The sequence below is a fragment of the Zalophus californianus genome, chromosome 11, assembly GCF_009762305.2.
Source record: "Zalophus californianus isolate mZalCal1 chromosome 11, mZalCal1.pri.v2, whole genome shotgun sequence".
Lineage (NCBI taxonomy): Eukaryota > Metazoa > Chordata > Mammalia > Carnivora > Otariidae > Zalophus > Zalophus californianus.
Window position 1 is genome coordinate 108,446,596 of NC_045605.1, and position 118,154 is coordinate 108,564,749.

Consider the following 118,154-nt stretch of genomic DNA (forward strand, 5'->3'; position numbering starts at 1 on the left):
GTAGTAGCGGCGCTCTTCCTCCTCCTCGTTGTAGTTGGGGTACGCGCCCACCAGCTCGTCCAGCTGCGGGGCACGCACGGCGCTCGCACCCGGGCAGGGGCCATCGCACTCCCGCCCGGGAGGCCCCGGGTCCTCTCCGCCGCCCCCCCACCTCCCCGTCCCCGCTGCCCGGCCCCCCGCGCCCCCCCCCCCCCCACGGCCCGCCCGGGGGGCTGCCTCGCACCCCCCGCCGGGGAGGCCCCCCTCCCTCCGCGTCCTCGCACCCTCTCACAGACCCCGTGCCCGCTCACCGGAGCCCCGGGCCCGTCGGGGACCCCGAGCCGATCCTCATCTCCCTGCGGCCCCGCGGTCCCCGCCACCCGGTAGAGCGGCGGCACCGCCTCCATGGCCTCACCCCGCCGGAGCACTGGCGGCGGCCGCCCCGGGTGTGAGCAGCCCGCCGAGCACTTCCTCCCGGCGGCCGGGACCTGCCCCCGCCCCGCCCCGCCCCGCCCCGCCCCGCGGGCCGCCCCTTGGCGAGGGGCGTGTCCAGGGCGTCTGGGCGCGCGCGGGGGTGGGGGGCGTGGCCGCGTGGCCCGGGGCAGCCGGGACCCGGCCTCAGGGACCTGAGATGTGAGTCCGAATCTTCACGCAGCCGCTTCCTGGCTTTGCGACTTTGGGAACTCACTCCACCTCTCTGTGCCTGTTTTCTCACTCAGCGCTGCTTCCCAGGGCTGTTGCCGGATTGCTAAATGAATGCGGAGCCTTAGACAAGGGCCAGGCCCATAATAGGGTCCCCGCAGTGCTACCACTGTCATCCCTAGCCCCACCTCCAGCCCCATGCGGCGTGTTTGCAGGTCAGCAAAGAGCCCCCATAGTAGCCCCACCGCGGACTCCCACGGCACGGGACTTGACAGCCCGTGCCTACCGCCCGCGCGCCCTCCAGTTTCAGTTTGGCATCTACAGGTGGGAGTTCTGGCAGGGGCGGTGGGAGGCTGAGGACTCCCGTGGGTCGACCTCCGACCTCCGGGTCCAGAGCCTCCCCGCTGGGTCTGGGCTGCAGCGAGTCCACGAAGTTCTTGCCTTTCAGGAGCTGAGGCTCCCCGGCACTGGCTATCACCCTGGTTGGAAACACTTCGGATGCTTTTAAAAATATACAGTTCCCAGGTCAGACTCTTCAACAAATGGTGTTGGGAAACCTGAATAAGCACACGCAGGAAAATGAAATTGGACCCCCATTTATACCCTCACAAAATTTAATTGGAAATGGATCAAAGGCTTAAACATAAGACCCGAATCCATAAAACTCCTAGAAGAAAACAGGGGAGAAGCTCCTTGGCATTGGTCTTGGAAAGAGTCTTCAGATATAACACCAAAAGCATGAACAACACAAGAAAAAAAATCAACAGGTGGAACTACCTCAAACTCAAAAGCTTCTGCACTGCAAAAGAAACCATTAAAATAAAAGGCAATCTACAGAATGGGAGAGAATATTTGTAAACCACATATCAGGTAAGGGGTTCCAAAATTTATAAAGAATTCATACAACTCAACAGCAAAAAAACAAACACTCTGATTTTAAAATGGGCGGAAGAATTAACTAGACATTTTTTTCCAAAGAAGACAACCCAATGGCCAACAGATCTATGAAAAGGTGCCACTAATCAGAGAAAAACAAATCAAAACCACACCTGTAAAAATGGCTATCAATCAAGAAGATAAGCAATAACAAGTGTTGGTGAGGATGTAGAGGAAAAGGGACTCCTGTGCACTGTTGGAATGGTAAACTAATCCAGCCATTTTGGAGAATAGTCTGGAGTTCCTCCGAAACTCACAACAGAACTACCATATGATCTAGCAATCCCTTATATCCAAAGGAAATGAAAACGGGTTATCAAAAATATATCTACACTCCCATGTTACTGCAGTATTATTTTTTTAAGATTTTATTTACTTATTTATTTTAGAGGGGGGGTGGGGCAGAGGGGGAGAGGGAGAGAGAGAATCCCAAGCCGACTTCCCGCTGAGCGCGGAGCCCACATGAGGCTCAATCCCACAACCCTGAGATCATGACCTGAGCCAAAATCAAGAGTCAGACGCGCAACCAATTGAGGCACCCAGGGGTCCCCACTGCAGTATTATTTACAATTGCCAAGATACGCAAACAACCTAAGTGTCCACCCATGGCTGGTGGATAAAGGAAATGTGGTGCACATAAATACAATGACCTGCCTTTCAGCTATAAGGAAAAAGAGGAAATTCTGCCATTTGCAACAACACGGATGGACCTCCAAAGATATGATGCTAAGGGAAACATGTCAGATGGAGAAACACAAGCATGGTATGATGTGTCTTCTAGGTGGAATCTAAAAATGGCATCAAAACTGACTCCAAAAGCCAGAGTGGAATGCTGGCTACCAGGCCCAGGGCTGGGGGCATGGGAGAGGCGTTGTTCAAAGGTACATACCAGCAACTGGAAGATAAATGAATCCTAGAAATGGAAGACACGGTGCAGGGATTACAGACAACCAAACTGTATGATAAACAGCAAGTCTGCTAAGAGCCTAGGTCTCCATTATTCCCACCGCTAGAGGAAATGATAACTCTGAGATGTGACAGAGGTGTTAGCTAGCACTACGTTGGCAATCAAGTTGCAACATAAATGTGTCACATCAGTATGTTGTACACCTGAAACTTATACAATATTATAAGTCAATTATATCTCAATTAAAAAAAAAATGTCCAGGGCGCCTGGGTGGCTCAGTTGGTTAAGCGACTGCCTTCGGCTCAGGTCATGATCCTGGAGTCCCGGGATCGAGTCCCGCATCGGGCTCCCTCCTCAGCGAGGAGCCTGCTTCTCCCTCTAACCCTCCCCCCCTCTCATGTACTCTCTCTCTCTCTCTCATTCTCACTCTCTCAAAATAAACAAATAAATCTTTAAAAAAAATAAAAATAAAAATAAAAAAAAAGTCCAGTTTCCCTCCCTCGCCCCACTTTGCCCACGCTGCTCCTCCCAGGGGCTGTGTTTCCCACCCTCAGCTCTCGGGATAAGAAGCCACCCCGATGAGGGGTACAGGCCCCACCTCTGACTCTTTCCCTCCCAGTTTTCTGTGATTTAACGGTCTCTTCCCTCACCCTACCCCACCCCTGGCAAATGCTCACCACGTTTCCCTCATGCAGAGTATTGTGCCAGCACTTAGTAGGTGCTCAATAAATGTGGTGGATGGGTGAGTGAATGGGTGACAAATATCCATCTCAGAAGGGTTGCTGGGAAGGCGGGGAGCTGGGGGTGTGGAGGGCATGTATCTGCACAGGCTTTGGGCTGCAGTTTTCTCCAGATTACCCAGGTGCAGATGTGGGGTGAGCAGATAGGCGGAGTCAGGCCCAAGGTGCCCAGAAGCAGAAACTACAAAAGCTGCAGGAGGGAGGGTGGGCCCGAGGTCTAGGGTCAGGAAGAGACAGGACAGCGGAGATGCAGTGGATGCTGGAAGGCTAGCAGGCCAGGAGACTGTGGTCAGAAAACTGAGGCTCATTACCTTGGGGGATGACCAAGTCCCGGGTGTGGCGGTGGCGTGGGGTGGGAAGGGATGAGGAGGTCCAGGAGGTCATGGGGCAGGTTGGGGTGGGGGCCTGTGATGCCCCCAGGAGGATGCAGTCCTGTAGAATTCAGTGGGCGAGCAGGAGATGTGGCCGGGAGGAGGGAAGATGGCTGCCTGAGTGGGTGGTGTGGCCTCAGGGAGTGAGCTCAGTGGAGCAGGGAGTAGGAGGCAGGGGTTCCAGAGCATCTGCAGGAGAGTGAGAAGGATGCCAAGAATGAGCCTTTGCCCCTTCTAAAACCATCTTGGGCCTGGGTGGACACTAGCATCTGTGGTCTATAAAACCCTTTTCTTCTTGCGACCGCTAAGGAAAGAAATGACCAAGTGCCCTGGGCTGGTAGCCATGTCTCCTCCAACCCCAGTGACCAAGAACCCAGAACAAGCCAGGGAGGAAGAGGTTGGTGAAGGGCCCTCTCTCATTGGAGCAGCATCCCCAGGGCATCCCCCCAGCTGAGTATCCGGTCTTCTCTGGCTTCAGTGTGGGAAACCCCAGCACCTCACCTTGCACAGAGCCTACTACCCCCCCACCTACCACACAGGAGTAAGCGGAAAAGAACTTCCACTGGCTAAAAACAGGGTGGCGGGGGGCCAGAGGAACAGAAGCATCCTGGACACCAGAGCACACCTTAAGGGGCGAGAGAGAGGAGGTGTCCCAGGCCAGATGGCTCTTATGGAGAGAGACAGGACGGGAGGGGTTTAGTTGTCCCTGCATCAGGAAGAGGGCAGGCCCACAAAAATCTTATGGAGAGAGGGAAGGTGGGTGACTTCTGAACAGACCAGGAAGCTCTGAGATGCAGCGTCTTGACGCTGTGGTCCAAGAGCCGACCATCTGTTATGGGCCCGCGAGGCAGGGGGAGCAGCTCACAGACTGTGTGGGGCATTTCCACGCCCTGAGTGGGTGTGTGTGGTCCGAGGGGAAAGGTCCCTAAAGTGGACCTCTCTGCTCTGGGGAAGAGGGGGCAAGGCTTGCTGAACAGCCAATGTTTCAGGCCGACTCAGAACTCACCGATTTTTTTTCTGTCTCCCACCAGAAGGCCCCCAAGAGGAAATCAAGCAGTGTGTTTGAAGAAACAACCAGAAAACAAAGAGAAGGTAGCAGGAGAGCAGACACGTTGTTCCAGGGAGCCCGTGGGTCTGCCCTCCATAAGGAAAATACCAGTACCCATGTGTCCCAGAACCTCCCACAGTGTGACGCGTGGTTTTGCCCCGCAGCTCTGTAGCTGCTTCCTAGATGCTGACTTCCATGAGAGTGCAGGCTTTCCCTGGGTCCCAGTTCAGGCCTATGAAAGAGGTTACTGCACAGTTAAGGTCACAGAATTATTTAAGTAAAAGTCCTTGTCAGGGGGCGCCTGGGTGGTTCAGTTGGTTGGGCATCTGCCTTCCGCTCAGGTCAGGATCCCACAGTCCTGGGATCGAGGCCCAAATCGGGCTTCCTGCTCGGAGAGGAGTCGGCTTCTCCCTCTGCCCTCTGACCGTCCCCCTGTTTGTGCTCTCTCTCTCTCTCTCTCTCTCTGTGTGTGTGTGTGTCAAATAAATAAAAATCTTTAAAATAAATAAATAACTAAATAAAGTCCTTGTCAGGGTGCCTGGGTGGCTGAGTCGGTTAAGAGTCTGACTCTTGATTTCGGCTCAGGTCATGATCTCAGAGTCATAAGATTGAGCCCCCCATGGGGCTCCGAGCTGGGTGTGGAGTCAGCTTGAGATTCTCTCTCTCCCTCTGCCCCTGCCCCCCTCCCCACTCCCTGCTCCCCCTACTTAGGCTCACGCACTCTCTCTCTAGAAAAAAAAACAAGTCCTTGTTATACAAGGATTCCTTCTGTGGTCTGTTGGTGACTTTTAATTTTATTTTATTATTTTTTAAAGATTTATTTATAGGAGAGAGAGAAAGAGCACAAGCAGGAAGGGCAGAGGGAGAGAGAATCCCAAGCAGACTCCGCACTGAAATGACTCCACCACTCCTCATTCACCCGACGCCAGCCCCCTGGCATGGAGTTGACTCTTTGCCATTTTTTTTTTTTTAAACTAAAAGCCTTGGGGATGACAGTCACCACAGGCTGTTGGGAGGTCCCCAAGAGGAGATGTGCCAAGAACCAGGCCAGTGCCTGGCAGAGCAAATGCCCGAGAAACAGAGCCTGCTGCTTTCAGCTGAGAGATGAGGCTCCCGGGAGTGAGGGTGACCCTGTGGGCTCCTAAGCAAGGGCTCAGGGCACCCTGGAAACGCTGTGGGCCTTGCTGGGCTAGAGTCCCCCTCTGTCACTCTTCCTGTGTGTTCCTGCCCGTCACTGCACGTCTCGAGCCTGCTGTCTCTCCCGCAAGCTAGGACCACAGTGTCTGAGACTCCATGAGGATTTGTGTCGAGTGCCTGGCACGGTGCTTACTTAGCACACCATGGGATGAGTCCCGCTGGTCTCTGAGGGGAGGGCTGGGGGCTGGGGGGGGGGAGCCAGGGTGGGCTCACCTTAAGGCAAGAGACAAGGAAGGAAGGTGGGGGCAGGGTCTCGGGGACAAGGCCAGGGTGGCCGGTCCCTCAGGAGGGCGGGAAAGGGGCAGAAAAGCATCCATGCCTACTGAGCACCTACTGTACACCAGATGTTTCCAGATGCACCCCTATTTCTCCTCTGCGGCAGCCTGTGAGGCAGGCAGAGTCAGCCCCGCTCCACAAGGCGGGAGGCGAAGAGAGAGACCGCGACCTGCTCAAGGCTGCTTCGCAGGTGGGCAGGGGAGCCCGCTTAGAGTCTCTGTCAGCGGGCAAGGTGGTGAGATGCTCCTGGGCAGGTCTGAGGCCCCGTGAGCCAGGCTCACTAGCTGTCTGAGGGAGCGGAGGGAGGGAGGAAGTGAACGAATGAGTGAATTAATGAGTCTGCCTGATGCCATAACCCAAGACCAGCCCACCCTCCCCACCTCTCTACCCTGGAGAAGGAGGCTTAAGGTGACCATAATGAAGGTCATTTCATCCCAGCCTCCAAACTAAAACCCAGAGGACTTGCCAGCGCACAGGGCTGAGGCAAATGTGGGGGAGCGAGGCCTCTGTGTCCTTTCTTCCAACCTCTGTGCTCCCCCAACGTGCACCCTACCTGGCCGACCTGGGTCCTTGGCAGAGCCTGTCACCCATCAGAGCTGGCTCTAAGGGTGCCTCCTGGTGGGACCCCACACAGACCTCTCCCCATTTATCTTGAGCTCTCACAACAGGGACATAACCTCCAGACCGCACTGAGCCCCTGGACCTTCGAGGATCAGTAGAGGCCTCCAAACCAGAGAGAGGGGAGGGTACCTATTCCTCCCCAAGGGGAAATGCCCCCTCAAACCGGGGGAGCTTCACTGCCAGGCCAGGTTAGGACCCCTGTGCCAGGAAGCCAGGCCTCTTTGGAGATGTCCCGGGCTGTTCCCGAATTCATGACAAGTTCACTGGTGGTCCCTGCAAGGCGATCTTTGGCCAGGAGGGGTCCCTTCAGGATCCTGCAACACCCATCTCACCCACCAGTGCCTCCCCAGGTGGGCCCCTGACTTGCTGTGTAGCCTTAGGCCAGTGGCTGCCCCTCTCTGGGCCTGGTTCCTGAGTAAGGGCTGTCAGGCTCGGCCCCAGCCCAGCCCCGCCTGGTGCCAGCTCTGCCACTGCCTTTCCCTGGCTCAGCTCCAGACAGCAGGGCAGGGCTGTCACATGCTGAGCCACGTGACAGGCAGCGGCTGGGGGCTCCATCCCACGCAGAGGACGGGGGCCTCTGCAGCCCCTTCCCCCTGTCCCAGCTGGCTGAAGCCTCCAGGGCAACCAGAGCAGCTGTGGGCCAGGAGACCTCTCCTGCCCCCCAGGTAGGCAGGGGGAGCGGGGAGGGCCTGGGCGGTGAGAAGCATCTCCCAGGTGCCGGGTTGGCCCGGAGGCCCCGGGCCAGGATACCAGGCAGACACCCAGAGCACCAAGACGGAAGGGCAGTGGCGGGCCCCGGGTGGCAGGCACGGGGCGATGGCACAAAGGATGCTCCTGGCCCCACACCTGTAACCTAATCACCTGCCTGTCTGACACCCGCAGCTGCTCGGGAACCATCCCCCTTTGTGCTGGCTCCGACAGGTGTGCCTGGGGTGGGGGCCGAAGTAAGACGGAGGACGGGTCCCCTTGGCACAGCTCAGGCACCGGAGGAGGAAGACCACAGGAACCACCACGGTGACACTTACGTGACAGCGTCCTAGAGGGCAGTGGGTGGAGCGCTAGCCCAGGTGGTGGGAGGGGGCCTCTAGGGATGGACATGGCCCGTCCGCTCCAGAGTGACAAGCTTCCAGTGTGCTCCCAGCCCTGCCGTTCATGCCCTGTGTGGTCAAGTCCGGTACCCTCTCCGGGGCATTGTTTTCTCATTGTGAAATGTCAGGTTGCAGGGTGACCTGTCCTGAGAAGGGGTGCTGGATGAGGTGGCGTGGATGGACACAGATGCGGGGAGAGCTAGGGAACAGAGGGGTCAGTGGGCGTCCAGCCATCTCTGGATCTGATCTCTTCATTTTGCACCCGGAAAACAGAGGCTCACGGGGGCGGGGGGCGGGGGCCGCGGGCAGGGCTTTCTCTGCTATTCCAGGCTGCCAGACCCCACCCCACACCATAATTCCCAGGGCTCTCCTCCTTCTCCAGCTGGGCCTGGGTCTGGTGAGACCTTGGTCTGGACCCCTCAGCTCAGAGCTCCCTGAAGACCTGCTGTGTGGCCCTGGACTCGTGCTGGCCTTCTCTGGGCCCCGGCTCCTCCTCTGTGGTGCGGGAGAGGCCCTTAAGAGAGGTAATAAGTCTCTGTCTGCAGCTTCCAGCCGGCCCAGAGCCAAGGTCAGGCACGAGGCCAGGGCAGCCCCGCCCCAGGGGCCCGCCCAGCCTCAGACATTTCATGGCGACTGTTAACGACAGGACAGCAGGGCAGAGCAGGGACGGCCAGGAGGAAGGGCAGCTTGGCGGGGCCTCAGGTACGCTGTCCCAGGGAGGTGGGGATAGAGCAGCTGGCTGTCAGGGCCCGGGACCTGGCTGGTGGGCTGGCTCGGGGACACCAGGCTGCTGGCTGCCTGGACGGGCCTGGCCCCTGGCGGCCACACACACAGGCTGGCTATGTCTTTGCGGAGTTCCTCTGCCTGCCTGGGGAGAAAGGGGAAGGAGGAAGGAACTTCCCTCTGCCCGGACCTAAGAGCCGGAGAGGGAGGGGCTGAGGAGAGGCTCAGGGGGCTCCTGAGGCTGGTGGCCCACAGCCACCCTCATTTTGTCTGAGCTGGGCCAACACTTTCCTTTCCCTGGGGCTATAGCACATCTTTTCCAGAGCTGGGAGCCCCAGTTCTGGGCCTGGCTGCCCCAGGAGGGAATGCACCCCCGTCCCTGGGGGGTGGGGGTGGGGGTGGGACAAGCATCCATCTGGTAACACACAGTTTCTGGGCACAGCTAGGCGAGCCCGGTGCTGGGGCCGGGGTACCCAGTGACTCTGGGACATGCCATTCTTGGGAGCAGGCTCTGCCGGGGCCTGGGAAGGAGGGACTGACCATCAGAGGGACTGGGCCGGCTTCAGGGGAGCTCTCTGTGGGGTGGGCTGGCGTTGGCTCAGCCCACAGGCCAAGGGTTGATCCCCAGTTCCTCCAGCCCCCATTGTAGGGAGGGGACTCTGCCAGAGCTTCTGGAGAGCCCACGAAAAGCCAGGTTCAGGCTCCAGGGGGAGATCAGATTGGAGACCCTGGGGTATCAGGACCTGTGGGGTCATCAAGGTGGCCCTGTGACCTCCTCCTCTGGCAAGCCTGATTGAGGTCCCCCAGACCCTCAGAGCACCATGTTTATCTCTGTCACCCTGGCCAACTCCATATCCCTGCCCCCACATGGGTCTCTGGTTGATGTCCTTGCCTCCCTGGTGCCCACACTGGGCCAAGGTCTCCTTGGGCTCTACCCCACGGTCTCCTCCCTGGAGCCCCCTCGGCACAGCTGTCCTTCACAGTCTGTCTGAATAATGCTTGTCAGAGCCATTGTCACTGAGCACTCAGAGGGCTCGGCCCTGCACAGAACACTGCATGCATGAATTCTCCCAGCAGTGCCATGGGGCAGCTTCAGGTACCATCCCCATTTCACGGATGGGGAAGGTGAGCCTCAGAGGAGCCGAGCAACCTGCCCAAGGACTCCCAGCTCACAAACAGGGCTGCCGGGATTCGACCCCAGATCACTGGGCCCTGACACCATACCAAAGGCGTGCTCTTAGGGAGGCGCCTGGGTGGCCCAGTCAGTTGGGCATCCAACTCTCGATCTCAGCTCGAGTCCTGATCTCAGGGTTGTGAGTTCAAACCCTACATTGGGCTCCACACTGGGTAGGGAGCCTACTTAAAAAAAGGGGGGGGTTTCCCTCAGGAGGCGTCCAGGACAGCTCAGGAAGCCGAGACAGAGAGAATGACAGAGTGTGCGGAGGTTGGGTGAGGAGAAGGCAGGGAGTTCTGCGCCATGGAGAGCTCATCAGCAGGCCTGGCCGCCGTGCAGGGCTGGGGTCGGGGCAGCAGATTCCCAGTGATGCTTTGGAGCCAGCAGACCTGCGTACCCAGCTTACTCACCCCCTACCTGACGCCATGCGACCTCTTTGGGCCTCAGCTTCCCCCAGGGGCGCTGTGCAGACACCCACACTGCGCCACGTCAGGCACCCAGGCAGGCACATGCAGTCAACACCTGCCCATTATGATGATTAGAGGAGTCCCCAGGCCCAGGGCCTTGAGGGGATGTGGCATGTCCTCCCCTGGCCTCCAAACCAAGGGAAACAGGCCTGTCCCTTGTCATCATCAACTGACTTAGCAACTCCCACCCCACCCACCTCACCCAAGAGCCGCAAGTCAGGAACAGATGGGGCGCAGCAGGTAGTTGAAGCTGGGGCCCCCTTAGCGGGCAGGGGACCCCTGGGCCCGCCAGCCCCTGGGACCTCAGCACTCACCCGAGGAGGCCACAAGGGGAAGCAGGGTGGGGACTGATGGGAGACAGATGCAGAGAGTGGGGTACAACCAGTGTGTCTTCTCACCCTCGAGGGCACCGCCCGAGTCCAGCCCCACGCCCCTGCCCACGGGCCCTGCATCTGCAGTTCAGGCCAGCCCCCAAGGTGTCCCCTCTCCCCGGGGGTCAGGCTGCCACGTAGGGGGATGAAGGGTGGAGGTGGGCAGCCCTCTGTTCCTCCGGATTCCTCTGCATCCCGTTTCCAGTGTAGAGAAGCTGGGTGGCCTTGCCACCTCCTTGCCCTCTCTGTGCCGAGGTAGTCCCTCTCCTTGCAGGGGACAAGACGGTGCCCTCGGCAGGCTGTCGTGGTGGTCAAATGAGTCATGCAGGCACAGGAAATGCCGCTTAACATCCTTACGAGCTTCCACAGTATCATATGTACCCCAGGGGTGCGGGGTTGGGGGGTGGAGGTGGGCTCAAAGACCCCAGCGCAGGCCCATCCAGGAAGCCCCTCATCTGTGTGTCCTTTGTAAGGTCACAGGCCCAGCCGCCCCCCACCTCCAGACCCCAGGCAGGAAGTGGCCTGGGCTCCTGGGTACACCTGGGCAGTGCCCAGCTTCCGATCCCGTAACAGGGCACCCCTTTGTCCCTCAGTCCAGAGTGACCAACCTGGGGGGGGGGCTATATGGGGTGAGTTGGCCTCAGTGTTGCTAGGCGAGGCTGCTGGAATGTTCTGTCCGGACTTGCACCCCCACAGATTTCCCCACCCCTCCCTCGCCCAGAGGTGTGCCATTCCAGTTACGCGCCTTACATTTTTGTGGGTTCTGCAGACATTTCTTACGAGAAGGCAAAGAACCCTGGGGGGGGCAGGTGAGGTGGGTGCGCTTTGCCCTCCACATCCATCAGCAGGGGTCCGGAGGTGCCCGCAAGACAGAACAAGGAGTGGCGGCGCGTGGGGAGGAAGAAACACTTGTTAGGTACTTAGTGATCACAACCACAGCTGACCTTTCTCGAGCCCCATATCACGTGCGCAGTGGCCAACACTTTAGGGGGCCTTATGTCATTTACTCCTCGAGACGATGGCAAGTGCTATTATTATCCCCACTTTACAGACAAGGAAATTGAGGCAGAGAGATGAGTGACCTGCCCAAGGTCATAAGGCCAGTAGGAGGCCGAGCAGGAGGACAAGCGCAGATGGCAGCTCTGGAGGCTGGTAGGGCTCTTGGCTCCTGGGCCTCGGCACTGACCAGCTCCCCTTCCTCCAAGAAGGAGAGTGGGGTCTGGGGCAAGGCTGGGGCCCAGAGCGGCTCTGAGAATGTCCCCTTTCTGCTACACTGGCACCCTCTCTGGGGCCCATGGGGCCTGCCTTGTGCCCCCAGGCAACTGCTCAGTTTCTCCTGACCAGAGCAGGAGGCCTGTGGGGTCAGCCTGGCCCCCCATCACGCCCAGAGCTCCAGCCAACACAGAGTGCCCTTCGGGCCGGGCCATCCTATCGACTGGAGCAGGCTCAGCTCTCAGGGCCATGGATCACTCCAGAATTCTGAGGGCTGTGGGGTAGCCACTTAACAACTGGTAGCCTTGGCCATGCTGCCGCCCAGCCCTGGGCTCAGAACTGGACAGCATGGTCTCATCTTTGAAAAACAGCATGTCAGCTGGTGGGCACTATTGTTACCCCCTGCCGGATAAGGAGATCGGAGCACTAAGACCTAAATCAGGTAGTTAGGCAAAGAGGGGCCAGTGGGAGAGAGGATGAAACCCACTCCCTGTGTGAAGGAATAATCAGGGCGGGCTGCCTAGAGGAGGCGTTCACCAAGCTGAGACCTGAAGGGAAGGGAGTCTGAGAGGGCGGGAGGAAAGGGTCCCCACGGGTCCTTGGCACCAGGCCAAGAAGCGAGTACATCACCCTGCTCCTCTGATGAGCTTCAAGTAGACAGGCAGGGGCCCGGGGGAATGTGGGGGCCGCACCCCGATCTCCTGCCCTGGCTGCTGACAGTGTGGAGGCATACTGCCCCCTCAGCCCCCGTCCCCCACTGCCCCTCCAACGCTGGGGCTGCTGACAGGGGCAAAGACCGCGAAGGCCACTGCCCAGGTCACCCGGCCAGCTGGGCCTCCCCAGGCAGTGCCCCCGGGAGACGGGCAGGAGACGCAGTGTATTCTGTGCCTGGATTGTCCCACAGTGTTAGCCATGGTGGCTGTTAGTGGACTGTCCCCTACTTATCATGTCTTCCTGGTTATTCCACGCAGGCCTGGCAAGGATGAGGGCTGCCCCATCTCCAGGAGGGGCACCAGAGTGGGATGGGGGCATGGCTTGGGGCTCATTTCTGTGTGGCAGGGAGAAGGGAGGTCCCATGGCTGCCTGCGGAGTAGCTGCTCCCAAGCCCCTCGCACTGTCCTGCACCCACCTCAAACTCTAGGGCTCTCCTGCCCACTGGCCAAGGGGAAGGGACTCTGTGCATGTGTGTGTGTGTGTGTGTGTGTGTGTGTGTGTGTGTACGTGTGTGCACGGGGTGCAGCCCCGGCACTCTGGGGTTACACGCGAGTCCTTGTAGCAGTGTCCGTGACCCCATAGCGGTACAGCCAGGGGCGCGGGGGAGAATGCCCATGAAGGTGGAGAGCCCCGGCCCACGCTGCCCCCTCCCTGCAGGATGGACCCCTTCGCGGACACCCTGCGGCGGCTGCGGGAGGCCTTCGGCTCAGGGCGGACGAGGCCAGCTGAGTTCCGGGCGGCGCAGCTCAAGGGCCTGGGCCGCTTCCTGCGGGACAACAAGCAGCTTCTGCAGGAGGCGCTGTTGCAGGACCTGCACAAGGTGGGCGGGAGGCATGTGGGGGGCTGGGGGCTGTGGGGGGGCTGGGGAGGCGGGGGCGGGGGGCATGCGGGGTGGGGGCCGCAGCTTCCTCCCTGAGGGGGGACTAAGCACCTGGCAAACCACCCCCCCTTCCCTGTGCCCTGACCGCCTCTTCACCTCCTCTGCCGCACACGTCCATCCACGCATTTCTCATCCACTCAGCAACGTTTTACTGAGCACCTACCATGTGCTGGGTCTCCTGTTCTAGGCTCTGGGGATCCAACAAAAAGTAAAACAAAGTCCCCGTGCCCAGGAGCTGGCCTGGAGAGAGGCACAAAACAATAAAGAACTAATTGTATAGCATGTTGGATGGTTTCAAGTGCCAGGGAGAGACATTCCCAGTGTGAAAAGGGCAGGAGGGAGGACCCGGTGCAGGACGCTGTTGTATATGTGGGAGTCAGGGGCAGTTTCTCCGAGGAGATGGCATTTGAGCAGAGACCTGCAGGAGGGAGAACACTGGAGGAAATGGCAGTGGGCACAGCATGTGCAAAGGCCCTGAGGCAGGAGGCCTTTGTGCTTGAGGAGCAGCAAAGAGGCCAGCATACCTGGAGGGGAGTGACAGACGCCAAGATGTGCAAAAGATGAGGTCAAGGGAGGCAGGTCACACCATGTATTGCCTCGTAGGCCATGGAGGAGTTCAGTTTCACTCAGAAAGGTGGGCATCGTTGGCCTCTCTCCAAACCCGTGGGCCTGAGGGCTCGGCTCCTCCCAATTCCCCGCAGCAGCTACGGCAATGCATTTGCTTGTGGTCAGCCTCCCGCCCCCTCAGCCGACAGGGCCTCATGCCTGACTACTCCCGCCCCAGAACAGCTGTCCAGGCGGTTCTTCTCAGGACAAAATGTCCTTGCACTTGCCACTAAGGCCACAGTGTCCAGACCCACCCCCTGTGTTCCACCAGCCCCTGAACACCTGTAACACCTCAGGGCCAGGCCCGTGGCTCCTTTCCAATCGGTGAGGTCCCACCCTTCCAGCGGGCCTCCTGGCTCCACCCACGTCATGATGGAGACCCCGGGGCCAGCAAAGCCAGGGGGCCCTCAGTAGCTTCCTTGGGACCCTCCCGACTCACAGGCACCCCGCCAAGTGTCCGCCCTGTCCCCAGAACAGCCATAGACTTTGAGACTCATGCTCCAGGGTCATCCCTTGGGGACAGCAAAGTATGGCTACAAGGACTTATCTTGAGGCTTGGCTTCCTGTGGATGCCTGCTCCCTTTCTTGGTGTCTCCAAACCTGCTCTTAACCATGATGACCCGGGACTGTAGCCAGGTGAGGCCCAGGCTTCCTTGTCAGCCGTTTCTGGAATCATCTGTTTTCCCATTTATGAAACCAGGGTGCTCTCCTCGACAGTCCTCACCCCTGCTGCCTGGTGCCATTCCTTTACCCGCTCTGCTCCTTGCTAACCAGGAACATAGCAAGCCTTTGCCCACCTCAGAGTCTTTGCACACACTATGCCCTTTGTCTGGAATATTCTGCCTCCAGGTATCCGTCAGCTCCCTCCCTCCCGATCCTCCCTGCTCAGATGTCACCTCATCCCAGAGGCCGGCACTGATAATCTTGTAGAAAGCAAAGCAAACACACATACCTGCACACAGAGGCGCACACTCATGCACTGATGCATGCTCCTGCACTCACATGCGCACGCTCGTGCACAGCCCCCCAACACACACCCACGCACGTGCACACACGCGCACACACACACACACTCCAGCAGTCTCTGTCCCCCTCCCCCTGTTTCACTTCCATTGCTCTGGTCACGTCCGTGTTCTCAGCATCATGGCGGCTGTCCCCCTACGACGTCAGCTCTGCGGAGCAGGCTCTCCGTGCTCTCAGTCACTGCTGCGTTCCTGGCACAGGAAGGGCTCCTGAGTGCTGGAAGCACTCGCTGAACCCGGAGTGAATGAATGAAGGAGCAAGTGAGAGGCCACCTGCCGACTGGGGTCCCCCAGCCCGAACCCTGCCCCTGTCTCTCTCCTGCAGTCAGCCTTCGAGGCAGAGGTGTCTGAGATCAGAATCAGCCAGATCGAGATTGACTTGGCCCTCAGGAATCTGAGGGCCTGGATGAAGGATGAGAAAGTGCCCAAGAATCTGGTGAGCTGGCCTGGGGGGTGAGGGCACGCGGGCAGCCTCACCAGCTGGAGGGTGGCGCGGAGGGGCTGGGAGTCCCAAGGCCCCACCACTCACCACCACGCTGGCCCCGGGGCCCAGGCCACACAGCTGGACTCAGCCTTCATCCGGAAGGAGCCCTTCGGCCTGGTGCTCATCATTGCCCCCTGGAACTACCCTGTGAACTTGACCCTGGTGCCCCTGGTGGGTGCCCTCGCTGCAGGTGAGAGCAGTTTCCATCTTCCCTCTGCCCGCTGTCCCTGTCCTCAGGCCTCATGGTAGCCCACCGAGCCAGGGAGTGGGGAGCTGGCGACGAGTGGCTAAGAAAAGCTGGTTCCCGCCTGGCCCACCATCCCTGGGCAGTGGGGCCTTGGTCCTGTCAGTCTCTGAGCCAGATTCCTCACCTGAGAGCAGAGTGGGCCAGGCACCCGCCCCGCAGGTGTAAGGACTGAATGGAGATGAGAGGGGCCACCCCTCTCCCAGCGCTCCCCCTGCCCTGCCCTGCCCTGCAGGGAACTGCGTGGTGCTGAAGCCATCGGAGGTCAGCAGGAGCACCGAGAAGATCCTGGCTGAGGTGCTGCCCCGATACCTGGACCAGGTGAGCAGGGCACGGAGTGGGCCGAGCAGCTACACTTGGGCTCAGCAGGACCAGGCAGGCTCCCTCGGGCAGGACCCAAGTTCCAACCGCCATCCTGCCTCGTCTGGATCGTGCGGCCGTGGCGGGGTCGCTGCCCCCTCAGACTCTTTCCCTCTGAGTGAAACAGAGGAGCAGTGATCACAGCTGTGCTCTGAGGAGTGTGCCCCCGGGGACTCCCAACTGTCTTCTGGTCAGCCCTGACCACCCCGCCCTGGCCTCCTCTCCCTGCCAGCCCCAGCCAGGCTCTAACCTCGTGCCTTTTGGGACACTGGGCAGCTCCCTGCTCCCATCTGGTTCACCTAGAGCCCCGGAAACTGTGGGTCAGGCCAGGCAACTGGGGGGCGGACCCACACGGCAGCCCCCTGCGTTCCCCAAGGCTGGGGTCCCAGAGGGAACCGTCTGCCACCCCATCTTGCAGAGCTGCTTTGCCGTGGTGCTGGGAGGGCCCCAGGAGACCGGGCAGCTGCTGGAGCACAAGTTTGACTACATCTTCTTCACGGGTGAGGCCAGGGTACCCGCTGCGGGCAGGGCTTGGGGGCTCAGCCACCCCTTCAGGGGTCTTGTCCCCAGCCCTGAGAGAGGCCACAGGGACCCAGGCACACAGACAGCCAGGAAGGAAGCAGACCGGCTCCAGGACAAGCTTGCTCGATGCCCCTAGACACGCTGGGAAGCAACCCTGACCCCTAGGACCCTCCGGAGGCCCCTCCACTGGTCACAGTCTCACGGATCACAGCATCTGCCCGTGCCAAGCTCCCCTTGTGCCAGGTGCCCCTGACCTTATATGCCACCCACTGGCCTCAGGACCTTAGACATGACCCCACTGACCCAGGGCCCTTGTGGAGGGCTGGACAGATGAGGGCTTGGAGGCCAAGGGAACAAAGAGCCACGGCACCCAGCTGGGGTCACCCCAGGGGCCAGGATGGGGGAAGGCTGGATTTTCCTCCCAGGCCCTTCGTTAGAAGTTTTCTCCGAGGTCATCTGCCATCTCCCTGGCTTGTGCCCACGAGGTCCGGACACCACCTGGCTTCAGGAGGGAGTTTCTATAAGGGTGAAAGAGCCGGGGAGGCAGGGAGCTGTGTTACCTGGCTGAGGTTCTGGAGGAGAGAGAAAGCAGACAAGGGCAGACAGCAGCTTCTGAGCCTTCCTGCTCCCTGGCCTCATGCCTTGCGCACCTCGTCCACATCAGAGCAGGGGGAGTGCTGTCTCGGGCTTTCTCCCCCCGAAACCCTGCCACAAGCTCAGGACAGGGCCCATGGGCCCTCAGCTTGGCTGACAGGGAGCCCGCTGTAGAAGCAGGGGGCAGAGTCCTCAGCTGGTCTCACAGATTCCTAGCGGCTGGAGGAGCAGGAGGAGACATGGGGAGGGGCGGTCCACCTTCCACCATCCCACCCGGCAGATCTGCGGGCTTTGGGTCTTGACCCCCCCATGACTGGGGCCAGGAACCGGGGCAGCCTGCACAGACGCTGCGAGAAGCTCCTGACTCTCCAGGCCTGTCCTTATCTGATGACAGTCACAGGTCTGTCCTGAGGTGTATGAACTCGTGGAAGCCTTTGTCACAGCCTGCGGCCTGGGGAAGCATCCACTCACTCGCTCGCTGTTTTCTGAGAGAACGTGCCCTGTCCAGACACTGTCCAAGCCCTGGATAAAGCGAGGGCTAAGGGGACAAAGCCTCCCACCCCAGAGGAGCTCACCTTATAACAGGGGGACAGGGGACAGAGGGTGAAGAATAGCATGGAAATGATGGGGCCCTTGGAAGGGACTCAGGCAGGGAAGCACAGCAGGATTCAACAGACGAGGGGGGCCTCACAGACAAGGAGATGTTTCTGAAAGACAGGAGGACCTGAGGGAGGAGTGAACAGGTGTTGGAACGTGGGTGGGCCTGGAGCGGGGTGGGCCAGGGGAAAGGCAGGGAAGCTGGAGGAAGTGAAAGCAGGGACATCAGGCTCCCAGGCAGTGGTGGCCAGAGAGGGCCATCCCAGTAGAAATGGCAGCAAGGGACCCTGGGCCAGGCATGGGCAGGAACATCTTGAGGTCAGGGGACTTTAGGTCGGGGAGGGGGTTTGGGGGTACTGTGAGACTCTGGAGATCAACCCGGAGGAGAGATGGAGACAAGTAGGTGGCCACTTGAGCCAAGGGTCAGGAGCAGAGGGAAGGGTGTGTGGCGAGGGTGGCGGGGCTGGCAGGTTAGGTCAGAGAGAGAGACCCAAATGGCAGCCCGTGGCGCTGGACTCTGGCCTTGGACCAGAGCAGTCTCTGCCAATTCTAGAGAAGACTGGAGAGGTGGGGAGGGGTGCAGAGTGACATGCCAGCAAGAGTCACTGGCAGGGGGAGCCTGAGATCAGAAGCAAGGCAAGGGGTTCCTGGATTTCTAACAAGGCAGGTCAGGAGAGGGAGCCAAGGGCCTGGCTTGCTGCAGGGTACAGACCCCTACATAGACCCTGCATTGTTGGGCTGGTCTGGCTGAGGTCGTGAGCAAGGTCCTGGTGCAGGGACTGGCAGGGGAGAGCCGGGGGGCTGGCACCCTCCACTTCCACCACCTCTCCAGGGAGGACAGGCCAGGGAGTGAACCCCTCTCGAAGGGTCCCAGCCCCCAGGCTGAGGCCATCCCACCTGGCTGAGGGGACTGCGGGTCACCCTGGTTTCTCTCCACGACCAGGGAACCCCCGAGTGGGCAGGATCGTCATGGCTGCCGCCGCCAAGCACCTGACACCCGTCACGCTGGAGCTGGGGGGCAAGAACCCCTGCTACGTGGACGACGACTGCGACCCCCAGACCGTGGCCAACCGCGTGGCCTGGTTCCGCTACTTCAACAGCGGCCAGACCTGCGTGGCCCCCGACTACGTCCTGTGCAGCCCGGACACGCAGGAGCGGCTGCTGCCCGCCCTGCAGAGGGCCATCACCCGCTTCTACGGCGAGGACCCCCGGAGCTCCCCGAGCCTGGGCCGCATCATCAGCGAGAAGCACTTCCGGCGGCTCCGGGGCCTGCTGGGCTGCGGCCGCGTGGTCATCGGCGGCCAGAGCGACGAGAGCGACCGCTACATCGGTGAGTCCGCCCTGCCGCCACCGTGGCCGCCCTGCCAAGGCCCTTCCGGGACGCGGGGCCCGCCTGGGCCGCGAGCCTGGGCCCCGCCCCCGCGGCGCCCCGCCCCCGCCCCGCCGCGCCCCGCCCCGAGGCTCCCTGAGCTGGACCACCGAGCCCAGCCTGGGCCCCTGCCTCCCTGACCTCCGCTCCACCTCGGCCCCCGCCGGGGCTGGAGAGCCCCTCACCGGCCTTCCCGGGGGCTGCGGGGATGCTCCCTTCCCCAGAAGGCCCCTGAGCCCTGCCCGTGCCCCCCCTCCCCTGCCCGGCCCCAGGGCTGAGCCGTCCCCTGTGCCCGCAGCCCCCACGGTGCTGGTGGACGTGCAGGAGACCGAGCCGGTGATGCAGGAGGAGATCTTCGGCCCCATCCTGCCCATCGTGAACGTGAGGAGCCTGGACGAGGCCATCGACTTCATCAACCGTCGGGAGAAGCCCCTGGCCCTGTATGCCTTCTCCAACAGCAATCAGGTGGGGGGGGGGGGTACTCAGGCAGAGCTGAGTGGGGGCTGGACAGAGGTGGGGGCAGGAGCCAGTAGTGGATGGTGGGGTGGTGACAGCAGAAGGGTAGGTGGCTCCCGGACTGGAATGGACCAAGAGCCCTGGAGGGAGGGTTTGGGGTCCTGCTTTTCTGGAACAGTCACAGGAATTCTGGATGGTGGCACTCTTGGGTCCGTCACTGTCATTTCTCCCTGGGGCAGCCGGGCCTCCTCTCCTCCAACCTAAGCCGCAGTCTCTTAGGCCATTAGTGGGCAGCTCCCCCCAGGTCTTCTCCAGGGTCCAGTGTCCCTGCTCCATAAGCCCCCCCGCCCCCTGTCTTCCTCATCATTGGCTGGTGGTCACGTGCCCCCTTCCAGTGCCTGGCTCATAGAAGGCACACACAGAATGGAGTGGAATGACTAGGGGAGAGCGAAGGGCCAGAACATGCAGGGAAACTGAACCCCAGCCCCCTGCCCTGCTCAGCCCCTTGGGGGCATCCCGGGAGCCTCAAGGGCACAGGGCAGGCGTCCACAGCTCAGGACATACCCTCCTCTCTCGCCCGGCTGTTATGAGATCCCTCGCAGATTGGACAGTGTGGTTTTCTTAAAAGATTTTATTTATTTATTTGAAGAGAGAGAGAGAGCATGAGCAAGGGGTAGGGGCAGAGGGAGAGGGAGAAACAGACGACTCCCCGCTGAGCAGGGAGCGCCATGCAGGACTCGATGCAAGACTTGATCCCAGGACCCTGAGATCATGACCTGAGCCGAAGGCAGATGCTTAACTGACTGTGCCACCCAGGCGCCTGGGCAGTATGTTTTTAATAAACTTTTTATTTTGGAATAATCTTAGCCTTACAGAAGACAAAGTAGTCCAGGGAGTCCCAATATAACCCGCTACCAGTTTCCCCCATTTAAGGGCCCTTATGTTCGTCAAAACCAAGAGACGGTGGTTGGTCCATTACCGTTAACGACACTCCAAATTTGACTTGGATTTCACGCTTTTCTTTCAGCCCCAAGAGCCCAGCTAGGGCCCCACATTGCATTTAGTTGTCATGGCTCCTCCGGTCCGTGACTACCTCTCAGCTTGGGAGGTGCTGACCAGGTCCCTTGCAGCATGTCCCCAACCTCAGTGCTCTGCTATTTGTCTCATGAAAGAACACCACGGCGGCGAGGGCTGGCCTCTGCCCTCCTATCAGGGATCGAGAGCCACACATCACTGGTGAGGCCAAGGTCCTGTCTGCCAGGTGTTTCCACCACCAGACCTTCCTCTTCTTTGGGAGCAAGTGGCTCCGTGGAAGGAGTGTGATTGAGCGCCACCTGCTGAAGGGGGACACCTACTTACGTCCCCCAGAATCTGTAAGAAAGTTTTGGCTCCTGAATCACTTCTGTCAGCATGGACTCGTATGCATCTGCTTTATTCTCCGGCTTACAGTGCGACACCACCTTGTGTCCTTCTCAGGTTGTCCCTCTTTGGGTATTGGGGGCTGCTGTGTCCCTCAGCAACCCCCCCTTTTGTTTTCCAACCACTTCCTGTCACGGTCCACGAGATGCTTCGGCTCATCCTGTGTTGCCCTTGCTCAGCCCTAGAGTCAGCCATTCCGGCAAGGAGCCCTTGCTCTGTCTGGATAATACCAACTGTAGAAACTTTACAACCCCGGGTTTTTCGGAAGGGAGTCGTTTGGCATTGTGACTTCCAAGCTTTTCCGAATGCTCAGCACTGACTGGCCCGGAGTTACACAAAGTCACACCTACGACCCACGGCTGCCCCCAAGAAGCACTGCGACCCTCCTGCTCCCTCTTCTGTCGCTGTTGTTGTTGGCCCGTGATTTCTGAGCCCCCTCACGGGGCGGTTCCCTCTTCCCACCCTGCAGACAAGCCGTTAGTTCAGGATCACATGGCATAGCTAAATACAGCCGAGTTTTCTGGCGATGATACAGAGTGTTTACTAATCTTTTCCCCTTCTCGGTCTTCCAGTAAACCTATAGGTTAAAGAGAAAAGGTCTTCTTTAAGTCAAGCAAGGGCCACATTCATGTTTCTAAAATGCAAATCTGGCTACATCACCGCATCTAAAGGCCCTCCCTGTGCCGCACACCTGGGCCTCTGCACCTGCCCTTCACTCTGCCTGGGGGGCCCCCTTTCCCCTGAGAGGCAGCAGGCGCATCACATCCCTCCCCTGGGACGCTTCCCTGACTACCTGGCATTTCACCCTGAACTCTCCAGGCCCCCAGGCGACCACTGGGCTTCCTGACTCCCTCTTGGCCCTGCGTCTGTGTCCCCAGCACCCTGCACGGGCCAAACTCGAGCCGCTGCTCAGGAAACACGTCCCGACTTGGGGGCTCAGTGGCAGGCTGCTACACAACCACACCCCCACCTGTGACAGCAGCCCTGCAGCTCCCAAGGTGGCCAGACTCTTCCTGGGGCCCTGCGGGGGTGGCTGGCTGGCCTCCTGCTGCCCAGCCACAAGGCCTCATAGCTGCTCCCCTCCCTGCCCCCAGGTGGTCAAGCGAGTACTGGCCCAGACCAGCAGCGGGGGCTTCTGCGGGAACGACGGTTTCATGCACATGACCCTCACCAGCCTGCCTTTCGGAGGAGTGGGTAGGTGCCCGCAGAGTCCCGCCTTCTCTCGCTGTTACTGGACGGAGGGCACCCCAACACCTCCAACATGCAGAAACCCTCCAGACCTGTCCCTGCCTGTACATATGGAGGTGGACCCACGGGGACACCCTTTGGGGTTCTTGGCACCACTGTGTTCCCGGTCCCTGGGCCGTCACTAATTTTCTCATCAAAGGCACGGCTTCGAGTCTGCCCACCAGCTCACACGGGGCGGCCTCACGTGCTCCCTTTACTCCACGGGGAGACTCCGAACTGCCCCTTGAACCCTTCCTGTGTCCCCTCAGTCCAGCACTTGGTGTGTCACACACACAGCACCCCCCCTCCCCAGAGACAGGGGCTGTTCCCAGCCCGGGGCAACGGAGACCCCCGGCCCCAGCAGCCCCCAAGACTGGTGCCAAGTCCTGGCCTCCGAGGCAGGAAACCTCGGGGCTGGTCCCAGCGAGCCCAATGGCTGTGTGATCTGGGGAAGCCAGGTCCCTCTCCGACCCTGTCGCCTCCTTAGCGGCATGGGAGAGCCAGACTGGCACCTGTCCACACTAGGCACCTTAGCCAGGGTCCGGCAGGGCCCGGCAAATTGTCCGGGTGGGTCTGGACGCTCCCTGGGAGCAGCCGATGCCACAGGGGTACATGGCAAGCTGAGAGCAGACGTGGAGGCTGTGTGGGCCCCGGGGACCGGGTCCCACTGCTGGCCCCTGTCCCGGAGCCCTGACCTTGCCCACCTGACTGCCCGTCTCCAGTCCCGGCCCCTCTCCTCCAGGGAAGTGCAGCGGTCTGTCTGGGGGCAGATCCCATCCCGCTACACTCCACAGGACTGAGCAAGGCCCTGACTCACAGCTTCCTGGGGCCCAGCCCTTTCTGGTCTGGCCCATGGTGTCCACCTCCTCTCCCTGCCTCCCTCCCTGCTGCCCCAGCCACACTGGGCCCGGCCAGGTCCCTGCACACCACAGGTCCCCCACCTCCAAGGCTCTCTGAGTTGTCCCCAAGCCTGGGTCCCTCTTGCCCCCCCCCACCCTCTTCCTCTGGTCAGCTCTACATCCCTCAGGCCTCACTCCCTCCAGGAAGCCCTCCCTCATTACCCCCAACTCCACCCATCGTGGGTCCCCTGGACCTGCAGTGCCGAAGCCTGGTGCTCGACGGCCTCCCTACCTAAACACTTTGGACGCAACGTAGCACTTACTGTGTCCCTGGGTCTGAACACCCACCCAAAGCCCACGGCTCTAGGAGGTGGGTGCCATTGTCATCTGAGGTCACAGAGAAGACCAAGGCGAAGTCAATTGCCCAAGGCGACAGATTTAATTCAGGGCTGGGATTCAATTCTGAGCAGTCACTCCAGAATCCACACTCTTGACCTGTCTTGCCCCAGCACCTGGTGTCTCCGACATTTACCGAGTTGTTGCTGGTGCCAGGCTCAGAGCTAAGCCCTTTACCTACACTGCCTCGTGATTAGCCCATTTTACAGACGGGGAAACGGAGGTCCTACTGTGTGTGATCGGCAGAGCCCAGGTGTGTCCGACATGCTCCCAGCTGGCTGCCGCGGGGCTGACTGCCGTGTCCCATGCCACCGTACAGGTGCCAGTGGGATGGGCAGCTACCACGGCAAGTTCTCCTTCGACACCTTCTCCCACCACCGTGCCTGCCTGCTGCGCCCGCCCGGGCTAGAGAAGATCTACTCCCTCCGCTACCCGCCCTACTCGCCTCGAAACCTGAGGATGCTGCTGGTGGCCATGGAGGCCCGCAGCTGCAGCTGCACCCTGCTCTGAGCCTGGCTCACACCTGTGAGTCTGCTGCCCCTGCCACCTGCAGCCAGTGCAGATGTGCCTGAGGCTCACATCCGAGGAGGAAAAGACCACAGCCCAGACCAGTGCCTGCCCTCGTCCCCCCTGGGGCTTCTCTCTGTGAGCCCTCAGCCTCTTCCTCCCTCAACTGCCCCCCAGCTAGGACAGGCCAAGGCAAGGGAGCATGGGAAACAATGCGGTAACCCGCTTCCCTGCCCCCACACTAGCCACTCGAGTCCCGGGAGAGGCCAGGAGATGTGGACACCTCTGAGCCACCCTCCTTCCCGTGGAGGATGCAGAAGGGGCCCTGGCATCTGGTCCAGGTCACACCATGGACCTGCAGCGGCCTTAGGCCCTGGGCAGAAATCCCTGCCCTCCCTGACTTTGTTTCCCTGTCTGTACAGGGGAGGTGATAACTATCAGCACCTCCAGAGATCACTGTGAGGATTAAATTTTGGAGTTCAATAATAAATGAGCTGTGGATCCCAGGCTCCAGGCATCCTGTCTCCTCCTTTGGGTGGGGCCAGTCTGTCCCCTCTCAGGCCTCTCAGGAGTTCTGGGCACATTCCTGCCCCCCCCCCCCCAATGGCTGGCCCTGGGTGCCTTCCCTTCACCATGTCCCACACCAGACTCACCCTCTTCCCTGTCTTGCTCATCCTCCTGGGCCCTGATGCCATGGAATGGTCCCTCATCCACTCAGCCACCAAACCAAACCCCTGGGGCCCCCGGCTCAACACCCCGTTCTCACCTCCCAAGTCCCATCTTTGAGTAAGTCCTGATGGTCCTATAATGCTGCAGAACTTGCCAATCCACACACTGGTCACCATGCCCAGGGCCATCTGTCCCCGCCCCTTTCCCCACAGGCCTGACCTCAGTGCACCACTGATCTTCCCAAAGCTACTGGACCATGCCACCCCTCGGCCTGAACCCTTCAGTGGCTCCCTGTGCCCGGCAAGCCAGGACCCACAAGAGTCCCTGGGGTCTCCTCCACAGCCCCGTGTCCGCACACCTGGCCTGTCGTCCTTCTCAAGAGGACCTCTGCACACACGCTGGGCATGCCTGCCCTTGGCCTGCCCTATTTCCTCCTCGAAGTCAGCTTGGACATCACATCATCCAAGAAGCCTTGCAAGACCACCTCCCACTCCCCCGCCCACCACCAACATACAGGCGGCCCCAAGGGCCTTCTCCGTGCCTGCATCCTCCGGGGTCCCTCTGCCACACAATCGATCCACTGGGAGGAAACAGTTTGGGGGCTGCTGAGGGACAGGGATCACGAGTCACACACATCCAGGTGAGACTCCGGCGGCCGCACTTTGCGGCTCTAACGCTTGGGCAAAGTTCCTAAACTAGTCCGTGCCTCAGTTTCCCCATCAGGAAAGCGAGAATAATCCTCCACACAGGGCTTCCGGGTAAGGGTTTAGCACCGAGCAGGCACGGCTCCCGCGGAATCACCGCCGGCCACAATTCTCTACACCGTCATCAGAAGTACCCCGCAGCTACCCAGCTTCTCTCCTCCGGCCCAGGGCGCCAGGTCTGACCCGGAGCTGCTTCCTAAGCCACGCCCCGAACGTCCCGCCTCCAGTGGCGCGGGAGTCCTCGTTTATTGGCCTCTCCAATCCAACATGGCGGCGCCCGGCGCAACTCCAAGAGTCGGCTCTCCCCTAGCCAATCAAAGGAAAGATGCTCTGGATCCCGCCTCTTTCAGCTGCGCCACTGGCCAATCAAGCCACACCAGAAAAGATGAGCGAGGAAAAGGTGAAACCAGCCGGCCCAATGGCAGCGTCTCCGAGTGTAGGCTCCGCCTCTCGGCGGACAGGCCGCTCAGCAAGGGAAGGAGCGGGAGCGCTTCAAGGTAGGTGTTGGGGCTCAGCTGTTTAAAAGCCGGGCCTGGGCGGGGCGGCGTCGGGGGCGAGTGTGGTGGCTCTCCTGGGCCCCGCCGGCTCTGCGGCCGGGCTTCATCTCGGCCTGCTCAGGGCTGGCGGTCCAGGTGTCCTTCAGCGTGCAGCGGGCGGACCCGGGAGCCGGCACCGCCAAGGCGCATGCCCCGCCCGCGCCCGTGGGGTCGGAGGTCATGGGGAAGGTCCGGGAAGGTGTCAGGCTGCAGGGCGCTGGCGCTGGAGTCAGCGGTCAGAGGTGGGGGGGCCCGCGGGAAGTCATCTGTCATGGGAGGGTCACTTGAGCTTCGGCTAGATGCCAGGCTCTGGGCATGTACAACCGCCTTCGCTCTCATGAACCCCATATAACAGATGAGAAAACGTGCAAGATGACCTCACCCGCCCAAGGTCACTTGGCAGGCGGGGAGACCGTTCCAGAAGGAATTTGATGGTGGGGAAAAGAAGGTGATCCCGAGGGTTATTAAGCCTTTAAACGGTTTCCGGCGCGGGGGAGGGGGGGCGGAATGTGGGTGTAAAGAGAGGAGTCTGGCCTGAGTTCACGTACTGGTCCCACACCCCCCAGTGTGTGTGACTTTGGGCAAGTCACTTAACACGGCTGAGCTTCAGCTTCTCATCTGTGCTTCTCGTGGGGTCCTCGTAAGGACCAGATGACAGTGTGTGTGACCCCCTAACACGGTGCCTGACACCGTGAGCTTTCAGTCCTGGTGACTGCTGGCAGTGTTATTTGGGTCAGATCCGGGGAGGATGAACAGGGGAGGGGGGAGAGAGAGAAGGGATGGATTTTAAACATTTCTTAAAAGGTGAGATAAGATGGGACACGGGGCGGGGGAGGGCCTGGGTGGCTCAGTCGTTAAGCATCTGCCTTCGGCTCAGGTCATGGTCCCAGGGTCCTGGGATCGAGCCCCGCATCGGGCTCCCTGCTCCACAGGGAGTCTGCTTCTCCCTCTGCCTGCCTCTCCCCCGCTTGTGTTCCCTCTCTCACTGTGTCTGTCTGTCAAATAAATAAATAAAATCTTTTAAAAATTAAAAAAAAAAAAAGAAAGGACACGGGGTCCACAGGTACTTCCTAACTCTTAGCCCCAGCTGAGCTGGGTCAGGTTTGCAGGGCTGGGAGGTGCCGCTCTTGGGAGCAGGGAGGCCTTCTGTGCCTCGGTTGGGAATGGGGGTAAATCGGAGACCAGGTGACACAGCGGCACTGAGGTCCGGGCTCCTGCTGTGCCAGAGTTCCTATGGGGACAGGCCTGGGACCCACCCGTGCCTCCCTCCCTTTTCATGCCTGCAGATGCGTTGCCTGACTACCCCAGCACTGCTTCGGGCCCTGGCCCAGGCTGCACGTGCAGGTAGGACCAAGGGGGCCTTTCCCGGGGTGCGGGGCGGCGGGGGGAGGGAGCCCAGTCTCCCGACCCGAGGCTGCAGCTGCACAGTGTAATCCCTCCCCTTCCAGGGCATCCCACTGGCCGGAGCCTCCACAGCAGCACAGTGGCAGCGACCTACAGTGAGTCCTGGGGCACCTTGACCCTCAGGCTTTCCTGATCATGAACCTGCCAGAGGCAGAGGTGGAGGCCTAGGTTCTAGTCCTGCCTTTGCCAGAGGCTCCCCCTCGCTGAGCCTCTGTTTCTACTCTGTGCGATGATCAAGATTGAATATGATTCATGGGGGCAGGGTCTGTCAGTGAGGGGGTGGGGAGCCTTCCCTGTGGCCACACATTGAGCTCAGAGCTCCCTTGCGTGGGACAGGGAGGGAGCTGCCAGGTGTGAGGCTCGGGTGTCCATCCTGTGCCAGGACCTCACCGCCCAAGCCCCTTCCCACCCCCCTCAATTCCTGGGCTCGGACGGCTGCCCACACACCAGGAGAAGTGGGCAAGGACTGCCCGGAGCCAGAGACAGGCCCTGCAGGGCGCTTGCTGAGGCCGGAAGGTTTGATGAACGAACAAGCCCTTGAGGCCCAGCTGGAAGGAAGACGAGGCCCTATCTCCCTGAGTTGGATTCCTCGGGGACATGGGCACATGAGAGACCCTGCCATGGCCCCTTCTAAGCCCACCGTCCCTGCAGAGTTCGTGAACATGCGGGAACCCTCGATGGACATGAAGGCGGTGACCGACAGGGCGGCTCAGACCCTGCTGTGGACTGAGCTCATCCGAGGTGGGCCCTGGGGGAAGGGGGCTTGGCAGGACGGGGGGGTGGGCGCGGATTGTTAGGGAGGAGGGGCCCCCACCCACCGTGCACCTGCTGCCCACAGGCCTGGGCATGACCCTGAGCTACCTGTTCCGGGAACCTGCCACCATCAACTACCCATTCGAGAAGGGCCCACTGAGCCCTCGCTTTCGGGGAGAGCATGCGCTGCGCCGGTATCCATCGGGAGAGGAGCGCTGCATCGCCTGTAAGCTCTGTGAGGCTGTCTGCCCTGCCCAGGTGAGCCCCCGACCCCCGCTGACTGCCACGCTGGCTCCTGCCACTCACGGGGGAGGCTGCAGCCCTGAGCAGGCCACATGACACCTGTGGGTCCTGCCATCGGGGATCTGGTCAGCGGCTTGACACCTGGGCTTGGGAGCCACACGGTGGTACCTGAAAGTCTCCACTCTCGCCCTGAACGCAGCAGCGGCAGTTTTAGGATCTCTGTGTGTGTGCCTTTCACCAGCCCCAAGGACACACATGCTGCATCTGAGGCCCTCACTGCCCCCGGTTGCTGCTCCTTTGAGCACCCAGCATTAGTTCTGTTGGAGGGCCCTACACGGAGTCCCCCCCGGAGTCAGGACCCATTAGTGTAGGAACAGATCCAGTTGGGGCGCCTGGGTGGCTTAGTCGTTAAGCGGCCGACTCTTGGTTTCGGCTCAGGTCATGATCTCAGGGTCGTGAGATCGAGTCCCACATTGGGCTCTGAGCTGAGTGTGCTTGGATTCGCTCTCTCCCTCTGCCCCTCCCCCCTGCCCCCTGCACGCGCTCCGTCTCTCTCTCTCTCAAATAAATCTTTAAAAAGAAAGGAAAGATCCAGTTGAGGCTCTCGGGCAGACCGATGGGCTGTGGCCTTGATGTGTCTGATCCTGGAGTGCAGGAAGAGCCCCAAACTGCCATAGCGGTGACGGCCTGCAGGCCATGAGCACCTGGCATGGACCAGGCACTGTTCCAGCTCATGACTGACTTTTACAGCAACTCTGAAAGACGCAGGGGTTGTTTCCCCCATTTTTATAGAGGAAACTGAGGCACAAAGAAACAAGGCTACCACCTAAGGTCCCACTGAATAGTGGGCATTACACTCCTGGGGACACGAGGGCCTTGGCAAACCCCCTTTTAAACATCCTTCCGGCCGTGGGAGGCCCCAGGCCTTCTCACTGCTGGCACAGGCCGTACCCAGAAACTGAGGGTTAAGGGCCTACCTCGAGTCTGGGCTTTGCCCCTCACTTGCTGTGTGGCTTTGGGAAGCTCTTCAACTTTTCTGAGTCTCATCCATGAAAGGGGGATAACGATGTAAATGGGTAGGTTGTTCAGTATACGACGACCAGCAGTCGAGCAAGTCCTGGGGACACCCCCCTCCCCCCCCGGGGCCACAGGTGCTGCAGTGAACACAGCAGGCTACAGCCCTCCCCTCGTGAGACCTGGTCTCTCCGGCAGGAGATGCGGCGGTTAACAAAAATAGCAGCTAGGGCAGTGTGACAGGGGTCTCTTGGGAGAGGCAGTGGGAAGGGCACATCAGGCTGAGAGCGGGTGGCAGGTCTGCTCTGGGGCCCTGGGGTGAGCCCCCGGGAGCAGTCAGGGGCGCCCGGTACCCCTCTCCCAGGCCATCACCATTGAGGCCGAGCCGCGGGCCGATGGCAGCCGCCGGACCACCCGCTACGACATTGACATGACCAAGTGCATCTACTGCGGCTTCTGCCAGGAGGCCTGCCCCGTGGACGCCATCGTCGAGGTGAGCGGGCCTGGGGTGGGGAGGGGCCGGGGGCAGAGGCTCTTCGGGGGGGGCCTAACGGGGTCGCACCTGCACCCGCCCACAGGGCCCCAACTTCGAGTTCTCCACCGAGACGCACGAGGAGCTCCTGTACAACAAGGAGAAGCTGCTCAGCAACGGAGACAAGTGGGAGGCCGAGATCGCCGCCAACATCCAGGCCGACTACCTCTACCGCTGACGCCCCCCGTCCGGCTGGCCCGCAGCCCCTGCCGCCCAATAAAAAAGCTCTGCCCTCCCGCACTGCCTCTGTCGTGACTCGGCTGTCCAGGCCGGGGCGGTGCAGCCTGGCTGCAGCCCGGGGGTCCCTCCCCTCGCAGGCCCTTCAGGGTTGCCAGCGGAGGTGACCTGGCCTTCCCGTGGGACTCTGGGGGCTATGGCTGGGCCGCCAGCCCCCTCTGCCGCCCACACTTCTTCCTGGGCATACTCCCCAAGGCTCAGTCTCGGGTCTGCTGTCCCCACGATCGTGAATGTCCAAAGGGGAGGGCCACGCACAGCTACGGCCCTACGGCTGTCGAGTCTCCTGAGGCTTCGGGAAGAAGTCCAGCGAGTGGCGGAACCTCAGAAAGGCCAGGGTGTCCTGTCCTTGTTGGGGGCAGGGAGAGGCCTGCTCCAGGGCAACAGTCACAAGGAGGTGACACAGGCCCTGCTGCCCCTGAGCTGGCCTTGCCTCATCTCCAGCCACATCCCCTTTCTGCTCCAAGTTCCCCAGAGCCGACTGTGGCACTTGGCTGCTGCGCTCAGAACTTCTGCTTTGCGATCCCGGCAGCGGTGTGGTTCTCTGCGGGCCCGTGTGCTAGCCCAGTGCGGGTGGAGCGGCAGAAAGCCGCCCCCAGGACTCGGTGCCAGGCACCGTGAAAGGGCTTCAGCCTGTCCCCAGCTGTGAGCACACCAGCTCAGAGAAGGGAAGCGACTTGCTCGGGATCACACAGCATGTGTCCCACGAAAGCACTAGTTCAGGTCAGGGATCTGGGCCCCTCCTTGCTTCTCCATCGTTTCCAGAAGCACTCTTGACCAAACACTAACCTCCTGTGATGCTTTGTCTAAAGAAAAGAGAGGAGGGTGTTCCCTGGACCAGTCAGCATGGGAAGTGCCCCAGGTGCCCTCTTTCCTCGGATAGGCACTACGTGTGAGCACATTCAAGGCTCTGAGAAGGCCTGTAGCAAAGAACCCTAGCGTTCCTCCAGCTCATTCCCTTTGTTCATGACTGCTGACACCTGGGCCGCCGTCCTGGTGCTGACGTGGTCCAGGCCCTGCCTGGGCCCCCACAGCCTAAGGAACAAGGCGCAGAGGTGAGAAACGAGTGCAGGACCCGAAGGGAAGAGCAGAACCTAGGAAGTGTCCGTGTGCCCAGCCCCCTGCTGCCCTAGTGGCTGTGGGAGGCGGGAGCCCTGCAGTAATGAGACGGGCTTGCAAATCCTAAATCACCTCTAACCGCACTTTTCCCAGATAGAACCAGCGTTAGCTAATTGTCATGGAGCTTATATTTGTACACAGATAGAACACACTTGTTAAAAATGGGTCAGACTATCCAGCTCCTGACTTGGTTCTTTCCCTTTCTGACTTGTCAGAAACTTTGTGTGTGATTCAGGAGGGGCCTTCTAACGCCATTTTGTAACAGCGGGGTTCCGGTTTCCCCTGCGCCAGGAAGTATTGACCTGAGGCCCCCGCTGGTGCTCAGTTGGGTTGTGTTGAGGGTCTCCCCCCCGGAAACGGACCTATGATGCCCCGGAACTGGGTCTCCCCATTTTTCTGAGGATGTTGACCTTGGCTGTAACTGTTTCCACCCCCAGCTCTGGGGCTCTGTTTGCCCACAGCTCCCCTACCCCTCAGAGGACCCTGCCATGTGAGGTTCAAGGACCACCAGAGCTGGGAGGCCCCCCGTCCCTCCCGTCCCCAGTGGGTATGGTCCTGGCCTGTCCAAAGTGCAGGCAGCTGGACATTCGTGAGCCTCCGTTCAGGGGTGCTGGGACATGACCAAGCGGGGAGCTCATTAGCAAAGTCACTGGGACACCCCCAGCCGCAAGACGAGCAGCAACTACCATTGGGTGCCCTGCCCTGAGTGGAACAACACAGCCACGGCCCAGCCCTCAGTGTCCCGGTGCCATTGAGGAAAAATGCCCAGAGAGGGGCAGCATCCACCCAAGGGCACAGAGCCCTGGGCCTGGAGCCTAGGCCCCTATCCTGGGTGGTCAGAGGCAGGAAGGTGTTAAGGACCGGGTGCAAATGCGGCCTCAGGAAAGGGGTCCCAGAGGTGGGGAAGCGGGCTGGGGACACGCGGCTCTTGGACCCCAAGCCTCAGTGTTTTGGGGTCCCATCAGCCAGCCCTCTAGGTGGCGGGGGGGGGGGGTTCCCATCCTCGAGCCCCGGAGGCCTCCCGGCCACGTAGGCGGGCGCAGTCGGCGCTACTCCGAGTCTCCGCTCGGGTCTCCCGGCCTCCCCGCGCCCCCAGGGGTCCCCCAGCCTCCTGTGAGGAGGCGAGGGCGGGCGGGGTAGCTGCCCGAGTCCTGCCTCCCCGCCGGCCGCTCGCGGGACTCGGGCGCCCCTCCCCACCAGGCCCGGACGGGACGGGGCGGGGCTTCCGTGGTCCCGCCCCTTGCGGCCCCGCCCGCCGGGTAAAGTGAGTTGCGTGGGCGCCGCGGCCCGGAGCGCAGAGCCGGGAGCGCAGAGCTGAGCGGCGGCGCGTGCGGCCGACCCTGGGGTGAGTGTGCCCCAGCCGGGGTCTGCAGAGCCCCCCCAGCTCCGTCTGCCACCCTCGCTTCGCCCTGCCCCGGGAAGGGGTTCCTGGAACCCCCGCCCAGCTGGGTCAGTGCATGCGACTCGGTCTGCCGGCCTGCCAGTTGTCGGGCCTTGGTGGGGGCCGCAGTGGCGACGAGGAGGAGGTGGGGGAAGGGAAGAGGAAGGGGAGGATGAGGAGCTAACAGCCGCTAACTACTGGGCCCAACTCTGCCCGTCCTGGTAGTGCTCTGGTGGCGCTCAGGGCTTTCTCTGTGGCATCTTCCTCGGAGGGAGGGACCCATTCTACAGATGAGGAACTTGAGGCCCACCCAACTAGGAGGAGGCAGAGCTAGAGGCAAGTGGTGTCACTCTAACTCTAGAGCCTACCGGTCTGCAGTAAGGGAAGCAGCAGGCCCTCTCCTCCAGCCCAGCTCTCATCATCATGGATCAGGGGCTCAGAGGAGAGATCTGGTGGGTTCCTGAAGGAGGTGGGGGGCGGATAGAGTGAGGAGGGGGCTGCAGTCTTGGACTCTGAAGGCCACAGGACTGAGGAAACTTCATTTGCTCCATTAAAAGGAGTGGGGTGGCCCCTGGCTTGCGTAGGGGCCAGGGAGGAGGGGACGGGTAAGGGGTGAGCCAGTGGAGTCCTCAGATGTGGGGGAGGGGTCTGAGCAGGTCCCTACACACCCCACCCACCCCACCCAAGGGTGTTCCCGCCCAGGGGACTTGCCCAGGCCAAGGCCCTGTGAGTGAGGGGTACCAGGCTGGATTTGCCACAGCCTGGGGCTGCTGCACCCCCTGGGGCCCCAGACCTGGTTCCCTACAACACCCTCATCTGTGCAGCCCAGCCTTTCAGGGTGCAGAGAACAGGGCAGAGAACAGCCCTCCCCTGAGCCCATACTGTGCACTGGGACTTCCAGACCTGCCTCCGGCCTAACTTGGCCACCAGCTGACCACCTGATCCCAGACCTCACCTCTCCAAGTGCACTGACCCGTCCATTGAAACTCTGTAAAACGAGGCTACAGGGTCCTCTTTCCCCAGGATTGCTGTTAGGTTTCAATGAGGTAGCATGGTGAAGGGTTACCTGGAGGCTCTGCTTTTTTGTCATCTCCTCACTCAGGTCCTGTCTCTCCTGGGGGTGGCCAAGTCCCATTTACCCAAAGAGGAAGTGGAGGCCCAGAGAAGGTGAGAGACTCCCCCAGGGACACACAGCCAGTCACAGCTTGAGCCGCACTCTGGAGCCTGGTCCCTGGCCCTCTGGGGATGGAACCTAGCTCCTCCTGCCCACCCTTCCCTGTCCGGGGCCCAGTACTGCTGCGGTCTCCGGCTCCCTCTCTGCCTTCTCTCCTCTTCCAGGCTGGGGCCGGGGCTGCATTCCCTATTTAGACTGAAGGAAACCAGGCCCAGGGGAGGAAGTGACCAGCTGGGCAGGCCCCCGCCGGCCCAGACAGCAGGCGGGGCACTTTGGCGCCAAATGGTCACCCTCAGTTGGGGACCTCACCCGTGCGCGGTCCCCTTCCCTGACACTTTGAGAGCTAAGGAAACTGAGTCCCACAGAGGGGAAGTGGCTGGCCCCGGGCCCCAAGAGCAGTGGCTGTGGAGTCCTGGCTCATGGCTGGGGCATCTGCGGGGTATTCCCCCGCGGCGTCTGGGCAGGGCCCCGCCGGGCCGTCCTGCCCATGTCAGCTTCCACAGTTTCGCTTTCGTGGGTTTCGACACCTGGAAGGCTGTTTCCGCCCCTATTTGGACATCGGTCGCCAAGCAGTCCAGGCCTCGGTGGAAGGTTCCCCCGCCCTCAGGCCTCTCTGCCCTCAATGAGGCTCCCACCCCCTCAGCACACACAGACACCTCAGGGAGGGAGGGGGGCTCCAGCTGCCGGGGGAGGGCAGGGACAGCCCCATCCTCAGCCCCGGCTGTCTGCTGTCATGGATGGACACTCCTTGGTGCAGAAGGACAAGGGTTCGTGGCCAGCCGAGGGCTGTGGCAGTTAGGAGGCCGGCTGCTGGAGGCGACCCTTGGCCTGGGGCCCCAAGGATGGGTAGGATCTAGGGTGAGGGCAGGTCACAGAGGAGAGACAGTGGCCACCAGGGCTCGCGGTGGGTGCCTGGGACCGGGCAGAGCCAGCCGGGAGAGAGCTTGGTGGGGGGTGCTGTGGGTCAGGCCGTGAGGTCGGCCAGGGCGGGCTCCACTCACAGCTGCACCACTTACTTCGTGTGGGACCTCAGCACCCCTTCGAGGCTTCCCGGGCCTCAGTTTCCCCATCTGTCAGACGGGGTTGGTAGCAGGACCTTCCATGGATCGTGTGAGCTGAGGTGGACAGAATTCCTAGTGGAGGGGGAGCTGTCTGGCCTGCCCTGATGAGCCTCCCGCCCCGGCCCGGCCCGCAGGACCATGGGCTCCATGTTCCGGGGTGAGGAGGTGGTGCTGGTCCAGTTCTTCCTGCCCACATCTGCTGCCTATTCCTGTGTGAGCCAGCTTGGCGAGCTGGGTCTCGCGGAGTTCAGAGACGTGAGTGGGGCCGGCCAGGCGCGGGAGGGGGCTCGTCCTGACGCTCCCTAGATGGTATACCACCTCCTCCCCAGAATGGCCCTTGCTCGAATGCTGGCAGCCCCTGCCCTGGGTACGCGGCTCTCTGAAAGGCCAGCCTTGCGGCCGAGGCCACCTTGCCTCCGGGGCCCTGTCGCACCCTCCCCGGAGCACGCAAAGCCTGGTCTGTCTCCAGCTGGGCGTCTGGAGGATCAGGGCGTGTTCGGCACCTTTCTGGGGGGAGGCAGCTATGGCCCACAGAGAGCCAAGCCTGGGCCCCTGGGTGGGACCTCCCTGGCCCCCTCCCCAGAAATCTGACCCCTCTGTGCGGCAACCACAGCTCAATGCCTCGGTGAGCGCCTTCCAGAGACGCTTCGTGGGGGATGTTCGGCGCTGCGAAGAGCTGGAGAAAACCTTCAGTGAGTTGGCCTCAGGCCCCCATCCCAGGCAGGCTTCCTGGAGGAGGTGCCAGTCGAGCTTGGCCTGAAAGGAAGAGTCCTGGCCCCCCAGGTAGAAGACAGAAAGGAGGTCCAGGCCAGGCCCTGCAGAGCCAGGACAGGGCAGCTGGGGTCCGTGGGGTGCTCTTGAGAATGGGGCTCACTTGGTAGAGGCCTCAAAAATTGCATGAGGACCTAGGAATTCATCCAGTGGACGCTGGGAAGCACTGTGGTTTCTAAGCAGGGGAGAGGCATGGACAGAGCTTTCTCTGCTACAGATGGACTGGGGTGGGCAGAGGCCGGTATCCCAGGTCAGGTGCCCCAAGGAGCCGCTTCTTCAACCCAGGCAAGCCCCGCCCAGGAGGAGCCTATGAGAGGGGAGAATAGAGCACATTCGTTTAACGGTTGGTTAGCTTGACGGATAGCTTTTAAGTCATCAGGCAGGGGGTATGTGGACCTCCATGCACGTTCTTGTCCTAGGCCCCCAGTGCTCGGGCCAGCCTGCCTGGAACACCACTGTGGGACCCAGGCCCTGGGCGGGGCAGTGGCCAAGGGAGAGCAGGGAGGGAGAGCTCACGAGGAGAGCGGACGTTTGGGGATAGAGGTTTGGCCTGGGTTTTTTGGGGGGGGGCTCTTGGACTCAGCGGCCAGGTGGGGAGTTTGGGGTAGTTTGGGACCCCCTAGACATGAGCTGGTATGGGCCCCCCGAATGGCCCCCCCCGACGCCCATCGTTCTGCACCCAGTGTTCCTGCAGGAGGAGGTGCGGCGGGCTGGGCTGGTGCTGCCCCCACCCGAGGGGAGACTGCTGGCACCCCCGCCCCGTGACCTGCTGCGCATCCAGGAGGAGACGGATCGCCTGGCCCGGGAGCTCCGGGACGTGCGGGGCAACCAGCAGTCCCTGCGGGCCCAGCTCCACCAGCTGCAGCTGCACTCCGCCGTGCTGGGCCAGGGCCACCACCTCCCGGTCAGCACCAGCCCCGGGCAGGGGGCAGAGGGGTGCCAGGCCCCCATGTGGGCGCGGGGCTCACAGTGCCTCTTGGCCCGCAGTTGGCAGCCGCCCCCATGGATGGGCTCTTGGAAAGAAGCCCCCTGCTCCAGCCCCCAGGGGGGCCCCACCAGGACCTGAGAGTCAAGTAAGTAAGGGGCGCTTCAAGCCCTTTCCTGTCCGACTCCTCGTCCAGTGCTCTCCCCCTCCACCCTCAGACTGCCCCCAGCCTCCTCCTTCAGGCCCAGAATCTCCCTTGCTCGTGGGGGTTTCTCCTCTTCTGGCCCAGCCTCGGGCTCCGGCCTCCTCCCGGGGAGCAGGGCAGGTGTGCCTGCTTGACCTTCCTGAGCATGGTGGCCCGGCCCGGCAGCTTTGTGGCAGGGGCTGTGAAGCCCACCAAGGCCGCTGCCCTGGAACGCCTGCTCTGGAGGGCCTGCCGGGGCTTCCTCATCGCCAGCTTCAGGGAGACGGAGCAGCAGCTGGAGGACCCGGTGACGGTGAGGGCTGGGGAGGCCCGGGCCGGGGGTGGCGGGGGGGGAGGGGCGGGGGGCAGCGGGACTCCCAGTAAAGCGGGCCCCCTCCTGCAGGGTGAGCCTGCCACGTGGATGACCTTCCTCATCTCCTACTGGGGCGAGCAGATTGGGCAGAAGATCCGCAAGATCACAGACTGGTGATGACCCTGGTGCCCCGGCCCCGGCCCTGCACGACCAGAGCCCCCTGCCCGCCCCCCACTCACCCCGCCCCCTCCCCCCCACCAGCTTCCATTGCCACGTGTTCCCGTTCGTGGAGCAGGAGGAGGGCCGCCTCGGAACCCTGCAGCAGCTGCAGCAACAGAGCCTCGAGCTGCAGGAGGTGGGCGCCCGCTCGCGGCCCTGGCTGGACGCCCCACAGGCCCCTGGCCGCAGCCCGCCCTCCCTCACCCCCTGCTCTGGCCTCAGGTCCTGGGGGAGACGGAGCGCTTCCTGAGCCAGGTGCTGGGCCGGGTGCAGCAGCTGCTGCCGCCGTGGCAGGTGCAGATCCGCAAGATGAAGGCGGTGTACCTGGTGCTCAACCAGTGCAGCATGAGCGCCACGCACAAGTGCCTCATTGCCGAGGGCTGGTGCGCCTCCAGCGACCTGCCCACCCTGCAGCAGGTGCTGCAGGACAGCTCGGTGAGTGCGGTGGGGGCGGGGCTGGAGGGGGGTCTCCCGCGCTCCCCTTCTCCCAGGCGGGTGCCAGCTCCCACCTCCCAACACGCTTCCAGTTCCCGGGCTCCCCCTCCCTCAGGGAGTCTGTCCTGAGGACCCTGGCCCAAGCCCTCCCCCTCCTGCTGTCCGAAGCCGGAGGAGGGGCCAGAGCACCCGGGAGGCCGGCTCAACGGGCACTGGCCCCCCCAAGATCTTGGGCCACTGGAGGGAGCCTCAGGCCACTCATCTGTGAAATGGGTGTGATGACCCTCCCGGGGTCGCTGTAGCGTGCATACCGGCAGGCTGCTGGTGCCTAGTAGGTGCTCGCACGTGGCAAGGGGGCTCCCTCTCCTGGGCCACCTGGATAAGCAGCATACTCCTGTTTGCCAAGCGAATTCTGGTCCAGCTGATCTTGGGCTCTCCCTAAACCACCCTGAATTGGGGCAGGTGGGGCTGGTGGTCCTATTTCACAGAGAGGGGAGAGGGGAGGGGCTGTCCCAGATCTCCCGGGTGCCTGCCCGGTGAGCCCCGCATCTCCAGCTGGGCCTGCCTGGGGGGTGTCAAAGGGCCCCTGAAGGCCTCCCACCATCAGTCTCATCTGTCTGTCTGCCCCTCGGGTGCCCCAGAGTGAGGCGGGTGTGAGCGCCGTGGTTCACCGCATCCCCTGCCGGGAAATGCCCCCCACACTCATCCGTACCAACCGTTTCACGGCCGGCTTCCAAGGCATCGTGGACGCCTACGGCGTGGGCCGCTACCAGGAGGTCAACCCCGGTGAGAGCCGTGGAGCCCCCAGCCCGGGAGGGCGGCATCTCCACACTGGGCCTGTCCTGCCCACTTAAGAAGCACACTCCCATCATGCTGGGGGGCAGGGGGAGGCATCGTGCAAGCTTTATGTTTTACCCCCAGCAACGCCCCCGCGTGTCCCCCCCCCCCCCCCCCCCCCCCCGCCGCCCAGTCAAGCTTACAAGGGATCCATCACAAGGTTGTGCGAAGAACAGGCTTTGCAGTAGGAAGGGCTCAGGTTTGAGGTCTGACTCGCTTATCCTGGCCCATTTCTTAGTTTCTCTGAGCCTCCGTTTCCACATCTATAACATGGGAATAAGAGTTCGGCCCTCAGAGCAGGCTGGGAAGGTTGACAGATTGCAGATCAGCAGTCCACGAGGCCACAGTCAGTCTGCTGAGCTGCTTCGTCCGGCCCCACTGTGTGTTTAAGAAGTTCGACTTGGGTGCTGTCAGGTTCTCCCGGAAGCGGGCCCTGAGTGGGGGGAGTCTGGCGCAAGTGGTCTATGAAGAGAGGTGCTGCTGGGAGAAACTAGTAGGGAAGCAGCTGAGGGGTGGGGAGTTGGGAGGCAGGCAGGGGGCTGTGGCATCTGCCTGTCACCTGCCCAGTTCCGCTCCCTCCAGACGGGGCTCTCCTTGCAGCAGGCTGGCTGCGGTGTGGTCAGTGGCCCAGGGCGCCCCCCGTGTCACTGGGTGGGGACCGCAGTGGGTCTCATCCCAGAGAATGGGTGTGGGGGGTGAGCCATGGTGGGGCCCATTTTCGGAGTCATAGGCCAGGGAAGGGGCTGGCATCCGCCGGCGGGCTAGAGGCAGGGCGCTCGGCCCCCCAGCGCGGTACGGGCTGGACATGAGGATGGACCGTGAGGCCGAGCGAACGATGACCAGGGTCACGTGCAGTCCTTTGGGGCCTGCCGTGCCTGCAGGGTCTGCGTCGCAGAGCTTGGCCTGGCGCCCCCATCCCGTTTCACATGCTCGTGGTTCCTCTGTGCTGGCAGAGGCTGGTCCGGTTAGAACAAGCCTGATCACCAGATAGCCACGGTTTGTGAGGTTGATGATCAGCTACCAGGCCTCGGGGCGTTCACTTCAGGGAGGTAGCAGGCGGCTCGGGCTGCTGTAACAAAGCGCCACAGATGGGGGCCCTTAATAGGTGTTTCTTGTCTCCTGCTCCGGAGGCCGGAAGTCCGAGATCCCGGCGTCAGGTGCTTCCTTCAGGGGACACAACCCCAGGGGGCCCTCTGTTCTGGGCTCGGAGACAGCCAGCTTCCTGCTGACATCGCGGTGGCCTCCCAGTGAATGGGTCTGGGGACCTTTACATCTGTGAAGATCCCGCCTCCACATTTGGGTCACCTTCTGAGGGGCTAGGACCCCAGCTCCTCTTTTCGGGAGGGACACGACTCAGCTCGGAACAGGGACGCGCACTCAAGTCCTGTAACTCCCATTAGGGATTTGGCCCATTTTACTGAAGGGAAAGTGAGACCTCAGAGGCGACATGACCAGCTCGGCTTTCTGGAACTTGGCACGTGCCAGTCAGGACGGCCACGGGCTCTCTGTCCTTCCTGACGGCTCTTGCAATAACCCCGGCGGGAACTGGTTTACACTGAGTGCTGCAGGCCGCCAATCCTGCCCCTGGATAGACTCGCACACAGAGCCCTAAGGAGTTAAGAAGTCGGAGTGTTGCTGCCTCCGGTGTACAGATGGGGAAACCGAGGTTCAGAGAGGCTGAGTCCCTAGCCCATGGTCACACAGCCAGGACACGCAGTCTGGCGTCCCTGCCTCGCCACGTTTCCCCAGGTCCCAGCTGTGCACATCCCCGACTGCCTGGCCCCTCTGCCCGCAGCGCCCTACACCATCATCACCTTCCCCTTCCTCTTCGCCGTGATGTTCGGCGACGTGGGCCACGGGCTGCTCATGTTCCTCTTCGCCCTGGCCATGGTGCTCGCGGAGAACCGGCCAGCCGTGAAGGCGGCGCAGAACGAGGTGAGCGGGGGGCGGGGGCATGGGGGGGCGGGGAGGGCCAGGGCCGCCCCACCCTCTCACGGCGCCCCTCCCCCCCCAGATCTGGCAGACCTTCTTCAGTGGCCGCTACCTGCTGCTGCTCATGGGGCTGTTCTCCGTCTACACCGGCTTCATCTACAACGAGTGCTTCAGCCGCGCCACCACCATCTTCCCCTCGGGCTGGAGCGTGGCGGCCATGGCCACCCAGTCCGGCTGGAGGTGAGGCCCGGCCGCGGCCCCCGCAGCCCCCACAGTCCCCGCGGCCCCCGGCAGCCCCTGACCGCCCGCCCTTGTTGCCACAGCGACGCGTTCCTGGCCGAGCACCCGCTGCTCACCCTGGACCCCGCAGTCAGCGGTGTCTTCCTGGGACCCTACCCCTTCGGCATTGACCCCGTGAGTCCCGGCCACTTGCTGTGGGGGGCGCGCGCAGGTGGGAGGGCCGGGCCGGGGCTCCTGCGCTGACCCTGACCCGACCTTGACCCTGATGCTAACCCTCGCCCTCGCCCTCCTGCTGCATTTGTGAGCCCCTCCCGAGGGCCTGGCCTGGTGCCAGGTGCGGGAGGTGCGGGACTTTACAAGGACGAGGGGCCCACCTTGCAGCAGCCCCTTCAAAGCAGAGAGGAGTGTGTGGCAGCGAGGGCAGCGCTGGCTTGCTCGGAGCCCGCCAGACTGGGCACCGTCATGTGCTGTCCGCACGCCAGCACGTGCTACCGTCCTGGTGACAGTGCTGTGAGGTCCACGTTAGCGCTGCTCCCATTGCACCAATGACGCAGGGGCACGGGAGGTCACATGGGCAGGGGCACCTGGTGGGGAGGAGCTGGGGTTTGGGCCCCCGGTTGCCTGGCCCGTGTGGGCACTCCACCTTTCCCTTCTGCTGCCCTGCTGTGGGCCAGCAGGTGGCAGCTGGCGCCGCGGCGCCCCCCCCCCCCCCCCCGCTCCGGGGAGCAGAGGGGCTGCCAAGAGGGACGTGGGCAGGGAGGCCCCTGCATGACACCCGTCCCTCCTGCCACCCCAGGTCTGGAGCCTGGCCGTTAACCACCTGACCTTCCTCAACTCCTTCAAGATGAAGATGTCTATCATCCTTGGGGTCACCCACATGACCTTTGGGGTGGTTCTGGGAGTCTTCAACCACGTGTGAGGGCCTGGGCTCCCGGGGAGGGTGGGGGCACCAGGCCGGGCACCGGGCCAGGTGGGACCAGGGTCGCCCGGTGGCTGACCTGGTGACACCCCCCCCCCCCGCCAGGCACTTTGGCCAGTGGCACCGGCTGCTCCTGGAGACGCTGCCCGAGCTGATCTTCCTGCTGGGGCTCTTTGGCTACCTCGTCTTCCTGGTCATCTACAAGTGGTTGTGCTGCTCAGCCACCAGCGCTGCCTCAGCCCCCAGCCTCCTCATCCACTTCATCAACATGTTCCTCTTCTCCCACAGCCCCACCAACCAGTCCCTCTTCCCCGGGCAGGTAGGCCGGGGCGGGGGTCCTCGTGGGCACCTCATCTGAGCGGCAGGATCATCTGAGAAGCGGGGATGTAGGCCTGAGGCTGTGAGCTGGGGAGGTCGAGGGATGGTGGGAAGCCCCCCTTGGGAGTGGTGCCCTGGGTGCCGGCCGCTCCTCCCCCAGGATCCCGGCTTAGCGAGGGGCCCTGGGGGCGGCGGAGCGGGCTGCAGGCTCTTGGGGCCCCGAGCTGGGCGCGTGGCTTGCAGAGGGCACCCTGACTCGAGCCGCCGCCCACCCCCCCCCCCCCGCAGGAGGTGGTGCAGTCTGCACTGGTGGTCCTGGCCCTGGCCACCGTGCCCGTCCTGCTGCTCGGCACACCCCTGTTCCTGCGCTGGCAGCACCGCCGCTCACTGAGGCCCACTGGCCGCCAGCCGGTAGAGGCTCGGGGTGGGGAGGGGGGCATGTGGGGTGATGGGAGGTTCGGCCCCACCCTCGCCGCCTCTCGGCCTCCTGAGGGGCGGGGGGCCTGCTGACGCTGCCTGCCCCCCACCCCCAGGAAGAGGACAAGTCCGGGATTCTGGACTCCTCCGATGCCTCCGTGGCTGGCTGGGGCTCTGATGAGGAGAAAGTGGGGTGCCTGGGGGACAGAGAGGAGGCCGAGGTGGGTGTGGCCTTCCCAGGGTGTGTGTGTGGGGGGGGGGTGGCTACCAGCCCGGCTTGGCCCTCACCACCACCCACCTCCCAGTTTGTGCTGTCCGAGGTGCTCATGCACCAGGCCATCCACACCATCGAGTTCTGCCTGGGCTGCATCTCCAACACAGCCTCCTACCTGCGTCTCTGGGCCCTGAGCTTGGCCCACGCCCGTGAGTGTGCTGGCCCCCGATGGGCGGGCTGGCCATGGGTCAGGCCCTGGCTGCCTCGGACGCTCGAGCTGCTGGCTGGGTGGCCTGGGTGGGTCACTGCTCTGGGCCTCAGCATCCCCTCTGTAAAGTGAGGATGTTGGAGGAGGCCCCTCAACGGCCCCACGGGGGCGGGGGGAGGGGAGGTTTTCAGGCTGCCACGGGGGCCAGGTGGGGACCCCCTGGGCCCTGGCCTCCACTGCTTCCCCCCCGATCCCCAGAGCTGTCGGAGGTCCTGTGGGCCATGGTGATGCGCGTGGGCCTGCGCATGGGCCATGAGCTGGGCGTGGCGGCCGTGGTGCTGGTCCCCATCTTTGCCGCCTTCGCCGGGTTGACCGTGGCCATCCTGCTGGTGATGGAGGGGCTCTCGGCCTTCCTGCACGCACTGCGGCTGCACTGGTGAGCTGGCCCACCTGGCTGGCCCCGGGCTACACGAGGGTCGGGGGAGCCTGCCCCTCACCAGCTCTCCCCTTGTCACCCCCAGGGTAGAGTTCCAGAACAAGTTCTACTTAGGCAGTGGCTACAAGCTGAGCCCCTTCACCTTCGCGGAGGAGGACTAGCGCCCACCTGTGGCCACGCCCAGGCCCCTGCCCTTACCTACGGAGACAAGAAATAAAGATGGACTAGGAACTCTGTTTTGGTCCTGTCTGCAGTGCCAGGGCCTGAGCCCCGGGCCCGAGCCCCGGGCCCGGACTGGTCTCACCCCATGAGACTCGGGTCATGGACTCTGTGCCCGGCTCACATTCCTTACGCTCTCCCGTGCAGCTGAGCTTGTTGTGGGGTGCAGTGGGGTGGGAGGCCCTGGTCTAGGAGCTGGGGCCTTGGGAAGTTGGGGAGAGGCCATATGAGCACATCTGCAGTAATCCCAGAGCCTTGGGCTGAAGGGGGGGGGGGCAGAACAAGGACCAGGGAGGGATCTTTCCAGCACATTCTAGTTTTGAGCTCCCCATCCCTGGAGATGTGCAAACTGCCTGTAAGGGAATGTTCGGGATACTCTGGGCATGAAGGGTGATGCCCGGCACGATGGTCCAGTATTTCCATGCCCTGGTGCTGGCCCCACCCCAGGCACTCAGGATGGTCTGAGGCAGGGAGCAGCCCGGGACGCCAGAGCCTGACCAAGAAGCGGGGAGAGGGGGACGGACACACACACCCCCCAGCAAGGGGAGGCTGTCCGAGGGGGATGGATGGAGAGAGAGAGAGAGAGAGAGAGAGAGAGAGAGAGACACACACACACACACACACACAGAGAGAGAGAGAGAGAGAGAGAGAGAGAGAGAGAGAGAGAGAGAGAGAGAGAGAGAGAGAGAGAGAGGGCAGAGGCTGTCCGAGCGGCAGAGCAGCTGTCTGGGGCCCGGAGGGTCAGGAAAAGGACTGAGCTGGACTCGAGGTCCTGCGGCCCCTTCGGGGGAGGCTACCGTCTCTCCCACCCCTCCCTGGGTGACCAGTCCTGCTCGCCGAGGCCCTCCTTCCACTGGTGGGGTGGAGAGGAGCACTGTGCATGTCTTTCTGGCCTGGATCCCACCACCGGCTGGGGGGTGGTGCCAGTGCTTCTCAGAGGCCTCCCTTTCTTGGGCTGAGGAGCTGCAAAGTGGCTCTTCCGGCAGGAGGCCCCAGGAACAAAGGCGGCTTTGAGGCCAGAGATGCCCTGGGCATGGCAAGCCGGGTGGCCTGGCTCTATCACTGGGGCTGTCATCTGGCCAGCTGCCGGGGGGGCGCGGAGCCCGGCCCCCAGGGCCAGGGCTGCCCTGCTCAGGACCTCCAGATGCTGCAGGGAGGGTGGGGCCAGCAGGGCCAGGGAAGGGGTGGGGGGAGCATCGCTCTGGGGGACACCTTACAAAGGAGCGCAGTATCATCTATTGCTCAGTTTTACTGCTTGGATCCCAGAACACATTCACCTGGCTAAACTTTTAAATGTCTGGAAGAGTGAATAGTGGAAAATCTCTCTCCTACTTTGACCGTTAAGTTTCCTGCAGCACATCCCATTGCTCCTAGTTTCTTCTATATCCTTCCAGAGGTCTCTGCGGGGGTGGGTGTGGGGTTGGAGAGCTGGGAGGACCCGCCAGGAGCCCTCCATAGGCAAAACCAGGTAACAGGAGCCCTGCCTGAGTTTTAGGACACACCAAAGATGACAGTGAGGGTTTTATGTTTTTATTGTTTGTATAGTACAATCTCCCGTAGCAGAAATGTATGCACAAAAAGCAATTCAAATAAGAGTTCAGAGTAAAAAAAAAAAAAAAAACTTTATCCCAAAGGACATTTACTATATATAAGGGTTTCACAGCTCTAGTGTATCCATGCCCCCACATTCCACATACAGGCTGCTCTTTCCCACCAGAACCACTCCGTCAGGGACACCGGGGGCAGGGAGGGCAGGGGGAGCCGGCCCAGAGCCCAGGCCACCCTCTCCCCACTGGGTGCACCAGGGCCCCGGCGGCGGGCGCGGCAGCAGGATGATGCCCAGGGCCACCAGCCCTGTCACAGAATCCACAACCCGGGGCTGAGCAGAGGTGGAGGAGAACAGGCCGTGGAGAGCAGGGCAAAGCCTGCTTTCTGGGGGGGAGGGCAGGCGGGAGGCAAGTGTGTCCGCAGGTGCCTGCCCACCAAGGCTGGGGTTAGTAGGGCACATTCAGTGGAGGAGGAGGCAGGGCAGAGGCCACAGACAGACGGGGGAGATGCATCTGTGGGACAAAATATGTACAACAGGTCCGGAGGAGCTACATTCATCGAACGGAGACAACAGCCCACCCCCCCGCACGGGCGTCTGCTGCCTCGAGCATCCGCCGTGTGGACCAGAAGGGTGAGGGAGCAGCTTCCGGGCACTCGCGGTCGGTCAGGCCGCAGAGCAACGTCACAGTCTGTCCCTCCTCACTCGCCGCCCTCAGGAGCCGGCGGCATCTACACACACTGTCACCACCGAAGGCCTGGTCACAGTGTTCCCCAGCACATGAATTCAAGTCCTTGAAAAATCAACATTAACCGAAAAAAAGTACCCGCAGAAACACTGTTTACTCGTGCTGTCTGCCGTATCTGACTGCAAACTTCAGGGCCCACATAGAAAATGCCTTCTCTAGACTCAAAGGATTCTGAGATTGCACTATTGCGCTATTGTACTATGTTTCTGCTTCCTGATCTCACTGCAGAGTCCTAGTGAAATCGTAAACAAGATAGGATATAAATGTTACTCAATTTTAATACAGTCTTTCGTATCATACACATCTGTGTTCGGCAGCGAGCCATCCAAGCCTTGCCGCAGGGACAGCCGTCGGAGCGCGGAGGGCCCTGCTGGCCCGGCCGCCACCACACAGTCCAGGGATGAAGTGGATGGCGCCTCACACACTCACACCCCGAGCTTCCTCTTCTGGTCGAAATAGGCATCGAACCTTGCTTGGGCATAGTCCTAGGAGACACAAGAAAGCAGCCTCACCAAGGACTCCCGCCCAAGGCCGCCCATGTCCCACCCAGGCCCGCGTGCCGGCCACCACCAAGGGCACAGAACAGAGTGGTTCTGGCTGCCGCAGGGCCGTCCAGGAGCCCAGACACCTTGCTTAGGCACCTTGGCCAACCCCGCGCGGCAACCCGGGTGGGCTTTCCATCTACGTATCTGGCGCTGCCCTGGTTCACCCTCTTGTTTACCCTGAAGGCTGCAGGCCACGGACTCCCAACGCAGGCTCCTCTCTCAAAGCAGAAGATTCCTGGGGCTGAGTCAGCAAGTGGGAGAGCAAAGGTGCGAGAAAAAAGGTACCCCAATTTTCTGGGATCACCCACAGCAGGATGACTGCACGGGGCATGAGAGGGACGGCAGAAACCCTGGTCCTGAGTCCTGTCCGCCAGCACAACCTCTGAAGCACCCATTCCGAATGGAAAAGTCGCTGCTGCAAACTCACTGTCAGGGTGTGACTTGTGTACCACAAAAATGAACCCCTTCACACACACAGTTGGTTTTCACAAATGCGCCCATCGAGTCCAGCACCGGCACCACAGTCCTGCTGGAGAACATTCTGACACGCTCAAGCTTCCATGGGCCCCGCCCTGACACCTGGCCACAGGCAGCCTCTGAACCGATTTCCATCACCAAGGATTGCCATAGAAAGCTATTCCATAAATGGAGTCACCCAGTGTGTCCCCTTCCACGTCTGCCTTGTTTCACTCAGCATACGTTCCTGGGATTCCTCCACGCTGTAGTGTGCGTCTGGGGTTCGTTCCTGTTTCCTGTGGAGTAAGTACTTGTCTATTATACGGATCTAACCCACTACAAATATCCATTCACCTGACTGGCAGGCAGGCGGCTTCCAGTTCGGGGCTATTAAACATAAGCTGCGATGAGCATCTGAGTGCCGGTCGTGGTGTGGAAATAGGCGTTCATTTCTTCGGATCAATACCAAAGTAGGAGGTTGCCGGGCCTTCCGCTACATGTGCTATCAGACCGTTTTCCAGGCTGGTTAGACCTTCTACCTTTCCCCTCAGCAACGCATGCGAGGGCCAGCTGCTCCGAGTGCTTGCTCACACTTGGTACTGTCGCTGGTAGCTTTAGCATCATCAGGAGTGTGTGGGGTATCTCACTGGGGGTTTAATTTGCATTTCGTGTATTACATTAAGCAGACAAAGAGACGTCTACTGGCCATTTCTATATCTTCTGTGACCATTTCTTTATCTTCTGTGACGTGTCCGAATCTTCTGTTTATAAAGTAGCTCATTTAGTTTCTTGCTACATTGCAAGCTCTTTATGTATCCTAAATACAAGTCCTTGTCAGACAGAGATCAGCGACATTTTCTCCAAGTCTGTGCTTGCCTTTTTATTTTCTTAATGGTGTCATTCAAAGAGCACAAGTTTTTCACTTTGATTAAGCCCAACTTACCGTATCTCTTCTCTTTTATGGTCAGTGCTTCACGTAACCCAAGAAATCTCTGCTGTGATCACAAAGCTTTTCTCCCTTTGTTTTCCAGATGCTTTTACACTTGGGTCTGTTACCTGTTTTTAGTTAATGCATGTGTGTGGCAGGAGATCAAGGTTCATTATTTTTCCCATATGGCTACTCAGTTGTTCCTGCATCGGTTTTGAAAATCTGACCCCTTCCCCAGTGAATTACTGTGGCCCTTCTGTTGAGTATCAGTTGACTGTATGTGTGTGTTTCTGGGCACTGGGCTCTGCTCCATTTGCCGGATGTCTATCTTTACACCAATACCACACTGTCTTGATACGTCTTGAAATCAGGCAGAATCAATCTTCCAACACTGTTAGCTTTAGTTTCACATTTTAGAAATACCCGTTTCTGCCAAAAAGCCTGTGAGGGTTTTGACTGGGATCACAGACTCTGGAAATCAGTTTGGGGAGAAGAGACTCCTAATACGGAGTCTTCTGAAGCCATAAACGTGGTCTTGCTGTCCATTTGCTTAGCTTCTTGTAGCCATGTTTTAGAGCTTTCAGTGTGAAGATCATGCACATATTTTAAAAATCTCATCCCTAAGTATTTCATGTTTTTATACCATTGTAAATACAACGAAATTTCATTTGGAACAGTTTCTACCACGTAGACTACAGATGGTTATTGTGCACTGCCCTTGTATCCTGTGACCTCCGTAAACTCACGCCACAGCTCAAATAGCATTTCTGTTGGTTCTTTCCTATTTGCTCATGTACCTGATCACGTCACCTACAATAAAAAAGGCAGTTTTTCTTCTTCCTTTCCAGTATTTTTGCATTTCCTCTCTTTTCCCAGCCTTACTATGCTGGCTGGGTGCTCTGGTGGGCAGGAGCGCTCCAGCTCTCGCCAGTAATTACAACGCCAGCTATGGGTTTTCATACGTGCCCTGGGCCCGGTTAAGGAAGGACTCCTCTATTCCTACTTTGCTGAGGCTTTTTTTGTTTGTTTGTTTTAAATCATGATCATGAATGGGTACTGGATTTTGTCAAATGCTTTTCCTGCATTCACTAAGAAGATAATATGGTTTTTCTCCCTCATTCTGTTAATATGCTGAATTACGCTAACTGGTTTGTTTTTTTTAAAGATTTTATTTATTTGACAGAGAGAGCACAAGCAGAGGGAGAGAGGGAGAAGCAGGCTCCCTGCTGAGCAAGGAGCCCAATGTGGGACTCGATCCCAGCACCCTGGGATCGTGACCCGGGCCGAAGGCAGCCGCTTAACCGACTGAGCCACCCAGGCGTCCCTACACTAACTGGTTTTTAAGTGTTAAATTAACCTTGCATTCCAGAGATAAATGCCACTTGATCATATTCTTGTAGATGTCAGATTTAATTTCTGCTACTATTTTGATAATGTTCTTTCTGTCCTATTCACAAAGGGCACTGATCTGCAGTTTTCTTGAAATGTCTTTGTCTTCTCTCAGCATCAAGACAATGCTTCATCAAATGAGTCAAGAAATGTCCCCTCCACCCTTTATTCTCTAAAACTGTGCAGAATCGGTATCATTTCTTCCTTAAATGTTTGATGATATTCACCAGGACCTGCAGTTTTTTCTACAGGGAGTTTTTCTGAGTATGAATTCAATTTATTCAATAACATATGACCACTTGTTAGGTTAGTTTTTGTCATTTGTATCTTTTCCAAGAAATGTGCACATTTCATGCACACTGTCAAATCTGTTGGTGTAAAATTCTTCATAATATTCTCTTACAGCATCCACAGGAGCCGGAGTGATGTCTTCTCCTTGGTACTGATACTGGTCATGTGTGTCTTCTCTCTCTTTCTTGCTCAATATAGCCAAAAGTTTGTAAATTGTATTGAGCTTTTCAAAGAACCAACTTTTGGTTTCATTGATTTTCTCTTTTTTTTCCCATCCATTTTCTATTTCAAGGATTTCTGCTCTTAGCTTTATTTAGTTTTTTTTTTTTTTTCCTTTAAAGTAGGCTCCATGCCCAACATGGGGCTTGAACTCACGACCCCGAGATCAAAAGTCGTGTGTTCCACTGACTGAGCCAGCCAGGTGCCCCTCTTTTATCTAGTTCTATTGACTTTGGGCTTAGGTTGGTTTTTCTCTCTCTAGCTTCTTAAGGTAGAAGCTTCAGTCACTGATTTAAGAACTTTCTTATCTAATACAAATGTATAACCTTCAAAGCCCCAAGTTTTTAAACCCTGCTTTAACTGTATCCCACAAATTCCGACATATTGTGTTTTCATTATAATTTGTTCAAAATAGTTTCTAATTGTCTAGTTCATTTCTTCTTTGATCCAGGGTTGATTTAGGTGTACTATTTCATTCCCAAATAATTAAGAATTTTCAAGATTTTGTTGCTGTTGATTTCCTATTAAATTCCACCATGGTCAGAGAACATACTCTGTATTTCAATTCCTTTCAACTTGAGACCTGTTTCCTAATGCCCAGCATACGGTCTATCTTGACGAATGTGCCATACTCACTGGGCAAGGATGTACATTCGGCAGCTGGGCATTCAGTGACGTCAGGCTGGGTGACAGTGCTGTCCCCTCCTCTGTCCCTCCCGCTGTGCTTCTGGCTCTGCCTCTCTGCTCAATTTTCTCAGGTTCTGCTTTATGTCTTTTGAAGCAAGATAGGAGGTAGGATGCCGCCTCGCCCTCACCCCTGCCCTACACATTTAGGATTTTTTTTAATGTCTTCTGGATTAACTGATCCCTTTATTATTATGAAATTGTTCCTTACTTTGGTAATATTTTTTGATGTGTACTTTGTCTTAATTTCATTTGACCATGGCTCTAAATCTGCTTTAAAATTCCTTATTCCCCCTTCTTTTGCCTAACAGTAGCTGTGCGTTACCAAACCTCCTACCTGGAAGCAGAAATCACCCGAACACAGGACTGGGAGGATGAAATGAACTCGTCATTCCCTCCACCTTCCTAAAGCATGGCACTCACTCCAGACTTTGTGAGCCCCCACCAACACTCATTACGGGGCAGCAGAGGGCTGGACTCCCAGTTTAAAACTATGTCAAGGACAGTTCCTAAGGTTGGAAGAAAATGACAGCCTGGCTTGTCGACCTTGCCTGCAACAAACAGGACGGCTCATTCAGTCAGCACCAGCTGCGCACTCGATGTGGGGCGCTGTGGGCTGGAGAATGGAGCCACAACCGCAGGAGGAAACGCGTCAGGGCGCTCCTTCACTTGCGGTCCCTTGTGTCAGAGAGGACTGAGGTCAAGGGCTAGACCACTAGGGTCTGATTTCTACATCCCCCACCAGAGCCACAGGGCCAGACAGCACCTCTCTGAAGCAGGGAAGGTGGGCCTGCTGCCCCGCAAGTGAGGCCACCTCCAAAGGCAGACGCGGAGCCAGTCCAAGTGGGCTCATTGTGCAGCGACATAGGTAGCCTTCTGCGAAGAACGGAGATTCCCCACCAAGCAAGAACAAACATGATGAACAGTTTTCTTTCTGGGAATAGAAGAGAAAACCACCCCCAGAACATACCATGTATCCAAATTCAATGGATGAAATCTTGGCCTGCACAATGGACCAAAGTCCCCAGAAGAAATGGGATGCAAGGGCAAACCTGTAATTACAAAAGCAGGAGATGCACGTGAGATGTGTGGCGCCGGCCACAGGCCAGGGGTGGGATTTTCTGCTGGCGGGCCCTGTAACTCCTCGAGGTGCAAACCCAGTCAGCCCTGGCCCACCCAACAGGATTCTATTCCACAGGGACCGGGAACAGGGTGGGGGCACCGCAGCTGGCCTCTCCCACCTCTGGCTGGGGGCAGGTGGGTGTGCAGTGTGGACGTGCCCAGCTACAGTCCCGTGACTCACACGGAGGCCTCGGGGGCCACACAAGGCCGCACACGGGCTATGCTGGGAAAGAAACACTCTATGCTACACGTGTGAGGCGTGGCATCAGCAACCCTTAGCAAGCGTTATGCAGGGAGAGGAGGAACGTGCAGGCCTCTGGATGACTCACTGGCTTTCCCAGGAGGTAGGATGCCGCCTCGCCCTCACCCCTGCCCTCCCAAAGCAGTGAAACGGAGCAGAGGAGAGCGTGGTGGTGGCCCTCTCTAAGCCACACCATGGCCCCCGTCGCCGCAAACCGAAGCTCCCCTCACAACAGTGCCTGTGGGCTTCACTGAATGCTTCAGTGTCCTCCTCAAACCCGACTGTTTTCCTTGTGGTCCCTGACCCACTACATGTCCCTTGGGGTACCCTTTCTGTCGGGCTCTCCTCCATTTTTCTATTTCCATCCATTCTAGAACCAGAGAGGGAAGATCTATGTATCAGGGGGAGCCCCGGGACAGCAAGGGTGGCTGCAGGCCCAGCAACAACGGTGTGGACACTTCAGGAAGAGGTGATCTGTGGTAAGTGGGCCGGGCAGGACAAGTGGGCCAAAGTCACTTAAACATTTTTACCAAAGAATCTTCTAAGAGAGCTCAAAGAATGGGAGTAACTCAGGTCTCTTGACTACAGAGATGAGTGTGTGTGATAAACAGGGGTCTAGACTTTCACGAAATCTGGAAGTTTCTCAGCCCTGCTTTGAGAGCTACTGAAGAAACAGTTTAAAAGCAAGACTCAGAACCAACACTTACAATTTGTAATCAGTTTTTATAAGAAACACATCACTGGATGGTGCCCACCACTCCACTAGCATCAAGCGGCAAAAGTGTACAGGGCCTAGGCGGCACAGCCTCGTACAGCTGAGTCCTATATGTGGCTTACAGCGTGGAGCGCCATCCACGCGCCCTGACCCTGTACATCGACCCTGCTCTCCACACCTGCTGGGTGCTGAAATCTGGAGAGGTACCACATGCTCAGTTTTTGACAAAATACAAGTCCCAGAAATGTATGGGTATAAAGAAGCTCCTAAAATCATGATTGCAAGTCGGCACCCCAATTATATTCTATAAACGGACGACTATTTTATAAATTAACAACAAAAAAATTACCTATTGACTTCAAGCAACATTTCTTCTTCTATAATGGACTTTTCTTCATTACTGAGGTTTTCAAATTCATTATGGAATGCAGCCAAGTAATTGGAAATAAAGTGGAGCTTTAAAGAAAAGTAATCACATTAGAGTCAGTGACGGTGAGACGAACGGTGTCAACAGCTGTCCGGAAGCACGGCACACCCGGAGGACACCCGCACGGCCGGGGGAGCCTGGAGGAAGCTCACCGGTGCGGCAGTGATCTCCGGCTTCCTGGCAGAACCCTACCGCACTCGATGCTGCACTATCGGCAGGACAAGCACAGTAAACCACTACTACTTCTGGACAAAATCACCGAGGAGGAATCTACTCCACACCCATGTTTCCCACGGCCTGGTCGCAAAGCAGGGTAAGCCTACATCACACGTCCCCACACATGGGCTGGCATTCTGCACAGGCGCCTGGGAGCCCGAGGTCGTTGGCAGAGGCTTGGGCAGAGCGGGAGCCGACCGGACCAGGCAAAGGGGCCTTCCACCTCCGAGCTGCTGTGGTGATGCCTTTATGTCCATAAATCGGCAAGATCTAATTCTGGTCTGGAGAAGAGGTTCTACCAGGTCCCACGTGTAGTCTGCCCATGCATCAGGATTTAGGAGACCCCGTTCTTCAGTACCTCACACTATACCTAACGGTACCAGAACAGAGCAAACCACCACTCACCTTCTTTTATAAATAAGGAAACAGCAGGCAGTTGCTCTACCCAAAAGAACGCCATTAACTGATCACCTAGTTGGAATGCCAACACCGCCCCTCCACCACCTCGCCTATCTGCCTTCTCCCAGGTGGCTTTCACACTCGGCACCCCCTCCCACCAGAAAGCAGCGTTCCAGTTCGAGCGCCGTCCTAGCAGGGCGTTCTAGAAGGAGTAACCCTGGCACAGGTAAGGGGATGGCTCATGCCTAGTAAATTCTATGTAGCGGGCACCGTCCTGAGCCTTTGTTTCTTTGTTTCTTTTTTTTTTTTTTTTAAGATTTTATTTATTCATTTGAGAGAGAGAATGAGACATAGCACGAGAGGGAAGAGGGTCAGAGGGAGAAGCAGACTCCCCGCTGAGCAGGGAGCCCGATGTGGGACTCGATCCTGGGACTCCAGGATCGTGACCTGAGCCGAAGGCAGTCGCCCAACCAACTGAGCCACCCAGGCGCCCCTGAGCCTTTGTTTCTGCACACAAGGAAACTGAAGCACAGAGTCAGCAGGTGACAGTGAACAGTGGCAGATCTGGGTTCAAATCCACACACGGTTTTTAAAACACACGCTTGAACAGCCACACGAGATGAGTTAATTTCTGGGAGATAATAAATGCTTGAATAGGCCAATGAAGACAGAAAATTTGAATAGATCGATACCTAAGAGATAGTAACTAATGACCTTCCCTCCCCAAAAGTTCTAGGCCCACACTTTCTTACAAAGTCTACCAAAATTTTCAAAGAACATCTCATATAAATTTGTTCCAGAAAATTACAAAGGGACACCAAACTCATTAGACTAGCATAATTTTTATTCCAAAACCAGGTATGGATAAACAATTTTTAAATGACCGTTAAAAGCCCGTTTCACATACGTGCACAGACGTCAAACTCCTAAATAAGAGACTAACTGGACCCAGCAGAGCGTTCCAAAATAACACACCTCATTCAAATGGTTTATTTTAGGAATTCCAAGACGGTTTAACATTTTAAAACATCTCATTAGACTAAAGAAAGAAAAGCATGAGATTACCTACTAGGTGCAGAAAGGGTAGCTAATGAAGACTAACACCTCTATGTGACTTTTAAAACTGCTCAGAAAATTGAAAAGGAACCTCCTTCATTTCCGTGGCTGTGTGGTGCAGCCAGTCACACAGCTCTGCCGTCCATCGCCACCCACCACGCCGGAACCTGCCTTCTCGCCGGCAGAAAGCCGCCCTCTTCCTGGCTGGAGAGTTGGCACCTCTGGAGCTGCCCAGTTTTTACGAAGTCTTTTACAAAGACTGCTGCTGTGTTCCTTCCCCCCCAACACCCTTCCTCCTCACACAGCATGACCTCGAGGCCCAGAATCAGCCTGGCCGCTCTGCTTGGGACGTACTCAAGCTCGTCACAGTCAGCCTTCCCGCACGGCAGGAAGAGGGCAATGGGGTTTTGGTCCCACAGCAAGTCAACATTTGAATGGGGGCCCCTGGCGTGTGGGCCATCTGCTGAAGACACAATCACCGTGCCTGGCACAGGTGAGTGCCCAAGAGACCTCTCCTGAGGGAAATACAGCAGCAACCGACCGCATCCCGATCCTCATGCTGCCCTGACCGCTCTGAAAAGCGGCTGAGCCAGCAGGGCTCCATGGAAATGGCTATCCCGTAGCAGGGGTTGCGAAGGGGGGTGGGCTGCTGCCCTGCACAGGCTCGGGGGACCCTCTCCCCAGCCCGGCGTGCTTCCACATCGCTGCCCACTCACCCTCAACCCACGGCTCCAACGGTGGGCTGAGGGATGGAGTAGGGGCTCCCAAGGAGGAATTCCCCACAGGGTGATTCTTTTTTGTTTTTTAATTTTATTTATTTGAGAGAGAGCACAGGCAGGGTGAGGAGCAGCAGCAGGAGAGGGAGAAGCAGGCTCCCCGCTAAGCAGGGAGCCCGACGCGGGGCTCGATCCCAGGACACCCAGGGGGTGATTCTTCACACAGCCGCCCCCTCCCCCCTCAGGACAGGAAAGGGAACTGTAATAGCACAGCAGCTACCAAGTCACGGTGCCCAAAGGCTACTTCTGTCTGCACAGAGTGAAACACACACAGGGAACACCATGATCCCCACAAAGAAGGCCAGGAGGCAGGTCAGAGGCTGGACTTTTTGGAAAAAAACTAGAAGGAGCTACAAAAGAGACTGTGTTCTCTAACTGAATGAATACAGGTTATCTCTGGCACGGGGATTAAAATGTCAGGTTTGTGTCCTGACACAAAATAACATTTTAGAGCAAAAGGGTTTGCTTAACCATTCTGCGATATGAAAAGGGTGTCGTTAGGGGCGCCTGGGTGGCTGAGTCGGTTAAGCATCTGCCTTCGGCTCAGGTCATGATCTCAGGGCTCTGAAATCGAGCCCCACGTCAGGCTCCCTGCTCAGCGGAGAGCCTGCTTCTCCCTCTCCCCACTGCTTGTGCTCTCTCTTGCAATCTCTCTCTCTCTCAAATAAAATCTTTAAAAATAAAAGGGGGGGGCGTGTCCTTAAAAACGAAGATGCAATCAATTCTAACTGCATAAAATGGACTCCTGCAGTTTAGCTACTATCAAGTCTACACACAGCCGTCTCCTACCTGTTGTTTCTTGGTGGGGTACTTCAGGATGTTCGCTCTGAAGAAAGGGTACTTTGCATAGTTATAGTCGTACATCCATTCACAGAAATGATTCCCAATGTCGAATCCCCTGAAAAAGAGGTAAGAGCTGCAGAGAAGGGGGCAAGCTGCCACACCCTGAGGTTCCCTGGTCAGAGAAGGGAAAAGGCCGAGTCATGAGCATCCCTCCCAGCAACAACTGTCCTTCCTGAGGTCCCCCCCAAGGACGACTGCCTCAGGGACAGGAAGAGCCAACAGGGCAGTTACCAGAACCAGAGCTGACTGATGCTACAAAAAGCGCCACCCGACCCACCACACAGGGGCAGTTGTTCAAGAACATTCTCTTGCACTCAGTACTCTGATCTCTGAAGTCAGCAAAACATCAAATTCTGAGTTCTGATCACTCACACTGCTGCCCCCCCCCCCCCCCCCCCCCCCCCAGCGAGGAACAGGCCCGGGCTGCTTCCTGCATGGCTGCAGGCTGCTGGGACAGTACGCTAGCTCCCAGGGTCCCGTGGCATGGCTCCCCAATTCCTCCTGTAGCTGTTTCATACCTGTAATTATAACTGCTGTATTCGAAGTCAATGAGCATCAGTCTCTGCTTTTCGGAATTCTCTCTGCCCTCCAGCATTAAGATATTACCTGCAAAAAGGTTTAGATGACATGCCATTTACTATGGCTGTGTTGCATAGTCGAAGGCACAAGTCCTTGAACAGAAGGGCCAGGAGTGGTTCTGATCCTGTCAGGGAACCCCAACCATGCAGTGAATGAGCACAGGCCGTGGAGTGCCGGGAGCAGCACCGCCCCCCGAGGCCCAGCCCTCGGCAGAAGGCCCTGGGCCACACTGACAGCCCGAGAGTAACACGGCCCCATGCTCACCCGGGAACAAGAATGGCTCTCCCTTAGCTTGTTGGGGCAGCACTCCCCAGACTTTTCACACACGGGTACAAAGGAAAATGCTTGACTGGCATGGTGGAGTTCTAGCCGACCCAACCTCCCCAGCAGCTAGGAAGCTGTGTCCTGCTGTCCTCCCTGATGAGGACACCACGGGTGTGCTCAGCCGCCACCAGGCTCTGTGGACCCTACTTGGCCCCGATGCTTTGCCTCGTTTGGTTCTCCAAGGAGACCACAGGCAGCGTTCCTTCCACCATATTTCCTGTATGGCTGAATTCTGGGCCCGAAGTGAACTGGCGGCCAGCCTGGCTCTTCAGGCATCCGTTCCAAGACCTCCCACAGGTGACACAATGTCCAGCATCGGTCACTACCAGGCTGGCAGGTGAGCACTGGTGAGCCAGGCTTTGCTAGTCTTTTGGCCACGCTCTCTCCAGGGTTTCTGCAGGAGGTGCTCTTTCTAGGCTTTTCAGCACACAAAATCCGTTTCCAGGGGACATTAAAAGGAGACGCTCAGAGCAGCAGAACAAAACAAATGTACAACCCCCACCTCCTCTAGCCTTTCACTGGCCAGCAGGCCCCCCTCAGACCCAGCTGGTGACATCTGCGCAGCTGACTACTGCCCGCTAACACAGTCTGCACCCTGCTCGACTTGCCCGACAATGATCAGCTAATTAATAAACTATCACCCTAATGTCTGATTGATGACTGGTCTTCAACAGGGACTATTGTCAAAATTAAAAACAAACTGCTGAGCCTGGCAAAGGGCCCGAGGGTGGATGTGAGCCAGCCGTGATGGAAAGGACAGGGACAGCAAGGCAAAGCCTCACCAAAGCCCGGCCCCACTGCGGCACCAGCGGGAGCTGCCCAGCTAGATGCGGCCTCCGTCTGAAGTCACACGGAGGGGTACCCGGCATCGTACTTTATGAAAGGCAGAGAAACCCAAGGACAGCAGATGGCCTCGATGAGCTGTGAGCTGTGGCCAGGGCAAGACCCCCAGGACAGAGCGGGGCGGTCACCTCTTACTGCGTTTTCAGATTATCAAAGGTGCGTGTTCACCAGAGTTAAACACTGAACAAACATGTGACTTAGAAGGTTTCGGTCCTTTATCCAAACTCCCAGTTTAGTGAATGTTCTCATTTTTTCTTCCATGAATATATTTTTTACAAAAATGGGAAGACACCCCATGTGTTTTTCTTTTTATTTTGAAGATTTTATTTATTTGACAGAGAGAGAGACAGCGAGAGAGGGAACACAAGCAGGGGGAGTGGGAGAGGGAGAAGCAGGCTTCCCGCCGAGCAGGGAGCCTGATTCGGGGCTCTATCCCAGGACCCTGGGATCATGACCTGGGCTTAACGACTGAGCCACCCAGGCGCCCCACCCCATGTGTTTTTCTAAAACTCGCTTTTTTCCCTCTTTCCCTCCAGGAAAGATCCTGGAGATCTTTCTGTTGGTCTGCATAAAAACGACCTCATTCTTTTTCATAGTCGTACAATACTCCACTGTGTGCCCATCCCATTATTTCACGCAAGTACTGCCCTCTGCACGGATACCTAGCATTCGTCACACACGCTGGAGGCCGCTAAGGAGACACGCACGCCCAGCCTCACGTAACAGGCAGCGATTCTTACCTTCCTGACAGTCATTATGACAAAACACAACCGGAGAGGGGGTGGATTCAAGCAGCGACCTGCAAAGGGAATCACACCGCAGGTCAGATGCCTCGGCGTGCCCGGGACGGGACCGGTGCTTGGCACTGCCATGCAGCCTCCCTGCAGCGCTGGCCCCGGGAGCTCCGGGGGCGCAACCCGGAGCTCCACGCCAGCCCCGCGCGCAGCCCCTCTTCCCCGGGCGGGCCCTCCCGGCCCAGAGCACGACCCTCCTCCTCAGTCTGCTCTGGCCCTGGTTTCCGTCACACCTCTGATCACCACCCGGCGTCATGGGACGCGTTTGCTTGTCTCCGTCTCTCCTAATAAGACACAAGCGCCTCGAAGGCCGTCCTGGCCCCCGTGTCCTCGGCGCCGCTCACACCCGTGAGTGACGAGAACTGTGCCTTCTCGCGCTCGGGGTGAGTGCGCCCCCGGGGACCGCGCGGCGCCCCTACTTGCAGGCCGGAGCTCGGGCTGAACGATTTCCCCCACCTGCCCCTGTCGCTTCTGTTTCGTGTTTTGTTTCAGAAAAACCCGACTGCGCTCGCGATGGCTCCTCACCTCAGGTACTCCAGCTCCAGGGGCAGGTTGTAGTGGAGGAGACGGTGAAGCTGCTTCACCCGCGGCTCCCCGGCAAACTTAATCCTCAGCACCTGGTTCAGGTATCTGGCAGAAAAAGGGAGAACAAAATTCACTGCTCGGTTCACCGCGGCTCCCGGGCAGGGCTCCTGTCAAGTATAATCACGAGAGGGCAGTGGGAAGCCTACGGCCCGGGACACAGCCCGGGGCTCCAGGCTCTTGAGAAAGCTCGTCCCCTGCCCGCCCACCCGCTCGGCAGAGCAGAGGAAGACCTCCGGCCACCACGGCAAACGAGTACTCACTCTGCGCCTCTGGTAGCCGCTAACAGAAAATGGAGTTAAGAGCCAAGCGGTTTGACCACTTACTTTTCCATTGTTCCAAAAAGCCATTTTGGTTCCTTATTGAATGGCATTTTCATACCATGAAATGTGGCCATTTTCTCAGCTATTTCTGCAGAAATATCTGGCAAACTTAATTCTTCAGTGTCTAAGCGCCGGCTCTGGAATGAACAAGGGGGTCAGAAAACAGCATTTCTCCGGGGAGCCTGGAGGGTCAGGGGTGCGATCTCACCAGGCTAAGACCCAGCAGCCAGTCTGCCTCAGCTGGCGCACGAAACTCCCTGTGGAACACGCCCCGCGGACAGTGACCCGGCGACTGCTGGGGCATTTCTCAGCAAGCGGGGGGGCCTCCGCCACAGGCCAATTTTATTTCGAACTCTTTTAACCATGAGAAGGTCCTCCTCACATACAAGCATTTAGGCGGACTCCCCCTCTCTTCTCTGCACCCTCACCACAGGACGCCCTCCTCCCCGCTAAAAGCTCCGAGTCTCAGGGTTGTTGCACAAGGCAATGTCCAACTCCTTCAGCGGCTCGGACACTCCGGCCTGACCCATCGCAGCCAAGAGATGGTGCTCAGCACAGGTCCTCCTGAGAAGCAGGGCCAGGAGTTCAGGATGAGCCACACTCCGCCTCATCCACGGTGGCGCCTGCGGCACCCCGCCTAGCACAGAGCAGGCTCTCAGAGCGCACAGCTGAACGAAGAACCAGAGGGGCCCAGCCCCCACCGCTGCGTTTGCCCAGCTCCTCCTCCCGAGGAAATCACAATCAACTAAGACCAGTCTGTCTTTTCCACATGCCCTGCTCCCCTACAGAAGCCCAAAGAGGCATGCCTCTGAAAATCCTGAGTGCCACAGCCATGGTGTTCCTCCAAGTTAGAGAAAACCAGCTCAAATTCTGGCTTTAATCCTCATTTCAAAGTCACATGGCCAAAGGCATGCTACTCAGACCTCTGTGTCTGACTTTCCGATTTCTATAAAATGAGAAGCATGACATGGAGTCCCTGCGGGGCTGCTCTGACCTACAGCAGACAAGGCAGGCAAGGGCCCTGGGCTGGCACCCAGCCAGGAGGTCTCGACAAATGGCGGGAGCCTGATGATGAGAGCTCAGAGCTTTCTGGAAGCAGCAGGCTCAACCGCGTCCTCCTCCACCTGGGAATCCTCCAAGTTATCAAGCGATCGGGCCAAGGTTAAGGACAAGGGACTCAGCTCCTAGTGGCAGCTCACTCAGCTTTCACATGGCTTTGTTAAAAAAATGCCATAAGTTACTTTGTTTGGCATTGTGGAAAGTCAGGCTAACCATGCTCAAAGATGAACATATTTCGGAGTTCTAAGCTCCTTTCCCAGCACACGGAAACGGCAATAGGAGACTGACCCAGGGTCCGTAGCGTCACTACTCTCCTGTGCCCTCTGAAAAAATGGCTGTAGGAACCAGACGAGGTGGAATGCATCCCACTCCATGCAGCGCTCAGGGGTAAACCTGGAAATAACACGCGCTAGCAGGCTGAGCCAAATGAAATCACCATTTCTGGGGTCAAAAACAGTTGATGACTGGTAGTTTCGTGTGGTTCAACCTACTACTTTAACAGAACTTTAAAAAGTCTTCACTATATAAAACATATATAAAAGAGGACAGAATTTCAGAAGTAGAACAGTGTCAATCCCACAGATGCTACAACCCATGGATCCTGGTCCAGGGCAGGACAGTTCCATTATTCTGGGTTGTGCTCGCTGGTCCTTTACCTTCCCTAAAAAGAGAAGTTTTACCACACATGTATATTTTAAACAGTTTTGTTTGCTTTCAGTGGGCTTTATTAAAATGGTATACTGTTTGTAGTCTTCCACAATCTGGTTTTATCACTCAATAGTATGTTCTTAAGATGTCACCACTTTTAACCACAGGAAGTGTTTCAGATTTTCCATGCTTTCAGATACTTTATTATCTTATCTGATTCTCATACCAGTCGGATGTTATGGGACAGTTATAAATGAAAACCCCGCCAACTGGCCAGCGAGGTGCTGGGGCCAAGACGGAAGGTCTGCAGCGAGGGTTCAGCTGCTGGTTTCGGCACAGCCCCAGGCTGGCAGCTGCACACACGGGGCCACTGCATCAACCAGCAGAGGGCACCCCTCCTGGGACACAGGTAACAAGAAGGCTCCTACCCCTGGGCGGTGGGGATTAGACAATTAGGACCCCTTCCTCCAGCCTCCCGCTGAAAACAGGTTGAGTCCTGGCAAGCAGAGCATCCCTTCAGCCAGGGGCCCTGTGCTTAACCACTGCACAACTGTACAGGGCAAGCCTGCCCACCCAGGTGGCCACGTGAGGCAGGGCATGAGACCATTTGTGACACTGGTCCTCGAGCAGCTCACACCAGTGAAGATGTTACAGCAGCATTAGAAATGCCTCAGGACAGCAAGAAAAGGCAAACAGTCCCAGCTCTTGGAAACAGGACTTGAGCTGGGCCTTGCAACGTCAGCTGACAGGCACACGGGAGCTGGGGAAACTCAAACAGAGGGAGTGAGCTGGGAGACAAGGCAAAGAGTAGTGGTGGCCCCACAGGGCAAAGATCCAGGTATGGCTTGGTGTGGCCAGGACCACGGGGCTCCACACTGAGTTCTAAAGGCGGTCCAGAAATTGAGAGGAACAAGGGGAAAGGGGAAAGGTTCAGAGCAAGCAGCTTTAGAGGACAATGGAATGTTAGGTTTCGTATACAGTTTTCATTTGGATGAACATCTTTGCAGGAAAGACAGAGTTTCCAATGTAAATTCAATAGAAATCTGTTTTTTCTTTATTTCTGATACAGTTTCATAACGTTAAGTCCCATTTAATGTGTCAGCCCATGACCTCTCAGGCTCCTGCAGCACCAAGACAAAGAATCCGTCTTCTGTCTGTGGCACCTGTCAACTGACCAGTCGAGAACACATCTTACCGGGATGAACTGCTCCAGGCGGCCTTGGGGAAAGATGCCGTAGAGCTTTGGCCCAAGCGCCCTCTCTGCAAGAATGGCAAACATAACGCTCTCCAGGACCATGGCCTCGGCCCCCTAAAACAGACAGCAACACACCGGATGTTTACTGAGGGCTGACCACGTGCAGGCCCCACAAGTGCTTCCACGGGAGCAGTGCTAACCCCCAGCCACCCTACCATCGGGCGCTACCAGTACCACCCCCACTTTAAATACGAAGAAACAGAGGTCAACGTCTTGTAATCTGCAGGATCTGCGCTTGCAACCATCACACTATACTGATGAGATTGAAAATTCAAGTGTAACCGAGTCACTGATTCCAAAAATAGAACAGTGTCTATTGGTATTTTCTTGCTTGCATTTATTTTAAAACTTCTCTAAGTTCCACCCATGACATCTTCCCAAAGGCCACCACAATGCTGTCCATTCTGGTCAGCACAGAGCAGGAGTGCACCGGCCACAGGGGCCTTCTGCCCCCAAACCGATCCTTAAGGGCAACTGACAGATCTGGGCCTGTTTTTGGGGTCCAAAGAGCACCCTGGCATGAAGCATTCACGGGATCAATGCTCTGCTCTTCCCAATCTTCTCCCTGCTGCCGTTTTAATGTTTGTCTCTTGCCAAAATCCAATGACGCTCATATGCTATCTTCAGTCCTAATAACCCATGTGGGATCTAGAATCATCCTGCCTTCAAAAACTATCTTTTAGCAGCGCCTGGGTGGCTCAGTCAGTTAAGCGTCAGGTCATGATCTCAGGGTCCTGGGATTGAGCCCCACATCGGGCTCCCTGCTTAGTGGGGAGTCTGCTTCTCCCTCTCCCTCTGCCTTCTCTCTCTCTGAAATAAAATCTTAAAAAAAAACAAAACAAAACTATCTTTTGGTCTCAGTTCAAATTCACTCCTTAGTCCTTTGCCATTAAACAGCAAATTAGCCTCGAGGCCACTGTGTCTGAGGAGGGGCCGGCAAGTGTAGCTAGAAAATGCTTTCAGGTGATCCTTATTCACCCCTTGTTAAGAAATGCGCCCCGGGGACTATGATCCCGCAGAAACACTGCCCAAAGTGAAACAGCTCTTTAAACTCAGGTTATAAAAACACACGCAGGGCGCCTAGGTGGCTCAGTCATTAGGCGTCTGCCTTCAGCTCGGGTTGTGATCTCAGGCTCCTGGGATAAAGCCCCGAATGGGGCTCCCTGCTCAGCGGGGAGTCTGCTTCTCCCTCTCCCTCTGCTGCTCCCCCTGCTTGTGCTCCCCCCACTCTTTCTCTCAAATAAATAAAATCTAAAAACCAAACAAAAAAAAAACCACACACACAACAGGACCTACTCAGGCAATGAATGACAGGATGGTAAAGTTACAGAGAAGAAAACAGAGAAGTTCCTTTTCCAAAGGACATGGAACCACATCAGAGGAAAAAGTAATTTGGTCACTCTCACACTTGGGGGAGCAAACAGATTTGATAGCCGGTGACCTCCCACAATTATAGTTTAGCCACTGTCTTTTGTCACCTACAACTGTGGTCCTGACCACTTTGTGAGGCCTAATCTTATTTACTCACTTGCAGTTTTTTTTTTTAAGATTTTATTTATTTACTTGACAGAGACACAGCGAGAGAGGGAACACAAGCAGGGGGAGTGGGAGAGGGAGAAGCAGGCTTCCTGCTGAGCGGGGAGCCCGATGCAGGGCTCTGTCCCAGGACCCTGGGATCATGACCTGAGCCGAACGCAGACGCTTAACAACTGAGGCGCCCCTCATTTGCAGGTTTTTTTTTTTTAAGATTTTATTTATTAATTTGACAGTGAGAGAGGGAACACAAGCAGGGGCAGAGGAAGAGGGAGAAGCAGGCTTCCCACTGAGCAGGGTGCCTGATGCGGGGCTTGATCCCAGGACCCTGAGATCATGACCTGAGCCGAAGGCAGATGCTTAACGACTGAGCCCCCCAGGCACCCCTCATTTGCAGTTTTGTATCTAGGACTGTTACGAGCTAAACTATGTCCTCCCCAAATTCACGCATTGAAGCCCTAACCCCCAGTGCGATGGTGTCTGGACATGGGCCTTTAGGAGGCGGTTACGTATAGATGAGGTCACGCGTGCAGGGTGTCCATGTGATCAGCGTCCTTATATGAAGGGTCCCAGAGAGGCTGCTGTCCCTCCCTCCGTCCCTCCACCACGTGAGGACACAGGGAGAAGGCAGCACCTGCAGGCCAGGGACCCAACCGTGCCAGCACCCAGACCTCAGACCTCCAGCCTCCAGAAATAAATGTCTGGGCAGCCCCGGGGAGTCTGTTACAGCAGCCTGAGCAGACTAAGACACGGACAGTACAAACCTAGCACTGATCTGTCAGGTCCACAGAGCTGAGAGCAGGGTTTGAGAGGAGAACCCCCTGGAAGAGGTAAGTCACTACTGGCCCCACGTCCAGCACCCGAGATGCCCGAAGAAGAGCGTGCACAGGTCTGCAAGGCGTCTCTCAAACTCTCCACCTGGAACCCGCACAAAGCGAAATGCCGTGGCGAAGGCAGGCTGGGCACGGTGGGACCCCAGGGCTCCAGAGTGTGACAGCAGGCGGGTTGTGCAGCCCTTAGCCAGCTGTACACCCCCCGCCACCCACCCAGAATTTCAGAGTTCCGTCAGGATTTCTTCCGTCTAGGTATCCAGGTTTCATCAGAATTAAAATTTGTTTTTCGGTTTCCCTCTATGTCAAGTGACTAAGCCCAAGGACATCAGGGTGAGCTCCATATAAAACGCCTATCTGTGCCTGGTCCTAAATAGGCCTTTGAGTTTGAAGCTGCAAACTTTATACAGAGGTGAAGCCCCACCGCGTTCCTTCAGGAGGGCTTAGCCTGCTGTGCATCACGTGTACTCGGTACAAAGGCCGTGCACCGTTGCTGGGCTGGACACACTGCCCAGAGTCCTCCAGAGCCAAGTCAACCTGTCCCCGGGATGGTGGAGAGAAGGTGGACGGAGACTTAAGAGCTTTGCAATTCTCTCTGGCATTTCTCTGAACACTGTAAACAAGAAATCTCTTTGTTCACGTGTAATATTGCAGTTCAGCATTTATTCCCAGTAGGGAGAAAGGGGAGCTGCGTGTGGAGGAAAGAATTTGGAGGAAGGAAAGAAGGAAAACACTTAAGACAGGTTAAGAAGAAAAATGGAGAGGTTAAGAGGGATAGTACGTAATCTTAGAAGGAGTGCATCAACTACTGGAAGCCTTTTTGTAACTACCAGGTCTCCAAACACCTTCCTGCTTGCTATTTAAGGAAGCCAGCACAGCAGAGAACAGGACGGGACCCACATGACCCAGTCTTCTGCCCCCGCACGCCCGGGCGCAGCCACCGGCCACCCAACCACAGCTGGTCGCACTTTCTTGGGACAGAAGATCCTACCTCCACTTGAAACGATCTACTTTGGATTCAGGAACATTCATATATATTTAGCCCAAAAATATTTACTGGAGGTCCCCTCTGTGCCTGGCACTGTGTTAAGCCCTGGGCAAACAAGAACAAGACACGACCCAGGGACCCCCTTCCAGAGCGAGCGGCAGACAAGGATGTGCAAGGCCAGCGCAGCCTGCCGTAACTGCAGGGACAGGGGGGGGCAGGGTGGGTCGGGGTGGCTGCTTCTAAGGAGATGGTGACACGGACACCTGAGGGGTGAGAAGCAAGCACATTCAGGGACCCGGGAGCCCCCCTCCCCCAGTGGAGCAGAGCAATCAGGGAAGGAGACAAAAGGAGCCCGGAGAAGCCGGGAGGTCCGGCCAGCCCTGAAGTCCTCGGCACACGCACAGCGTCTGAGGCCGCCGCGCAGCCGCCGAGGAGGAACCCGCACAGAGCCTGAGCGCTCCCAGCGACCGTCCCCGCAGGAAGGAGCCCGTTTTACCCAGCAAGCTGCCCAACACACCCAACCCCTACAACAAACTTCCATGCTCACCACTGTGCAAGACTTTCTAGTATTTTCTAGCCTATTTCATTTTAAAAAAGCAGCAAAAACGCTGACATTTCACATGCCCTTCGAGGTTTTACAACCCACCACGTGAAGCCCTGATTCAGAGGGGGGCAGGAGGGCGGCCGTGCCGGCTGCCGGGGGAAACATGGGAGAACGGCAAGGGGGCCGCTGGGTCCAACAGTGGGGGAGTCCTCGGTGTGACCAGATGGGGCAGGGGACAGGCAGGCGGGCGGGGGGACAGCGAATGGAAGAGGGGGGGGACTGCCGGGGAGGCAGAGGTGTGCGGACTGACAATTCACTTTACCTACACAGTTGTATTTCTTTATAAAAATTAAAATCCTGTAATAAGAATATCGAGATTATGAACTTTTGGAGAAGACAGAATAACATTTCTGTGATATTCTTGCCAAAAATATATAACCTCATTCCAGTCACAAGAAAAGGTGAGACGAACCTACACTGAGGGAACATTCTCTGAAATAACTGATCCATGTGCTTAACAAGCCTCGGGACTGGAAGTAACACGGAGGCAGATGGAGCAGACGAGGGAGGACAGGCAGCATACGCCACGTGGGGCCCCAGCTACACCCTGGAGCAGGACAAGAGAGCGTCCGTGGAAAAACCTGGGAAAGTCAAGTAAGGCCTGTGGCTTAGCTGCTATTATCAGGCTGGCGTCGGTCGGGGCTGTGCAAGGTGTTAGTGACAGGGGAACTGTGAAAGGGGTGTAGGGGAGTTCCCCGTCCTAGTTCGGCTAACTTCCTGCATGTCTACACTTCTTCCGAAATAAAAAGTTAAAAAATAAATGTATACAAGAAAGACTGAAATCAAGCAATATAACACAATCAATGACTGATTCTGTGCAGTGGGGGAAGGGTGTTTATTATGTTATTCTGTGCTGTCCCAAACACTCAACACTTTTTTCCAAGAAAAAAAGAAATCCTGCTACAGAGAGGGAGCAGATATGGGCAAGGCCGGCAAGCTCTGTCCCCTGTGAGGGACAGCAGCAACACGCCCGTGGACAGGGGGAGAGGAGAGCTGAAGTCGGGAGCACAAGGGAAGGACCGGCCTGTGGAAAGGCTCCTGGGCTGGAAGTGGGAAGATGAGGGCCGAGGTCATAGCAGCCGGGCAGGGAGGGGCCCGGTCAGGAAGGCGAGCCTCCCAGACAGGCCGGTGGTCCTCCCGACCGTGGGGTTTCCCTCTAACGATGCCCAGCTGCTCGGGTGCGGGCCCAGACAGGGCAAGGTGACCAGGTCCAAAGACCAAGCTGGACACGGACACCTTCACCGAACCAGGGTAGCTCTCAGGAGGGTTTTCAACAGAGGAGAAATGGTTTGGAAGCAGGAACGAGGAAAAACCAAGAAGACATCCCTTCCCCGCCCCCCCCCCCCCCCCCCCCCCCGTCAAGTACCAGGATGTGATGGGAAAACATCCTCCCTCAGGGAGCTGCAGGGGAGCGGTCTCTGAGACAGTGAGGCTGTACAGAGGCCAGTTAGCACAGGAAACATTCAGAAGAGAGGGGACAAAGACTGCAGACAAAGGCCAGCCATCCAAAGGGCTCAAAGAACATCGTGGACTGAGGAGAGGAAGGGACAAGGAGTGTGTGCACCAGCAGGCAAGGGGCAGACTGTTCCAGAGCTGCGCACGAGTTCCGGCTGCAGCCAGCATTCGACAATTCTATCAGCATCCCACTGGATAGCGGGCTTGACAGCCACGGCGAGACAGCAAGAGGCGGTGAGGTCCTGCCCTGAGCACAGACCCTCTCAGGAACAGGAGGCAGACACGAATCGCATCATGCTGAAAACTTATAGCCAGAGGAAGTACAGAGGAGAGGCAGATGGTGCTCGGGGTGAGGGCATGAAACAGACACACACCTAGTCTAGAGGGCAGAAGGGCTCCGTGGGGAAGCAACCCTTGAGTGAGGTACTAATTACAAGCAGAAGCGGGGATGGGAAAGTTGGGAGCATCCCAACTGGAAGGAACAGCATCTGCGAAGAAAACCACACAGTTTAGGACAACGTGGCTGGAGAGCTAGAATGGGGAAGGACATCAAAGAGAGTGGAAAGCTCAGCAGGGTCAGACCAGGGGAAGCTGGCCTGGGGCACAGGGAGTGTTGACGGATGTCAGGCCACAGGCTGACCTGATCAGAGGAGCAATTGGTGCAGGAGTGGAGGAGACGGGGGCAGCCTGGACTAGGGAGGTGGGTGGTACTGAAGGAGGCGAGCATACAGACCCAGGGTAGAGTCCACAGGGAAACAATGGACTCATGGTTCAGATATGGGGTGACGGAGAGGAGGGTGTTGGAGGGCCTCCTGGTTTTCCATCTGCAGAGAAAGGAGACACTGAGGTTCCTCGGAGGGGGTGGGGCAGAGACCATGTGTTCAGCCTTGGACCTGGCGAGACGGCCCAGGGGAGGTGGGGGGGCGGATGGCGCTGAGGGGCAGCATGGGCAGAGGGCCTCGGGCAAGTTGTGGAGCACTTCAGACAACAGGTCAGGCCCAGAAAGAAGCCGAGGAGGGGAAGAGAACATTCCAGAAAGGGCAGGGAGAAGCCAAGTTAACTAGAACTGAGAACGCGCTGTGGGTCTGGCATCGTGGAGGCCCCCGTGGCCCAGCCTTGTCGACCACCAGGACACGCACAGGCCTATACACCAAGGACCCAGGCTGGCGGAAATCATGTCCATCGCTTCCCACCCGGTGGCGTCCGTCAGTGTCACCCAGAGCACACGTTCTAGATCCACCAGACCGGGGTCTCCAGAGCAGGGTGTACCCGGAACAATCCACCAACATGTGAGGGGGAAACATTAGTACTTTTATTCCTTTACGATCTCACCTCTTTTTAATTCCTATTTCTTGGTGATTTCAACAGTCTACAGCGAGTAAAACCAGTGTACCTATGTCTGTGTTGGGGGGTGGGGTGCATACCCTGGGCCAGTGTGCTCGAAGGTGGTTTAGCCCTGGCATGTGGACATCACTGCGCTAGACTCCCACTCTGAGCCTCAAAGAGGGACCAGGTCGACACATCAGTGCTCTTGACCTCAAGCTCTTCTAAGCATAAGCATTTCAGAGAGGGGCCCTTCTGACCAGGGGACCGCAGGTGGGAAAAGGCACTCCTGCTCACCCGGGCAGTGCTGGCTTCGGTGTCATGCAGACAGAGGGAGGGGGTCAGAGGCACAGCACCCGAGCCAGGTTGCCTCCACGTCCTGTCCTGTCACGCACAAGCGCTCCCTAAACTGCCTTCTCTCGGCACCCCAAATGCTGTTTAGATTGCCATAAGGACACCACACGTCCGCTGCCTACATTCAGCAGGAACTAAAAATAGCTGGGCACACTCGTTCTTAGGGAGGAGGCTCCCCATGGGGAAAGAGCCCATCCTCTGAGAATCGGTCTGGCCCCTCTGGGGGCAGCGAGTGAATTGGCACCACGAACACCGCTACAACCTCAGACAGATGCAGAACGGACTTAATTACTTACTTGAAATTCATTTTCTTTCTGAGCTTGTTCGGATCCCTCTTTATTACAGGACCTCTACGAATGAGAAAAAGCAAACACTTCTGGTAAGATGGGGAACACCAAACACACACTAACTTTGCAACCACCACAACAGTCAAGGTTTACAAAACATCACAGATCTTTAATGAGTGCTCCTCAACCCACGGAAGTCACCAGCGGCAGAGTAAAATGCACCACCAGTGTCCAGCACTAGGACCAACACCCGAGGAATCGCTTCATTTCTTTACAAGAAAAGGAATGTGCTGTTGACCCCAAACAGCCAGGTACCTTTTCACAATTTCATTGTCAGAGGAAAGTCAATAGGGGGCGCTCTTCCAATCAGGCCTTCCCAAGACAAAGGGTCAAGTGGTCTCCCCAATTTAGCTAGGTGGTTCCTTCAAGTCAACACTATCCTGAGGAAGCTTCCTTCCTGCAAGAACCGGGAGTGTACACACACCCGTGGCAAGTCGCCATGGTCAGCACAGAACGGGGACAGAGAAGAAAGCCCTGTGCAGGCAGGAGCCTTGGCACAGAACCCGTGCGACGAGCCTGCCAACTTGCCACTTTCACAGACTAGCCCTGCTTGCTCAGCCTGTCACTGGCTCAATCTGAATTCTTCCTCCACCAAAAAGAGGGTCATGTGAATTTAATAAAGTCCTTACACTTACTTCATATGTTAATATATTAAGGATATTTGTATAGCACTTTCCTCAATGAAACTGCAAATTGTTGGAAACCAGGGATCTAGCAATAACAACTAGATCCTTAACTACCATAAGCAACTCTCTGGCTACATTCTTTCTTCATGTCACAGATCGTATCTTTTAAAAGCCACCCCCCCACCCCAAGTGCTTTAAAAATCTTCATACTATCTTTAATAAGGGGATGGAGAAAAGCAAGTCAGAAACTTTTAAGCATCATGTCAAAATTTTACACTCAAATATTGCCTCTAGAAATGTTGTTATAATTAAACTAGGCTGGCTTAAGCCAGACACAGAAGGAAGCCCATAAAGGGAACTTTTAAGAAATGTTAGGGTAAAAGATTCTTGAACATCCCATGAAAAACATACCTTTCCATTCCACTGCTTTATCAAAAATACCTGTACCAAGGGTGGAAAGTGTGGACAGGGAAAAAAAATATGCCACGTTAAGCAACACCAGCTACGCTAGCGCCATTCCAAGACCCCAGCGCGTTGGGGCGGCGCGCCCATCCCTCCCGCACGGACACACCCCGCAGGCGCTCTCCGGCGCGCTCCGCACAACAGGGCCTGTGCTAGCTTCCTCAGCATAGAGGCAAACAAACATCCATGTTCATGAAGCTATCTGCAAAAGACTTGCACTTACACATATTCAGTAACATCTTTAACATCCCGTGAAGTTCGTTTGGTACAAGGTACAGAAAGTACAAATGGGGGGATACATACTTTCACTTGGGTAACCTGCGATTCTCTGATGGAAAGATGTTACAGGTTAAATCCCGTTACAATGAAAGCTACAAAAATGAAAACACCCCAGAAATACTTGTAGACTTTTGCTGATGGCTTGGGTGTGTGATGTGGTAACCTCTTGGGAGGAGCAACTGGGTACCACAAACGCTTCGCTCCTTCCCTAACTCCGAACCACCCCTCTGGCTGCGCTGCGACCTCAGGCACAGTCTTCCCTTGTCCCCTCTCTCCCCAGTGGCCTACCAGCTCCTCACGAATTGGCCCTCCATCTTTCATTTATGGTTAGTCTTCGCCCAAAGCACCAAGCAATCCCGCTGCCCACTACACTGTCAGCACGACTAAAGGCCCAGCCACGCCGTGAAGCTCAAGGCACAGCCTCCGCCACAGAGCCAGCCAGCTTCGGGCAAACTTGCATCCACGGTCCAAGTCATGGGCAACCTGGCTATGGTGTTCATTTGGATGCTGAATGGGGCCAAAATGCCCCCAAAATGTTAAATCCTGCACTTGTTCTCCCTCAGGAAAGGAAAGAACAAAAAAAGTTCTATAATATGATATATATGGAATTTGGATATCCTATTGAAGTTTGTTGTAACGGGATTTGACCTGTACAAAATTCTAAATGACTATGGTTATTCCTATGCTGTTGTTATTCGAACTGTATCTTCTTAGGGAGATACAGTAAATGGGTTATTCAGCCAACAGAAGTCCCTTTCCTTTGTCCAATGGTGCTCTCGGAAAGCAAGTCACTTCATCCAAAGTTACAAACTGCCTTGGTTTCCAAGGCCATTCCTTTGTAATACTCACACCAGTGGAAATAAATTCTGTTAAGAATTTCCCAATCCCTGCCCACTCCATCCCACCCCCAAATGAATGCATTACTTATACCATAAGAGCACCATGATGAAGGCAAGATGGACTTCTGCCATATTCAACCCTCTGTTCTGTTTCCTCAGTACAGAATGTTCAGGTTCCCTCAATCCTGTAAACAAGAAGAGTAAGACCAAGAAATCTCAAACCAATTAGACATTCACGAAAAGTGAGAGAAGAGGCCTCATCCTGATAAGCCAACGAGAGACAGACTCACATTGCCAAAAAGGAGGTCAGAGAACTTTTTTGTGAAGAAAGATGTGGAGTAAAATGTATCTTGGAATCTGTGAGATTTTACTTCAGAGGCACAAGTTTATTTGAAGCAGATATTAATATATACTGTATAAACATTCAACAGGACTCCAAATTTTTTGCAACTTTTCATGTTAATAAAGACAAGCTGTCATATATAAAATAGAACTAAATTTTTTTACATTAGGAATTTGAATACTGGTTAATATCTTGTAATTACTAAAACCTTTTGAAGTAAACATTAACATGGTCATTTTTTTTTTAAATCATCTTATATAGATACAGATGGAAACGCTTATGTGATGTCTGGAATATGCTTCAGAATAACTCCAGAGAATGAACAAGGGCGAGGCTGAGAGACTGGTCAGAGGGAAAGACGGATATTGGGGTACCTGGGGCTCATTACACTCTTCTGCTCCACTGTTGTATGTAAATTCCCCATAATAAAAGTCTTTTTTAAGAATAAACACAGACGGGGCGCCTGGGTGGCTCAGTCAGTTGAGCGTCTTGACTTCAAGCTCAGGTCATGATCCCGGGGTCCTGGGATCGAGCCCCGCGTCGGGCTCCCTGCTCAGGGGGAAGCCTGCTTCTCCCTCTGCTTCTGCCACTTCCCCTGCTTGTGTTCTCTCTCTCACTTACCCTCTCTCAAATAAATAAATAAAATCTTAAAAAATAAAAATAAAAAATAAAGACTATGGGAAAAAAGTACCCTTCATATTCTAGGTTATTAGTTTTTAAAGTGTTTTATTTCATGCTCTGAAAAAAAAATGAAAATCAATAAATAATAAGACAACTTTAGGGGCTAAAATGAGAAAATATCACTTGACTGAATTTTGTCTTATATAATTTTAGGATTCAAAAATGTTCTATTTAAAGTTACCCAATATTCGGGGTGCCTGGGTGGCTCAGTCGTTAAGCGACTGCCTTCGGCTCAGGTCATGATCCCAGGGTCCTGGGATCGAGCCCCGCATTGGGCTCCCTGCTCAGCGGGAAGCCTGCTTCTCCCTCTCCCACTCCCCTTGTGTTCCCTCTCTCGCTGTCAAATAAATAAATAAAATCTTTAAAAAAAAATAAAGTTACCCAATATTCCAAAACATAACAGATTTATTTCTTCTAATTTGTCTAAGCTATTGGGCAGAATAAACTCTTATCATCTGGCCAGTTCTCAATGACAGATTTCTCTAATGACGAGGGAGCTAGTTTTACAACTGAACTACTTTAATAAAGCCACATTTGTGCGCTGAAACAAAGCACACCTCGCTTTCCCTGCAGTCTGTGTATGTGTGGCTGTGCATATAAATAAATCAGTGAAAGTGGCATGAAGTGGCATCCAGCTATTTAATGTCATTTGTAACACTGAAACATTTTCCTAAAAGTATCTTTAAAAGCCCACCACTGCATGAGCTAGCTGCTGGTGGGGCAGGCTGGGAAAAGTGTCGAATCAGCTACAAACAATGACATGTCATCAACAGTATAATACATTGGAAATGCTGTTTAAGAAATCAAACCATCGTCAATTACAGATACTGTTATAAGGAGGAAGTAGTCACTATGCTAAATGTAATGGTGGCCACAGAAATAAAAAGATACAAAAAAGAGTGATAGAAACATGGAAGACAGCTCTTCCCATTAGCCCTTCCTTCTCCACCAAAAACAGAAGCACAAAAAACTACACAGAGCACTCAGCTGGCTTATTTATCTATTTTAAGTAGACTGCATGCCCAACTCGGGGCTTTAACTCACGGCTCTGAGATCAAAAGTTGTGAGCTCTACTGACTGAACCAGCCAGGTGGCCCTCACCTGTCTCTTTTAAAGTTTCTGCACAAAAGAGCAAGTTGGTCGTGGCCTTTTAAAAACACTCTGGGACCCATAAATGAGATATTAAGAAAGAACAATCCAAATGTTAGCCAGACTCAACTTCTAGGACATCTAACAATCTGGTCTAGGAAAATCTGGGATTATCCTCGTGAGCTGAGTCCCAGACTGTCAGTTTATTTACCCCCAAAATAGGAGATGTTGCACTATTTGGAATGTTCAGTCACTGTGATGGTTGTCTGGTCCTGGAGTGGCATGGGCTCTTTACTGTGCGGCCTGTGGCTCTGAGGATCCACCCTAAGATCTGACCACACTTGACTCTCTAGGGGTCGACACGGGGGCAGCACCTACTGCCCTGTTCCTGGCAGGGCTCTGTGCCATGCCTCAGGTGAGCCGGGACAGGGACAGGAGGGACAGTGTGGGAATGCTGGCTCCAGAGAGTACACAGTAGTCACGTGGCTCCTTCCATACTCTTCTGCAGTATGTTTTCTTCTCAATGTTACCATGGACCCTAACCTTCTTTCTCCCTGATTTCTATGAAAACATTCTGTATTTATTGCTTTTTTCGGTCTCTTACAGCATTTTCTGAAAAAATATTTTACAGAACATGTTAAAATGTAAGATCACAATGTAATGATTTAAAGTATAGCTAGGGGCACTGAGCTGGCTCAGTCGGTGAAGCGTGCAACCGATCTCAGGGTCTCGAGTTCGAGCTCCACGTTGGATGTAGCGATTACTTAAAAATAAAATCTTTTAAAAAAAAAGTAAAGTATAGCTTATGTGATTCTCTAATGAGCACATATGACTTAAAAGAACTTAAACAGACCAACGATTTTTAACATTTAATGGTCTTCTCTAGAGCATCTTCATTTACCTCGAAGAACATTCTAAAACAATTTGATCCTCTGAACTCTGCTGACTTGCTTCATTAACAGAAGACGAGAAGTTTTAAGAGGCTCTAGGGAGACATAAACCAGAAGAAAGGCTCCTTCCAGGACCTTCTCAAAATTTATGTCTAATCCTTGCTGCCCCAAGGCCCCCAAGGCTTCAAGTACATTAGTCATAAGCACCCCGAGGGCTGACCTGCAAGCAACATGTTCCTAGGAAGAGTGGCCTGGCTTCTCTAGCCTGTGTGTGCCTCCACGCTGGACCAGCACTGCTGGCCCCCGGGGTCCGGGGAGGATACCAACTGATAAGCACTAAGAAGAGAGTTTGTTTCTCTCTGACCAAAATATCAATACACTATGGTATTTCCTTAAAGCTGAAAGTAGTATGAAGGAAGAAGCAGCTAAATACCTCAAGCGAATTTTGAGGCCCATAAATTTCTAAAATTACCAAATCATTTTCTACTGAGGAAACAGAAGAAAGGGATTGGATTTGCCTTGGACCAAAAAGAAAAATAAATCAAAACAAAAACCAAAGGAAACCCCAAAACCAAGAAGTGACATATTCGTTACATATCATTCTGAAATCTTAATCGCTGTACTCTTGGGAGCACAGCACAAACTGTAGCTAGTGCTACTTAACAAAAGCATTACAGTTATCTTTTTAAAAAGCATTTCTTGAAACCAAGGACTAAAAGAAAGAAATTAAAGCTGTAGAGAATGCTCCAACTTCAGAGGACTCATACTATACCGTGAATCGTGTCTGTCACCTGGAAACCAGAGTGCTCCAGGCACGATCGCATGGACAGCCTGCGGCAGAGAACACATGCACAGACAGCTAAAGTAGTACATTCCCCCCAAGCGCCCTTCACGCCACCCGACACAAAGACATTCCTTCCCCGTTCGGGTGGGCTGCACTCACACCATCGTTCCAGGGACCCGAAATCGGTACTGGCTTCATGCTATAAATCCCAAACATTTAAGACCAGCAAGACAAAGACACTTTGCATATGTCAAAATTAGACACAGTAGTCTGCCATTTATTTAGTTATGAAAAGAAGGCACCAAAGCAGGTATGGAAGGACCGCAGATAGTGATTTGGCGACTATCTCTCAAGTATTAACTGAGGAAATACTAGGTTAGACCAAATGGGAACACATAATACTAGAACGATGTGTTACTTCTGGAAGGGAAGTTAGACTACCCTAGGAAGAGATAAAATTACACCACACTCAAAGTCCAAGGGGATTTTTTTTTTTAAAACGCAGAGTAAACAAAACAACTTAAACTCATGATGATCCTAACACGATGAGAAATAATGCACAGAGTTCACAGTACTCAGTTACCAGGGACATGTGCTCTCCCCAGGCTCTTGGGACAAAGCAGGGCTCTTCGTGAGGGAGCACGAATCAGACGGTCTCTGCAATGTTTGTAAGCAGTCAATTTCTCAGCCGCTGATAGTTCAGTATGAGCTACCTATGGGCTGTTCCCATATTGTCTGGTTCCCATATGTTAGAGTGGTTTAATTTCTATTTAACCTGGGATTAAGAGAAAACAGGGAAGATGACATTTTGCTTTCCGGATTTAAAACAGACCATGTCCCAGATTGCACTCTTTTCAGTCATGGATACATATCTGCGTTGTGCTTTGATGCCTTTAATTTTATTATGGTTAGTACTCAAACAAGCACTAATATTAGCCTTCTAGTGCTCAAAGAACAGACAAAAACATTTTCCCAGACAACACTGGAGAGATCTTTGATGTGTTTTATAGACATTCATGCCTGTGAGACCGTTCAAAACGGTGAGGCCAAATCTCTCCATTCATGCACAGAAGGAACTGGCTCAACACAGAGTCACTGTTCTGACAGAGGAAGGGACAAAGCAATCCTCTGAGACTTGCGCCAACTGGCACAGGTTACATTGAATGAATACGTACTGACATTTGTGTCTTCCACAATTCATGATAAATAAGCAAACGGGTTATTTGTAATCAGCCAAACTTGCTGCTTTGATAAGTCTGCTACTGGACGTTGCGGAGCTCATGTTCCTTCCCATACCAGAAAGGAAAAAAACCAAGTTACATTTATAGCTTGCGTTATCGTTTCAAGCTCTCTTCTAGCAATCACATCTCTTTCCACGTGGCAAAGGCTGAACTAGTACTTCTCACCTTCTCGAAACTGTCCTACTGTGCCTAGGGGTGATTCTGCAGGGGAATTCTGCATCCGTCATCTGTGCAACTAAAGAAACCAATCTTCCCTGTTAAAATGAAGGCTGGGCTGTGTGAAACAGACCCTGAACTGTATCGGCAGGTACTACTTTAAGATCAGACGGGTATTTTGATGTTTATAGTGTTGTATGTTGTGATGGGCTGGGAGAGAACGAAGTTTGGGGACAGAAACTGCTGGCTTTCTGCCCCGTAGCTTGCAGTGGACAGCATGGAGGAGCAGTATCTCACTGCCACGGCCTCAGCCAAAAGCTGAGCAACATCTAATTATCTTCAACCAAGTCACCTGTAAAGGACTGTCAATGTAAATCAAAGAAATATTTCTCCTTAACATTTGATCCTCAGAGGTAAGGCAGGGAAAGGACAGAACCCGACGGCTCTAGGGTGTCACTAAGCAAAACAGCAAGACCGTCTGAGAAGATGCACAGGTCTACCATTACCTGTAGCTGTCAGCTAACAGTTTTTAAAGAAAGAGCTTATTCTGACCCACCCTAAAGCATGTTACAGCTGCATTTATACAGCCGCTTTTGGGGATCCCAGTTTATCTGGACAGCACACGTACACGCATAGGGACACGTGTGCTTTCCCCACAGGGAGGGTACAGACGGAGAAAGCATAACAGTTGAGTGGTGTTATGTTTCTGTTTTTAATCCATTCGTTTATGAAAGTAACAGGATTTATTATTTGGGCGGGCTCTAGATTTGCTCAGCCACATCTCTCAATGAATGCAAATCCTAACAAATCACTATCACTTCTGGCAACTGTTTTTCGTTGTGGTGGTGGGAACAGAAGCCTCATGGCAGACTCTGTCTGTCTGTCCCTCTGCTGTAGGCCAGATTCATTCCAAAGAGCTGGTCAGCAATATGAGTGAACTCACACCCAGCAACAAAAATCATAGATCCTTTAAATCGGACTTGGGAATATTTGAAAAGGCACTGAAGTCTGTGGTGAGATCCCTGGCCCAGCGCTGGGAGAGCTCAGCTTTGCCGGCACTTGCTGGCAGGGGCCACCTGGCTCATGCCTCACGGACTCCATGTCTGCATTGACGGCCTTCTCTTTCCCGCGGCCACTTCTCAGAGTGCCCCAGTCTGGTTCCCCTCCGCCTGCTGTCAAGGTATTCAAATGACCCACAGTTTACAATGGCCATTCATGCCTAAAATTCCACCTGGCAACCAATGCCCCTGCTGAACCCTGAAGAACAAAAACCTCAGCCAAAAACCTCTCCAAAACATTTCCATTTGAGACTGTAGGTCTCATATTTTTACTACGTTGGAACTGCACAAAAAAAGTGTCCTTGAACTGAGGACTCAACCCATATTTTAGCATAAATACTAAAACAGATTCCCTCCTCTAAAGCGAAGGAACAGCTTTTTTTCCAGCAAAAATGAGACCGCTGTCCAGTAAGTCAATCGTGAGCCTGGAGAACCCGCGGACTGTCCAGTTAGTAAGCTGCTCGTCTCCCGGCAGAGTTTCTGCCCTGCTCGGCGGAGGCAGATTTGGGAATGGCAACTGACATTTGCCTAATAAAAACATGATTAAGAAGCTAAATGTAGAGTGCCCCCCTGTGAATTAGACCTAGATGTAAAAACATACTCCATTCTATTAGTTTGGAAAGAATTAATTCCACTTTAAGTGCCTTTAATTATTCTGTTTATTTTTGAGTTACCTAAAAATAAACAGGGACCTAGAAATGCTAAAACAAATCCTATTTCCAGGCATTTTTATTACATGTAAGTACTATAAGGCAGTTAATTCTGGACCACTAAAATTTCGAAAAGGACAAAATACTAACTAGCGATAGTGAACCTTTATTAGGGGGAGAGTTAACTGCTCAGGGCCAGGCCATGCTTTCGATGGCTTCGCTAAGTTACACCTCCGGTAACACAGCACATTCTAGAGCTGTGCTGTCCAATGTGGCAGCCACCAGGACATGCGACCATTTCAATGTAAGTTAATTAAAAGTAATTAAAATTTAAAATCCCCACCCTCGGTCACACTCGCCACAGTTCAAACGTCTGATAGCCCCCTAGGGCTGGCGACCAGCACCCCAAACAGCACAGATCCAGAGCAGAATCTGGCGCCTAGTTTAGCCTGGCCCCTGGAGGGGTGCATAGTGCACATTTAAAATGCCCCTAGTTAAAGTTATCAATACAAACGAAAGCCTCATAAATCAGATTTAAACAATAGTCTGTATCACGTGCAATTCTAGCCACTGGTTATTAAAGTATTCTAAAAGTGTTGCCCACATGAAAGCACACAAATGAGCAGAAATGGGACTAATGGTTAGAGGATGTAAAAGTCCTCAAAGATAAAATGGCTCAAGACTGGTCTCATTGAAAGTACCAAAAGGACATTAACTGGGTTTTTCAAAAACTGTGCTCTGAAAGTGCAACTTGACTGAATGAAAAACCCAACTGTGTGGCCAACACAAGAACCCTGTCGCTTGTGTACCATCACTAAGGGGTCAAAGTCAGGGTCTGCTGTATGTTCCTCATCACAAAGTGGCCTCAGGTTTCCTGGGCAAAGGGCACATGGCTTTCCAACACTCAGATCCTGAGCACTTCACAGCGGGGCAAGGCCCAGGAAAACTATCCAACAAAAAGGCTCAGTCACATTATGACAGAGTGCCAGCTTTAGCTTTGATATTTCTGAACATTAAAATCGAATTATCGCAGACATGGGCATAATCTGCCCTTCAGATTGAGCTGAGACTAGTCTCTTAAAACATTAAGTCAGAAAACTACTCTCCATTTCATGAAGATCAAAATGGGCCCTTCTGAAGATTTAAATGGATATTAAAATTCTACCATAGAAAGATATCAAACAAACATTTGTATGTGTGGTCAGTAAAGTGGTAAATTCATGGTATAAATAGAAAAAAAAATCCAGACATTTGGGATCTCCTACAATTGATGAAGACAATTCAATAAATAAGGCACTTTAACTGAAAATTAGATTCAACTAATATATAAAAATTTAAAAAGATTATGAGTCTAACAAATTCAACATTTTAAAGGAATCTCAAAGGGAGGTAGTTAATAAATTCAGCTCAACTGAGATTATACTTTGTCCACGGGGCTCCCCTGTGCCCTGTAAAACCTTTATGATCATGTTATTAAAAACAATACCTTTTCCACATTAGAATTTTACAACCTAGGTCTGAGCTAAAAATTTCAATGTGTGGAAAATCCAAGCATCATAACCACTACTAAAGATTTAACCAACATCATACTTTTCTCTGGATATAAAGCTGAGAATATTTGTACTGTCTTACTAATAAATTATAAGCAAAAACAGGAATTCAGAACATAACAGGATATAAGCAAAAAACCCAGTTGTGCAGCCCAATTAAGATAAAAGCAGTATGTAAAAATAGCTTTAATAACCACCACTAAAGTATTTAAAATCTCTTCCCAGGTAATTTAGGAGAGAGGATGAAAACTGTTCACAGGGCCCTCCCGTCCCCACGCAGCCTAAGAACTCACCATCTTTAAAATTGCCCCGTAGAGCCGCAGGAGCACTTTCCGAGGCTCGTCACCAATGGTGGCCACGGTGTCGGGAAAGGAGCACTGGAACAGCATGTTACTGAGGCCACCTCTGTTGGAAGTCAAAGGACAGTAAGCGTCAGTATTTTGAAGGTCAGCTAAACCACCCTTCTTGGACAACTACGGATGAGACGTCAGAGTCCCACAGGAACTACTCCCATCGAAGTCTCGATCGACTCTCAGGAGACCTGCGATATACACGATGAGCTCCACGATGTTTGGATCAATTCCATTAAAAACAGGCAAATTCCCTATCTGTTCTTCTTAGCTTAACGCTAGAGGTGAGTTCTAAATCGCATGTGTGCACCTGCACAGGGTGTGTGCCTCCAGAGAATGAGAACCCTGCGAGGACCCTGCGGGTGGGAGCGTCCCAGATGCGTTCTTTCAGGCTCACGTTCTTCTAGGATCCAAAAACTCCACCATGTTTCCATAGCGACCAGGTTAAAATCTTGGAGCAATACTTAACCCACCACCCCGAGGACCTTCCACCTGAAGTATATATAGCTCCATGTTATTAAAACATCTCAATCAATTTTGACTAACAGCCTTTTCAAAAAACTTGCAACACTGACTGGTTCTTGGAGCGCTCAGAGGAAATGACGGGAGATCTCAGTACCCTGAACCTTCCCCTCTGACGAGGAGAGACAAGAAACAAGTTATAGGGGTCATTTGAACAGGAGAATAACTGCCTTTGGGACAAATCACCTGCCTGGGTTGGACACGATTAGGTAGAGAGGAAGGGTAGTTAATGGAGGAATCGGAGCTGAATGAAGGAATACGAGATACTGTACAGTCAGGAGCTCCAGACATGAAGCACCTCATCTGCAGCAGACTTCAGAGTCCCTAAATCCTAATCTAGCCAGTGAATCCTCAGGAACTATTATCTAAGCCAAGCACTATGCTGGAAGCTAGGATAATACAAAATTGAACTATGCTCTGCCCTTGCCCTCAAGAAATAGCCTCTCTAATGAAGACAAAGAAGACAAATCACAGGACAGTCAGTGTCGGAGGCTACACGCTCCAGCAAACCGTGTCGACCCCTGACCATCAGAGGCTTCAGCATCATAGGGCAGTAGGCATGCAACTCTGGGAGAGAAAGTGACCAGGAGATCGAACCACAGCTTTCTAGAAGGACACCCCCCGGTCACAGGAGCCACCAGCTTTTCCCTGCCCCATCCATAACCAGTCCAGTCTAGCCAAGTCTCTGGATATAGAGTCCAGTCTCTGGATATAAAGCTGAGAAGGACACCCCCCGGTCACAGGAGCCACCTAGCCACCTGTGAGACTAAAATACCAAAGTGAGACTAAAATACACACCTAATTCACACTATCAGGTACAGGGATGGTGTGATTGCACAGGGATTATGAGCACACACTGACAAGCACTGCCAAGAGCTACAAAATACAGACCAAGAGATTGTGTGGGGAGAAAAGAGAACAGGGAGAAATTTTTATCTGGAAGTTTGTTAATGTTGGTGTATTAACAGGAGGTAACAATTCTGAAAATTCTGCTTCTGTGGCAGACATTCTCCTCCCTTTCCAGGTTTTATGCAGGCAGCAACGCGCCTAGCATGAAGACTATTTACCAGCTGCCTTTACAGGTAGGTGTGCCCGTGTGACCAGGTGCTGACAAGTAGAATGTAAAAGGAAGTAAAAGGTGACTTTTGGAAGCCAACTTAAGACATCCTCATGGGCTTTGTCCCTTTCTTCCTGTCCTCTATCCTGTTGTCTGAAACAAGGAGAGGACAGTGTGTCAATCGCGAAGCTCTGGTCTCTGAGCAACAAGTCCACACGTCAGTTCTCGGTTGTGACGTTGGGCCAGGGGTTCCGCCCGTTACAAATCTCCTTTGCCGGCTGCTCCCAGTTACGGTCTGCCAGTGGGGGCCCTGGAGGGAGGCTGGAAGGCAGGAGGAAGGAGACAGGCCTGCTGCGTTGTGTCTGAGTGCTGGAGTAGCAACAGGGGAACCCCCACTTCTTTCACCAGCCCCAGAACCAGCCTCACAGCACCTTCTCCAGGATACCAGCTCAGAGGGCTGGGCCCCAGCTGCAGGGGGTGCTTCTCAAGGTCTCAGATGCCAGCAACAGCCAAGCAGTGCCCTCTCCGCAAGCAGCGGGGCCCAGCTCCAGGGTCTGATAATCCCCACCTCTTCCCTTGGTCCCCCAGCCCAGGGAAGGGGCTGCTTCCTGCAGTTCTGTGGGCCACTGGGTCCCATTTCTTTCTAACGTCTGTTCACCCAATTCCCTATATTAAATTCTCTATGTTGAAATGTCTAGTGTTGTTTCCACTTTCTTGCCAGTGTCTTGACCGGCACATATGGCCAGAGCTTTAGCACCTTCTTAGATCATGGGAATCAGAGCCACAGCCTAGGAACAGCAGAGCAGTTGGCTGAAAGGAGCCCACGTCTCCATCGAGCCCATGGAGCTGCCATACCTGCCCAGCCTGTCTACTTCCAGACCTCTAACACAAGAGGGACATAAATTTTTGTTTAAGCCACTGTTACTCTAGGGCTTCTGTTATAAGCAGCTAGATCTAGTACTAACAGATACAGCTTATCACAATCCACTTACTCATGCTCTCCCAATCTGCAAACTCCTCCTTACCCTTTGCTGCTGCCTAAAAACTACCTACAGTTTAAGACCAAGTTCCAAGTCCAACCTTCTCAAGAAGCTTTTGCCACCTTCCCTACTAGCTCCTTGAAGGCAAGGGTAATGTCTCACTACAATTCTCAAGGCCTAGTGACCCCAAATGGTGGGTGCTCAGTAAAGCTTTTCTGAAAATGACAATAACCAGCAGCATTGCTGTCCCACTGAGTCTCTCTTCTCCAAACTCCCTCCTGTTATATTTGTCTTACTAGGTCTGGAGGGTGAGGTTTGGCTCCCTGATTAATTAGACCATAAGCTCCCTAAGACATAGTCCTAAGGGAAAGCATCATGCTACAAGAAAGATCACTGGCTTCAGAGCCAAGGATTCGAATCCCAGTATGGCCACTTACTAGCTATGTGATCTTGGGCATATCACTAAACCTCTCTGAGCCTCAAATTCACCCCTCTATAAAAGAGTTGCACTTTCTTTAGTCATTTTATTTTTCTTGAGTGAGGGGGAGGGGCAAAGGGAGAGGGAATCTTTTTTTTTTTTTTTTTTTTGAGAAAGGGAGAGGGAGAGAGAATTCCAAGCAGGCTCCACGCCCTGTGTGGGCATCGGGTTCCATCCCACGATCCTGACATCGTGACCTCAGCCGAGATCAAGGATCAGACTGATTCGACTGGGCCGAAATCAAGATCAGACTTAACCAACCGAGCCACTCAGGCGCCCCTCTTTAGTCATTTTAAGAGCTCCCTAGGCTGCAGTGTTCAACAGGTTAGCTCAGTCCCCCCGCCCCACTCCTGCAGGGTGGATGCTGATGCTGCCTCTCGTTTACAGATGAGGAGACGAGACTGAGCAGGAGCACCAGGCCGTGCTCAGCACGTAGTAGCTGCTGTGGGAGCCACACAACCACTAGAGCCTTACATCAGGACGAGTCTGTACAAACGTGTGTAAAACTGATGTCATGGGTTTCCTGGGGCTGCTGTGACATATGACCACAAATTTCATGGCTTAAGAAAACATGAATTTATCTTACAGTTCTCGAGTTCAGACGCCAGGAAGTAGGTCTTCTGTGGCTAAAATCAAAATGTTGGCAGGGCTGTGCATCCAAAAGATATACCACATTCCAGTAAACACATACAAAACGACTAAAAACAGATTCTGATTGAGCTAATGAATGTCAAAGGACAGTGCTTACTAGGGGGAAAGAGGCATTGGTGTTTCATGGGGACGGAGTTTCAGACCAGGAAGAGAGAAGCGTTCCTGAGATGGATGGTGATGATGGTTGCAAAACAGTGTGAACATCCTTAATCCACTGGACTGTACACTTAAAAATGGTTAAAAATAGTAAATTTCATGCTGTGTACGTTTCAGCACAATGATTTAAGAAAAGGAATGAAGTACTGACACGTGCTACAACAGTATGCTCAGTGAGAGAAACCGGTCACATATTCTATGACTCCATTCATGCGAAATGTCCAAAACAAGGAAATCTGCAGACAGAAAGCAGAGCAGTGAGTGCCTGAGGCTGGGCGGAACAGGGCTGGGGGCCAGGGTTTCCTTCTGAGATGAGAAAAATGTTCTAAAACTGATTGTGAGATGACAGCTGCCTATACCTGTGAATATACTAACAACCATCAGATACACACACTTTAAATGGGTACACTGTATGGTACGTGAACCATATCCCAATAAAGCACTTTTTATTTTTTATTTTTTAAGATTTTTATTTATTTGACAGAGAGAGACACAGCGAGAGAGGGAACACAAGCAGGGGGAGTGGGAGAGGGAGAAGCAGGCTTCCCGTGGAGCAGGGAGCCCGATGCGGGGCTCGATCCCTGGACCCTGGGATCATGACCTGAGCCGAAGGCAGACGCTTAACGACTGAGCCACCCAGGCTTCCCCTCACTTTTTAAAAAAGAAAAATGACTTTTTTCCATATGTAATGATTTTTTCTTAACCAATTAAAAACCTGAATGTGCGTCTACACAAACTATGTTTCCCAGATGTAAATAAAAGGCATACTTAAGAATTTTTTCCATAGCTTACTTAAAAGCAATCATGAGTACCTGGGAATCTTCACAAGAGTAAAGACCTCTTTTCCCAAAAGGCAAATCAGATGTCTACCCCAGCGAGGAAGGAATAGAAAGAACAAGCAACCCAAGGCTCTGGTTTCCCCAGAGCCTCGAAGCACAGGGACGGTGTGGAGGGAAGACGATGAGCGCAACCCTGACCTTTCTTCTCAACTCAGGGCAACGCCTGTGGTGCGTGGCTTATCAGAAGAGCCCTGCCACACAGGCTCCTGGCTACCAGGCGACAGGACAGGCATCCCATCAGTTAAAAGCCCTCGTTTTCCTTCCTGTCACACACTCTTGAGAGTTCGGTCAACAGCGGGAGCAAACAGATGAGCTACTGTTCTAAGTTGTGTAACTCCATTCACAGTTTAATCCCATGCTCCGAGAGAAGGCAGGCGGGCCAGCGTGGCCAGAAACCAGCTCACAACCTGGAAACCCTTCCTCTCTTGAATTATCCGTAGCCCCTGTTGCTCACTAGCCCCGTAGTGGGAGGAAGTAAACCGCCGGTTATTTTTTAGTGACAAGCCAGATAAATGAAACAAGGTCATCATCCTGGATGACCCAAGCTGTGAGAAACCACCTAGAAAAATGCCAGTTACCAATGGCCAAACAACATGACTGAGAAGAAGAAGATATGCTGGGAAGATACGCCCCAGACATGGAAGCAAAACTACAAGGGCCCAGTTTACCACACAGTTTGTCAAGATACCCTCCCAGGTAAAACCCCAGGAGCTCTCAAGGATGTCAAACAAGTGGCAGAACAGCTTTTTAAGAAACATACATGTCCTAGTTGAGCTCAGGAGACACGAGATAATCCAGGAAGCACAATATCAAATAAAATGAAACGAACACGTTTTTCACATCGAGCACAGGTCAGCAGCCCGTGGCGGGCACTCACCGGCCCGCGCAGGCCTCCACCAGTACAGAGCCAGTGGGCTCACAGCACAAGAAAAGAGCTTCGTGCACACAAATCGTTAATTAGATTATCAAGATAATCCTTTCCATTTCTCCGAACACCCAGAGAAAAAACCATGCAATAACAAAGCAAAGAACAACCCCCAAGCTGAAGAACTAGGGCTAACGGGTTTCTATGCTGAAGAAAGTTGTTTTAGTGAAAACAAAGCCACATAGCAGCCCCGAGGAGCACTTTGCTGCTTTCATCATATTCGTGTTCATATTCACAAGCAATAAAAAACTCAGGTGACCTGGGCGTGCTTTTAAGGACTCAGCTAAGTTTTATCAGTTTTACTGGAGCAACTAAAGTAGGCTGCTTGTACTGTGTAATAAATTGTTTGCCTTTCAGATTTTAGAATCCATGTTCCAAAAAATCATGTTAATATGGATCTTAAAGACCCCCAAAATAAAAAAATATAACAAGTTACCCAAATTCTGTCATCCAAACATAACCACTTTTGAACATTCTGGGTGGTTTTGTTTCTTTTTTTAAATAGGCTCCACGCCCAAGGTGGGGCTTGAACTCATGACCCTGAGATCAAGAGGTGCATGCTCTACAAACTGAGCTAGCCAGGCGTCCCTAACATTCTGGGTTTTTTAGTTGTCATTTTCCTAAGCTCCTCTTTTCCTACTTCTTTCTTATTATTAAAATTGGGATCATACTGAATGTATTACTCATAACGTTCCTTTTCCATTTATATTACAAGCATTTTCCATCAGTTCAGCATTAAAAACACAATTCTTAATCATACACACAATTTCATCTTAAACACTAAGCATGGTTTAGCCAATGGCCCACTGCTAGAGACAGTGGGCTTTTCTATAACTTTCTACTTCTACCCATAACTCTATAGTATGGACACCCAGTACATCAACCTTTATGCACAATCTGATGAGACTCTTTAGTTACAGTTGGTTTTTCTGGGTCAAAGGGCACTAACATTTTTAAATTCTTGCTACCCATTGCCAAAGTGTCCTACAAACAAGCCACACCACTCACTCCTTGCCTGTCAGCGTATCAGAACTCCCCTCTCATATTCTTTTATTTTTTTAAGATTTATGTATTTGAGAGAGAGACAGAGAGAATGCGGGGGGGGGGGGGGCAGAGGAAGAGGGAATCTCAGACTCCCCGCTGAGTGAGGAGCTGGACGCAGGGCTTGATTTCACAACCCTGAGATCATGACCTGAGCTAAAACCAAGATGAGACATTTAACCAACTGAGCCATCCACAAGCCCCTGTCTCATACTCTTGACTGACTTATTTAACAAAAACTTGATAGATCAAAATATAATTTTTAAAAACATCAACTGCAGGGCACCCGGGTGGGTCAGTCAGTTGGGCATCTGACTCTTGGTTTCAGCTTGGGTTGCGGTTTTGGGGATGTGGGACGGAGCCCTGTGTCAGACTCCCCGCTCAGCAGGGAGTCTGCTTAACCTCGCTCTCCCCCTCTGCCCCTCCCCCAGCTCGTGCACACACGTTCTCCACCTAAAATGAATAAATCTTTAAAAATTAATAAATAAAAAACATCAAATTGCTAGTGAAGATAACTAAAATTTTTTAAGTCTACAATATACATGAAGTTATTAACAAAGGCCATGAAATATTTTTAAGTTAAAAAATTGTTGCATTGGAAATATTTATAGGTACATCAATACAGAAAAAATACATTTATTAAAATAAATCATAAAACATGCTAAGAGTTAGCTTTATTTAATTGACTTCTTGGGGGCTGCACCTCGGGTGGCTCAGTTGGTTAAGCATCTCCCTTTGGCTCAGTTCATGACCTCAGGGATGAGCTCCACATCACATCAGGCTCCCCGCTCAGCAGGGACTCTGCTTCTCCCTTTGCCCCTCCCCCTGCTCATGCGTGCTCTCTCCCTCTCAAATAAATAAAATCTTAAAAAAAAAAAAAAAAGACTTCTTGGTGACATGCATCAGTGACTCCATGATAGGTTACTTCAAAACTGATAAATGTCAATCCATGACCCTCCTCATAAAGTCATAAATTGCACTAAACAACGAGAAGATCAAATTGGAAAATGTAAAATAGAAGATAATCTAAAATTTTAGTTGACTCAGAAATAGGTCAAAGATACTGTGTCACGGTAGGCAACACATTGATCAACATTATTAAAAAGAACCTTGGGAAATTCCACAAAATCATTTCAAAACAAAAACCACTCCATATAACACTAAGAACTGGTATTTGACGCTACTTCCTCTTCAAAGTTCCTTATGGCAAGACGTAGCAATCATACCTTTGTGTGTGTGTGTGTTAAAGATTTATTTATTTATTTATTTATTTATTTATTTGACACAGAGAGAGACAGCTAGAGAGGGAACACAAGCAGGGGGAGCGGGAGAGGGAGAAGCAGGCTCCTGGCTGAGCAGGGAGCCCGATGCGGGGCTCGATCCCTGGACACCGAGATCACGACCTCATGACCTGAGCCGAAGGCAGACACTTAACGACTGAGGCACCCAGGCACCCCAGCAATCATGCCTTCTTAAGGTGCAAGGACTTCCTCAAATAGAAGCCTAACAGACAACAGGTTCCATATGGTCAAGTACGAACCACAATGTCCCAAAACATACAAGATTATCATTCTTATATGTCAGCTATTCCATTCCAAGTACACCTATTGCAAAAAATACTCTGTTTCAGCACTTAAATCACTTAAAGCAAATACACAGATCATAAAAGATTTTATTTCAGAATGAAACAAACAGAATTTTAATACCAATTGAGAATAGTGATTATCTCTGGGCAAAGGAAGGGAATCTGAGGCCAATTTAGCAGAATGTTCCAATTTGATAAGGCTATTTTACTTTTTTTATTCTTTACTACTTTATAAATGTCATTTTTAAAAAAAATTTTAGGGATGCCTCGGTGGCTCAGTCAATTAAACATCTGCCTTCGGCTCAGGTCATGATCCGGGGTCCTGAGATTGAACCTCACATTGGGCTCCCTGCTCAGCGGGGAGCCTGCTTCTCCCTTTCCCTCTGCCCCTCACCCCCCTGCTCGTGATCTCTCCCTCACTCTGCACTCTCCCTCTCAAATAAATAAAACTTAAAAAATTTTAAAAAGATTTTATTTGAGAGAGACAGACAGAACGAGTGCTCACATGTGCTCATGAGTGGGGGGGGGGGGAGAGGGAGAGGGAGAGAATCCCAAGCAGACTCCCCGCCAAGTGGCTCAATCTCATGACCCATGAGATCACAACCTGAGCCGAAACCATAAGTCAGACACTCAACCGATTAAGCACCCCTGAATGTTTCTAATTTTTAATAAAGAGTTTATTTCACATAAAACTTTATGGCATCTAATATACAATCAACAGCATATAATGAACTCTTCTCAAAAAATCAGTTGGCAAGGGGCGCCTGGATGGCTGTCAGTTGAGCAGCTGACTCTGGATTTCAGCTTCAGGTCATGATCTCAGGGTCCTGGGATCAAGCCCCACATAGGGCTCCAGGCTCAGCAGGGAGTCTGCTTGAGGATTCTCTCTCTCTCTCCCTCTCCCTCTGCCTCTGCCCCTCTCTCCACTCACACGCTCTCGCTCTCTTCCTCTAAAATAAATAAATCTTTAAAAAAATATCAGCTGGCAATGTAGGGTCTGTATAAAACCAAGATCATTGGTAGCAAGGAAAACACAGTGCTGATAAAGATCACAGTGGGTCAAAGCAATGACAGCCTTGTCCAGTATCTTCTCAATCATAATGGGGGATATTTGCTGGGGTCCACGGAGATTCTCTTTGACAGAGGCTTCAAAAGATCTGTGACATCTTCAAAAGGTTAAACATCAAGTTACCACATGACCCAGCAATTCCACTCCTACACATATACCCAAGAGAACTGAAAACATGTCCTCACAAAAAACTGCACACTAATGTCCATACTAGCCAAAAAATGGAAAAGCTCAAATGTCCATCAACTGATGAACAAATCGTGGTATATCATGCAATGGAATACTATCCAACCATAAAAAGGAACAAAGTACCGGGGCGCCTGGGTGGCTCAGCTGGTTAAGTGGCTGCCTTCGGCTCAGGTCATAATCCCAGCATCCTGGGATCGAGTCTCGCATCAGGCTCCTTGCTCAGCGGGGAGCCTGCCTCTCCCTCTCCCTCTGCTGCTCCCTCTGCTTGTGCTCTCTCTCTCAAATAAATAAAATCTTAAAAAAAAAAAAAGGAACAAAGTACCATATGTGCTATGACATGAATAAACCTTGAAAACCGTGAAAGAAAATGGTCATAAAAGTCCACACATAGGGCGCCTGGGTGGCTCAGATGGTTAAGCGTCTGCCTTCGGCTCAGGTCATGATCCCAGGGTCCTGGGATCGGGTCCCGCGTCAGGCTCCCTGCTCCTCGGGAGCCTGCTTCTCCCTCTGCCTCTCTCTCTCTCTCTCTCTGTCTCTCATGAATAAATAAATAAAATCTTAAAAAAAAAAAGTCCACACATGTTGTGTGATTCTTTCTACATGAAATGTCCAGAAGATATCAGGTGTATTAGTGGTTGTCAGGAGCTAAGGAGGGGAGCATGGGGAGAGACTGCTAATGGTAAAGGATTGATTTCCAAGGTGATGAAAATGTTCTAGAAGGACAGTGGTGATTACTGTAGAACCCTATCAAAATACTAAAAATCACTGAACTGAATCTAAAAGGGTGAACTCTATGGTATCTCAATAAAGCTGTTCTTTTTTCTTTTTGAACCAGTGATAACCACTTTGCCTTAGTTAACTTTAGATTGAACATTCATTGATTTAGCTAAACCATCCTCTTAATAATAAACTTCTGTGCCTTATCCATGGCGATCATCATTTGATTAAAATCTGCTCCCAACCACTTCCAACTGCTCCCTGGAAGGGGAGCTGCTAGATCCTAAGAGCCATCAAGTCCACAAAAAAGACTCCTCTGATTTTAGGATGTGGAAAAAGAAACATTACTAAGAGCTTTGGAATGAGAAAAGTTACCCAGTTTCAGGAAACCTCTCCACAGCTGCACTGAGTTCCCAGCTTCGCACACCTTTTCTTACTCCATTTAGACGCGGCGCTTCCCCCCCACCTCTGCTACCAGGGGTCCTTTTCTCCGGTTCTGACCATGTACTTCTTTTTTTTCCTTCCCACATACCTTTTTGCCACTTTTCCTTCCTCCCTTCAAGTTTGAGGCCAGTAAGAGAAGGTTCTCACACACAATACCCACCGCCTCCTCTTCTCCTCCCACCCTCTCATTGCCAGGGTTCCACAGTCCTGGCACCCAAGGCATCATAAATGCCATCAAGAGAAACATTCTAACACCCATCTCTCTTGCCCTTTGCCCTCCTCCTATAGACTCATTTCCATGCTGGCTCATACTCTCTTGCCTTTTCAAAGTCTTAAACTTCTGCTTTATTAGCTACAGCCATCTCCGCACAGAGGGGCTTCCACAATGCTCTTTTTTATTTCCTTAAGATTTTATTTATTTATTTATTTATTTATTTATTTATTTATTTGAGAGAGAGAGAGCACGAGCAAGAGAGAGAGCACTAGCAGGGGCAGAGGGAGAGGGAGAAGCAGACGCCCCACTGAGCAGGGAGTCCGACACAGGGCTCAATCCCAGGACTCGGGGATCATGACCTGAGCCGAAGGCTCAGACGCTTAACGACTGAGCCACCCAGGCACCCCTTCCCAGTGCTCTTTAATGCAGCATCCCAAGTCCCACCACTGAGCCGACAGGCCAAATGCAAAGGCAGGAAAATGAAGAGAATCAGACAGGAAAACTCAGAAGAGATGGCATTTTCAATTAGCACATGGACAGGAGAAAGTAGTCAAAGTGTGACCATAACTTCAGGCATGAATTGTCTGCCCACGGATAATACACACACCTTACCGAATCCTAAGCTTCTTTATTCACAATCCACAAATGGACAAAGGGCAACTCATACACCATATCTGTCTGCAGTTCTCATTAGTCACATGGGTTCCCTGTAAAGGTCAGAGACACCTGGAGGATCCTCAGCGCCCTCCATGTGCCCCTGCCCTCGATGCACACAAATGTCACCTGGTCCTGGACGATGACAGGATGTATGTCTGCCTGGCTTGCTTGCTTTCTCTTCCTTTCTTCCTTTCGAGATTTATTTATTTCAGAGAGAAAGAAAGAGCACAAGCAAGGAGGGGCAGAGGTAGAGGGAGAATCTCAAGCAGACTCCACACTGAGCATGGAGCCGGACGCAGGGTTCAATCTCACGACCCTGAGGTCGCCCCTCAAAAAAAATTTTAAACAAAATGAACAAAAATAACCTTTGTTTTTTTCCAACTGCCTTCTGTAATCACTTCACAAATAAAAGGAATGCTCAGGGAGGGAGTTAGCCCACTTGATTGAATTTCCTGGTTAATCATCAAGTAGCTATGAAGTATCATCCTAACTACAAGATAATTAAAGATTACCAAATAAAATACTCTTGTCAAAAATCTAAACTCAAAATTTCATATACCTATCCAGGCAGTGTTTTCTCTTCTACTCCATAATATACCAGTTTTCTGTTTTAATAAACACAAACTACTCTCTGAATCTGTTAATACAATTAGCTTTCTGGGCAGATTTATAAGATTGCACTGTGGCTTGAGTATGGGTATTCTAGTTTGGTAAGCACAAATCTAAACCTTTACTTGATTTTAGGGACAAGGGAGTGGTTAAAAAAAAAAAAGAATAAGGAAAATTTTCAGTAAGTTGGGCCCCAGTTAATTGAGCTTTTACTGCAAATTTCCTCTCGCAAGTCACATAACAGGTAATATTCCGGATACTTTTCAGGACTATTATGCCCAGACCTCCTTTTCAGCCTTACATTTCCTGATCTAGCCTTTAAAACAGCCAAATGTTTCTTATCCATTATGTGGAGGAATGTGGAGATTTTCAAGGAGGGAGAAGGAAAAAGGGCATTTCCCCACTACGGGGAAATGAGAGAATGCCCTCACTTCAGAGGCGGGTCAGTCACCATTTAAGGCACAGGTGTACTTCGCCTGGAAGGCCAGAGGTGGCAGAAGTGCTCCCCGTTGATAACAAGTCATTTGAAGGGACCCAACCAGAAAGAGAGGGAGCGAAGCTGGAAAAGCTACCCGGCTACCCCTTGGCTTCCTACCGCCCAGCCTGTCAGGTGGGACAGCACAGCGCTGCCCATATACTCCTCACCCCTTCTCCAGCCATAAAGCTGCAGGAGCGAGCTGTCCTCTAGGTTCTAGAGCACGCACAGAGGCAACAACGGCCACTTACAAACCCTTGCAGACTTTCCACCCACCTTACTGAAAACACTGAATTCTACCATCAGCTGTTGGCCATGAAAACTGTCATTCAATTCTGGTTGCTCTGAGAAGTTCACATAGCTTGTAAATACACTCCATGTGTAAAATGAAGCCAAATCGGAGTCGATGAGATCATCAAAACCTTCTCAGCCCCAGGAAGAAAGCTGAATAGTCCAGTAGATGTGACCCGCCTGAACACATCGGCCTCAGGAAGCTGGCATACACAGTGGGCACTAGTGAATGTCACAACCTGACATTCAAGTACTCGGTTTCTGGTTAAGCAGTTGGTGATTTGGCTGAAGAACAAGTTTTAACTACAAGTTATAAGCAAACATACAGGAGAGAGCTTCTGAGCTAGTCTCTGCATTTGCACCCAGGAGCGGCTTCAATGTCTTCAAGCACTCATCCTACAGAAAACATTTTTTTTTTTAAAGTTTGGAGTACAATTACTTTGCTAGATAGGGTTTACTGTATAATACAGCTTTTATTTTAGTAACACATTTTTAAATTGTTTTAAAAATGGCTTCCATCCTTTTTTTGCAGACTTAGCAGGTTTCAAAGAGGTTATTTAATATCTATTTTATTCCACAACATTCTATGCAGGAAAAATCCATGCTACAGTGATACAATTTAGTGGAATGCCCAAAGTCTTGAAGTAGGACATTCCTAATGTCAAACATCTACGTGTATATATATATATTTTTCCAATTTTTCAATAGCCATTTTTTAAAGTTTTTTTTATCCAGTAACCTGTACACCCAATGTGGGGCTCAAACTCAGGACCCCAAGATCAAGATTCCCATGTTCCACCAACTAAGCCAGCCAGGCATTCCTTTTTTTTTTTCCAGTTTTTAAATTGTGGTGAAATACACACAACATATAATTTACCATCTTAACCATTTCTTTTGAAAGATTTTATCTATTTATTGGACAGAGAGAGGTGAGAGAGAGCACAAGCAAAGAGGCAGAGGGAGAAGCAGACTCCCCTCTGAGGAGGGAGACTAATGCTGGACCCTATGATCATTACCTGAGCTGAAGGCAGACAGTAACCCACTGAGCCACCCAGGCGCCCCTACCATCTTAACCATTTTTAAGAGTACAGTGCAGTGGCATTAAGTACATTCACACTGTTTTTGCAACCATCACCACCATCCATCTCCAGAACTCTTTTTATCTTGCAAAACTGAAACCGTGCCCATTAAGCACTAACTCTCCACTCTCCCCTCCCCCAGCCCCCAGCCACTCTGCTTTGTCTCTATGAATCTGACCGCACTAGAGATCTCACAGAGGTCGAATCATACAGTTACGTCTTTTTGTGACTTGCAATTATTTCACTTAGCATTAGTCCTCAAGGTTCATCCATGCTGTAGCAGGTGTCAGAATCTCCTTTTTTAAGGTTAAATAACAGTCCATGTAAATGGGACATTTTGGGAAGGGGGGGTGGGAAGGATGGGTTAGCCCGGTGATGGGTATTAAGGAGGGCATGTATTGCATGGAGCACTGGGTGTTATACACAAACAATGAATCACGGAATACTACATCAAAAACTAATGATGTACTGTATGGTGACTAACATAACATAATAAAATAAAATTTTTTTAAAAAGTAACATTTTGCTTATCCATTCACCCAACAAAACATCTATATATTTTTAATCATTTGGAAAAGGATCCACATCTAAGGTGCATCAGCTCAATGCTCAGAGAATGATAAACCCGAGAACCTGCCTGTTCCAGAGAAATCTTTAACAAAAATTTTTGTCTGCTAAATTAAGATGGGAGGTTATCTGGTCTGCAACTAGCCAACTGTATTTTGCTGAAAAACAAAGAAGCCACTGACACCTCTGCAAACTGTCCACATGTTACATGGCATCAAGTCCAGCACGCACAGGACTCAGTCTCCCTGAGGCTTACAGCCTGCACTCCCCCCTCCCCCCAGATTTCACTTTTACTAAAAGTCAGATGACAAGGGGAAAAAAAATTCAAACATAACCACTATCTCAGCAGGAAAACGATCCACAAGTCCAAGGATTGGATACATGGAAAAGAGAACAGTGACATACCAAAACAGCCACTGAATTTGGAGTACAAATGAAATAAGAGGGGGAAAAAGTGGATTTTTGCGGAATTTCTTTTAACCATCTAAAACTCAACTTGAAACCACCATGGCTCAGGTGGGGAAAAAAAAAAAAAAGAGCAACTTCAGTGAAATGACAGCATCGGTGTGTGGCAATCAGGGACAGGTGCCTTAACCCCAAGCCTGGAAGCAGAGTTAAGGGAAGAGCTTTTGACCTTGGTGAACTCTTCTTTTTTTTTTTTTTTTTTAAGATTTTATTTATTCATTTTACTTTAGAGAGAGAGAGAGCACGCATGTGCACGAGGGAAGGGCCAGAGGGAGAGAATCCCAAGCAGACCCCACACTGAGCACGGAACCCAATACGGGGCTTGATACCATGACCCCAAGATCATGACCTGAGCTGAAATCAAGAGTCAGACACTTAATGAACTGAGCCACCCAGACACCCCAATCGTGCAACTCTTGATCTCAGGGCTGTCAGTTCAAGCCCCACATTGGGTGTAGAGCCTGCTTACATACATACATAAGTATAAAAGACATGGAGAGTACAACCTCGTTGTAGATGCAAAGCAGACTAATGAAAAGCTAAAGACAAGGGCTATCCAAGGGCCGGACAAGATTCTCCGCCAGAGGACGGTGAGATAGTGGAGGGGTCTGCTGCAGGGAAAAATCCAGAAGGAGAACATGGGCATCAGTAGGTGGACAAGCCAAGAGACTAGACTGAGAATAAAATCCTGGAAGCAGTAAGAATTATAGTAACGTTACAGGAGACAAAAGTCATATAAAAGTTAACATATAGGGACACCTGGGTGGCTCAGTCATTAAGCGTCTGCCTTCTGCTCAGGTCATGATCCCAGGGTCCTGGGATCGAGCCCTGCATCGGGCTCCCTGCTCTGCGGGAAGCTGCTTCTCCCTCTCCCACTACCCCTGCTTGTGTTCCCTCTCTCACTGTGTCTCTCTGTCAAATAAATAAAATCTTTAAAAAAATAAAAATAAAAAATAAAAAAAAGTTAACACATAGGGGCGCCTGGGTGGCTCAGTTGGTTAAGCGACTGCCTTTGGCTCAGGTCATGATTCTGGACTCCTGGGATCCAGTCCCGCATCAGGCTCCCTGTTCAGCGGGGAGTCTGCTTCTCCCTCTGAAGCTCTCCCCTCTCATACTCTCCCCTCTCATGCTCTCTCTCTCTCTCTCATTCTTTCTCTCTCAAATAAATAAAAAAAAAATCTTTAAAAAATGTTAACATATAAAAGTCAATCACTGGGGCACCTTGGCTCAGTCAGTTGAGTCTGACTCTTGATTTTGACTTGGGTCATGATCTCTGGGTTGTGAGATTAAGTCCTGCACTGGGCTCCACACTGGGCATGGAGTCTGCTTAACATTTCTCTCTCCCTCTCCCTCTGCCCCTCCCCACCCTCTCTTTAAAAAAAAAAAAAAAGTCAATCACTTTCACTTTCCCATATGCCAGCAATGAACAAGTAGAAATTAAAATTAAAAACACATTACCATGTACATCAGCAACCAAAAAATGAAACATTTAGGTATAAATGTAACAAAATATGTACAAGATCCTAGGAGGAAAAATACAAAACTCTTATGAAAGATATCAAAGAATAACTAAATAAAATGGAGAGATAGTCCATGTCCATGGATAGGAAGACTCAGTATATTGCCAAGATGCTAGTTCTTCCCTATTTGATGTATAGATCCAACATAATCCCAATCAAAATCCCAGCAAGTTGTTTCATCAATATTGACAAACTGACTCTGGAGTTTATACAGAGAGGCAAAACACCCAGAATAGCCAACTCAGTATTAAAGGAGAAGAACAAAGTCAGCGGACTGACACTACGTGACTTCAAGACTTACTACAAAGCTACAGTAATCAGGACAGTGTGGCGTTGGCAAAAAGAATGGGCAAACACGGGCGCCTGGGTGGCTTAGTTGGTTAAGCGACTGCCTTCGGCTCAGGTCATGATGCCGAGGTCCTGGAGTCAAGTCCCACGTCGGGGTAGCCCTGCTCGGCAGGGAGCCTGCTTCTCCCTCTCCGTGCCACACCCCCTGCCTGTGCTCTCTCTGTCAAATAAATAAATGAAATCTTGAAAAAAAAGGGGGGGTGCCTGGGTGGCTCAGTCATTAAGCATCTGCCTTTGGCTCAGGGCACGATCCTGGGGTCCTGGGATCGAGCCCCGCGTCGGGCTCCCTGCTCCACAGGAAGCCTGCTTCTCCCTCTCCCACTCCCCCCTGCTTGTGTTCTCGCTCTCTCTCGCTGTGTCTCTCTCTGTCAAATAAATAAATAAAATCTTAAAAAAAAAGAATGGGCAAACAGATCGATGGAACAGAGTGCAGAGCCCAGAAATAGATCCACATAAATACAGTCCACTGATCTTGACAAAGAGCAAGGGCAATTCAATAGGGAAGGGACAGTCTTAACAAATGGAGTTGGACGACTAGACATTCACAGTTAAAAATTGAAATCTAGGGGTGTCAGGGTGGCCCTGTCGGTTAAGCGTCTGACTTTGGATTGCAGCTCAGGTCTTGATCTCAGGGTTGTGAGTTTAAGCCCTGCGCTGGGCTTCACGCTGGGCATGGAGCCTACTTTTAAAAAAGAAAGAAATCTAGATACAGACCTTACATCCTTCACAAAAGTTAACATAAAATGGATCCTAGACCTAATATAAAATGCAAAACTACAAACCAGACTGTAACAGGAAATCATCTAAACGACCTTGCTTATGGCTGTTACATTTTAGATACAACACCAAAGGCACAATCCATGAAAGAAATGATTGATAAGCTGGAATTCATTAAAATTTAAAACTTCTCCGCAAAGACACTGTTCAAGAAGATAAGGCGACAACCACAAACTGGAAGAAAATATCTGCAAAAGACACACTGGGTAAAGGACTATTAGCCAAAAGATACAAAGAACTCCTAAAACATACAAAGAACTCTTAAAACTCAACAATAAGAAAACAGAACTTGATTTAAACAATGGGCAAAAGACCTAAACACACACCTTACCAAAGAAGATATACAGAAGGCATGTAAGCATATAAAATGATTCTCCACGTCATTAGGGAATTACAAATTAAAATGAGATACCAGTGCACACCTATCAGAGGGGCCAAAAGCTAGAATGCTGGCACCAAATGCTGGCGAGGGTGTAGAGCACCACGAACTCTCTCACTGTGGGCAGAAATGCAAGATGGCGCAACCACTCTGGCAGACACACTGACTGTTTCTTTTTTTTTTTTTTTAAGATTTTTATTTATTTATTTGAGAGACAGTGAGAGAGAGAGAGTGAGCACATGAGGGTCAGAGGGAGAAGCAGACTCCCTGCTGAGCAGGGAGCCTGATGCGGGACTCAATCCTGGGACTCCAGGATCATGACCTGAGCCAAAGGCAGTCGATTAACCAACTGAGCCACCCAGGCGCCCCACACTGACTGTTTCTTGAAGAACAAAACATGCTCTTACCAAACAATCCAGCAACTGCACACTTTCGTATTTACTCAAAGAGTTGAAAACTTACATCCACACCAAAAGGGGCACATAGCTATTTACAGCAGCTTTATTCATAATTGCTTGGAAGCAACCAAGATGTCCTTCAGTAGGTAATTGGATAAACCGTGGTCCATCTGAACAATGAAATATTATTCAGTACTAAAATGAAATATACGATTATGATATGGTAAGCCGTGAAAAGATATGAAGGAGACTTAAATGCATACTGTTAAGGAAAGACGCCAATCTGAAAAGACTATGTACTTTATGCTTCCAATCATAGGACATTTGAGAAAAGGGGTTGGGAAAAGAGAGAGGCAGAGGACCTTTAGGGCAGTGAAGCTACTCTGCAGGATGCTACAATAGTAGATACATGACATACATTTGTCCAAACCCACTGAATGTACAACACTGAGAGTGAACCTTAGTGTAAATTAGGGACTTTGAGTGATAATGATGTTAGTGTAGGTTCACCAATGTACCACTCTGGTGTGTGTTGGGGGGGATGGGGTATATGGGAACTCTCTGTACTTTCTGCTCAATTTGGCTGTGAAACTAAAACTGCTCTAAACAAATTAAGTTTATTAATTTTTTCTAAGTAAGCTCTATGACTAACGTGGAGCTCGAACTCAAGACCCTGAGATCAAGAGTCACATGCTCCACCGACTGAGCCAGCCAGGTGCCCCAAGTTTATTATTTTTAAGATTTTTATTTGTTTATTTGACAGAGAGAGAGAGAGAGAGAGCACAAGCAGGGGGAGCGGCAGGCAGAGGGAGAGGGAGAAGCCTCCCAGGCGCCCCTCCCCTCTTTTTTAAGATTTTATTTATTTATTTGAGAGAGGGAGTGAGAGCACTAATGGTGGGGAGGGGCATTAATGCCCTATTAATTTAAAAAAAAAAAAGTAAGGTCACTTGGGGCGCCTGGGTGGCTCAGTCAGTTAAGCGTCTGCCTTCAGCTCAGGTCATGATCCCAGGATTCTGGGATCAAGCCCTGTGTTCACTGGGCTCCCTGCTCAGCGGGGAGCCTGCTTCTCCCTCTCCCTCTGCCCCTCCCCACCGTTAGTGCTCTCACTCCCTCTCTCAAATAAATAAATAAAATCTTAAAAAGGGGGGGAGGGAGAGCGCGCCTGGGTGGCTCAGTAGGTTGGGCGACTGCCTTCGGCTCGGGTCATGATCCTGGAGTCCCGGGATCGAGTCCCGCATCCGGCTCCCTGCTCAGCAGGGGGTCTGCTTCTCCCTCTGACCCTCTTCCCTCCCGTGCTATCTCTCATTCTCTCTCTCAAATAAATGAATAAAATCTTTAAAAAAAAAAGGGGGGGCGCCTGGGTGGCTCAGTCAGTCAAGCGTCTGCCTTCAGCTCAGGTCATGATCCCAGAGTCCTGGGATCAAGCCCCACATCGGGCTCCCTGCTCAACGGGGAGCTTGCTTTTCCCTCTGCCCCTGCTTGTGCTCTATCTCTTTCTCTCTCTCTCAAATAAATAAACAAAATAAAAAAGTAAGGCCACTTAAGGGGCCAAATTTTCACAGTAAATAGTAAAAACAAAATGTAAATGAAACTTTATCTTAAAAAATGAAACTAGAAATTATATATAACATAATTTAGGTTATAAATGCAACTGTGTACATAGAAAGGAAATTAAGTAGGGAATTTTGGCATAATTCTAACAAAAAACTTAATGATGACACCATAAACCACAACTCACTCCCTATTTGACTTTTATTGCATCATTGTGCAAGTATATTTAAGGACTTGGCCAGTCTTTTCAATGACTTCTCTTGGTTTTTTGATACCTAAATGATTCTACTTGGGAGAGCTCAGGGTATCACCTTCCCCATCAATTTTCAACTGTTAGTGGGTCTGTGGATTGTAATGTATCAACAGATATGTGTGAAACTTTAACAGCTCTCAAACATTTCTTCCATCAGACTTCATGAAATCTTGCAAAGATTTGCAATTTCATTTCACAACGGATTGTGACTTTTACCAATCAGTAACAAGAATGACAATAATAAATCCTTGATTTGATGGGCCTGGACAGAAGCTAGTGATCAGCTGTGACTGCTGGGCATGGACAGTTTTTTTTTTTTTTTTTTTTTTTTGAGACAGTGAGTGTGGCAGGGAGGGGGCATCTTAAGCAGAGTCCACACCCAGCGCAGAGCCCCATGCGGGGCTCATTCTCACGACCCTGAGATCATGACCTGAGCCAAAATCAAGAGCTGGGTGCTTAACCGAGGAGTCACCCAGGCGCCTCAATGTTACAATAATTCTTATCTTTCCCTCTACCACTCCTAGCTAGAGGGACTCAGGCAAACAATAGTCTGGTTAGAAAGACCCCTGTCATCACAGCAAGAGGACAGGGAAGAGGTCAATTTAAGCTAAAATCTAGTGCCTACCACAAGTCGGGCACTATTCCACTGCTGGAGATCCGAGATGAACAGGAAATACCCTCTAGGAATTCAATCTAACAGAAGAGGCAAAGAATAAACACACAAATGTGGTAGGTGTTGTTGCTGTGAAGGTGTCTATGTATATGAAGTGCTATGGAAAAGACATGAATAAAGAAGAAATTAATTCTGTTTCTCTCTAAGCTAGATCTTGAAGGAGGAAGTTTAAAAAGCAGATACCAGGCTGCCAAGCAGAGTATAAGAGCAAAGAAAGGCCTAGAGATTAAAAGCACAAAGCTCATTCAGGAAATACAGGGTCCAGTATAAGGAGCCCACTGCTCCTCACTGTTGGTGGGCGGTGGGGGGGGGGGGGGGAGGCGGGGGGGCGAGCGATTTTTAAACAACAGCAACAAAAAGGAACCACTCTAGAAAGGGAGGTCGGGCCCAACGTTTAAAGCAGGCAAATAAGTCCGGATTTTATTCTCCAGCTACAGGAAGCCACGTAAACTTTAAAACAAAGAGTAACACTATTTGAGAATACCGGGCAACAGGACAAAGAACGATTTAGAGGAGGGAACCCAAAGTGCAAGGACATCCACCGGCGCCTCCTGTTACGGTGTCTAAGCAAGGATGCGGACCTGGACTCCTGGCCTCAGAAACAGCACAGGGAATAGACAGTAGGTGTGGATGCAAAAGCAGCTCACCGGGTCTCAGTTGCCACTGCAGGCAGAGGCGGGGCTTCTGGGGGAGGGCAAAGGTGGCAGTGGTCCTGGGACTCTGGCCAGCTACTGTTACCAACTCAAAGACAGAAAGCAGCAAGAGCATATTCCAGGGTGGGAAGGAGTAAAAGGGTGAAATGTGGACAGAGTAGATGGACTGAGTTGAGGTGGTGAGGTCTGACAAACCGCTGGGGATGGATCAGCACTCAGCCAAAAGCTGAAAGATGGTGAAGTGTCAGTAACACCTAATAGTCGGAGTCACAGGAAAGGCAACTCACTAGATTTCAACCAAGAGAAACCCCCATTCCCCACTCTGAACTGCCTCTTTTGCTTTTTAAAAGCTAAGCATCACCCCCTTCCCATGCCCTAAATCACCTCTTTTCTCCCTATTAAATGGACTCCATAACCACATTCTATTCCAGAAAACAGAAGGGGCAGTGTATACCATACATTGTTTGAAAAGGTCCTCCAAACCAAAGGAAAGCTTCCAAGACCATTTCTAAGACTATGAATTCTTGGAGAAAAGAAACAAAACACATCCTCAACGCTCATATGAGTTTTGAGCAAAACACAAAGGTTTAACTGACCACTGACACTTCCCCAAAAGGTGCCACAAAAAAATGTCTTAAGGTTGAATCCGGGGGTGTCCAAACACCTTCACAGGCAACAGGCAAGAGCACCGGAGCAGGAGGGGGGTACCAGAGACCTCCTAGTTCAGCAAACAGCCACTGACCTCCAGCCCCTCTAGGTTTTTCATTTTACAGACTGATGACACGGCCTAGGATGAGCCCTATCACCCTTTTCACTGAGGATCTTCAGGGCTAACTAAATGTGATAGTTTTGGAGAGATTCATGGAAAAAAAAAAAAAAAAACTCGTTAGGCAATTGTGAGATTATCTAAAACCCCTGTTTTTGATTCCTATCTTTTGCCTCTCACTGCTCATAAGCAAATCTATAAGAGAGGCCAGAGGACAACAAGGAAGTGAACCTCAGTTATTCTGCTGCATTTGCAGCTCTGCTTGAAAAGACTAGGCACGGAAAAGCAATCAAATGACTACAGTTGGATTTGGGGATTATCGGTGGCAGACAGCCAGTTTCTAGATATGACACTCAACCTGGTCAACCAGTTAAAAGAAAAGCTGCGAGAAAGAAACACATTTTCCAAGGTCCATATAGAAGGACACTAACTGTTCAATAGCTATCTCGTGGGGGCAGAACGGCAACAGAAATCAAGGGCGTCTTTTCCCGTTCAGTCTGAACACACACACACATACATTTTTTTGTCCTTTAAATTTATGACTAAATATTTTTAGCTTAAAAAGGGGGGGGAGGAAAAAAGGGGGGAACCTTCCTCCCTTGGTCGTAATTTTTGGAGCCACACCTCCTAAGCTCTGACCGCTAACACACCCCTACGACTGAGCAGTGTTAGCCAGGATGAGCGAACGTCACCCCTCGGACACGAACAAACGCCTCTTTCCGAGCGGGGAGAAAAGCAAACCATGGACTCGAGGAACTAGAAGCAAACTTATCAGGTGACTTTTTTTAAAGCCAATCAGGACACCCCTCCGCATTCAAGGCCCTAAAACCGCAAAGGGACTTCCCAGCCAAATTTTTTAAGCTTCTGGACAAAACGGGCACTTTGTGATTCAACGGCATTGTTCTGCCTACAGGAGACCTGTTTTCCCGTGAAACCGGTATTTTTTTCTTTTTTTTCAACAGACCTTCTTCCGGAAGGTCCTGTGAGACCGCGGGGCCAGTGCCGCGGAATCCCGCTGGGATTTCACGCGGTTCGGGGAGAGGGGTCTTCAGCCCCCGGCAGCGTCCGCAGGCCCCGCCCCCGCCCGGCCAGCGTCACCTGACCGGGTAGCGGCTCCCCGCTTCTGCCCCGTGCGCCCACCCCCGGGGGGGGCGCCGCCACCGACCTGATGACACTGATGTGGAACTGGTCCTCGCGAAGGCCCCGCCAGGCACCGGGCAGGAACTCCTTGCACCACAGATAGGCCCTGCGCCGCGTCCGAGGTTCGGGCTGCTCGTCGGCCGGCGGCGGGGGCAGCGGCAGCGGCGGCGGCGGCGGCGGCGGCAGCGCGAGCGGCGGCGGCGGGCCGCCCAGCTGCTTGGGCTCGCGGTCGCTGGCGGCGTCGCGCTGCTGCCCCACGCCGGGCGCCGGGGCCGCGCTGCCGCCGCCGCAGCTCAGCAGCAGCCCGAGCGGCGAGGCCTCCGCCTCGCCTCCGTTGCAGAACTTGGTCTTCATGCCGGGCAGAGGGCGGAGGAGGCGCGGGCGGCCGCAGCGCGAGAGAGCGAGGCTCAGGGTCCGGCCGGGCGCCCCCCTCACGGAGGCCGGGCGCGGAGGCGGCTCGCCGGCTCGCTGACGGGCCGGCCGGGAGCGGGCGCGGCGGTTGGCGGCGCGCGGGGCGGCGCGGAGGGAGCGGGGAGCGGGCGGCGGCCAGCGGCGGCAGCAGCGGCGGCGGCGCTCGCCTGTCCCTGCTCGCCGCGGCGCTCGCTCCTATACCGCGGCCGCACGAGGAGCGCCGCTCGCGTCACAGCCCGCCCTCGAGCTCGCCGCGGATTGGCCGCCGCCCGCCGGCCCGGCGCGTCACAACCGCCGCCGCCCTCGCCACGCCACCTCCTTATTGGCTGCGGCGCCGCCCCCCGCCCGGGGCGCTGCCGGCGCGGGGGGCAGGCCCGGCGCGGGGGGGCGGGGCGTCGAGCCGGCGCCGGGGGTCGCGGGGTTCGAGTGCCGCAGGCGAGGCCCGGGGGCGCCCCTAGAGCGTTGCGGGGGCCGGGCGAGGCCGGCCTCCCAGCCTCGAGGGTCTAGGGCTTGGCTTTGCGAGCCGAAAGTTCGCTTGGACCCCGGGGGACCCCAGGACATCAGAGGCCGGGGCCTGGCAGGGGGCAGGCAGGAAGCTGACGCCTGGAAGCTGGCTTCTCTTTCCGCATGACCTTGGGGGCAAGGCACCTCCTTCTGCAGCTCCGTGGCTGTATTTTTATAACCTTTCCCAGCGGCGGCTCAGCTCCTCGCGAGGCGCGACCACGCTCCGTCCAGCCCAGAGGCGGAGGAGCTACTCTCCCCTAGTCAGAAACCGAGGTCGGAAAGAGGGCAGAGGCGATTGGTTCGAGGCCGCACGGGTGACCCCGCCCTCCGAGGCCCCTGGCAGCCTCAGTTTCCCTGTCCTTGGTGCTGAGGACGCAGGGGCCTAGAGGCTCCGGGCGGGCAGGGCTGCGTCCCGTGGCGGGGCTGCGACAGCCGCGCGGAACTCTGTCCAAAGGTGAATGACACGGGGCTGCTGGCTTTGTGGGCGCGCCCCACCCGCCCCCGCGCAGGAGGCAGCCCCGTGACCGTGACTAACGCACCTTTGCCCGCCGAGGGGGACGAGGGCCCTGCTCCCGTTGGCCACACAGTCTGGTGTCCCTCACTCCTCTTTGACCCCGCCGTCCCGATCCTTTCTGGAAGTGGGTTACGGATAAAAATCACAGATCCCGTTTTATGGGACATGAGCTGGAACAAGAGGTTTCCCAGGCTGCTTCGGAAACTAAGCGCCTGGATTACAGAAAATGGCTTCTGTGTGGGATTTCAGTCTGCCCACAGCAAAAAAAAAAAAAAAAAAAAAAAATCTCTTTTTAGACAGCGTGTACTTGGCTGAACTTGCTCCGAGGGGAAAAAAAAAATGGTCTTATTGAACAAAAGCGTTATAATGAAAGGGGGCTTGCGACCAGACAGCTGTAGAGGTGGGGCCTGTACTGGACTAGCCCAGGCGTTTAGGAGGAAGGCAAGGTGGGAGTCCCATTGGATGTTTGAAAAGTTGAGAAGTCAAGGTCTCCAGTCAGAACATTTAGATAAGGTAGCCAAGGACTTTGTCTAAAAATAATACTGGTAAGGAGGTGGGGCCATGTCCAAGGCCCGCCCAGGTGACATACTTTTTGTTCCACTGCCCCTGGCAGCCGCCTAGTAATCTCAGGAATGCCAGAAACCTGGCGGGGAGAAAAGTCACTAGAAGTAAGAGTTGGGTCTCCGTATTTTGAAATAACTGGCATCTGCTGGTTTGGGCTGTTCGAACGCACAGGCGCCTTTATGGGATGGCAGTTCCCTGTGGGAGGAAAAGGATGCCTTATTGAAGGTGTTAGGAAAGTTTTATGTAGTATTGCTTCCCTTTATAGATGTGAAGACTGAGTCCTGCTGAGGCTGCATACCTCAGCTGAGGTCCCTTGGCTGAGAGGCAAGGGCAGGTGTCCCGGCTCCTTTGTGTGAAGAGTATGACTTCCAAGAGGATAGAAAACTTTCCTCCCCTACAGGCAAACTAAGTCCTGAATGTAGCTCTAATTAGCTCATCCTTGGCTTGGCCACTCAGGGCCCACCCTTAGTGCTGGGGCAAAGCCACCAGGGTAGAGACTGAGGAAGCTTGGCATGTCGTGATGCTAAAATAATAGGTTAGGTTTTACATGAAAAAGGACTAATTCTGGGGCACCTGGGTAGCTCAGTCGTTAAGCGTCTACCTTCGGCTCAGGTCATGATCCCAGGGTCCTGGGATCGAGCCCCGCATCGGGCTCCCTGCTCGGCGGGAAGCCTGCTTCTCCCTCTCCCACTCCCCCTGCTTGTGTTCCTGCTCTCGCTGTCTCTCTCTGTCAAATAAATAAATAAAATCTTAAAAAAAAAAAAAAAAAGACGAATCCTGCCATAGACATAGGGGAGGACTCACCAGGGGGTGTTTGAGCAAGGCTTTGAAAGGCTGAGAAGGCATTTCTCAGGCAGTCCACTTTCCAGAGTAATCTGTGAGGATGTATAATGAAGATGGGGCCTAGCATGCAGTAGGTGCTCAGGAAAAGTGCCAGACCTCACTATCCACAAGGAGAAACCCAGAGTGGTAAATATGCCTATGACCCTTGAGCTGGCAACTTCATTCCCCAAACTTTCTCCCAAGAAGTCATCCAAAGCAAAAAGCCCCATGCATCATACTGAACACTGCCTCACCATCTCTAATTGGAGAAAGCTGGAAATAATGTTCATCCAGCACCTAGACCAGGCTATAAAAGATGTTGGGCCCATGGGGCGCCTGGCTGGCTCAGTCCGTAGGGCTTATGCCTCTTAATCTCGGGGTCTGGGTTCAGGCCCCACACCGGGCATAGAGTTTACTCAAAAAAAAAAAAAAAGAAAAGAAAAGAAAAGGTGTTGGGCCCACATATCGGTGTATCAGGAGTTGAACACGACCAGGTTGAAGGTGGTAGGAAGGGTCATTTTCCACATATTTATCAAGTGCCTTCAATGTGCCAGTCATTGGCAGCACTGGATATTGGGGAAAACAGCTCTGCCTGGCTCTGATTCCAATCTAGAAAAGCAACACTGTCCACCCCATTGCCAAGCAGTCCCTCTCCCCTCACCCGTATTTGTTCATTGTGCATTGTCCATCTGCTCGACACATGGAACTTCCAGGAGAGCTGGGACCTTGACTATCACTCTCTACCCACATGACCGGCAGCCCTGATGTTTGTGGACACTCAAATATTTGCTGACTGCATGAAGTTCTGGCTCAGCGCTTACTAACCGTATGTCTTTGGACTGAGCCTCCGTTTCCTCAGCTGTAAAATGGGGATGACAGGCATACCTCAGAGATATTACAGTTTCAGTTCCAGACCACCACAATAAAGCAAATATCACAATAAAGTCAGGCAAATTAATGTTTTGGTTTCCCAGTGCAGATAAAAGTTATGTTTCCACTACACCGTAGTTCATTAAGTGTATAATAGCATGTCTTAAACACACACACACACACACACACACACACACACACACACACACACAAACACCATTTATATACCTTAATTTAAAAGTACTTTATTGCGGGGCACCTGGCTGGTAGAGCATGTGACTCTTGATCTCGGGGTTATGAGTTTGAGCCCCACGTGGGGTATAGAGATTACTTAAAAATAAAAAACATCTTTATAAAAAAGTATTGGGGTGCCTGGGTGGCTTGGTCGGTTAAGCCTCTGCCTTCGGCTCAGGTCATGATCCCAGGCTCCTGGGATCGAGCCCCATGTCAGGTTCCCTGCTCAGCGGGGAGTCTGCTTCTCCCTCTCCCTCTGCTGCTCCCTCTGCTTGTGCTCCCTCCCTTTCTGTCAAATAAACAAATCTTTAAAAAAAAGTACTTTATTGCTAATAAATGCTAACCATCATCTGAGCTTTCAATGAGTTGTCATCACAGATCACCATAACAAATACAAAACTGATTTTTAAAAATGTGAAATATTGCAAGAATTACTAAAATGTGACACAGAGACATGAAGGGGGCAAATGCTGTTGGGAAAAATGGCCCCGATGGACTTGCTCTACAGAGGGTTGCCACAAATCTTCCATCTGCTACAAAATGCAGTATCTGCAAAGCTCAATGAAGTGAAGCACGGGGAAAAGGAAGCGTGCTATATGACCCCCGAGGCACAGGGGTGCTGTGAGGGCTGAATGAGAGGATGCGTGTGGAGCGCGCAGTGAGCAGGAGGGGCACTCCGTGGCCCAGCATCTCCGCCAGTGGCCGGCGTTCCGTAAGGAATAACGTACGTACTTGGAGCCACTCAGCCCAGAAAGACAATGTCATGTCAGAAAATAATTCATTTTGGCATGGAAGGTACATTCTCTGATCAAAATGTCCACATTTGGGCACAAGTGGCCAAGGCTTAAAGAGGAATGTGCTATGGCAGGTACTGGAGCTGGGGAGAAGGGGTTCCAATCACTAAAACTCTCTTCTGGGACATAAGGAAATACTTTCCAAAAGCTCTGGTTGAGGGGCACCTGGGTGGCTCAGATGGTTGGGCGTCTGCCTTCGGCTCAGGTCATGATCCCACAGTCCTGGGATCGAGCCCCGCATCGGGCTCCCTGCTCAGTGGGGAGCCTGCTTCTCCCTCTGCCTCTGCCTCTCTCTCTCTCTCTTTCTCTGACTCTCATGAATAAATAAATAAAACATTAAAAAAAAAAAAGCTCTGGTTGATGCTGAATTCTGAGAGCAGACACAGAGGGTGTGGGTGATGGGCCTTAGGAATATTTGGGGGGTGGGGTGTCTCTGTCCAGTCCGTGGCATTCATGCAGACTGATTCCTATGGTCTGGCCTGAGGGACTAGGTGAGGGAGCCCTCAGGGCCACTGGGCAGACCAGGTCCCATGGGCCACAGCCCTGCCACCAACTCCAACTACAAGGCTTGTTCAAAGGAAGGGCTTTCTGAGTCTGCCTCCTCTGAAATGGAGGGGACCCACCCAGGACTTCCTGTGAATGCAAGGGAGGCTTGCATCAAAAGCACCTTCGGGGGGCACCTGGGTGACTCAGTCGTTAAGCGTCTGCCTTCTGCTCAGGTCATGATCCCAGGGTCCCCGGATCGAGCCCCGCATCGGGCTCCCTGCTCAGCAGGAAGCCGGCTTCTCCCTCTCCCACTCCCCCTGCTTGTGTTCCCTCTCTCACTGTGTCTCTCTCTGTCAAATCAATCAATCAATCAATCAATCAATCTTTAAAACAAAACAAAACACCCTCAGCCCAGGAAGCGCTAGAGGCTTAGTGTAGTGGGGGTTCCCTAGAGGGCTAGAGAAGCAGAGTCCTGGCTGGGCTCGCCACCCCCTCCCAGGCTGCATCCAGAACCAGGCTCCCCTACTTCATTTCTGAGCCTTAAAACATTGATGTGAGTGCTCAGAAGGCCAACGGGCTGAAATCCTACATGCTCATGATTGGGTTTCAGCCCCCGCCAGCAGTGTAATAAGGAGCTGGGCCCCTTCACAGCATGCCTGGATTTGGTCCTACCTCAGGATACTCTGTCAGCTAGCTAGAGACTAGGCAGGCCTAGCAGCTTCCTGGAGGTCTCTGAGCCCCAGCATGGTCTTACTTGGTGGCCTCCTCCCATATACCCAGCTAAGGCCACAGGCAGGGCTTAGGGCCCAGTGGGTTTAAAAGAAAGCAGGTGACTGGAATGCCCACATGTCTGGTGGGTGGGACAGGCCCTCCCACCATCCCTTATTTTGCAGGGATCCTGACGATAGCATGAAGGGTAGAAACCTGTCTCTGGATATTGTGCCTCTACCCACGGCGTGGCCTTGGACAAGTTACCTACCTCTCTAAGCCAGATGAAGATAACTGTTCCTACCCTATAGCATTGTTGTGACGAGTCGCTGACACGAACTGAGGAAGGGCTGGCCACAGAGTCAGGGCCCCACTAGGGTAGCTGTGCCTTCCTACTGATTGCCAGCCGGATTCCCATCACCTGTTGTCAGGAAGGGTACATCTGCAAGCAGTGCATCCCAGGTGCCTCTGGGAGAGCAAAACCTACAGGAACTCTGACAATGTGGGGCCTCCTAGAGTCTGAGAGGGCCTGGGGCCTTTTCCATTTTTCCATTTCCACTTTCAAAAACGAAGAAATACTTCAATAGGATTATTAAAACCAGGTCATATTTTAAATACTCATACTGAACTAATTGATGCTTTTATCACACATGCAAAAGGGCCCATATAAGCTCATTTTACTGTACACAAGCTAATAGTGGGAAGGGGTATAGTGTGAAGAATAGCTTTCAAGCCTGACCACATGTCTCTGTGACAATCTGATTGTCCTTATGTAGAGATGACAGCCAGAATCTAAGTATGAGGCACTCCTGAAGTCCCTGTGGTAGACCCAGGGCAGTGGCCATCCGTCTACTGGAAGTCATCCCCAGGGCCTCCCAGAGGGCATCCTGTGTTCCCAGAGCCTGTGTTTTAAAGCACAACTTTCAAATTCCCTTTCTAAATTTGGTGAACACCTGTCCTGTGGTTTTGTGCCTTACATGCATTACTTTTGGAACACAATAAGTGCATTTTTTTTTAAAGATTTTATTTACTTATTTATTTACCTTAGAGATAGGGAGTGTCCTCGAGGAACGGCGGGAGAGGCACAAGCTGACTCCACGCTGAGCATGGAGCCTGACGCTGGGCTGGATCCCACCATCGGAGATCATGACCTGAGCCAAAATCGAGAGCGGGACACTTAACCGACTGAGCCTCCCAGGAGCCCCCCAATAAGTGTGTTTTTATTTATTTATTTTTTTTAGTAAGTGCATCTTAAAAAAGATCCTGAATATGATGAAAGTCATAAGACGGGGTGAGACTTCAGGGCTAGAAGTCCAGAAACCTTGATTCAGACACTGCAGCCTACTGAGCTCCTGTCTCCTCAGTCAGCCTTGGGCTCTGCAGGCTGGACTTGGGCCAGATGGCCTTGGCACAGATCTCCTTTCTGTGGGAAACAACCAGTAGGATCCAAAGATGCCCTGTGCAGATGGGTAAGCTGAGACCCAGAGGCACAGGCAGGATGCCATGGCCGCGGCTGGGCCAAGCCTGCTTCCCTTTCTCCCGGCCCAGGGTCTGGCTTCTACTGGGAGGGTCTCTCCTCTTAGGGGTACCTGTCATCCCTAGCCTGGACGGCCCTTGCCCTGCCCCCCCACCCCCCCTTAGTGACCGACTTGGAAGCTCCCCCGCCCCGAACCCCACTGGGCCTGAGGAAGCCACTCAGAGGTCGGTGGAACCCCACTGGCGACCCTCCGTGTGATCTCGGCCGGTCCCAGAGCCTCTCAGAACGCCATGTAACAGGGCCGACTGAGAGAATGAAGGCGAAAGCGGAAGGCGACCTTGGAAGATCTGATCTTCTGGGGCCTGGGAGGCTGTGGCCAGACCCTCCTCCCAGCCCCACAGTCTGGGCCAAATTCCAGGCCCAGCTGCTGTCCTTGGGGTAAGGAATCCGGCCCGACGGGATTCCTGCGCCACTCCCATCTCGGCGAGAGAAGGTGCTGGGCCCGGGGCCGGGGCCGGGGCCGGGGGCGGCGGGGGGCGCCTGCGCGGAGAGGGGTTCCCCTACCCCCCACCCCCGCGCCCCAGGCGAGCCTCTGCAGCCGGGCCTCCATCGACCGCGGGGCCACCCTGCTCCGCCGGGACGTGGCCGGAGTCGCACCCTAATGTTCGGTCCGCTGACGGCCGTCCGCCTTCCCTCCCACTGGCTTGACGAAGCTGCCATTGCAATTAGAGCAACAGCAACACGGAACCGCCCCGGGCCGGGGCGCCAGCGTGTGACCCGGCGAATGTTCCGGGCCCCGGAGCCAGTTCCAATCCGGGCTGCGACCAAGGCCAAGGGCCCGCGCAGCCCTCCGCAAAGCCGCGCGCGCCCCTGGGGCTCCTGCCGTGAGACCCCCACCTTCTCCTGGCCCCTCCACCTCCTTCAGGGCGCGCACGTGGTAGGTGCTCGGTGACTGTTCCCTGAACGAACCGACTGAAAGATGCGCGAGCCGCGGGCGCCACGTGGCCTGAGTTCTCGCCCCGGCTCCATCCTATTTGCAATCAGGTAATTGTCCTCTTGGCGCCTCTGTTCCTTGCCTGTAAAATGGCAACAGCAAGAGCCCCTGCCTCATATGGTTGTTTAGAAGGATTGAGTGAGTGAATAGGAAAGAGCTGAGGACAGAGCCTGGCACGTGGCCAGGGCGTGAACCGAGAAAGAACACTGTGTTCACATCTACCTGCCTGACCCCTGCAACCCTGGCCTCTGTGCTCTTGAACCCTCGCCTGCACTCTCTTTTATTTTATTTTTTTAAGATTTTATTTATTTGACAGACACAGCGCAAGCAGAGGGAGAGCGGAGAGAGAGAGAGAGAGGGAGAAGCAGGCTCCCCGCGGAGCAGGGAGCCCGATGCGGGGCTCGATCCCAGGACCCTGGGATCATGACCTGAGCCGAAGGCAGCCACTTAACCGACTGAGCCACCCAGGTGTCCCTCGCCTGCACCCTCTTTTTAAAACACTTTTTAAAGATTGAATTGGAGGGGCGCCTGGGTGGCTCAGTCGTTAAGTGTCCCAGGGTCCTGGGATCCAGCCCCGCGTCGGGCTCCCTGCTCCGGAGGAAGCCTGCTCCTCCCTCTCCCGCTCCCCCTGCTCGTGTTCTCTCTCGCTGTCTCTCTCTGTCAAAAAATTTAAAAATCTAAAAAAAAAAAAAGTTAAAAAAATAAAAGTTGAAGTGTAGTTGACATACAATGTCATGTGAGTTTCGGGTGTAGGACACAGTGACTCAACAATTCTGTACCTTATGCGACGGGCACCACAGTAAGTGCAGTCACCATCTGTCACGGTGCAGTGTTATTAGGACATCATTAACTTGCTTCCCCATGCCGTCCTTTTCCTCCTTGTGACTTATTTATTTTGTAACTGGAAGTCTGTGCCTCCTTTTCTTACACGGATGCAAGCCGCCGTGCCCTGCACTCTCTCATCACCGGAGAGACCCACCCCGAAGTTTGCTTGGGAGCATCCCACCCTGGGTCTTCTAGCTCCAGCTCTGCGTTTAGAGCTCTCCACCAGAACCCTCCCAGGCGACCGTTTTCTGACTCCTTTCAACCCTCCATGCGGGGCCTTAGCATGATAGGCCCTCCAGCCAGCCCCAGGGTGGACTCCACCCCTCATGAACGCACCCCACTCTTTTGACAGAGACGCTGAGGGTACTCAGTGTATAAGTTCAGTGGTGTTAAGTAAATTCACAACGGGGGCGCCTGGGTGGCTCAGTCGGTTAAGGGTCTGCCTTCAGCTCAGGTCATGATCCCGGGGCTCTGGAATCAAGTCCTGCATGAGGCTTTCTGCTCAGCGGGGAGCCTGCTTCTCCCTCTCCCTCTCCCGCTGCTGCTCCCCCTGCTTGTGCTCTCTCTCTGTCTCTCTGTCAAATGAATAAATAAAATCCTAAAGAAAAAGAAAAAGAAATAAACACCAATACAGAACACAGTATCCTGGTCTCTTCCTCCAGAACCTTTTCCCAAATTTCATCTTAAATGCTGCCAGTTATGAGATATTCCCCCTTTCACTGACCACCTTTTCTCAGCTTGGGGTGGGACCCTCTGAGTCCTTCGCTCACCCTTCTCAGGATCAGGAGGTTTGAGGGGCAGTTAGCTTCTGTTCTACTTCCCTGGTCCCTCCCACCTCTGCTTCTTCTGGGGAGCTTAAGCCCCATCCTACCAGGCAGAGATCACCGTGGCCACTGGGGGTTTGCTGAATGTCTTCCCAATCTCTCTAAGCCTGTGCCTTTAGAATAATTTTGTGTCCTACCTTTTTAAATTTTTTTTCTTCTTAAAATTATATGTGCACCTGGGCGGCTCAGTCGGTTAAGCGTCTGCCTTCGGCTCAGGTCATGATCCCAGGGTCCTGGGATCGAGCCCCGCATCGGGCTCCCTGCTCCACAGGGAGTCTGCTTCTCCCTCTGCCCCTCACCCTGCTCTTGTGCTCTCTCTCAAATAAATAAATAAATAAATAAGATCTTTAAAAAAAGAGAGAGAGAGAGAGAGAGCACACGTCGCACTGCGAAGGACTCTCATGGACATAATGTGGAACACAAAAGGATAGACAAAAAGGGGTACACGGATCCCGTTTATATGAAGTACTAGAACAGCAGACTTTGTCCATGGAGTTAGAAGTCAGGGTAGTGGTTTCCTCTTAGGCAGTATGGTTCATGGGAAGGGGCACTTGGGAGCCTCCCGGGGGCTGGAAATGTCCTATGTCTTGAGCTGGGTGGTAGTTACATGGTGTGTATCATGTCCAAAAATAACTGAGTTGTATGTTAAAACCTGTGGACTGGGGCACCTGGGTGGCTCAGTGAATTGAGCGTCTGCCTTCGGCTCAGGTTATGATCCCAGGATCCTGCGATCGATCGGGTCCTGCATCGGGCTCCTCTCTCAGCGGGGAGCCTACTTCTCCCCCTACTTGTGCTCACTCTCTCTCTCTTTCCGATAAATAAATAGATGGATAAAATCTTAAAAAGAAAAAAGAGCAACAACAACTTGTGGACTTTGTGTAAATTATTCTTCAACCGAAGCGTCTATCACGAGCGTTTTCCCGAATCATTTGAAATGTTCTTTAAAGATTCTGGACCGCTGGGAAGGGGAGGAAACCTGGTTTGGAAAGAAAGAGAAGCTGCCCCACAGCCTGGGCTTCCAGGAACCGGCTGCTCTAGGAGCCACTGTGGCCACCAGGGAGAGTGTCACTGTGGGATCCTGCAGCCACGGCCACCAGAAGGAGCTCCCAGGGGCCCCTGGTTCTTTGTGGAGGAATGCACAGGCCTGAGCCTCGAGGCTGGGGAGTGAGGGGCAAGGCTTCGGGGCCCCCACAGTGGGAATTCCACACTGCAGAAGGCACGTGCAATGTGGGCCAGTGGCTCCTACCCAAGGAAAAGTCATATGATGCCAACGCAGCTAGTGTACAGAGCGCTCCCTAGGTACCAGGCCCCCGTGCTAAGCTTGTCATTGCAAGGAATGTCACACCGCCTATGGGGCCAGTGGTGAGGAGACAGGCATGGGGAGGTTTGGTGATGGGCCCAGGACCGCGCAGTGCGGGGCAGCGTGCTACGCCACACAGGGATGACCACTGCGCCTGGCCTCTTTCTGGCGCCCTTGCCCCAGACTGTGGCTGCCCTGAATGCAGCGCCCAGAAGCCCAAGAATCGCCCCAGGGTCCTCTGCAGCAAAGTACAGGATGGTTCCTGCGTGAGGTCTGGGAAGCAATGGTGCTGGTGTAGGCTTTGCTGTGACACTTGGCCAGAGATTTCTGGGTGGGGGGGGTCTTCCTGTGGCTCACCCCCTTGTGGCACAGGGTCCTGCAATTCCTGCGTGTCCTGATTTCCGAACACCCTGGGTCCAGGGGACTGCCTGCCCTTGGCTCCCCCAGCTCCTGCTGGGGTAAGCCCCCGGTGCCTGGCTTCCACGGCTCTCTGTGTGCCTGGCTGAGCCTGGCTTGAGGCAGGACCTCGTAAGAACGATATTAAAGGATGTGGCTGGGGTCTCTGGCTTTTGAACAGAGAAACTAGGGTTCTAAGGCAGTTCTGTCGGTTCTGTGGGACATAGGGCGCAGTCCCAGGACCCTGAGATCATGACCTGAGCTGAAGTCAGACGCTTGCCCACCCGGGCACCCCGGGTCTGTAGTTTTGAGAACGAGTCTTGGTCTCCTCTTCCCCTGGGTCCTTATTTAGAACACGGAGTGGTGAGGTCTGCCCCACGGTCCGGAGGGGAGAAATCAACATAACAAGCGGCAAATCCAAGCCCAGTGCCTACCCTTAGGGGACAACCGACGACTAATTGTTATAATCATCATCCTCCCCACTTAGCAGAGGAGAAAAGTGAGCTTGAGGAGGTGGCGTCCTTTGCCAGGGATAGCACAGCCCGGAGGTGGCAGGGCGTGGGTCCAGCCCCAAGAGTGGGAGGACCCGGCTCCTCGTCTCTTGCTGCGCCTCAGGCCCTAAGGTAAGCCGGGTGCGGGCCAGAGTCGCAAGGACGGGGCAGCAGGATGAAGGGAGGGGGGCCGCCAGCGTGTCTTCACTCTCCCGAGGCTGCCACGGACAGCCGTGAGTGGCAGTGGCCCAGGCCCGTCGCCTTGTCTCACCTGGGGCCCTGCCAGCTTGGGTGCGTTACAAGGCAGGGGCCAAAGCCTACTGTTGACAGAAGCTCAGAGAAGGGCAGTGCCCAAAACCCAGCCCCACGGACACTTCCTCCGGAAAGCCTTCCCTGCCGTGCTGGCCCCCCTTCCAGGAGGCCTCCTCTGTGTGCCCTGGGCTGCCCTCCCCAGAGCCCCAACTGAAGTGTGTCTCCCTGTCAGACCGTGGGCCACCTGGGGGCGGGAAGCGGGGGTCCCCTGGCGGCCAGCGTGTGGCCGGTGTAGGTCACGGCACAGAGCGGGTGCTCGGCAAACGGCCTTCGAGTGAACGAGTGAGGAAATGAGTGAATGTGTGGAAGACCTGACCGCACTGCGGGGCAGAAGGGGCAGCTTCAGAATTGGGTGGCACTGGGCTCAAGCCTTACCTGGGCAGGTGGGCTGGCCGGTGGGGGTGGGGCTGCCCCCAGGACCCCCTGTCTCCCCCTGGGCACCCTGCAACCTCCCCGCCGTCTTGGTCCTTCTCGAGGTGCCCCTTAACCCCCATGCCTCCCAGCTTTGGTCCCTGTCGGAACACGCTCTCCCTTCTCGCGCACAGGGAAAGCAGTCAGCCTCGAGGAGACATTTAGGGCCGTGCCTGCTCTGCGCAGGCCCAGCGCACACCCTGGCTGGACAGATGGGCCCCAGCCCTGGGGCTTCGGGGGAACCCCGGAAGCAGCAGCGTCTGTCCCGACAGGTGGGCCGGGGCGCCCGGCCTGGGGACAGCGCGGTCCATCACCCTCGCCTGGCGTGAAGGCTGTGACAGCGGCAGCTGCCCGCACCCACGTGTCCCTTAGCCACCAGCCCTCCCCATCCCAAACCTCGGGCCACGGCCCCGGGCCCAACTTGGAGCAAGTGCTCTGCTCCCCGCTCCCGGCCCTTTCTCCACTGGGAGTCACGGGGCGGGATGAAGCAGTCCTGGGGCTCAGGTCGGGGCACAGCCGCTTTGCCTACTGTGGCCTCCTGGCCTCCCCACTTCACTGGGGCGGGGAGGAGAGGGTGGCCCAGGAGCCCCCGTGGCTGGTGGCAACCTGAGGCTTTGGCTTTTCTGGGTGACCTGAACCAGCAGACCAAAGGGGACGAGAGGCTGGAGTGTGTCTAGGGTTTCTTTCTCCAGGGAGGAAGCCCCTTCCCCATCAGCCTGTGGCATGCCCAGGCCTTCCTGGGTTGACACTGTCAGGCCCCAAGGACCCCACGGGGCTAGAGGGATCAGAACCGAGCTGAGAGATCAGGGTGGCAGTGGGGGTCTCTGAGAGGATTCAGGAGGTGACATCTGCCAGAGGTCCGAGGGCTCAGAAGTTGCTGCTCGGGGGAGGGTGGGACCGAGAGAGGGTC

The 118,154-nt window shown here is 54.0% G+C and overlaps 5 protein-coding genes across 24 annotated transcripts in view; 3 read left to right on the forward strand and 2 right to left on the reverse strand.

Annotated features, from left to right (window-relative positions):
• The window catches only part of UNC93B1 (unc-93 homolog B1, TLR signaling regulator), a 9,957-nt gene extending 9,502 nt beyond the window's left edge, over positions 1 to 455 (reverse strand). For both annotated transcript variants that reach the window (XM_027581424.2, XM_027581423.2), the window contains exons 1-2: positions 291 to 455; positions 1 to 63 (exon numbers count right to left, since the gene is read on the reverse strand). The exon at positions 1 to 63 is cut by the window's left edge and continues 79 nt beyond it. In XM_027581424.2, the coding sequence (XP_027437225.1) occupies positions 1 to 63; positions 291 to 331 (104 nt within the window). In that variant the 5' untranslated portion in view covers positions 332 to 455. The remainder of the gene's footprint in view (positions 64 to 290) is intronic.
• A 6,796-nt stretch (positions 456 to 7,251) lies between these two features.
• ALDH3B1 (aldehyde dehydrogenase 3 family member B1) lies at positions 7,252 to 24,619 on the forward strand. 9 transcript variants are annotated; one of them, XM_035722844.1, is made up of 11 exons: positions 8,409 to 8,507; positions 13,124 to 13,286; positions 15,300 to 15,410; positions 15,528 to 15,648; positions 15,938 to 16,023; positions 16,481 to 16,562; positions 18,719 to 19,105; positions 19,443 to 19,609; positions 21,839 to 22,017; positions 22,114 to 22,213; positions 23,801 to 23,937. In XM_035722844.1, the coding sequence occupies exons 2-10, from the start codon at positions 13,125 to 13,127 to the stop codon at positions 22,181 to 22,183; spliced, it is 1,365 nt and encodes a 454-aa protein (XP_035578737.1). In that variant the 5' UTR covers positions 8,409 to 8,507; position 13,124; the 3' UTR covers positions 22,184 to 22,213; positions 23,801 to 23,937. The 9 variants fall into 9 exon arrangements, with proteins under 9 accessions (XP_035578735.1, XP_035578737.1, XP_035578738.1 ...); XM_035722845.1 differs by having other exon boundaries at positions 23,679 to 23,814; XM_035722842.1 differs by lacking the exons at positions 8,409 to 8,507; positions 21,839 to 22,017 and adding an exon at positions 7,252 to 7,382 and having other exon boundaries at positions 23,679 to 24,619.
• Positions 24,620 to 25,765: 1,146 nt separating this feature from the next.
• NDUFS8 (NADH:ubiquinone oxidoreductase core subunit S8) lies at positions 25,766 to 30,083 on the forward strand. 3 transcript variants are annotated; one of them, XM_027579512.1, is made up of 7 exons: positions 25,766 to 25,858; positions 27,184 to 27,241; positions 27,346 to 27,396; positions 27,953 to 28,042; positions 28,140 to 28,312; positions 29,676 to 29,804; positions 29,890 to 30,083. In XM_027579512.1, the coding sequence occupies exons 2-7, from the start codon at positions 27,184 to 27,186 to the stop codon at positions 30,019 to 30,021; spliced, it is 633 nt and encodes a 210-aa protein (XP_027435313.1). In that variant the 5' UTR covers positions 25,766 to 25,858; the 3' UTR covers positions 30,022 to 30,083. The 3 variants fall into 3 exon arrangements, with proteins under 3 accessions (XP_027435313.1, XP_027435315.1, XP_027435314.1); XM_027579514.1 differs by lacking the exon at positions 25,766 to 25,858 and adding an exon at positions 26,115 to 26,139; XM_027579513.2 differs by lacking the exon at positions 25,766 to 25,858 and adding an exon at positions 26,158 to 26,345.
• Positions 30,084 to 32,433: 2,350 nt separating this feature from the next.
• Positions 32,434 to 43,408, forward strand: TCIRG1 (T cell immune regulator 1, ATPase H+ transporting V0 subunit a3). 3 transcript variants are annotated; one of them, XM_035723113.1, is made up of 22 exons: positions 32,502 to 32,541; positions 32,939 to 33,029; positions 33,680 to 33,744; positions 34,947 to 35,067; positions 35,426 to 35,504; positions 36,267 to 36,487; positions 36,571 to 36,656; positions 36,738 to 37,005; positions 37,096 to 37,178; positions 37,267 to 37,360; positions 37,447 to 37,659; positions 38,301 to 38,445; positions 40,292 to 40,431; positions 40,511 to 40,668; positions 40,752 to 40,842; positions 41,465 to 41,583; positions 41,693 to 41,906; positions 42,194 to 42,316; positions 42,439 to 42,543; positions 42,628 to 42,745; positions 43,003 to 43,180; positions 43,266 to 43,408. In XM_035723113.1, the coding sequence occupies exons 4-22, from the start codon at positions 34,951 to 34,953 to the stop codon at positions 43,339 to 43,341; spliced, it is 2,628 nt and encodes an 875-aa protein (XP_035579006.1). In that variant the 5' UTR covers positions 32,502 to 32,541; positions 32,939 to 33,029; positions 33,680 to 33,744; positions 34,947 to 34,950; the 3' UTR covers positions 43,342 to 43,408. The 3 variants fall into 3 exon arrangements, with proteins under 3 accessions (XP_035579004.1, XP_035579006.1, XP_035579005.1); XM_035723111.1 differs by lacking the exon at positions 32,939 to 33,029 and having other exon boundaries at positions 32,434 to 32,541; XM_035723112.1 differs by lacking the exon at positions 32,939 to 33,029 and having other exon boundaries at positions 32,539 to 32,645.
• Positions 43,409 to 44,896: 1,488 nt separating this feature from the next.
• CHKA (choline kinase alpha) lies at positions 44,897 to 104,824 on the reverse strand. Of its 7 annotated transcripts, XM_035722674.1 has the most exons (13): positions 104,333 to 104,824; positions 80,783 to 80,894; positions 70,879 to 70,908; positions 69,791 to 69,844; positions 62,348 to 62,461; positions 59,449 to 59,582; positions 59,066 to 59,170; positions 58,487 to 58,545; positions 56,519 to 56,606; positions 55,947 to 56,055; positions 52,633 to 52,739; positions 51,176 to 51,257; positions 44,897 to 46,178 (listed from the first exon to the last, which is right to left on the reverse strand). In XM_035722674.1, exons 1-13 carry the CDS (start codon positions 104,659 to 104,661, stop codon positions 46,119 to 46,121), a joined length of 1,383 nt encoding a protein of 460 aa, XP_035578567.1. In that variant the 5' UTR covers positions 104,662 to 104,824; the 3' UTR covers positions 44,897 to 46,118. The 7 variants fall into 7 exon arrangements, with proteins under 7 accessions (XP_035578567.1, XP_027434022.1, XP_035578565.1 ...); XM_027578221.2 differs by lacking the exon at positions 70,879 to 70,908 and having other exon boundaries at positions 104,333 to 104,823; XM_035722672.1 differs by lacking the exons at positions 70,879 to 70,908; positions 104,333 to 104,824 and adding an exon at positions 91,581 to 91,671.
• Between the last annotated feature and the right edge of the window lie 13,330 nt (positions 104,825 to 118,154).

Coding starts and splice junctions, on each gene's coding strand:
- ALDH3B1 (XM_035722842.1), top strand. CDS start 13,125: ATGGACCCCTTCGCGGACACCCTGCGGCGGCTGCGGGAGGCCTTCGGC. Junction 16,024..16,480: donor TGCCCCGATACCTGGACCAG/GTGAGCAGGGCA, acceptor CCCATCTTGCAG/AGCTGCTTTGCCGTGGTGCT. Junction 19,106..19,442: donor CGAGAGCGACCGCTACATCG/GTGAGTCCGCCC, acceptor CTGTGCCCGCAG/CCCCCACGGTGCTGGTGGAC.
- NDUFS8 (XM_027579512.1), top strand. CDS start 27,184: ATGCGTTGCCTGACTACCCCAGCACTGCTTCGGGCCCTGGCCCAGGCT. Junction 28,313..29,675: donor AGGCTGTCTGCCCTGCCCAG/GTGAGCCCCCGA, acceptor CCCCTCTCCCAG/GCCATCACCATTGAGGCCGA. Junction 29,805..29,889: donor CCGTGGACGCCATCGTCGAG/GTGAGCGGGCCT, acceptor ACCCGCCCACAG/GGCCCCAACTTCGAGTTCTC.
- TCIRG1 (XM_035723111.1), top strand. CDS start 34,951: ATGGGCTCCATGTTCCGGGGTGAGGAGGTGGTGCTGGTCCAGTTCTTC. Junction 36,488..36,570: donor GCCAGGGCCACCACCTCCCG/GTCAGCACCAGC, acceptor CTTGGCCCGCAG/TTGGCAGCCGCCCCCATGGA. Junction 42,544..42,627: donor GGGACAGAGAGGAGGCCGAG/GTGGGTGTGGCC, acceptor CCCACCTCCCAG/TTTGTGCTGTCCGAGGTGCT.
- CHKA (XM_035722674.1), bottom strand. CDS start 104,661: ATGAAGACCAAGTTCTGCAACGGAGGCGAGGCGGAGGCCTCGCCGCTC. Junction 56,056..56,518: donor TACAGCAGTTATAATTACAG/GTATGAAACAGC, acceptor CCTCTTTTTCAG/GGGATTCGACATTGGGAATC. Junction 51,258..52,632: donor ATGTTGCTTGAAGTCAATAG/GTAATTTTTTTG, acceptor TTGTAATTACAG/GTTTGCCCTTGCATCCCATT.